The sequence below is a fragment of the Myripristis murdjan genome, chromosome 14, assembly GCF_902150065.1.
Source record: "Myripristis murdjan chromosome 14, fMyrMur1.1, whole genome shotgun sequence".
NCBI classification, from domain to species: Eukaryota; Metazoa; Chordata; class Actinopteri; order Holocentriformes; family Holocentridae; genus Myripristis; species Myripristis murdjan.
In genome coordinates, this window is record NC_043993.1 from 37,898,393 (window position 1) to 38,026,630 (window position 128,238).

General features: G+C 44.6%; 6 protein-coding genes across 10 annotated transcripts in view; all 6 read left to right on the plus strand.

Moving 5' to 3' along the window:
• The first annotated feature begins 10,348 nt into the window (after positions 1-10,348).
• LOC115371057 (odorant receptor 131-2-like) lies at positions 10,349-11,230 on the plus strand. Its single transcript, XM_030068172.1, has one exon. The coding sequence runs from the start codon at positions 10,349-10,351 to the stop codon at positions 11,228-11,230; it is 882 nt and encodes a 293-aa protein (XP_029924032.1).
• Positions 11,231-27,980: 16,750 nt separating this feature from the next.
• LOC115371058 (odorant receptor 131-2-like) lies at positions 27,981-28,943 on the plus strand. The gene has a single exon (XM_030068173.1). It carries the CDS (start codon positions 27,981-27,983, stop codon positions 28,941-28,943), a length of 963 nt encoding a protein of 320 aa, XP_029924033.1.
• A 13,636-nt stretch (positions 28,944-42,579) lies between these two features.
• On the plus strand, positions 42,580-43,542 carry LOC115371059 (odorant receptor 131-2-like). The gene has a single exon (XM_030068174.1). The coding sequence runs from the start codon at positions 42,580-42,582 to the stop codon at positions 43,540-43,542; it is 963 nt and encodes a 320-aa protein (XP_029924034.1).
• Positions 43,543-56,438: 12,896 nt separating this feature from the next.
• Positions 56,439-57,395, plus strand: LOC115371060 (odorant receptor 131-2-like). The gene has a single exon (XM_030068175.1). The coding sequence runs from the start codon at positions 56,439-56,441 to the stop codon at positions 57,393-57,395; it is 957 nt and encodes a 318-aa protein (XP_029924035.1).
• A 17,086-nt stretch (positions 57,396-74,481) lies between these two features.
• Positions 74,482-121,615, plus strand: nup98 (nucleoporin 98 and 96 precursor). Of its 5 annotated transcripts, none has more exons than XM_030068437.1 (35): positions 74,482-74,648; positions 77,235-77,344; positions 79,135-79,230; positions 79,883-80,068; positions 80,409-80,551; positions 83,170-83,277; positions 84,343-84,523; positions 85,428-85,591; positions 86,918-87,058; positions 88,760-88,895; positions 90,990-91,082; positions 91,225-91,368; positions 93,085-93,218; positions 93,435-93,622; positions 94,223-94,339; positions 95,075-95,264; positions 95,475-95,574; positions 96,402-96,515; positions 97,062-97,200; positions 98,146-98,323; positions 98,596-98,763; positions 102,583-102,837; positions 102,934-103,051; positions 103,795-104,042; positions 105,370-105,554; positions 109,675-109,955; positions 111,047-111,322; positions 111,508-111,665; positions 112,065-112,205; positions 112,315-112,460; positions 113,560-113,781; positions 114,893-115,134; positions 115,816-115,970; positions 119,648-119,759; positions 119,996-121,615. In XM_030068437.1, the coding sequence occupies exons 2-35, from the start codon at positions 77,266-77,268 to the stop codon at positions 120,196-120,198; spliced, it is 5,541 nt and encodes a 1,846-aa protein (XP_029924297.1). In that variant the 5' UTR covers positions 74,482-74,648; positions 77,235-77,265; the 3' UTR covers positions 120,199-121,615. The 5 variants fall into 5 exon arrangements, with proteins under 5 accessions (XP_029924297.1, XP_029924301.1, XP_029924300.1 ...); XM_030068441.1 differs by having other exon boundaries at positions 91,228-91,368; XM_030068440.1 differs by having other exon boundaries at positions 88,763-88,895.
• A 5,068-nt stretch (positions 121,616-126,683) lies between these two features.
• The window catches only part of LOC115371483 (neuronal acetylcholine receptor subunit alpha-9-like), a 23,497-nt gene continuing 21,942 nt past the window's right edge, over positions 126,684-128,238 (plus strand). Inside the window, exon 1 of the mRNA XM_030068889.1 lies at positions 126,684-126,817. Within this exon, the coding sequence (XP_029924749.1) occupies positions 126,775-126,817 (43 nt within the window). The 5' untranslated portion in view covers positions 126,684-126,774. The remainder of the gene's footprint in view (positions 126,818-128,238) is intronic.

The window sequence follows — 128,238 nt, forward strand, 5'->3', positions numbered from 1 at the left end:
GTGGATTTCCTACTGAAAAATGGCCTACGCTTAAATCCAGAAAATGTCGTATGCACAAAAAAATCCAGATGTTTCAATCTGGGCGTACACATGAATCCAAGCACATTTCCTTTGAACATCCGAATCAACGTGGAATTGAGTGCACATGTTGGAGCACCTGACTCCTCCCTGTCCACGCCCCATTTAAATATGCAAAATATGCACCTGAGATTGCCCTCTCTGCATGATCAGAAAACTACAACCCCTAACATGAATACGACGGAAAAAAGAAATTTCACAATTAGAGATGCTCCTCACTGAAGTGTATCTGCGCAAAAATGTACTGTTTGGCATGCTGTCCAACACGAAACGCAAGAGGAGTGAGCGGGAGAGTGTGTGTGGGGCTGTCAATGCTGTGGGGTCAGAAAGGCGCACACACACTGAATTGAATGCATTGGTGAATAAGTGAATTCTGTGTCCTTGACTCTTTTATATGGTTGAAATCAAATGTTGCCGGGCCTGAATGGCCTCCCAGGTAAGATGTGCATTGATTAATTGCTTGTTAATTTCATACACCACTTACACGGATCTTGTTGTAAATAAATGCAGAAGTGCGCCGGGGAAAAGGTGAGGATGATTAAGTATTTTTTTTAGGATTTCTGCTTTATTTGATAGTCACAGTAGAGATAGAAAGGGGAGAGAGGGGGGATGACATGCAGCAAAGGAGCTGAAGTCGGATTAGATCCCCGGTCGCTGTGATCGGGACTGAGCCCTGGTGCATGGTGCGCGCTCTTGAACCACAGACTGGTACTGATGCTGTGAAGACAGGATCATATTTGGTGGTGCACATGCTCAATGCATATGAGGGGGCTTAATATTAGGACAATTAAATGAATAAATTATTTACTCACCAAGAAGCCATCCATCGCGCACAGTGCCAGTCTGTTCCCTCAGAATATATGAATCGTGCGTTGAACCAGGCCACCTCATTACAATGTTGGTTAATTGCATTTGCGCATCACATATGATCTGTACATTGATCGTTTAAAAAATGCTTCTTGTTGACATAAACAAATTTACCTGTGATGGTGCTTAGCAATATGTGTGTGTGCAGTTAATAGCTCCGATAACATTAGGAAAACCGCCAATGTCTTCTAATACTGCTAAAGCAGCCATTGTTGTTAACGGTATTTTCAACACTTTGCGCATGCTTTTATATCCACTAATCTAATTCCAGACACGTGGGTGTATTTATTGTTCATCAGTTTTAATTGTTCATGTGTCTGGTACTAACTGTTTTCACATTATCAACAGTTTCCCAGCATCTCTAAGTGTCGCCAAAGGATCAGTAGCTGTGGAAACGTGCATACGCCAGCTATGAAGTTGGCGTGAGGCACTGCCCATTTCCACGGTCATTTCACTCTTGATACACCTGAACTTTACCGTGGAAAAGGGCATACGCCACGTTTTTGTGTGTACGCACGCTTTGTACATGAGGCCCCTGGAGACCCGTCATTCTGCAATCTGTCAATCCCTCATCCCGGATTCATCATCCTGTACCCAAGTAGTATTAAACATTCTTTGAACTGATCAGCTACCTCACTTCTCATTTCTCTGCCTTTTGAGTCCACCATTCCTAACCCATTACAGGCTCATCCTTTTGTCTTTTCCATTTGTGAATTATGTGTCTGAAAAAAAGAATCATCTGACATAAATGCAAGAAATTTGGAAGGAATTACAACCAGTATTTTTGTAGAAATTCTATGCTTCGTGCAATTGGAAGTCTTCACCCATGTGAAGCTGTTGTCCTTGCTTGCATGAAAGTTGCTGCGCTTACACTTGCCATGACCTCAAAGTCAAGACCTGGTGTTGGTAAGTTTGAGAAAAACATTTCCACTCCCTAGAAACCAATTAGAAGTTAGGTGTCAGTTAGAAGCCCCTGCTGTCCCCTTATTATAACATAAATAATTCATTGCAGTGGAGAATGAGGCTCCAGCTCATCACTAATGCTCTGAGCAAATATTTACATCATTGTCAGCTGTTATGTCACCAAGGGACTCACTCACTTCTTTTGTATGGAAGAAGTCTTGAGTTGTACCTGAAAAGGCCTGAAAGTTGGCCTTGCTCAAGTACATTTCTACAAATGTGGAACAAACGTTCACTTGGATTCAAAGATGAACCAGTGAGATTTTGATGGTCAGAGGGCAAAGGTGACCTGACAAACCACATTTCTGGACAAAAGTCAATAACTCATATGATAATGACAAAGTTCCACATGAATGTACTGTGGGGTACAATGATTAAGTATTGATATTTTATATCCAAAAATTAACGATCAAATTCACAGTGACTTCATAATGATCTGCAAAAAAACACTGTTCTGGCCACACTTATCATTTTCATTTGATTTCCTCTCCTTGGATGACAACCAGGACAGCGGGGTCCAGTTTCCCTGGTAATCTGCCACAAGCTTATTGGTTTTGTAGAAATAGAGCCTCAGGTCATTATCGTTGTACCATGTAGCCAAGCTCTCCATCAGGCCTCTGTACACCTCTGTAACAGTTCACTATGTGAAGACAGCATGTTTCTCACTGGAAATTGTTCACTGAAATCATACATGTCAATAGTGAAAACTTCCATTTTGCCAAAAAATACACCTAATACCTTTTATTAAATTGGTTTAGCATTTTGGTTGTCAGGATGTTCTTGCAAATCTTGTGTTCATGCTTTGGTGATCCATCCATCGATCCATCTTCTATCGATTATTCAGGGCTGAAATGCAGCGATAGTAGGCTGAGGAAGTGAGTCCAGATGTTCTTTTGAATGGCCACAGCCTCCAGTTCCTTGTAGGGATCTCAAGGCATTCCCAGGCAAGTCAGGATATATGACTCTCCCAGAGTGTCCTGGGTCTGCCGTGGGTCTCCTCCCAGTTGATTGTGTCTGGAACACCTCCAAGAGAGGCGCCGGAACTAGATGCCGGAAGAATATCAGCCACCTTCTATCAATTTACAAGAGCAGTGGCTGCGCTCTGAGCTCCTCACCCTCTCCATGTGGGTGTGCCCAGCCACCCGGCAGAGGAAACTCATTTCCATCGCTTGTATCTGCACATTCTTTTGGTCACTACCCAAAGTTCATAACCATCGATGTAGCTTGAAAGAAAAATCAGTGTGTAACTTGAAAGCTTTGCCTTCTGGCTCAACTCCCTCTTCACCACAGTGGTCTGGTACAACAAACGCATGACTCCTGCCACCACTGCCCTGATCCGCCTTTTGATCTCCTGCTTCATTTTACCCTCAAATGTAAACATTTGAGGGTAGGACTACTCCATTTGAGGCAGTAACTCAATCCCAGCTCTGGGGGGACAAACCACCAAGTCTGAGGCCATCAGAGAACCATGGCCTCAAGACCAAATGGCTCACAGTGGCCAAACTAGCACCCCGCACTCCTGAAGCTCCTTTTCAGCAGCTTGGTTAAAGGTTTCCCAGAGAGGCTGAGCAGAGTGATAACACTATGGGCTCTATTTTCCCGGCGCAGCGCAGGGTGGCGCAGTGAGGCGCAACCCGCGCAGAGCTATTTTCGACCAGCGCAACCCGTGGGGCGCACAGTTTCGTATTTTCGCAGACCGAGGTGCGCCAAGATGGGAGTCGCGGCGCAGCAGGGGCGAGGTGTCGACAGATGCAGCCTGGCGCAGTGACATTTTCATGCCAAAAGGCTTCCCCGAGGTGTGCCAAAAGCTCGCCAACTGAAACCACGTCTACTTTCGGCGCAAGGCCCAGCGGGGCCGGCGCAGTGGAATTTTGGCTGACCGGCGGGCAGTGTGCACACGTCACCACAACCTCACAAACTGTCAGACACATTAACAATGCAATAAATACCCACAAAAACCACTATTCAATGCTATAATCTCAATCAGCACATAGATGTATCTCCATATCATCTGTCCCGTCACATCTGATGTCAGATAAAAGGAGTCTGGCACCGTTTGGCATGCGTAATGAAAACCCAACCTAATCACCTGTCAGTCAAACAATGTGTCCAGTATGGTGATGTCTTTTTTCCAGTCATGGTGTCTGGCGCTGCTCGTGTTAACTACACAGTTCTTCTTCCAAATACATAAATACTCCACAATGGGTTTCCGTTATCCAGTAATCACCGAACTATGACTGGTAGCCTAAAATCAGCCAAAGGTAATCCAGTAATTTTTAAATGCCCGGTGAAAATATTGCCTCTAAGCACAATTTGAATTTTATTAAAACAGTCAATTTTCACGTAATTTTATTTATTTATTTATTTATTTTTTAAAAAATAGCCTGCGTGATCCCTGTCTCCAGTGTACCAGAGAGAGAGCGAGAGAGAGAGGTTTTTCTCTGCAGAACCGGAGCAAAACAGCGCAGCGAAGTTGCTTGGGGGAGAACAAGGTCACAAGATGGATGAGCATTGCAAGTTGCGGAGAGACTTTCGATTTTAATTCAGCTGCTGAATTAAGTTTTTATTGCATCAATTTGATTTCAAGTTGGCAGCACGCAGCGTTATTAAAAAATGGTATGAGCCAGTTTTTTGTTTGCAAATTGTAGTTGCAATTGTTTGCAATTGTATGCAATGTTCATGTTAAAAGAGCACAGGCTTGTGCAATATTTATTTATTTATTTATTTTAGACGTTACGCACGTGAGTCAATTGATGGCACTCATTTTATTTGATATAGCCTACTTTTCAATAAAAAGATTACTCTAGAAATTGACATGCCTTGATATCATTTTTGTGTAGCCTGCATATAATTTTAAGCTGAATAAATTCAGATAATATTTGACCGGAATTTCAAACATTTGTCCGGTAAACTGAAAACCTGCCGGTCACATTGTCCGGTGCCAATTTTTTTTTCTAGGGGAAACCCTGATTCCACACATATCGAAAATGTAAAATGCATCAGTTCCTTGCCAGACTCTGGACGTTTAGAACAGCAAATGTAATAGCTTTCATGAACTGGATTTTGTTTTAATCTCTAGTATGTCGTTGCATCAGTAAGTGATGGGAGTCAAAAGTTGCAAACAAACATGTAGGCTATTTATATGAATATGGCGAGGATTATCCTTTGAGGTAAAAACATTCATGAAAAATGGGGGCTTCACAGTTAAATTTATATTTGCTCGTAAAAATCAATAACTTTAACAGATGGTGACAGAGCTGGAAAAAAGAGATGCGAGGCAGGTAGGTAATGGAAAGACAGGGGAATGAAGAAGACGAATGTAAGGATAAATGCATGGATGGATGGATGGATGGACAGATGGATGGCAGGTAGCTCCAGCATCATTCCAGCAGCCAAGACTGGCCTCTTTGTCCTGGGTGTGTGTTGCTGCTGCTCTCTTTCTCCATGTCAACTGTGTGAACGTTCATTATGCCTTCGTGCAGCGCATTTTAAAGGCGAGGACAGGGGCCTCAGTAAATCAGCTGTGTCAAACCCACTCCACGCCTTCTCTCCTCCCTTGTGCCGGTAGGAAGAACGGCGCAGTAGTTGCGCCAAGGCGCACGGCATGCCAAAATTGCAAAATCCACTTGGCCACACCCAGTTGGCGCAGCGCAGCTGTGCTGCGCCTCCGCCTCGCCTGGTCTGCGAAAATAGAGTCCTATAGCTGATGCAAACTCTCCTGAACTCATAGGCAGAAATCCCGGGGTGGTCAGGGGGGACAATGATATAATAATATTCAATGAAAATACAATGCAAGCGGTGCTAATTACAAATGTAAAACAGTGTGTTTTTTAGTGTTAAAAATTTATGATTCCCCCATGCTTCAAAGTGGTTTGGTCCGCATCCTTTTCCAGCTGGCAGAGCAGCAGCTTGGTAACTTTCAGTCAGTCCGTCAGCCTGAGAGGCAGCCTAATGATAACTAACAACAAAACCTAAAGTGAAAGCCAGTGAGTCATTTATCACACCACTTGTTCACCAAGCACAAGGTTGTAATATGAAAAGCGATATTTTTCCCTGCTTTGTCCAAAACCTGCCTCTTTCAGCTCTCTGTTTAAGCTAACAGCTAATGAGACAGTGAGGGAGAGAGAGGACAGACCACAGGAGGAGCAAATACTGAGCTTTTTATTCTTTCAAAAAGTCTGTGAGGATATTAATGTCAGAAATAGTTACACCCTCTAGTGCTACTTGGACACATCCTCAGTGAAGAACCCGGGGTCATAGGGTGTTTCGGGTCTTTGATCATCATACACCCTCGCCCGGGCGACCCAGCCGGGGATGATCAGTCCCCGGCTTGTGTCCAAGTGGCATGATGTTCCACGGTTCCCCCCTACGGATCCACAGCCACCGCAAGGCTCTGCAGCCTCTATGATGTTCTTGATGGCTTTCCTTAAATGCAGTCCTTTCACTCCAAGGAGGGTTCGCAGCAGTGACTGGCCAGCGAAGCCTCAGCACCTGACTTCAACTGGCTCACAGCGGGCTTTCCAGCTGTTGTTTCGGCATTCTGCGCTGATCTCTGTGTACTTGGCCCTCTTGCGCTCATGGGCCTCTTCAATCTGGTCTTCCCAGTTCCAGGATAACCACTTGTTTGGTGGACTCTGATGTTAGTACCACATCTGGGCGGAGAGAAGTGGTTATGATGCTGGCTGGGAACTTGAGCTGTCTTCCCAGGTCGACTTGAAGCTGCCAGTCACGAGCGGTGGTGAGGAGCCCCCCTGTAGAGCTAGGCTGGTGGTGTTGTGCCTTCTGCCCCGCTCTAATGAGGGTGATAGACTTACTGGGGCCTGCCTGGGTCTTGCTGTGCTGGATCGCCGTGTAGATGGAGTCTGCCGAAGCTTTCAACACGTGGTCGTGGCGCCAACGGTATTGCCCTTCCCCTAGTGCTCTTGAGCAACTGCTCAAGATGTGCTCCAGGGTATCCCTCTTCTGGCACAGCTTGCACTCAGGAGTGTCTACCAGTCCCCAGGTGTGAAGGTTGGCCGGGCTTGGGAGAACATCATACACCGACTGGACAAGAAATTTGATGTGAGATGGATCTGCTTTCCACAGCTCTGCCCAGGTGATTTTGCGTGAATCTGTATGCTCCCACCTGGTCCACACTCCTTGTTTGGACATGCCGGCCATCTTGCTGCAGCGTTCTTCCTCCACCTCTGATCGTATCTCGTCCTGTATCAATCTGCGCTTCTCCTTTCCATGGGCCAGATCGTAACAATCATATTTTACTGATATTTTGAATTTGTCTCTAGATAGATATCTATTTTTTGCATTTTAAGTTGCATTATTTTGTGGCATAGTTTCGTTTCATTTTCTTATTTGATCTAAAAGGGACAGCGTACAGCTCAAACATATACTGTATGTCACTATTTGATGCCATATCTTGCTTTGTTTTTTGTTGACACAGCAACAAATATTTTTTTGAAGAATACTTTGATGGAGTTGGATTATTCAAGTTTTAGAGCTTATTTTGAGTTTCTAGTTCTTGTAAAGCTTCTTTGATGGACTGTGGTGGAAATGGAACAGTGAGCAAAGAAATTTGGTTAGAGGATTATTGCTTTTAATAGCATTATTTAAAACATATGAACATGCTGAGGGCTCAAAACTATACGGCAAGTTTCAAAGAAACGTAAGAGAGAAAGAGGGTGGTACAGTAGTGCCAGACAGCAATTTTTTCATGTCCCCCCCAGGAATTACTCTCTGAAATGGGATTTTCGCCCCTGCCTGCACTACTTAAAAATGAGGACCACAACTCTCGTCTGTCACTCTACAGTGACCTACAAGATTTTGGTGATGATCAGTTTGTTGTATTTCCACCATTAGAGGTTTTTGTATTGTAGTCATAACTGTATTGTGCTACTATCACAAGTTCATGGGCTGATAGGAAATTCAGACATCTATAACTTCTCAAACAGGCTGCTATGATGTTGCATTCACTATTTAATTTGTCAGACAGTCAAAGCCAGAGAACAATGAATGAATGAATGAATGAGTTTATTTGTCATTGCACAACAAGTTACAACGAAAATGAGGATTGCTACTTCAGAACAATGTATAAAATTAATAAATAAGAGAAATAAATAAATAGTTAAAAAAAAAAAAAAAAAAAAAAAAAAACAGTATAAAACAACATAGTGACAACAGCAGCAACAACAGGGACAGTTAAAGGTGCATCAGTATAAAGTGCAAACTGGCAGTGTAAAGTGCATGTGATGATGAGAGAGGCAGTTCATGTGTGACTGTTAAGTGTTCTGATGGCTGTGGGAAAGAAACTGTCTCTGAGTCTGGATGTGCGGGTTTTGATCTGTCTGTATCTCCTTCCTGAGGGGAGAAGGTGAAAAAGTTCATGACCTGGGTGTGAGAAGTCCTTGATTATTTTATTTGCTCTGCTGAGGTACCGGGTGGAGGCAATACTGTTCAGTGAGGGCAGGGGGCATCCGATGATCTTTTCCGCAGAGCGGATCAATCTCTGCAGTGCCTTTTTCTCTGCCTCAGTGCAGTTTGCGTACCATGCCGTGATGCAATATGTTAAGATACTTTCTATAGCAGAGTTATAGAAAGTCACCAGCAGCTTCTGCTCCAGGTTGTTCCTTTTCAGCAGCCTCAGGAAGTGGAGACGCTGCTGGGTTTTCTTGATGATGGCAGTGGTGTTGTAAGTCCATGTGAGTTCGTCGGAGATGTGGACGCCCAGGAATCTGAAGGTGTTGACTCTTTCCACACAGGTCCCATTGATCAGGAGTGGCAGAGGTTCTGTCTTCTGCTTCTTCCTGAAGTCAATGATCATCTCCTTGGTGTTTGTGGTGTTCAGTCCCAGTTTGTTGTTTTGACACCACGCTGTCAGTCCCTCAATCTCCTCCCTGTAGTGCCCTTCGTCACCCTCAGTAATGAGACCGATGACTGTCGTATCATCGGCAAACTTAATGATGGTGTTGGACGGGTGAGCTGGAGTACAATCGTAGGTGTAGAGGGAGTAGAGTAGAGGGCTGAGAACGCACCCTTGTGGTGCGCCGGTGCTGAGCCTGATGGTGGAGGAGAGGTGGGGTCCCAGTCGGACTACCTGTGAGCGGTTGGTGAGGAAGTCTTTGATCCATGAGCAGATGGAGGTGGAGAGGCCCAGGTGAAGCAGCTTGTCTGTGAGGATGTCTGGGATGATGGTGTTGAATGCGGAGCTGAAGTCCACAAAGAGCATCCTCACGTAGGTGCTGCGGTGCTCCAGATGACTCAGAGCGGTGTGTGTTGCTGTGACGATGGCGTCCTCAGTGGACCTGTTTGACCTGTATGCATATTGATGAGAGTCGAAAGTGGCAGGGAGGCTGGATTTGATGTGCTGTGAGATCAGTTTCTCGAAGCATTTCATAACGACCGGTGTCAGCGCTACTGGCCTGTAGCTGTTGAGGTCGTTTGAAGCCGTCTTCTTTGGCACCGGGATGATGGTGCTGGATTTCAGGCAGGATGGTACAGTGGCCTGTTGCAGGGAGGTGTTAAAAATCCTGGTGAAAACCCCAGTGAGCTGGTCAGCACAGGAGTTAAGGACCCTGCCTGGCACTCCATCAGGTCCAGTTGCCTTCCGAGGGTTGACTGCCTTCAGCACACGTCTCACCTGATGAATATCTGGGACACATTTTGAGCAACCACAAAATAATAGTAAATATTGTTCAAAACCAATCGTTTGTAGTTTTTAATACATATTATGATGTACTGTTTCATGTGATAAAGATATTCAATGAAATTATTACTTTTTGTTGTTTTAATCAAGTTGAAATGATTATCTCCTATCCGAGGACAACTGGTTTTGTAGGCCATGGGCCAACATATAATCATTAAATTAATACAAATTAAAAATAAACCTATAAAAGAACCTTTCAAATGTGCAAAGGACCCCCTGATTATGCCCTTGATTCTTTTTATTCATTAAAATGTTGTAAATTTCCAGCAGAAATCACATTTTTCTTAGTGGGACATGATTTATCCAAATTCTCAAGAATCAGTCAAAGATTACACCGCCCATTTCTAATTGGGTGACCATGCTGACATGTGATGGTGACACCTGAAGTGGGTGGGAGGATAAAGCTCATATACAGGAAGGGAGGGAAGGCAACTCCTCCAGACCAGATCTGCTCTTGTGGATACCAGCATGATATTTAAATTGCTGTCAGTAGAGTCATAGCTAACAACACTGTGGATGATTTTGTCCTTTACGGATCTCTTTAGGAAGTATCTCTACACAGGGGGTAATAGACTTTTCTTTGTGTTTGTGTCTTGTGCTCCAGTAACTGCAGCAGGTGGCAATAGAGACATTTTGTTCTTCAGAAAAATTTCTAATATGTTGAAAATGCCAAGGACTAATTACAATAACACTGCTGGCCTGAAGTATCATACAACACAGGAAACATTATTATATGCCAGTCTGACCATGGGGTCCAGCTGCATGTTCCTCTACATCAACAGTGTCCTGCTGTTCACCTTGAGGAGTAAGTCGGTATTTTGTGAAACCTCCCGCTACATCCTGCTGTATAATCTTCTTTTTGCAGACACTGTTTACCTGGTATCAAGCTCGCTGCTTTTCCTGTTGGCAATTTGTCAGATAAAACTGACATTTTACATGTGCAGTGTTGTAATATTACCCCCGCTGCTCGTGTACTCAATCTCTCCTCTAACCCTAACGGTGATGTCACTGGAGAGATTCGTGGCCATATGCTATCCACTGAGACACGCTGTCATCATCACTGTCAGAAACACAGGTGTGGCAATCACCATGGTGTGGCTCAGCAGTTCCCTCCGCATCATCATTCGTGTTTTAATGCTATTATGTTCATATACTGAGTTCTCATTTGACCTGCACATGAAGGACTTCTGCTCGGATGAGACCTTGTTTCTTGTACCAATGTATTATTATTTTGTCACAGCATATTCTGGCATTGTCTTCCTGTCTGCGGGTGTCACAATCATCTGTTCCTATATTGGTGTGACACTTGTTGCCAGGTCTGCTTCAACAAACAAAGCCTCAGCCAGAAAGGCCAGCCAAACCCTTTTGCTCCACCTGTTTCAGCTGGGCCTGATCCTCATCTCCACTTTTCACTCCAACATCATCACAGCGGCTGCTACAATGATGGAGAGATCACATGTTTTACGCCTTCACAGCCTTTCCTTTATTTTCCTCACCGTCCTCCCCAGGTGTTTGAGTACTTTCATCTATGGCTTCAGAGACCAAACCATCAGGCCACTCCTCATACAGCATCTATGCTGTCAGTGGAGATGCTCAGCTTTCCTGAACAAAGCAAATGCTGGTGAATGATGTTGGAAGTGAGCACTGAGTATGTGCTTGTAAGCAAGATACTTTGATGATAAATTTGATGTATGAGGACTGCAATTCAGTCCACTTTGTTATCAGTGTCACAGTGAAACAGCTTTCATTTTGCTTTCAGTCAGTGAATTAAAACATGTTAAGGCAGGACATAGAAAGGACGATTAATACTGGTATACAACGACACACCCAGTCAAAAGCTAAAGGAAAGATCCTGTAGCCTTTATAGATTAATCACACATTTAGAGGTAACAGAATGATCTCCTTATGTGAAATATCTCTGCCACTGATGTATAAGGTCTATCTTATACACCTGAGGTCTTCAGTGATGACAGCTTTTATTCATAAATCCAGTAAGCGCAAGAGAAGGCCACTGGTCAGATGACAAGTGTAGAGAGCAAGCGTCTTTGATAGGTTCTGATAAGATTTCTAACTCAAAGAGAACTTGGCTTTGCTCAACTCCTTTTGTGATCTTGGTACTTTCTGACATCCACATGACGTTTAAAGTGGTGCAACTCTGTAATCAGCACAATGCACAATGTCTTTTGTACCAAAGTAAATTTGTATATATGAATACATTTACCAGAAAATATCTGTTGTGGGGTGTGCCTGTGGCCTTAATTCACAGTTCTTTCACTGGTTTCCCTGATGGGTTTGAGTCACTATAGGTATATTACAGAAAAAAATGATGTCAACAAGAAAATTGGAATCAAATTATGAAAGCATGATGAATGGCTTTCAGAGAGGTTTGAAAGGAAAGACATAAGCCCAGATACTGCTGCTTCCTGTTGTTGCTTATTACCATTAGCTAATAATTGTCGAGTCAATATCAGTATAGAGTGCCATTGAGACTTCCCAATGTCACACAAAAAAAGATGAGATTTTCCACTGAACTCCATATCCATTGTATAAAGTAGACCTTAAGCTGTTAGAAATGCATGTTGGTCAAGCTCCTGCACTTTTTATAAATTGACTGCAAGCATAGCGAATTGCAAAATGTGTCCACCCTGTCATGGGACAATTTCTAAATAGAGTAAATATGTTCTAATCATATATTGATTACAAAATGTACATTTTCAGAAAGGTATTTGGTCCCTCGTTCAGGAATATATTTTAGTTTCTGGAAAACATCTCTCAAAAATACAGAAATTATGGAAAAATATGTTTGCATATGTAAAATCTGTGAAAGTTGTACTTTCTTTTCTGAATAAACTCTATAAATAAAGGTATCTGGTCATACTTTGAAATAATACTGTTTGGCCCTAATCTCTTAAGAGCAAAATCACACAAAAGGTTTTGATAACTTGTGAAAATAATAATTTATTCACGTAAAACATGAACATGACGGGGTGGACCTTAGCATGACAGGGTGGACAATAGTGAAGTGCCTCATATATATTTAAAGGAAACAATGTTACGGTTTTGTCAACAAATGTTTTTTGTCAAAACATGACTTTTTTCACCTACTGTATTTTGAATTGTGCACAGGTAGGCTACATTTGGAAATGACACTCAACAACAGCAAAAATAAATAAATAAAACCTTCAACTAGACGAAAAAAACAAGATTAATATAAACAAAACAAAAACATGTTGGTCCCTAAATGTAGGCCTATCACAAAAAAACACTGAAAAACTTATAAACCCCGTCATCAAGTCTAGTTTTATACTAGACTTGATGACGGGGTGGACAATGACAGGGTGGACGTTTTTGGCTGAAGTTTGCATTTAATGAGCACATGTTGGGCCATTAGCTAGCAACATGTATCAGTTAGGAAGGTGACTGTGTATACTTTAACAAACATATTTTGAATTTCTGAAAAGCATTTATATAGATTCATTTTTTGCAATGACAGGGTGGACACATTAAGATTGAACACATTCAAGTTCAATCATAAAATGATGAAAATGTCAAAATATAAATGTTGATATGTACTCTCTCTGCAGGAGCTATTCTTCACTCCATTTGTAAAAGACAAAGCAGTGGTAGTGATGTCACTGACAGCAGGTGGTTTCTTTTAGTGGCAGTAACCACCTAATGACGGGGTGGACAGCATATCTAGGGACACATGCAAAACGTTTATTATTATTATGAAATTAGACCATAAATGATCCAATTGACTCATTTTATTCAAGTACTTGATGAGAGCAACAAGAGCATGTAAAAGGTTTGTACATTGTATATCATTTATCTACTTATTTCACTCAGTGAAGATAGTAGAGAGGAGTTTGGGACATGGCAAAATCACATGCATCTAATCATAGAACATTTTTTTAAAATATGAAAAACACCCTTTTAAAGATGTATCTCTGTACCAATGTGTGTTTAAATGTTTGGCCATTTATAATAAACCGTCAGAGTTTTGTTATTTTGCAAATTTTTCATGAAAAGTGAGTGATTTCTGCCCGGGACACCAAATGGTACCCTATATTGATACTGACTCTGTCATTGTTCCCAAAACTGGGTAAAAAAGCAATATCACACCAGAGATTGCATTGTCATACATAACATCAACACGGCTGTGATTCGGTCATTGATAATGTCAGTAAAGGACGACCGTGATTATCTTAGGTCTGAGGCCTCATGCCTACATCCAAATCAAAGCCATGCTGACATTCAGTATATCAATGCTCCCTCTGGTGTGATATTGCTTAAATGAGTCTTACTACAACATGAAGTCAGTCCTTGCAGTGATAAGATAGTTTCCCCTATGTGTAAACATCTGGCTTCCACAGGACAGGCCTCTGATGGGGACTGACTAACATAATTTAGTCCCCAAAACAGTATAACAGTAAAGAAAAAAAAAATCAATTTTTTTCTGAATTTCTACTTTTTTTGAGGCCCACAGTAGAGAGAGATAAGAGAGGCAGGGGAGAGAGAGGGGATGAAATGCAACAAATGACCTGGGATCGGACTCAAACCGAGGCCGTTGTGGTAAGGACTCAGCCTTGACAAGTGGTACAGGCTGCAACAGGTGAGCTACTGAGGCGCCCCCTCCTCTGGGATTCTATTATTTCTCATGTGTGCATAGGTTCTCACTCATCCAGGTCATGGTTACCCACACAGAGCTTAGTCAAGATCAACTGGACTCTGTTTATATTCTTGAAGACCTTTCATTTCTATTCCAAGAAGCTTCTTCAGTTCTGACAGACTGGTGGGGAGTCCCAGGTTTTTAAACGTGTTGGGATGTTATCCAGGTTGCTGAAACCACGGGATCGTTGTTGCTCCTCTCTGTTAAAGCTTCTTGGATGAGAAGTGAAATATCTTCGAGAATCTAAACACAGACCAGTTGACCTCAATTCAGCTCTACATGGATACTATTTCTGTCACTTCTAGGAATGGGTATTTCAGGCAAAAGTATGATTTGATATTCATGTGGAATATTTGACATTTTTTTGGAAAACATGGCCATGGTCATACACTTGGCCATACACTTGCCATGACCTCAAAGTCTAGACCGTGTGTTGGTCAGTTTGAGAAAAACATTTCCAGTCCCTAGAAACCAATTAGAAGTTAGGTGTCAGTAAGAAGCCTCCCCTGTCCCCTTATTATAACATAAATAATTCATTGCAGTGGAGAATGAGCCTCCAACTCATCACTAATGCCCTGAGCGAATATTTACATCAGCGTCGGCTGTTATGTCACCAAGGGACTCACTCACTTCTTTTGTGTGGAAGAAGTCTTGAGTTGTACGTTAAAAGGCCTGAAAGTTGGCCTTGCTCAAGTAAAGGGTGACATAGATATCTATCTGTAATACTTTTATGCCTCTGCACCAGCCAATGCCTTGGGTGGCGATTTTGGAGATCAAAGGTCAGGGTCACTGTGACCTCTTGTCCTTCCCAGTCACATAAATGCGATATCTCAGGAACACCCTTTGAAAATTTCTACAAATGTGGAACAAACAACCACTTGGATTCAAAGTTGAACCAGTGAGATTTTGATGGTCAGAGGGCAAAGGTCAAGGTTACCGTTACCTGACAAACTACATTTCTGGACATAATTCAATAATTCATATGCTAATTATGACAAAGTTCCAAATGAATGAACTGTGATAGATAGATAGATAGATAGATAGATCTTTATTGTCACTGCACAATCATATACAGTATAATAATGCAATGAAATTAGGGCTCAGTACTTTCGGTGCAGGGCAGAATAGAAAGCATCGTGGAACCTGCTAGTTGAATAGCCGAGTCTCTGATATCAGAAAAATGCAACAGTCACGGAAACACTTGTTGGATACGATGTGCAGGCGCAGTTCGTCGATTTTGTTAGTTATGGATCCGGTGTTGGAAAAAGCTGGGAGGCGCCGGCTTGAAGGGTTGTCTTTTCAGCCGTGCTAACGCACCGGCCCTGCAACCTCACTTTTGTTTTGTTTTGGTGTCCTCCGGAATGTCCTGGTAGCGATGAAAGTCCGGTGAAATTGGTATTTTGCAGCATAATCCCAAGCTCAAAAGGTCCTGACGACTGTTGTTTCCTTGTTGTTTACGTTTCCTCTTGAACTTGTCGCTGGAAAGAACTATCCATGGAGACCCCAGTTTTCTAACGGCGTCCTCCGGAATGTCCTGGTAGCGATGAATGTCCAGTGAAATTGCTATTTCGCAAGCTCAAAAGGTCCTGACGACTGTACGCCTACATTGACCAACATATGGTGGTGTTTTCAGCTAAAAACACAACCATTCACACATACAAAAACATAAAATATAGCACCGACAGTGGAGAGCTGTAAGCCGCTGCGTCTATGCACGCTGCCATGGCAACCACAGTGGGGTACAATGATTACGTATTGATATTTTATATTCAAAAAATTAAAGATCAAATTCATAGTGACTTCATAATGTTCTGCAAAACCACTGTTCAGGGGCCTCATTTATGAAACATTGCGTAGGATCCATACTATGGGCCCTATCTTGCGCCAGACTCCCTAAACACGCTATTTGCGGCTTTAGGATTTAGGAAGAGACGTTCCCCCGTAAAAGTTGCTATCTTGTGCACCTTCCGCTATCCGCAAAACACCTCCGCTACCTGCTATATTATGCATAGGCGTGTTTTGGGCGTTACGCCAGTTAAACCAATCAGTGTGCCAGGTGCCATTGCCTTTAAGGGCAGGATGCGCTATCCTAAATCCTAAATCCTAAACCTGTGATGGAGAGAGGGAGGTAGATTTTCTCAGGGCTTCTACTGAGGCTAAAGCAAGTTGGCTTTATATACATATTATATATTATATTATAGGCGAGTTAATTCGGGAGGTGGAGCCACATGTGTCCAAGTGGACGTGTCACAAGGTTGTACTGATTGAGTAAAATCCCCGGGCCACACCACAGACACACAAGAGGCAGAGGTGGAACTATGTGTAAACTAATTTATTGACAAGGAAGACAGGGCAAATAAAATATTAAAAATAAAAATATAGCACAGCTGCTGGCTTATGAGAAAACAACAAAACGTGCTGGCATAAGTGTCCAATTAAAACAGTCTTTCCTCTAAACAGTCTATATGAGTAATATACTCAGTCCATTCCGGCGGCGTCCCGGTATCAGTCCGACCGTGTGCGTGGCGAGGCTCCGTCGGGGCGCGCATTGAAGCCGCCTGGGCGCGCTCTCGTAACAGCCCAAACTTTAGGGAAAGCGGATAGCGGGTGGTCAGGACCACCCGCAAGATAGCAACTTTAGGGATAGCGCATGAAACGCCCACGGACACACCTCCAGGCGCAAATGATGCAGTCGGCATAACGGATAGCGGGTAGCGGGTGGCGCAAGATACCGTTTAGGGATAGCGGAAGCTCCTGAATCCGCATTTTGCGGGTAGCGGGTAGTGGCAGCGGATAGCGGGTGGCACAAGATAGGGCCCTAAAAGTGTACATACGCCCAAAAGCCGACAATGGTGTACGCCATAAAAAATCCAGACTTAGAAAACAATGCGTTCGCACACCTGCAAGCAATTTCCCTTTATAAATCACAATCCACCTGAACGATTGCGGACAAGATTATGTCTTATCCTCCGCCCAATACATGCCAACATTTAACCGTGAATGGTTAATGCAAGGAACCTCATGAATGTTGATGCATATTTAAATGAGCCAGCTGATCAATGCCATGTTAAGATTAATCATGGAAGCCACAGAGAGGAAGACAAAAAAAACACAATTTTTCGGATACAGAAATCGAGGTGCTTGTGGGTGATGTGGAGAGGCGAAAGTCCGTCTTATTTGGCAGCCACAGTAGTGGCATTACAAATAAGAGGAAGTGTTGCGAGTGGCAACACGTTGTTGCCGCTCTTATTTCAGTGAGTGAGACGGAGAGGACTATGCCTGAAATAAAAAAGAAATGGTTGGATGTAAAGGAGGGGGCAAAAAAAGACTTGGGTGCCTGAGCTCACACCGATGGAGAGAAGAATGACGTCTGTACTTGGAGAAGCCAGCGTGTGGGGCATTGTGCCAGAGGAGGAGGGGGACACAGATTTGGCTGAGACCACAGCTGAGCCAGGCAAAGTACTGTTTCATTTCTATTACATGAATAAGGCATTTTTTCACAGTGGGCTAATGTGTTGTGTCTTGCTGTCCTCAGGTCCTAATCCTGAGTTGGCAGATGGCGAGGAGGGTCCCAGTGAGGAGAGTCTGGGCGAGGGGGCTGAAGGCGCCGAGGATCCGGCTGTCCCCAGCACCAGTGCGCCCCGAGCACGTGGTGCATCTGCCAGTGGCCGGGTGCTGACCGATGCCAGAGGGAAACCATCAGTGCCATGAGTGTCAGAGCTGATGAATTGAGACAAATTCGAACAGTCATTCAAGTAACATGTGTAAAGTTATGTCTGACATAGCAAACATATTAAAAGAATGTGTTAAAAAATGAACCTTATTGCTGTGTTCTTAAACGCCACATGACATCTTCATGGAGGCTTGCTCCTTGCTGGAATTCCTCTTGTCGGGGAGGGGGCTGTGGGTTAGGGTCATCATTCTGTGGTGGGGGGAGGCCAGGAGGGACAGGAATGCCATGCTTCGGTGAGAGGTTGTGCAGCATAACACAAGCCCTGATGATCTTGCACACCTTAGTCGGGTAATACAGTAGCCTCCCCCCCAAAGCGTCCAAACACCGCCACTGGCCTTTCAGGAGGCTGATGGCACGCTCCACAGTTGAGCGTGCATGGTTGTGGGCTGTATTATACCGCACCTCCTCTGCGCTCTGGGGGTTTTGAAAGCGGGTTAAGAGCCAGTGCCTGAGGGGTAGCCACTGTCACCTGCAGGTTATAGCGGAAGAGTGCGTCAGTATACCAGGCTTGAATGGTTAGAATTTCTACAAGTTTTGTTTCACTTATTTTATTGACTTACTAAGAAGCCAGCCATTACGTAGTTTAGGTGCATGTTGGAGTCACATATGACTTGTACATTAACAGAGTGTACATGTTTTTTATTAACATACACAAACTGATTGTCACATGGAGCCCTTAAAGCAACATGAGTGCAGTCAGTTGCGCCGATTACATTTGGAAAACCGGACATTGCTGCAAATTTGCCTATTAATGTCTGGATCTACATGGCGCCCCCTGAGGCGCACATTTTCATTTTCTCTTTTTGTTTGTGTTTTTGGGTGTGTTTTCTGTTTTTTTCTGTGGTGGATGAGTGTCATGCACTGCTGACATATAACAGACAGACATTGCTGGATATCGCCAAATCACAGAGACACGCAGAATTTACTGGTTTTATACCACCAGAGCTACAACCCATTGTTTGCTCCTGCAGCCACCACCATCACCCCCAGGAGGGCCACGAAGCACCGAGCTCGAGTGAGTATGCTGACACCAGGAGAGTGCTTCGCAGACGGCGACGCAAGAAAAGCAAGAGGGGAGGGCCCCATGCTAGGCTAAAAGCTTGCGCTAGCCGACCACCGCTACCCAGCCTTCTACTAGCTAACGTGCAGTCTCTGGAAAATAAACTGGATGAGCTAAGAGCCAGGATTACATCTCAGCGGGAAATAAGAGAGTGCTGCGCTCAAATTTTCACCGAGACCTGGCTTTCAGACAAAGTCCCAGAGAGCGCCGTTCAGCTGCAGACTCACTCCATTCATCGAGGAGACCGGACTGCAGCCTCCGGTAAGACCAAAGGGGGAGGTGTGTGTGTGTTTATCAACAACTTGTGGTGTGGAGATGTAAGGATCATGTTTACAGTAACATACGTGGTGCATACAGGGCTGCACCCCCCTCCCCACTTCGGACACTCGGACCACATCTCTCTGTTCCTGTATCTGGCCTACAGACAAAGACTGAAACAAACAAACCCTGTCACCAAATAAATTAAACTCTGGACTTCAGAGACTGAGAGCATCCTGCAGGACTGTTTTGCTGAGAGACTAGGATGTGTTTGAGATGCAGCCATCCGGGAAGACTCTTCTGTTAGCATACAAGATTATGCTGAGCATGTGACGGGGTACATTAGCACTTGTGTTGACAACATTGTGCCCACCGTACAAGTCAGAAAGTTCCCGAACCAGAAGCCCTGGATAAACAGTCAGGTATGCCACATGCTGCATGCCAGCTCTCTTGCATTCAGATCAGGCAATGAGGTGGAGTACAAAGCTGCAAAGTACGAACTGAGGAAGGCCATTACAACGGCCAAGAGGCAGTACAGAGAGAAGCTGGATGGCTTCTATTAAACTGCTGACTCTGGGCAGATGTGGCATGGACTGCAGCACATCACAGACTACAGGACCACCACCAGCATCATCAGCTCCACAGACAGCCTACCGGATGACCTCAACAACTTCTACACCCGCTTTGAGACCTCCGGTTACAGCACAGAGGGGCAACACACATACCTGGACCCCACCACCACCACCACCACCAACTGTATCACCAGGCCAGGTACACAAAGTCCTGAGGAAGATCAACCCCTGCAAAGCAGCTGGACCCGACAACATCCCTTGGCGGGCCCTCAGAGCATGTGCTAACGAGCTGGCAGATGTCCTCACCTCCATTTTCAACCTTTCTCTCAGACAGAGCATTGTTCCTCTCTGCTTCAAGACCACAACCATCGTCCCTCGTCCCAAGAGAAGCCCACCCACCTGCATGAATGACTACAGGCCAGTTGCACTCCAATCATTATGAAGTGTTTTGAGAGAGTGGTGCTGACCCACATTCAGAGCAGCATACCGGACCCCTTGGACCCCCTGCAGTATGCCTACCGGCCCAACAGGTCCGCCTCAGATGCCATCGCTGCTGCCCTCCATTATTCCCTCCTCCACCTGGAAATTCACGAGCAAGGACCACACCAACAACAAGGTACGTTTGAACGATTTATTGCGAAGTGAATTGAACTTGATCAATAGTCTTGTAGTGCGGCTGCGTGTGGGGAAGCTTCTTAGGGAATCCGCCGTAGCTCCCGGGCACGACAAACCCCCCTTAGGACTCTACGAAGCCAGGAGTGGAGAAGGGAGAGAACACAGGGTGGGAGGGAGGGTGCAGAGTACGAGAGTGACAGGGGAGGAAGGGGTTAGGAGAATTTATATGCCGGAAGAGGTGTGGTTGTGGTGTGGTCCTGCTCCCGAAACTACGCTAGAAAGCTTCAATTCAGGAGCAAGGACCACACCAACAACAAGGTACGTTTGAACGATTTATTGCGAAGTGAACTGAACTTGATTGATAGTCTTGTAGTGCGGCTGCGTGTAGGGAAGCTTCTTAGGGAATCCGCCGTAGCTCCCGGGCACGACGAATCCCCAAAAGCTTCATTACTTGAGACAGAATTGAGTGGAGTTGGATTAGATGATCAGCGGTATTAAGGCGCAGTCTACGATTGAACATTGTAGCCGAATATGGAGGGACCATTCTTCGGTAGTTTACCGCATAAGAGCTCAAGCTTCTGAACTTATTGAACGAGAAGCGGGAGCGAATGTGTAATGGCATTGATGTGACCAGAGACGTGAGCAGCTCGGAGGATGTACTGGTGAGTGACGGAGTGTCAGCTTAGACGACGCATGAACGGCATGATGGATAAGGAATTGGAACGACCTTTGTTGATGATATAATGAATGCCAGGTTATTGGAGTAGAGGAGGATAGACTTCCAAAACCATTCATGTCCCCGAAGGATGGCAGCGACTACAATGGGGTATATTTCGAAGAGCGTTGGGGATTCAATTTTCAATTCAATTCAATTCAATTCATTTTATTTATTTGTATAGCCCAGAATCACAAATTACGAATTTGTCTCAAAGGGCTTTATGGAAAATACAACATCCTCTGTCCTTACACCCTCACATCGGATGAGGAACAACTCCCTAAAAAAACCCTTTAACAGGGAGAAAAATGGGAAGAAACCTCAGGGGAGCAACAGAGGAGGGATACCTCCCCAGGACGGACAGACGTGCAATAGATGTTGTAGACACAGAACACAAACAATAAAAGGTATATATGTATAATGTGGGATGTTATCTAGCACTTGCTAGCAAGCTCTTGGGCCATTCTGTTGCCAACCATCTTCCATCGTAGAAACCCCCAAAAAACCGGCAGATGGAGCAGCATTGGTATACGAGTTAATGTCGTGATAGTGAGTCAGATGGTCAGCATAAAAGAAGGTAATCCCATTCCAGATTGAGGGGAGGTTGAGCCATGGACGGAGTTCGGCCTGACTGGGACTGTGAGATGCCCAGGAGGGACGAACAGAAGCAGCGATGGATAGCAAGTGGGAGATGAAGCTTGCTCCTGGGGAATGATACGGGTGGCGAAGTGGAGGTTGCTTAAGAGAAAAAGAAGTTGGAATTTGGTGCACTAAGGGGCGAGGACATTCGAATTCAGAAGCTGATTCAATTGAGCTTCATGACTGAAGGAGAAGCTTGCAGCTGTTTTGTGTCCAGTGTGACGCCGAGGAATTCCAGAGATGTGAAGGGGCCCTCTGTTTTCGCGGCGGACGGAGGCACTCCTAGGTCAGGGAAGACTGCAGTGAGTATCGGCAAACCCGAAGCTGGTGATGATGAGGGTGGCGAATTATGAGAAATCATCCGAGAAGTGGACGATCCACGTAATTTTGTGGTTAGAAAGCAGGGTTCTGCTTTGGCTCTGGAATGGATGAAATGACTTGGCGTGGGCGACCATAGAGCAGGGGGAGGCTGGCTGGGAGGGGCGCTACGCACGGGGAGCGTGGAAGGCTGCACAGGGCGAAGATGCGGTAATAGATTTCCTTATCGAGTGTGCCTCAGTATCTGATGAAGTCGGTCTGCTGTGTCAGAAGCAAAGTGGACGTGATGTTTCAGAATATCATGAGAATTCTGGTAGCCAGCAGGGGGCGCTGGCATCACGGTGCCATGAACTTCGGCTAATTGCAAGTTGCTGCGACTGCTGGATGTGAGTGGCAGGTGGCGCTGGCATCCCGGCGCCAAGAGCCCCGAATGATGTAAACTGCGTTTGTTGCTGAATTAGAGCTGCGAAGGTTGCTGGCATCCAAGTGCCAGGAGTCCTGAATAGAGGAAACTGCTGCTGTTGCTGGGATAGAGCTGAGGAGGGTGCTGGCATCCCGGTGCCAGGAGCCCCGAATGGAGGAAACTACTGTTGTTGCTGAATTAGAGCTGCAGTTGGTGTTGGCATCTCAGTGCCAGAAATCGGTGCTGGAGGAAGCTGGTGCTTGTTGCTGGAATAGAGCTTTGGAGAGCTCTGGCATCCCGGTGCCAGAAGCCTGTGCTGGAGAAAGCTGGTGCTGTTGCTGGAATAGAGTTGTGGAATTTGTGGAGAGCCCTGGCATCCCGGTGCCAGGAGACCCTGCTGGAGGAAGCAGTTGCTTTTACTGAATTAGAGCTGCGGAGGATGTTGGCATCCCGGTGCCGGAAGCCTGTGCTGGAGGAAGCTGCTATTGCTGTAATAGAGCTGTGGAAGGCCCCTGGCATCTTGGTGCCAGAAGCCACTGCTGGAGGGAGCTGGTGCTGTTGCTGATTTAGATTTGTGGAAGGCCTTTGGCATCCCGGTGCCAGAAGCCACTGCTGGAGGAAGCTGCTGCTGTTGCTGATTTTTGGAACTGTGGAAGGCCCCTGGCATCCCGGTGCCAGATGCCACTGCTGAAGGAAGCTGCTGCTGTTGCTGATTTGAAGCTGTGGAAGGCCCCTGGCATCCCGGTGCCGGAAGCCACTGCTGGAGGAAGCTGTTGCTATTGCTGGAATAGAGCTGTGGAAGGCCCCCGGCATCTTGGTGCCAGAAGCTCCTGCTGGAGGGAGCTGCTGCTGTTGCTGATTTGGAACTGTGGAAGGCCCCTGGCATCCCGGTGCCAGAAGCCACAGCTGGTGGAAGCTGCTGCTGTTGCTGGAATAGCTGTGGAAGGCCCCTGGCATCCCGGTGCCAGAAGCCTTTGCTGTAGGAAGCTGCTACTGTTGCTGGAATAGAGCTGTGGGAGGCCCCTGGCATCTTGGTGCCAGAAGCTCCTGCTGGAGGGAGCTGCTGCTGTTGCTGATTTGGAACTGTGGAAGGCCCCTGGCATCCCGGTGCCAGAAGCCACAGCTGGTGGAAGCTGCTGCTGTTGCTGGAATAGCTGTGGAAGGCCCCTGGCATCCCGGTGCCAGAAGCCTTTGCTGTAGGAAGCTGCTACTGTTGCTGGAATAGAGCTGTGGGAGGCCCCTGGCATCTTGGTGCCAGAAGCTCCTGCTGGAGGGAGCTGCTGCTGTTGCTGATTTGGAACTGTGGAAGGCCCCTGGCATCCCGGTGCCAAAAGCCACTGCTGGAGGAAGCTGCTGCTGTTGCTGGGATAGCTGTGGAAGGCCCCTGGCATCCCGGTCCCAGAAGCCACTGCTGGAGGAAGATGCTGCTGTTGCTGGAATAGAGCTGTGGAAGGCCCCTGGCATCCCGGTGCCAGAAGCCACTGCTGGAGGGAGCTGCTGCTATTGCTTGGATAGAGCTGTGGAAGGCCCCTGGCATCCCGGTGCCAGAAGCCTAGGCTGGAGGAAGCTGTTGTTTTTGCTGGAATAAGGCTGCAGGGGCGCTGGCATCCCAGTGCCAGGAGCCTGCCCTGTAGGAAGCTGATGCTGGAATAGGGCTGCAGGGGGCGCTGGTATCCCAGTGCCATAATCCTGTGCTGGAGGAATCTGTTGCTGTTGCTGGACTTGGGCTGCAGAGGGCACTGGCATCCCGGTGCTGTGAGCCTGTGCTTGAGGAAGCGGTTGCTGGAATAGAGCGGTCCTGTGGTTGTCTGCTCTGGATAAAGGAGGAGGGTGTTCTAGCTGCAATGTATTCTTTCTTCTGAGGTGCGTCTTTCTGCTGACTTTGAGCTAGGGAGTGTCTGTGAACTGTTCCTTTAACTGCGGCGGGGGTGGTGGCGTTAGGACGCGATGACGTGGTGGGCGTGGTGACATCATCCGGAAAGCAGCTGCTATGGCAGCGAGCTGACATCAGAATGTTAAAAGTTTTGCTTTATTGTTGGTTCTATGAAATGGGATTCCTTTATGTTTCAGTGTATTGTGAAGAGCTGCTACGGTCCAAATGGAGATTTCTGAGGGAAGCTGACTGTCGGGGGACCTTGCTGGAGCGTGGTAGCGATTTGACTTGCTACGTGTTGTGATGCCGGAACTGTTGTCATGATGGCGGGGAATTTGAGATGTTTTTGGAGGCGAAAGAGTGGAAGAATGGCGGTGGCTGCGGCGGTGATGATGGCCATATCTTGTTTGCTTCGGCCTCTCTTTAGTGAAGGAGGGAAGCTTGGGAGTGTGGAGGAATCGTCCAAAGATGATGAACTGGAATAGTTTTGTATATTTAGCAGAGATGAACCGGGCGGAATGCAGACTACGGAGGAGACTGTGTTGGCTGGACTCACTGTGTGTTTCTGACCGGGTTTTGGATGGCGGAAAGCGGGGTCTCGGGCACCGGAGCAACGGAGGGATGTCTTTCGTATGGTGGAGCCGTGGAGGAAGGCATATGGGGACTTTGCTGGAGCGTGGTTACGATGCGACTTGCTAAGTGTTGCCTCCATGGTGGGGAATTTGAGACGTGTTCGGGGCGATAGAGTAGGAGAACAGCGGCGGAGAAATGAGGAGGAAGGCTTGGGGATGTGGAGGAAGCGTCTGACGATCATAATGGACTGAGATGATTTTGGAGACATGAACCGGGCGGAATACACACTTATGGAGGAGACTGTGTTGGCTGGACTGACCGGATTTTGGATGGCGGAAATCGGGATCTCAGGCACCGAAGCGGCGGAGAGATGCTTTTCGTCTGGTGCTGGAACCGCGGAGAAGGGTTGATTTAAACTCTGGGCCTGATTGTCCTGATCCTGGTCGAACGAGTCGTCTTCCGAAGGAGAGAGGGAAACGACGTCCATGCTGAAGTGAGGTGAGTGGCTGCCGAGTAAAGTTTAAGTCGCAGATTGCTTCGAGTTTAGTGTATGAAGTTGCCGTTTCTCGGCTCTCGTGCAGAGTACGAGAGTGACAGGGGAGGAAGGGGTTAGGAGAATTTATGCAAGGCCGGAAGAGGTGTGGTTGTGGTGTGGTCCCGAAACTATGCTAGAAAGCTTCAAATAAAGACTCCTACATCAGGATACTCTTTATCGACTACAGCTCCGCTTTTAACACAGTCATCCCCCACAAACTCACCCACAAACTGTCCACACTTGGTCTGCACCCCACCCTCTTTGACTGGCTCCTGGACTTTCTGACTGGCGGGCCCCAGTCTGTCAGGATTGGAAATAGGACTTCAGCCAGCATCACCACGAACATTGGCACCCCACAGGGATGCGTCCTCAGCCCCATCCTCTACACACTGTTCACCCACAACTGTGTCACCTCCCACAAGGACAACACCATCCTAAAGTTCGCGGATGGATACCACACAGGTGGTGAAGAGGGCTCAACAGCGGCTGTACTTCATGAGGAGGCTGAGGAAGTTTGGCATGTCACCTAAGATCCTCAGCAACTTCTACAGCTGCATTGTTGAGAGCATCCTGACCAGATGCATCAATGTGTGGTACGGCAGCACAACTGCTATGGACCGCAAACGTCTGCAGAGAGTGGTGAGGACTGCTGAGAAGATCACCAGGACTCCACTGCCCTCTCTGCAGAGCATCTACCACCACAGAGTCCAGAGCAGAGCTGCCTCCATCCTCAAGGACCCCACCCACTCTCAGCACAGACTGTTCACACTTCTGCCCTCAGGCACAGGTACAGAAGTGTGAAATGCAGGACTTCCAGATTAAAAAACTCCTTCTTTCCAACTGCTATCAGACTCCTGAACAGCCGACAGGAGTTACAATCATGGATTACGCATGCACACATACAATCTGCACACTCATTCATTCTAACTTTGCCCTCTTTGCTTACAGCTACACATAGCTGATCTGTTGTTGCACATATGTGTATACATTTGCACATACATTTGTACATATATCATTGCACATACATTTGTACAAATTTGTGCATACAATTGTCATGCTCTTCTGTATAATTTATATTTCTTGTATACTGTATTTTTTTCTACTATTATTGTATTTTTTTTTTTTTTTTTTACTATTATTCTTATTGTACAAGTGGCATTCATTGTGGGCAGCAAAGTAAGAATTTCATTGGGCAGGGAACTTGGTTCTTTCTGTGCACATGACAATAAATACTTTGACTATGACTCTGACTAATGTTGGCCTGTTCACCCACAGTGTAGGGAAATCTGATGTATCGACTGGTCGCATTAACAATGCCATCTAAGACTGCAGGCAGTAACTCATTCCCAGCTCTGGGGGGACAAACCACCAAGTCTGAGGCCATCAGAAAACCATAGCCTCAAGACTAAATCGCTCACAGCGGCCGAACTAGCACCCTGCACTCCTGAAGCTCCTTTTCAACAGCTTGGTTAAAGGTTTCCCAGAGAGGCTGAGCAGAGTGATAACACGATAGCTGATGCAAACTCTCCTGCTCCCATTTTAAAAATGAGGACCACAACCCTCATCTGTCAACCTACAGTGACTTATAAGATTTTGGTGATGATCAGTTTGTTGTATTTCCACCATTAGAAGTTTTTGTATTTTAGTCATAACTGTATTGGTCAACTATCACAAGTTCATGAGTCGATAGGAAATTCAGACATCTACAACTTCTCAAACAGGCTGCTGTAATGTTAATATAAGGCAGTCAAAGCCAGAAAACAATCAAAAAATCAAATATCAAATGTTATGGAGTCTGCCAGTTTAAAGTGGGAAAATTCAGTTCAGCATTGGTGCAGGTTTGTCCACAACTGGGTGGTCATCCATTTTTTATGATGTGTTTTCAGTCAATTCTGTCTCTAATCCAAATGACCATGATGAGACATTAGAGCTGAACTGAACCGCATAAATTGTTTAAAAGACATATTTAACATTGATTATGATGCAAAAAGGTTAAGGTAAAATTTGATTTTACTGAGAAGGTGGTACCGGAAAAATTATATCAGAAAGAGACTAGACTGCACACAGATTACAACATCTATTTCTAATTGGGTGAATGTGCTGACATGTGATGGTGACACCTGAAGTGGGTGGGAGGATAAAGCTCATATACAGGATGGGAGGAAAGGCAACTCCTCCAGACCAGATCTGCTCTTGTGGATACCAGCATGATTTTTAACTTGCTGTCTGTAGAGTGATAGTTAGCAACAGTGTGGATGATTTTGTCCTGTACTGATCTCTGCAGGAAGGCATAAGTACAGTATCTCTAGAAAGGGGATAATACACTTTTCTTTGTGTTTGTGTCTTGTGCTCCAGTAACTGCAGCAGGCGGCAATAGAGACATTTTGTTCTTCAGAAAAATTCTAATATATAGAAAATGCCAAGGACTAATTACAATAACACTGCCGGCCTGAAGTATCATACAACACAGGAAATATTACTATATGCCAGTCTGAGCATAGGGCCGATCTGCATTTTCCTCTACATCAACAGTGTCCTGCTGTTCACCTTGAGGAGTAAGTCGGTATTTCGTGAAACCTTTCGCTACATCCTGCTGTATAATCTTCTTTTTGCAGACACTGTTTATCTGGTATCGAGCTCGCTGCTTTACCTGTTTGCTGTTTGTCGGATAAAACTGACATTTTACATGTGCCGTGCTTTAACATTGCTCTCAATGCTCATGTCCGTAATCTCGCCTCTAACACTAACGGTGATGTCACTGGAGAGATTCGTGGCCATATGCTATCCACTGAGACACGCTGTCATCATCACCGTTAGAAGCACAGGTGTGGCAATCACTCTAGTGTGGCTCACCAGTTCCCTCAGCATCATCATTCGTGTTTTAATACTATTATGTTCAAATACTGAGTTCTCATTCGACCTGCAGATGAAGGACATCTGCTCCAAAGAGGCCTTCTTTCTTGTACCAATGTCTCATCATTTTAACACAGCATATTCTGGCATTGTCTTCCTGTCTGCAGGTGTCACAGTCATCTGTTCCTATATTGGTGTGACGCTTGTTGCCAGGTCTGCTTCAACAAACAAAGCCTCAGCCAGAAAGGCCAGCCAAACCCTTTTGCTCCACCTGTTTCAGCTGGGCCTGATTCTAATCTCCACTTTTCACTCCAACATCATCACAGCCGCTGCTACAATCATGGAGAGATCACATGTTTTACGCCTTTCCAGCCTTTCCTTTATTTTCCTCAGCATCCTCCCCAGGTGTTTGAGTACTTTCATCTATGGCCTCAGAGACCAAACCATCAGGCCATTCCTCATACAGCATCTATGCTGTCAGTGGAGATGCTCAGCTTTCCTGAACAAAGCAAATGCTGGTGAATGATGTTGGAAGTGAGCACTGAGTATGTGTTTGTAAGCAAGATACTTTGATGATAAATTTCATGTATGAGGACTGCAATTCAGTCCACTTTTTTGTCAGTGTCACAGTGAAACAGCTTTCATTTTGCTTTCAGTCAGTGAATTAAAACATGTTAAGGCAGGACATAGAAAGGACAGTAAATACTGGTATATAATGACACACCCAGTCTAAAGCTAAAGGAAAGGTCCGTTAGCCTTTATAGATTAATCACATATTTAGAGGTAACAGAAGGATCTCCATATATGAAATATCTCTGCCACTGTTATATAAGGTCAATCTTATACACCTGAGGTCTTCAGTGATGACAGCTTTTATTCATAAATCCAGTAAGCGCAAGAGAAGGCCACTGCTCAGATGACAAGTGTAGAGAGCAAGTGTCTTTGATAGGTTTTGATAAGATTTCTAACTCAAAGAGAGCTTGGCTTTGATCAACTCCTTTGTGATCTTGGTACTTTCTGACATCCACATGATGTTTGAAGTGGTGCAACTCTGTAATCAGCACAATGCACAATGTCTTTTGTACCAAAGCAACTTCATATATAAGAATACATTTAGTGGGTGATTTCTGCTGTGGGATGTGTGTGTGTGTGTGTGTGTTTGTGAGGTGAGTGTGCGTGCGTGTGTGTGTGTGTGTGTGTATCTGAACTTTATAAGACTAAATAATCCTTTATTCACAGTTCTTTCGCTGGTTTCAGTAGATGGGTTTGAGTTACTATAGGAATATTACTGAAATAAACAATGTCCCAAAGAAAATTGTCAGGGCTGTGATTAAGATAAGGGTTAAGAAGTGCTGCCTCACAGAAAACTTTGTGGACAACAAAGTACCATGTGTGGATACTGCAGTGGAAACCTCCAGGCAAGCTGGCTTGTGGTCAGAAAACTGTTTATGTTAAACTAACTTGATGCTTGAATTCTGCCTAAACTATTTGTGTTGGTAGAGCTGAAACGTGATTAAATAAAATATTACTAATCTGTTGCTGCTGATCATCATTAACTAATAAATGTCATTGTTCACAAAACGACATATGAAAACAATATCACACTTGAGATTGTATTGTTATACTTAATATCAACATGGCTGTGATAATGTCATCGATAATGTCAGTAAAGGATGACCGTGATGATCTTAGGCCTGAGGCCTCATGCCCACATCCAAATCAAAGCCATGCTGACATTCAGAATAGCACCTCTCCCTTTGGTATGATATTGCTTAAATGAGTCTTGATGTAATTCATATCACCACGGGTGTGATTCAGTCAATGATAATGTCAGTAAAGGTCGTGTTGTATCTTTAATTCATGGATACAGTAATTCATCAGTTATACTTCATAAAAACATGCATACAGTTAAAATGGTTTACATTAAAATGTGAATTCATTTTGTTATGACATTAAGAATTAAAAACTGTGTGCAGTACTGATAAAGACCACAAGGTGGCAGTCATGTGTTATCAAGAGTTACAACTGACAAAGGAGAGTTGAAAAACAAGGGAAAAAATAAAAGAAAATAGAAGTTGCTAGCAGAAGATATAAATGTTGCAATGCTGTGCCTTGTAAGTTAAATGATGCACATGTTGAAAGGCAGAAAGTGATATTCTGGTCATTTTTGTAGACAATACAGCTAAGTCCTATCAGGTCGGCAATGATTGTCTGATGTCTAAACATCAGGTTTCCACTGGACGGGCCTCTGATGGGGACTGACTAACATAACAGTATAATATATAGTATAATAACAAACAGTTTAACAGTAAAAAAAAAAAAAAAAAAAAAAAAAAAAAGTCTACATTTTTTAGGGGGGCATGTCTTCTTTATTTGAGGCTCACAGTAGAGAGAGATAGGAGAGGCAGGGGAGAGAGAGGGGATGACATGCAGCAAATGACCAGGCATCGGACTCAAACCCAGGCCGCTGTGGTAAGGACTCAGTCTTGACAAGTGGTACAGGCTCTAACAGGTGAGCTACTGGGGCGCCCCCTCCTCTGGGATTCTATTATTTCTCATGTCTGTGTAGGTTCTCACTCATTTCTATTCCAAGAAGCTTCTTCAGTTCTGACAGACTGGTGGGGAGTCCCAGGTTTTTAAACATGTGTTGGGATAGTCCCGGACTGTACATTGGGAGAACCGGGAGAATTCCCGAAGTGCCGGCTTGTCACTGGCCTGGTGACCTGCCTGTCTTCTTTTTTTTTTTAAACAGGTCGCCGGCCAGGCCAATCAGCTGTCAGGCCGGTCCGGTCCGGCTGGCCTCGCCAGTCTGACCTTTTATTTTTTTTAAGTCGGAGAGATAGGCCAGGCCAATCAGAGGCCAGCTGTGAAGAGATCAAGATGTGATTGGTTTGTTTTGATTAACATCTGCCCCAACAGTCCAAGTCCGTTGTAGCCTAAACACAGGAAGCATGTTGAGGAGGGGGTGTCGCAACTCGCGTGTGTGTGTCTGACTGTGGAGGAGAGGAGAGGAGGCGGAAGAAAAGGTTGCATGATTGAATTGAAGTTAATAAATTAATTACCCAAAAAATAGGAAATGTGGTGTGGAAAGGGAGAAAGGAAAGAAGGCACTTGAGAAAGATGCGGCCCCCCCGGCCTGATTACATGATTGATTCGTGGCCTGAAACAGTCTCCCAGTACGGCCCTGTGGTGGGATGTTATCCAGGTCGCTGAAACCACGGGATTGTTGTTGCTCCTCTCTGTTAAAGCTTCTTGGATGAGAAGTGAAATGTCTTTGAGAATCTAAACACAATCCAGTTGACCTCAATTCAACTCTACATGGATACTATTTCTGTCACTTCTAGGAATGAGTATTTCAGGCAAAAATATGGTTTGATATTCATGTGGAACTATTCAATGATTTTTTGAAAATCATGGCCTTGTCATGCCCTCTGCCCCATAACTTGTCTTTCTGTGTGTTTGTGGGTGTGCTTGATTGCAGGATTGGGGCCTGGTGTGTAGGGGTTGGGTCTCCAGCCTGCTCAGCTGTCCGCCATCAACTAATCATCTCAGCACTACAAGAGGCTGCCTCTAACAATCAGACCTCACCAGATTGTTGACTCAGTAACCACTGTCAGTCGCATTCAAGCCAGTTCTTTTGCCTGTTTGTTTTTTTTTTTATATATATATTTTGCATTGAGAGTAACTTCTCTATTTTTCTGCCATGGATCCAGCTCTTACCCGGCCTCCAGCACCAGTCCTGTGTTCTGTCTGCCACCTAGCCGGTTCAGCCAGCCAAGCCCTCCATCCATCCCTCACCTGGAGACCTGTCATTCTGCAATCTGTCAATCCCTCATCCCGGACTCATCATCCTGCACGCAAGTAGTATTAAACATTCTTTGAACTGATCAGCTGCCTCACTTCTCATTTCTCTGCCTTTTCTGCCCTCTGAGTCCACCATTCCTAACCCGTTACAGGCCCATCCTTTTTGTCTTTTCTATTAGTGAATTATGTGGCTGAAAAAACAATCATCTGACATAAATGCAAGGAATATGGAAGTGAATTACAGGCAGTATTTTTGTAGAAATTCTGTGCTTCATGCAATTGGAAGTCTTCACCAATGTGAAGCTGTTGTCCTTGCTTGCATGAAAGTTGCAGCGCTTACACTTGCCATGACCTCAAAGTCAAGACCTGGTGTTGGTAAGTTTGAGAAAAACATTTCAACTCCCTAGAAACCAATTAGAAGTTAGGTGTCAGTAAGAAGGCCCTGCTGTCCCCTTATTATAACATAAATAATTCATTGCAGTGGAGAATGAGGCTCCAGCTCATCACTAATACTCTGAGCGAATGTTTACATTAGTGCCGGCTGTTATGTCACTAAGGGACTCACTCACTTCTTTTGTGTGGAAGAAGTCTTGACTTGTACCTGAAAAGGCCTGAAAATTGGCCTTGCTCAAGTAAAGGGTGACATAGATATCTATCTGTAATACTTTTATGCCTCTGCACCAGCCAATGCCTTTGGTGAGGATTTTGGAGATCAAAGGTCAGGGTCACTGTGACCTCTCATCCATCCCAGTCACATAAGCGCGATATCTCAGGAACACCCTTTGAAAATTTCTACAAATGTGGAACAAACATCCCCTTGGATTCAAAGATGAACCAGTGAGATTTTGATGGTCAGAGGGCAAAGGTCAAGGTCACTGTGACCTGACAAACCACATTTCTGGACATAAGTCAATAATTCATGTGCTAATTATGACAAAATTCCACATGAATATACTGTGGGGTACAATGATTAAGTATTGATATTTGATATCCAAAAAATTAAAGATCAAATTCACAGTGACTTCATAATGATCTGCAAAAAAACAGTGTTCTAGCCATTATTCAACACCATGACTCATCATTTTCATTTGATTTCCTCTCCTTGGATGACAAGCAGGACAGCGGGGTCCAGTTTCCCTGGTAATCCGCCACAAGCTTATTGGTTTTGTAGAAATTGAGCCTCAGGTCATTATCGTTGTACCATGTAGCCAAGCTCTCCATCAGACCTCTGTACTCCTCTGTAACAATTCACTATGTGAAGACAGCATGTTTCTCACTGGAAATTGTTCACTGAAACCATACATGTCAATACTGATAACTTCCATTTTGCCAAAAAATACACCTAATACCTTTTATTAAATTGGTTTAGCATACTGGTTGTCAGGATGTTCTTGCAAATCTTGTGTTCATGCTTTGGTGATCCATCCATCAATCCATCTTCTATCGATTATTCAGGGCTGAAATGCGGTGATAGTAGGCTGAGGAAGTCAGTCCAGATGTTCTTTTGACCGGCCACAGCCTCCAGTTCCTTGTAGGGATCCCAAGGCATTCCCAGGCAAGTCGGGATATATGTCTCTCCCAGAGTGTCCTGGGTCTGCCCTGGGTCTCCTCCCAGTTGATTGTGTCTGGAAAACGTCCAAGAGAGGCGCCCAGGAGGCATCCGGAACTAGATGCCGGAAGAACATCAGCCACCTTCTATCAGTTTGCAAGAGCAGTGGCTGCGCTCTGAGCTCCTCACCCTCTCCATGTGGGTGTGCCCAGCCACCCGGCAGAGGAAACTCATTTCCATCGCTTGTATCTGCACATTCTTTCGGCCACTACCCAAAGTTTATGACCATTGATGAAGCTTGGAAGAAAGATCAGTGTGTAGCTTGAAAGCTTTGCCTTCTGGCTCAACTCCCTCTTCACCACAGTGGCCTGGTACAACAAACGCATGACTCCTGCCACCACTGCCCTGATCCGCCTTTTGATCTCCTGCTTCATTTTACCCTCAAATGTAAACGGGACCCAAAGATTCTAGGACTACTCCATTTGAGGCAGTAACTCAATCCCAGCTCTGGGGGGACAAACCACCAAGTCTGAGGCCATCAGAGAACCATGGCCTCAAGACCAAATGGCTCACAGCGGCCAAACTAGCACCCCGCACTCCTGAAGCTCCTTTTCAGCAGCTTGGTTAAAGGTTTCCCAGAGAGGCTGAGCAGAGTGATAACACAATAGCTGATGCAAACTTTCCTGCACTCATACGCGGAAATCCCGGGGGAGTCAGGGGGGACAAGACCTCCATCCATAAAGTAAAATGCAAGCAGAGCTAATAATAAATGAAATGAAAATAAACAGTGTGTTTTTTAGTGTTAAAAAGTTATGACCCCCCCCCCCCCCATGCCTCAAAGTGGTTTGGTCCACATCCTGCTGCCGGCAAAGCGGCAGCTCTGTAACTTTCAGTCAGTCCGTCAGCCTGAGAGGCAGCAGCCTGATGAAAACTAGCAAGAAAACATCCTCAAGTGAAAGCCAGTGAGTCATTTATCACACCACTTGTTCACCAAGCACAAGGTTGTAATATGAAAAGTGCCTCTTTCAGCTCACTGTTTAAGCTAACAGCTAATGATTGTTTCCAAGCTCAAGCGAATGCAGGACAGTGAGGGAGAGAGAGGACAGACCACAGGAGGAGCAAATACTGAGCTTTTTATTCTTTCAAAAAGTCTGTCAGGATATTAATGTTAGAAATAGTTAATAATTTACTGATATTTTGAATTTGTCTCTAGATAGATATCCAGTATTGGATGCTTGCAAAAATATAAGTTTATTGCCGAGTTAATTGTGCTTCGGTTGTTGTTTTGATTGTTACATCATTTGTTGGTGACAGCAGTGTTTGCGCTTTCCGCTCCCATTGTAAATGCATTTCGTTCCATAATCTAGTTTTATTATAACCAAAGAGGGATTTCGCCGAAGTGTTTTGCTTCGGGTGTCTTTTGTTTAGCATTGAACAGTTTTTGTTGGTGAAGGCAGCGTTTGCGCAGCCCGCTCCCGTTTGTTGATAATTGTTTATTGCGCACTGTTACGCTGTGATTAGTTTTTGACTACAACGGTGAACATCTTGCAGCAGTGAAGGTAGCGTCTGCGCTCACCTCCGCTGTTGCAGATTAGCTTCCCGCTGGACACCTTGTAGCGGTGAAGGTTGTGTTCACGTCCCCGCTCCTGCTACAGGCTCACCACCAACCTAGACGCTTGCGGCAGTGAAGGCAGTGCTTACGCTCCCCTCTCCTGCTACGAGCCAGCTTCCTGCCTGTTGCATTATAGCGGTAAGTGCGGTGTTTTCACCCTCGCTCCCGCTACAAACCCGCACCTCCTAGAACCCCTCTGCTGTGTAGGTTGTGTGTTCGCATCCTTCCCTCAGCTTAGGTGGTTGGACCAGAGCTCCGATGATGGAGAATACACATTATTGTGTTGATTGTGGGACTGCTTTGCCGGAAGATGACGGCCACGACCTCTGTCCGGTGTGCCTCGGCCCAGACCACCTTCGAGAAGGACTCTCTGACAATGCCTGCATGAACTGCAGCTGTATGTCATTTGCATCAAGGGCTGCTAGGTTGGCTCAGGTTCATTCAACGGGTGGAGACGACCTCCCACTATCTGGTAAGTTGCCCCCAGCCCAATCTACTCGTTCGAAGCGCCGGAGAGCGGTATCGGCCGCAGCTGCTCCAACTGAAAAGAAAAGGAAGTCAGATAGCAAGCTTGCTGAGCAGGTACAGAAGCTTTCTGCTGAACTTGCGGAGATGAGGTCCTTTTCCAGACTCGTCAGTCTGATGCTCCCTCAGTAGACACAGAGATGTCATTACAGACCCCACCTATGCCCTCGCTGCTTCTGGAGGAGGATGTACTCTCTCTTGCAGCCTCAGCCACTGACTTTGGTATGCAAGAGGATGAACACTCCCATGCTTCAGAACTGGGTTCCCGTTCTTCAGTTCAAAGCCCGCAGAGTATGCTTGGGGAGTCGGACACCTCCATGTCAGACATACTACGCATGGCCGTGGATCGCCTACAGGTACAGATCCCACAGCCACCCCAATCAACTCCAGGGACTGCCTTCTTTAGGCGGGCCGGCGCTTCCACTTCCTTCACTGTCCCTCCTTTGAGGGATTATCTCCTTGAACTGCATGCATGTTGGTGAAACACTGGAGCCTGTTTTCGTCTCACTTCTGATGGCCGGGCACTGGCAGCTATGCATGATGTGGCAGTGGTTGGCCTCGACCGGATGCCTTCTATTGAACCGACTATTGCGTCCCTCATTGTGTCTCCTGATGAGGCGATGCGGGCAGCTGCCAGATGTCCTCGACCTCAGTGCCGGGTCACAGATGACCTGATATCAAGGGCATATAAAGCCGGAGCACGGGCTTGTCGCATTGGTAATTCGCTTTCCCATCTTTTGCCCATCTTTTGCTGGTCCAGGGTCTCCATGTCCCGAACCTCGACCTCTTCCCGGGTTCGTTTACCACCACCGACTGACTTGAGTCTGCGCCGTAGTCCTCGTCGTCCCACTCAGAGGCCAGCCAGGGACTCTCGCACCACGGCCCGTTGGAGGGCCGTGGTGCGGACGTGGTGCGGACGACTGGAGGGCCGTGGTGCGGACGACTGGCTGGTTTGTGCTCCATCCAGAACTCAAGTGGTTCAGGACACGGATCAGCTTCTCTTTCACATTTCCCAACTGGGCCTGAAAGCGAACACAGAAAAGAGTTGCCTGGAGCCCTCTCAGTCTACGGTCTTCATCGGTGTGGCGTTAAACACACTGACCATGAAGGCTTGCCCGTCCCCTCAACGTGTGGACGACATTCTTCACCTGCTCTCTCTGTTTTGCAGAGACCGATCATTGCCCCTTGTCATGTTCCAGCGCCTCTTGGGCAAACTAACGTCAGTATCAGCCGTTGTTCCGTTGGGCTTACTGTCGCTACGCCCTCTGCAGAAATGGCTGAACAGCTTCCACCTGGACATAAGGCGACACAGACACTGAAAAATCAGGGTGTCTCGGCGGTGCATCCTTGCCTTAGCTCCGTGGAGGGACAGGGCCTATCTGTCCAAGGGTGTTCCCATGGGCTCTATTCCCTCTCGGCGAGAGGTTGTTGCCACAGATGCCTGCCCCTTAGGATGGGGTGCAGTGTGGAAAGGCCGAATAGCTCGAGGTCAGTGGCCCGTACGAGATCGTGCCAGACATATCAATGTGCTAGAGCTGCGAGCAGTACATCTGAGCTTGAAGCACTTTCTGCCGTATCTGAGAGGACGACATATACTCATACGGTCGGACAACACCTCGGCAGTTTATCATATAAATCACCAGGGCGGCACCAAGTCTGCACAGCTACATGGGCAGCCCCCCGACTGACCAGTCTACGGGCAGTATATGTCCCAGGGGAGCAAAACCAGTTGGCGGATTTCCTGTCACGTCACAAGCCTCCACCTGGAGAGTGGCGCCTTCATCCAGAGGTTGTATACGCTATCTGGGGCCTCTTCGGCAGAGCAGAAGTGGATGTCTTTGCCTCAGAAGCGACGACCCACTGTCCCCTCTGGTTTTCTCTGATGGAGACAACCATCCCTCTTGGCCAGGATGCGCTGGCTCACCCCTGGCCAAAGACCCTGTTATATGCATTCCCCCCGCTTCCTCTGATTTGGCCGACACTTCAGAGGGTCCTTCAGGATGGTCACAGACTCTTACTGGTGGCCTCTTTCTGGCCAGCAAGGACATGGTTTCCTCTCATTCACAGACTGTGCTGCAGTACACCCTGGCGCCTCCCTTACAGGAAAGACCTGCTGTCTCAATTGGGGGGGCAGATTTGGCATCCCAATCCTCAGAACCTCCAGCTGTGGGTATGGCCACTGGAGGGCCCGAATCATTGCTGAGCAGCTGTCCCGATGCTGTTCGGGAAACCGTCTTGAATGCCAGAGCATCATCCACCCGTCTGCAGTATGGCAATAGGTTGAAGCTATTCAGTAACTGGTGTGCAGGTCGGAAGGTGGACCCAGTTCATTGCTCAATACCGACGGTCCTGGAGTTCCTGCAGTCTCTCTTGGACAAGGGCAGGTCTCCTTCAACTCTTAAGGTGTATGTAGCTGCTATTTTGTGCCATCATGGCAGGGTGGACAATAACACTGTGGGGAGTCACAGTCTGGTGTCCCTTTTTCTGAAGGGGGCCTGGAGGCTGCATCCCCCAATATCCCTGAGAGTTCCAGCATAGGACCTGTCCCTGGTGCTGCATGCCTTATGCCAGCCTCCGTTTGAGCCCCTGGCTCAAGCGGAGTTGAAATGTGTGGCTTACAAGACTGCATTCTTGCTGGCCATCACGTCAGCGAAGCGTGTTGGTGAGCTGCACGCTCTATCGGTAGCCTAAGTGCTTTGTGTTTACGATGGAACCATGATGATTCGAGTGTCACTCTTTGGCCGAATATGGCATTTCTCCCAAAGGTGCTGTCTCGGTCGTATTTGAATCAGCCTATACGGCTCACACGGTTCAACCCCCCAGTAGGGGATGGAGGGGACGAACCGGAACTGTTGTGCCCGGTACGGGCACTCGAAACTTACATTGCTGCTACTGCAAGTGTTCGTCAGTCCGAACAACTCTTTATTTGTCATGGTGGGCCTCAGAAGGGTTCTGCTCTCTCTAAACAGCGTCTCTCCCATCGGGTCGTAGATGTCATCACTTACGTGTTGGCTAATCGCTCTCTGCCACCTGCTGTGAAGTGTCATTCAACAAGGAGCATATCCACATCATGGGCGGCCCTGAGAGGGGTACCTCTAGGGACCATCTGTGCAGCTGCCTCATGGTCATCACCAAGAACATTCTGCAGGTTCTACCCGGTGAACGTGGCACTCCTCCTCCATTAGGAGTTGTTCTCCAGCCAGAATCCTCAGGTTCTGCGCAGTGAGGTATTCTTTTTCGATTATGGTCCCGGTCCTCGACCTTGTTTCTGTAGCTACCAGGGCCCACAGGGTATTGCAGCTATTTCCCCATCCACTGGGTGTAGCCTTCCTACTGAAGTCTTTGACTCTGCTCAATGAGTTTGTAGTCAGGTTTCCTCGTGACACTTTTGGTATAAGTCATTCAGTGCTTAAAGCACCGCCTCTGGCGGTCAGAAGGGACGAAATAGAATGATGAGTTACGAATGTAACTGCGGTTCTATGAGTCCCGAATGACCGCCAGAGCGCTCAGTCACTCAGAATCCTCGTGATCACGCGAGAAGTTTCTGTAGGGAATGATGTGCCGGTTGACCCCGGAACTTATACCCTTTCCGGGTCATCCAGGTGTCACAGGTGACTTTTTTGGTATACATACTCGAACTGCGCATGCGCGAAGGGACTATTCAGTGCTTGAAGCACCGCCTCTGGTGGTCATTCGGGACTCATAGAACCGCAGTTACATTCGTAACTCAGCATTTTAGAGCTTATTTTGAGTTTCTAGTTCTTGTAAAGCTACTTTGATGGACTGTAATGGAAATAGAACAGTGAGTAAAGAAATTTGGTTAGAGGATTATTACTTTTATTAGCACTATTTAAAACATATGAACATGCTGAGGGCTCAACGCTGTACGGCAAGTTTCAAAGGAGCGTAAGAGAGAAAGAGGGAGGTACAGTTGTGCCAGACAGCAATTTTTTTCATGTCCCCCCCAGGAATTACTCTCTGAAATTTTGCTGTTTATTGCCCCCCTCCCAACAATGAAATGGGATTTTCGCCCCTGCCTGCACTACTTAAAAATGAGGACCACAACTCTCGTCTGTCACTCTACAGTGACCTACAAGATTTTGGTGATGATCAGCCTGTTGTTTGTTTGTTGTTGTCTGTTGCTGTTTGTTGTTTCCACCATTAGAGGTTTTTGTATGTTAGTCATAATTGTAATGGTCAACTATCACAAGTTCATGAGTCGATAGGAAATTCAGATATCTACAACTTCTCAAACAGGCTGCTATAATGTTTCATTCACTATTTAATTTGTCAGGCAGTCAAAGCCAGAAAACAATCAAAAAATCAAACATTGAATATTATGGAGTCTGCCGGTTTGAAGTGGGAAAATTGTTCAGCGTTGGTGGAGGTTTGTGCACGACTGCGTGGTCATCCAGTTTTGATGATGTGTTTCATTGTGAGTTTTAACAGAAATTTCGAGAGGGGTCTAGCTGCAGACCTCCAGCGTGAGGCGTCTTCCGGTGCAGGCTCCCGTCTCAGGCCAACCTCCAGCGTGAGGCCACAAATAACCGGAAATAACAAACTTTTTTCACACCTGCTGAGGGACTCCAGCATTTTGGCCAAACACCAAGAAGATGGATTATCCTATAAGTGTTGCAATGTTTGTATTTGTGTAGTGTTATCTGTCCAAACGAGGTAATGGCCTACGTTTTACGAGGCGTGTTTGTGCCGCGGTGTTACTGAGACGACACTTTTCGCCCTCCAAAGTTAACATCACATGCAGTATCTAACATCACAGTTAGTCCACAGCTGTTTAGCCCTCTGTCGTGTTCACCTCTTGCCCCTTACTTTCGTGCTCCCGGTCAAATTCAACCGGTCTGTTAAACTGCTCTTAAAACGAACACAAATCACCCCCCAAGTTTTTATTTAACACTTTTTTTCTCTGTCTTTTTCATAGAACGAAGTGGGGGCCAGGGTACTTCATCACTGCAAAAAGGCCGCAGAGTGGGACGAAACAAACCAACACTTGTTTTCGGCCAAGGTGGAGTTTCCCTGTGTCCTCACTGTGGGAGAGGAAGAACTGGAAGAGGTTGTGAGGCAGTACAGAACGCTTTGGGATGAAAAAGAACGTTGCCATCTCGATGGCCAGGAGACAGAAGCAATCCTTGACCATTTCAAATTTAAATTCCATAAAAATTAACATATGTGGGTCTTTTGTGAGGAGATTGCTGACAAAAGAGGATACATGACCTACACTGAATGTGAAATGAAGGAGTAGGCTAATAAGGATGGGTTGTCATATTGGATTTAAGGCTAACAATGTTTAATAAAAGGCTGAATAAAAGCGAGTGATTTGGTGTCCTTTTATCTGTTTTCCTTATTGCTTTAATTGTATTATATTTTCATTTTGTACATAAAATATATAGTTATTAGATATTTATTTATTTACTTTAATTATGCCATGAAAGATCACAGGTGAGTTAGTGTATTTCAAGAAAATGACTGCAGTTTTATCTTTTCCTCTCCCTAAATGCTGACAATTTTATATTTAAGCATAGTTGAAAATCTGATTGGTGCCAATATTCTTAAGATCTTCAGGTGTACAGTATATCATTGAAGACATACAATAGAAATTTGAAAAATAAGGCAACTACCTTAAATAAATGTTATACAAGAGCTGTTAAGTCTGAACAAATATGCATAGACTGATGTTTTCATGTAACTACTCTTCAGAAGGACTTAAAGGTTTATTTGAAATTTCTTGTACGTGTACCTGGAGTTTACCCCATTGTAGGACTAAAATTTGATGTTACTGGTGTAATTGTGGTAAAAATGCCACAAATAAAAGGTAGACAACATCAAAAGTGCTATATATTTAAGAAACTGATGTCTTTCACGTATCAAAGTTTACTAATTAAATATATAAAAAAGCGACAAAGTTTTCTCTTACAAAATCAATAACTTGGTTTTATTTTGAAGTTTGTTGTGCGCATTTTCTGTCCCAAACGACTTCACACTGGAGGTGGCTTTATTTTGGAATTTATTGTGCGTGCTTCGGGTCCCAATCGGCCTCACGCTGGAGGTTGGCCTGAGACGGGAGCCTGCACCGGAAGACGCCTGGCGCTGGAGGTCTGCAGCTAGATCGTCTTGTGGAAATTTCTGTATCTAATCCAAATGTCCATGATGGGACATTAGAGCTGAACTGAACCGTTTAAAAAACATATTTAACGTGGTTTATAATGCAATGAAGTTGAGGTAAAACTTGATTTTACTGAGAAGGTGGTGCCAGAAAAATTACATCAGAAAGAGACTAGACTGCACACATCCCCATTCTCCTTTTTCAAAAAGATTACACAACCCATTTCTAATTGGGTGACCATGCTGACATGTGATGGTGACACCTGAAGTGGGTGGGAGGATAAAGCTCATATACAGGATGGGAGGAAAGGCAACTCCTCCAGACCAGATCTGCTCTTGTGGATACCAACATAATTTTTAACTTGCTGTCTGTAGAGTGATAGTTAGCAACAGTGTGGATGATTTTGTCCTTTATTGATCTCTGCAGGAAGGCATAAGTATCTCTAGACAGGGGATGATGCACTTTTCTTTGTGTTTGTGTCTTGTGCTCCAGTAACTGCAGCAGGTGACAACAGAGACATTTTGTTCTTCAGAAAAATTTCTAATTTATTGAAAATGCCAAGGACTAATTACAATAACACTGCCGGCCTGAAGTATCATACAACACAGGAAACATTATTATATGCCAGTCTGAGCATAGGGCCGATCTGCATTTTCCTCTACATCAACAGTGTCCTGCTGTTCACCTTGAGGAGTAAGTTGGTATTTTGTGAAACCCCCCGCTACATCCTGCTGTATAATCTTCTTTTTGCAGACACTGTTTATCTGGTATCGAGCTCGCTGCTTTACCTGTTGGCAATATGTCGGATAAAACTGACATTTTACATGTGCAGTGTTGTAATATTGCCCACGCTGCTCGTGTGCTCAATCTCACCTCTAACCCTAACGGTGATGTCACTGGAGAGATTTGTGGCCATATGCTATCCACTGAGACACGCTGTCATCATCACCATCAGAAGCACAGGTGTGGCAATCACCATGGTGTGGCTCACCAGTTCCCTCCACATCATCATTTGTGTTTTAATATTATTATGTTCAAACACTGAGTTACCATTCGACCTGCAGATGAAGAACTTCTGCTCCGAAGAGGCCGTGTTTCTTGTACCAATGTCTCATCATTTTAACACAGCATATTCTGGCATTATCTTCCTGTCTGCGGGTGTCACAATCATCTGTTCCTATATTGGTGTGATGCTTGTTGCCAGGTCTGCTTCAACAAACAAAGCCTCAGCCAGAAAGGCCACCGAAACCCTTTTGCTCCACCTATTTCAGCTGGGCCTGATCCTCATCTCCACTTTTCACTCCAACATCATCACAGCCGCTGCTACAATCATGGAGAGATCACATGTTTTACGCCTTCGAAGTCTTTCCTTTGTTTGCCTCAACATCCTCCCCAGGTGTTTGAGTACTTTCATCTATGGCCTCAGAGACCAAACCATCAGGCCATTCCTCATACAGCATCTATGCTGTCAGTGGAGATGCTCAGCTTTCCTGAACAAAGCAAATGCTGGTGAATGATGTTGGAAGTGAGCACTGAGTATGTGTTTGTAAGCAAGATACTTTGATGATAAATTTGATGTATGAGGACTGCAATTCAGTCCACTTTGTTGTCAGTGTCACAGTAAAACAGCTTTCATTTTGTTTTCAGTCAGTGAATATAAACATGTTAAGGCAGGACATAGAAAGGACGGTAAATACTGGTATACAACGACACGCCCAGTCAAAATCTAAAGGAAAGATCCTGTAGCCTTTAAAGATTAATCACACATTTAGAGGTAACAGAATGATCTCCTTATGTGAAATATCTCTGCCACTGATGTATAAGGTCTATCTTATACACCTGAGGTCTTCAGTGATGACAGCTTTTATTCATAAATCCAGTAAGCGCAAGAGAAGACCACTGGTCAGATGACAAGTGTAGAGAGCAAGCGTCTTTGATAGGTTTTGCTAAGATTTCTATCTCAAAGAGAGCTTGGCTTTGCTCAACTCCTTTGTGATCTTGGTACTTTCTGACATCAACATGACGTTTAAAGTGGTGCAACTCTGTAATCAGCTGTAGGATTCAGGACTGCAAACATGAAGCACACCAACACCTGGCCTATCTGCCTGGTGACCGGAGGGTGACCCTGTCCAGGATTGCAACCCTTGCCACTCCAAGGGCTGTAATCCTGTCACCCCTGACCAACTGGAGCAACATATGAATAAACAGTGTGGTCTCACCTCCTCAAGGACTAATCACAGGACCACATGCTTCTGCCCTATAAGGACTTCTGGTGTAGATCAATGACGCGGTCAGTCATTGGTTTACATGTGACTGGGTCAAAGAATACCCCCACAGGGGATTCAGCATCCTCCTGATAACGAACTGTCTGTCTCAGGAATGTGGTTTTCAAAGCCCCTTTGTTGTCACACCACAAACATTCATTTACCCTAATGACTGGAGTTGGGGGGGGGGCCTTGAAACCACACAACACATCTGAACAACACATCCTGAGTCTCATAGGGCGTTGGTGGCACCTGAGAAAAGTGAACTTTAATGCACCAAAATGGACTGTAGGCAATAAGGGTTGCCAAACATGCATTTAATATCAATGACAAAGGTCAAGCTTGTTACAGGAGTTAAGTTTTATCAACTTGAGTGTACAAGCAAAGGTAGATGTGACCCTGTTGTGATTTGTCATGTCATGTTTGGTGTCATTTTGCTGCGCAGGGTGTAAGAAAACCAATTCTCAGGTGATTTTCAGAATTCCTCGGACAGATTGCATGATATGAAATCTAGTAGAGGAATATTTCATCTAATTCTGGTCTTTCGACTTCTCCAGGCGGTCTCCCCTTTTGGCCAGGAAGTTGAGACAAGGGGGTTTGCCCGTTGAAATTTATGAGCGTCGGTAACCGTGATTGGCCAAAGACCACCGCCTGGGGAGGGGCTGAAAGAGTTAAAATCAGTGTGTGTCCAAGAGAGAAACAGAGCTTATCCCACCGTAACTACAGAACCAGATCGAGACCCCCGCAGAGCTTTTCCTGCGTGACTCCGTTCCAGCAAGCGACCAATCCACCGCAAGCCTTAGCTCCAGCTTCATTGCTTCCCTTCTCCTCCGTCCGTCTGCTGCAATCAGCTGGTCCTCTCCGTCAACGCCACGAGATTTCAAACTCCGTTCCGATCCTCACTCCAGGCTGTACGCAACCATACTCTCTATTGCTTCAGTCTCTGGTGCGGTAATTGATTTTTAATCAGTTAATATTGACTACCTTCTAAATTTCCCTATACCAGAATCAATCTCTCTCTTTCTCTTCGGCACACTTGATTGGGTTATATTTCTTTCATTGAAATATTTTTGTTTCATGTCCGTACTCATCACTTCTTTCTTATTCATTCACTCCAATTTTGCCATTCATTGTATGTTTCATTCCATGTTTGTTGATTTGTCTGTTCATATCCCTATGTATATATATCATTTATCATAGTTAGGTTTGTGTGATTAATAGTGTAGTTAATAAAGTGTGTTAAATTCACGTCCGTTGTTTGTGGTTTTTATGAGTGGAATTTTTGATCCCTATTCAGAAAAGATCCGACTGCCCTTTTTATTTTGATTTGATTATTTCCCGGCATAGACTATCATTTCAAGGAGTAATATTCCCGATATAAGCTGCTTTTCTGCCTGATCACCAGAAATGTAGTTTCATCGGTCATAATTACGTCTTTCCTCCGGCCCAGTTGCCGTAATAAACTAGTCATCACTCTTAAAGTGTTGATAAGTTTATTCTTATCATTTCCCCATTTATTTGTGATAGTCTGGTCAAGCGAGTAATCCTACACAGCACAATGCACAATGTCTTTTGTACCAAAGTAAATTTGTATATATTAATACATTTACTAGAAAATATCTGTTGTGGGGTGTGTCTGTGGCCTTAATTCACAGTTCTTTCACTGGTTTCCCTGATGGGTTTGAGTCACTATAGGTATATTACAGAAAAAAATGATGTCAACAAGAAAATTGGAATCAAATTATGAAAGCATGACGAATGGCTTTCAGAGAGGTTTGAAAGGAAAGACATAAGCCCAGATACTGCTGCTTCCTGTTGTTGCTTATTACCATTAGCTAATAATTGTCATTGTTCCCAAAACTGGATATAAAAGCAATATCACACCAGAGATTGTATTGTCATACATAACATCAACACGGCTGTGATTCGGTCATTGATAATGTCAGTAAAGGACGACCGTGATGATCTTTGGTCTGAGGCCTCATGCCCACATCCAAATCAAAACCATGCTGACATTCAGTATATCAACGCTCCCTCTGGTGTGATATTGCTTAAATGAGTCTTACTACAACATGAAGTCAGTCCTTGCAGTGATAAGATAGTTTCCCCCTATGTGTAAACATCAGGCTTCCACAGGACAGGCCTCTGATGAGGACTGACTAACATAACTTAGTCCCCAAAAGAGTATAACAGTAAAGAAAAAAAAATATATATTTTTTTTCTGAAGTTCTACTTTTTTTGAGGCCCACAGTAGAGAGAGATAGGAGAGGCAGGGGAGAGAGAGGGGATAAAATGCAGCAAATGACCAGGGATCAGACTCAAACCCAGGCTGCTGTGGTAAGGACTCAGCCTTGACAAGTGGTACATGCTCCAACAGGTGAGCTACTGAGGCGCCCCCTCCTCTGGGATTCTATTATTTCTCATATGTGCGTAGGTTCTCACTCATCCAGGTCATGGTTACCCACACAGAGTTTAGTCAAGATCAACTGGACTATGTTTATAATCTTGAAGATCTTTCATTTCTATTCCAAGAAGCTTCTTCAGTTCTGACAGACTGGTGGGGAGTCCCAGGTTTTTAAACGTGTTGGGATGTTATCCAGGTCACTGAAACCACGGAATTGTTGGTAATCCTCTCTGTTAAAGCTTCTTGGATGAGAAGTGAAATGTCTTCCAGAATCTAAACACAGTCCAGTTGACCTCAATTCAACTCTACATGGATACCATTTCTAGTCTCTTCTAGGAATGGGTATTTCAGGCAAAAATATGGTTTGATATCCATGAGGATATGCACCAGCCAATGCCTTGGGTGAGGATTTTGGAGATCAAAGGTCAGGGTCACTGTGACCTCTTGTCCTTCCCAGTCAAATAAACGCGATATCTCAGGAACACCCTTTGAAAATTTCTACAAATGTGGAACAAACATCCACTTGAATTCAAAGTTGAACCAGTGAGATTTTGATTTTGATTGTCAGAGGGCAAAGGTCAAGGTTACCGTTACCTGACAAACTACATTTCTGGACATAATTCAATAATTCATATGCTAATTATGACAAAGTTCCTAATGAATGGACTGTGATAGATAGATAGATAGATAGATAGATAGATCTTTATTGTCATTGCACAATCATAGACAGTATAATAATGCAATGAAATTAGGGCTCAGTACTTTCGGTGCAGGGCAGAATAGAAAGCATCGTGCAACCTGCTAGTTGAATAACCGAGTCTCTGCTATCAGAAAAATGCAACAGTCACAGAAACACTTGTTGGATGCGATGTGCAAGCACAGTTCGTCGATTTTGTTAGTTATGGCGTTGGAAAATGCTGGGAGGCACCGGCTTGAAGGGTTGTCTTTTCAGCCGTGCTAACGCACCGGCCCTGCAGCCTCGCTTTTGTTTTGTTTTGGTGTGCTCCGGAATGTCCTGGTAGCGATGAAAGTCCAGTGAAATTGGTATTTTGCAGCGTAATCCCAAGCTCAAAAGGTCCTGACGACTGTTGTTTCCTTGTTGTTTACGTTTCCTCTTGAACTTGTCGCTGGGAAGAACTATCCACGGAGACCCCGGTGTTCTAACGGCGTCCTCCGGAATGTCCTGGTAGCGATGAAAGTCTGGTGAAATTGGTATTTCACAGCGTAATCCCAAGCTCAAAAGGTCCTGACGATTGTACGCCTACATTGACCAAGATATGGTGGTGTTTTCAGCTAAAAACACAACCGTTCACACATACAAAAACATAAAATATAGCACAGAGAGTGGAGAGCTGTAAGCCGCTGCGTCTATGCGTGCCACCATGGCAACCCCAGTGGGGTAACATGATTACGTATTGATATTTTATATTCAAAAAATTAAAGATCAAATTCACAGTGACTTCATAATGTTCTGCAAAACCACTGTTCAGGGGCCTCATTTATGAAACAATGCGTAGGATCCATACTAAAAGTGTACATACGCCCAAAACGCCAGGGACCAAACTTCCATATACATTGGGGGGGACAAGTCCCCCCCAGTGTTCAGGCACTCCAACAATGTCCCCCCCAATATTGCTGGAATATATTAGCAATTCAATAGCAAATTCAATATCTGTCCCCCCCAATATTGAAATGGTGGTTTTGGCCCTGGTGTACGCCATAAAAAATCCAGACTTATAAAACCATGCGTCCGCACACCTGCAAGCAATTTCCCTTTATAAATCACAATCCACCTAAACGTTTGCGTCTCATCCTCCGTCCAATACATGCCAACATTCAACAATAAATGGTTAATGCAAGGAACCTCATGAATGTTGATGCATATTTAAATGAGCTAGCTGATCAATGCTGTGTTAAGATTAATCATGGAAGCCACAGAGAGGAAGACGAAAAAACACAATTTTTCGGATACAGAAATCAAGGTGCTTGTGGGTGACGTAGAGAGGCGAAAGTCTGTCTTATTTGGCAGTCATAGTAGTGGCATTACAAATAAGAGAAAGTGTTGCGAGTGGCAATACGTTGTTGCCGCTCTTATTTCAGTGAGTGAGACGGAGAGGACTATGCCTGAAATAAAAAAGAAATGGTTGGATGTAAAGGAGGGGGCAAAAAAAGACTTGGGTGCCTGAGCTCACACCGATGGAGAGAAGAATGACGTCTGTACTTGGAGAAGCCAGCGTGTGGGGCATTGTGCCAGAGGAGGAGGGGGACACAGATTTGGCTGAGACCACAGCTGAGCCAGGCAAAGTACTGTTTCATTTCTATTACATGAATAAGGCATTTTTTCACAGTGGGCTAATGTGTTGTGTCTTGCTGTCCTCAGGTCCTAATCCTGAGTTGGCAGATGGCGAGGAGGGTCCCAGTGAGGAGAGTCTGGGCGAGGGGGCTGAAGGCGCCGAGGATCCGGCTGTCCCCAGCACCAGTGCGCCCCGAGCACGTGGTGCGTCTGCCAGTGGCCGGGTGCTGACCGATGCCAGAGGGAAACCATAGGGTGCCATGAGTGTCAGAGCTGATGAATTGAGACAAATTCGAACAGTCATTCAAGTAACATGTGTAAAGTTATGTCTGACATAGCAAACATATTAAAAGAATGTGTTAAAAAATGAACCTTATTGCTGTGTTCTTAAACGCCACATGACATCTTCATGGAGGCTTGCTCCTTGCTGGAATTCCTCTTGTCGGGGAGGGGGCTGTGGGTTAGGGTCATCATTCTGTGGTGGGGGGAGGCCAGGAGGGACAGGAATGCCATGCTTCGGTGAGAGGTTGTGCAGCATAACACAAGCCCTGATGATCTTGCACACCTTAGTCGGGTAATACAGTAGCCTCCCCCCCGAAGCGTCCAAACACCGCCACTGGCCTTTCAGGAGGCTGATGGCACGCTCCACAGTTGAGCGTGCATGGTTGTGGGCTGTATTATACCGCACCTCCTCTGCGCTCTGGGGGTTTTGAAAGCGGGTTAAGAGCCAGTGCCTGAGGGGTAGCCACTGTCACCTGCAGGTTATAGCGGAAGAGTGCATCAGTATACCAGGCTTGAATGGTTAGAATTTCTACAAGTTTTGTTTCACTTATTTTATTGACTTACTAAGAAGCCAGCCATTACGTAGTTTAGGTGCATGTTGGAGTCACATATGACTTGTACATTAACAGAGTGTACATGTTTTTTATTAACATACACAAACTGATTGTCACATGGAGCCCTTAAAGCAACATGAGTGCAGTCAGTTGCGCCGATTACATTTGGAAAACCAGACATTGCTGCAAATTTGCCTATTAATGTCTGGATCTACATGGCGCCCCCTGAGGCGCACATTTTCATTTTCTCTTTTTGTTTGTGTTTTTGGGTGTGTTTTCTGTTTTTTTCTGTGGTGGATGAGTGTCATGCACTGCTGACATATAACAGACAGACATTGCTGGATATCGCCAAATCACAGAGACACGCAGAATTTACTGGTTTTATACCACCGGAGCTACAACCCATTGTTTGCTCCTGCAGCCACCACCATCACCCCCAGGAGGGCCCCGAAGCACCGAGCTCGAGTGAGTATGCTGACACCAGGAGAGTGCTTCACAGACGGCGACGCAAGCGAAGCAAGAGGGGAGGGCTCCATGGTAGGCTAAAAGCTTGCGCTAGCCGACCACCGCTACCCAGCCTTCTACTAGCTAACGTGCAGTCTCTGGAAAATAAACTGGTAAGACCAAAGGGGGAGGTGTGTGTGTGTTTATCAACAACTTGTGGTGTGGAGATGTAAGGATCATGTTTACAGTAACATACGTGGTGCATACAGGGCTGCACCCCCCTCCCCACTTCGGACACTCGGACCACATCTCTCTGTTCCTGTATCTGGCCTACAGACAAAGACTGAAACAAACAAACCCTGTCACCAAACAAATTAAACTCTGGACTTCAGAGACTGAGAGCATCCTGCAGGACTGTTTTGCTGAGAGACTAGGATGTGTTTGAGATGCAGCCATCCGGGAAGACTCTTCTGTTAGCATACAAGATTATGCTGAGCATGTGACGGGGTACATTAGCACTTGTGTTGACAACATTGTGCCCACCGTACAAGTCAGAAAGTTCCCGAACCAGAAGCCCTGGATAAACAGTCAGGTACACCACACGCTGCGTGCCAGCTCTCTTGCATTCAGATCAGGCAATGAGGTGGAGTACAAAGCTGCAAAGTACGAACTGAGGAAGGCCATCACAACGGCCAAGAAGCTGGATGGCTTCTATTAAACTGCTGACTCCGGGCAGATGTGGCATGAACTGCAGCACATCACAGACTACAGGACCATCACCAGCACCATCAGCTCCACAGACAGCCTACCGGATGACCTCAACAACTTCTACACCTGCTTTGAGACCTCTGGTTACAGCACAGAGGGGCAACACACACATACCTGGACCCCACCACCACCACCACCACCAACTGTATCACCAGGCCAGGTACACAAAGTCCTGAGGAAGATCAACCCCTGCAAAGCAGCTGGACCCGACAACATCCCTTGGCGGGCCCTCAGAGCATGTGCTAACGAGCTGGCGGATGTCCTCACCTCCATTTTCAACCTTTCCCTCAGACAGAGCATTGTTCCTCTGTGCTTCAAGACCACAACCATCGTCCCTCGTCCCAAGAGAAGCCCACCCACCTGCATGAATGTCTACAGGCCAGTTGCACTCACTTCAATCATTATGAAGTGTTTTGAGAGAGTGATGCTGACCCACATTCAGAGCAGCATACCGGACCCCTTGGACCCCCTGCAGTATGCCTACCGGCCCAACAGGTCCACCTCAGATGCCATCGCTGCTGCCCTCCATTATTCCCTCCTCCACCTGGAAAATAAAGACTCCTACATCAGGATACTCTTTATCGACTACAGCTCCGCTTTCAACACAGTCATCCCCCACAAACTCACCCACAAACTGTCCACACTTGGTCTGCACCCCACCCTCTTTGACTGCCTCCTGGACTTTCTGACTGGCAGGCCCCAGTCTGTCAGGATTGGAAATAGGACTTCAGCCAGCATCACCACAAACATTGGCACCCCACAGGGATGCGTCCTCAGCCCCATCCTCTACACACTGTTCACCCACAACTGTGTCACCTCCCACAAGGACAACACCATCCTAAAGTTCGCGGATGACACCGCAGTGATAGGACGCATCACTAGCGGGGAGGAGGCGGCCTACAGGACGGAGGTGGTGTCATGGTGCGAGGACAACAACCTCACCCTCAACACAGACAAGACGAAGGAGATGATAGTGGTCATGAGGAAGGAGAGGAGACCTCATCGGCCACTGTTCATTCGGGAGCTTGAAGTGGAGAGGGTGAGCAGCTTTAAATACCTGGGTGTCCACATCAGTGAGGACCTTACTTGGATATTTAATACCACACAGCTGGTGAAGAGGGCTCAACAGTGGCTGTTCTTCATGAGGAGGCTGAGGAAGTTTGGCATGTCACCTAAGATCCTCAGCAACTTCTACAGCTGCATTGTTGAGAGCATCCTGACCAGATGCATCAATGTGTGGTACGGCAGCACAACTGCTATGGACCGCAAACGTCTGCAGAGAGTGGTGAGGACTGCTGAGGTACAGAAGTGTGAAATGCAGGACTTCCAGATTAAAAAACTCCTTCTTTCCAACTGCCATCAGACTCCTGAACAGCTGACAGGAGTTACAATCATGGATTACGCATGCACACATACAATCTGCACACTCATTCATTCTAACTTTGCCCACTTTGCTTACAGCTGCACATAGCTGATCTGTTGTTGCACATATGTACAGTACAGGCCAAAAGTTTGGACACACCTTTTCATTCAATGCGTTTTCTTAATTTTCATGACTATTTACATTGTAGATGCTCACTGAAGGAATCAAAACTATGAATGAACACATGTGGAGTTATGTACTTAACAAAAAAAGGTGAAATAACTGAAAACATGTTTTATATTCTAGTTTCTTCAAAATAGCCACCCTTTGCTCTGATTACTGCTTTGCACACCCTTGGCATTTTCTCAATGAGCTTCAAGAGGTAGTCACCTGAAATGGTTTTCACTTCACAGGTGTGCCTTATCAGGGTTAATTAGTGGAATTTCTTGCTTTATCAATGGGGTTGGGACCATCAGTTGTGTTGTGCAGAAGTCAGGTTACTACACAGCCGACAGCCCTATTGGACAACTGTTAAAATTCATATTATGGCAAGAACCAATCAGCTAACTAAAGAAAAACGAGTGGCCATCATTACTTTAAGAAATGAAGGTCAGTCAGTCCGGAAAATTGCAAAAACTTTAAGGGCTCTAGTTTCGCAGACCAGGCGAGGCGGGGGCGTAGCGCAGATGCGCTTCGCCAACTGGGTGTGGCCAGGCGGATTTTCCAAGTTTGGCACGCCGTTCTCGGTGGCGCAAGTACTCCGCCATCCCTCCTACCGGCGGAGGGGAGGAGAGAAGGCATGGAGTGGGTTTGACACAGCCGATTCACATGTAACCAATCAAATGAGCCCCTGTCCTTGCCTTTAAAATGCGCTGCGCGAAGGCGTAATGAAAGTTTACACAGCTGACATGGAGGTCTATTGCCGCGGGCGGAGCGGAGCTCAGGAGACAGGCGCGGAGCGGAGACCGGCGAGCAGTGCGGACACGTCACCAAAACCTCACAGGCAGGCTTCCGGGATGTTAGACACATGAACGATGCAATAAATACCGAAAAAAACACTATTCAATACTACGATCACAATCAGCACATACATATATCTCCATATCAACTGTCCCGTCACAGCTGATATCAGATCAAAGAAGATTGGCACCGTTTGTGCTGATCGTGAGGTTTTGGTGATGTGCGCCAGCCAGCCAAACTTCCACTGCGCCAGCTCCGCTCCGCCTTGCGCTGAAAGTAGACGTGGTTTCAGATGGCGAGCTTTTGGCGCACCTCGGCGAAGCCTTTTAGCACGAAACTGTCACTACGCCAAGCCGAATCTGTCGGCACCTCCCCCCTCTGCGCCGCCACTCCCATCTCGGCGAACCTCCACCTGCGAAACTTGGACACTGTCCGCCTCTCCCGCTTCGCCGGTCGAAACTAGCTCTGCGCGGGGTTCGCCTCACTGCGCCACCCCGCGCTGCGCCGGGAAACTAGAGCCCTAAATGTGTCCCCAAGTGGAGTCGCCAAAACCATCAAGCGCTACAAAGAAACTGGCACACATGAGGACCGACCCAGGAAAGGAAGACCAAGATTCACCTCTGCTTCTGAGGACAAGTTCATCCGAGTCACCAGCCTCAGAAATCGCAAGTTAACAGCAGCTCAGATCAGAGACCAGATAAATGCCACACAGAGTTCTAGCAGCAGACCCATCTCTAGAACAACTGTTAAGAGGAGACTGCGCGAATCAGGCCTTCATGGTCAAATAGCTGCTAGGAAACCACTGCTAAGGAGAGGCAACAAGCAGAAGAGATTTGTTTAGGCCAAGAAACATAAGGAATGGACATTAGACCAGTGGAAATCTGTGCTTTGGTCTGATGAGTCCAAATTTGAGATCTTTGGTTCCAACCGCCGTGTCTTTGTGAGACACAGAAAAAGTGAACGGATGGATTCCACGTGCCTGGTTCCCACTGTGAAGCATGGAGGAGGAGGTGTGATGGTGTGGGGGTGTTTTGCTGGTGACACTGTTGGGGATTTATTCAAAATTGAAGGCACACTGAACCAGCATGGCTACCACAGCATCCTGCAGAGACATGGCATCCCATCCGGTTTGCGTTTAGTTGGACAATCATTTATTTTTCAACAGGACAATGCAGCAGATGACCTGGCCTCCACAGTCACCTGACCTGAACCCAATCCAGATGGTTTGGGGTGAGCTGGACCGCAGAGTGAAGGCAAAGGGGCCAACAAGTGCTAAACACCTCTGGGAACTCCTTCACGAATGTTGGAAAACCATTTCAGGTGACTACCTCTTGAAGCTCATGGAGAGAATGCCAAGAGTGTGCAAAGCAGTAATCAGAGCAAAGGGTGGCTATTTTGAAGAAACTAGAATATAAAACATGTTTTCAGTTATTTCACCTTTTTTTGTTAAGTACATAACTCCACATGTGTTCATTCATAGTTTTGATTCCTTCAGTTAGAATCTACAATGTAAATAGTCATGAAAATAAAGAAAACGCATTGAATGAGAAGGTGTGTCCAAACTTTTGGCCTGTACTGTATGTACATTTGCACATACATTTGTACATATATCATTGCACATACATTTGTAAAAATTTGTGCATACAATTGTAATGCTCTTCTGTATAATTTATATTTCTTGTATACTGTATTTTTTCTACTATTATTGTATTTTTTTTATTATTTTTTTTACTATTATTCTTATTGTACAAGTGGCATTCATTGTGGGCAGCAAAGTAAGAATTTCATTGGGCAGGGAACTTGTTTCTTTCTGTGCACATGACAATAAATACTTTGACTATGACTCTGACTGACTAATGTTGGCCTGTTCACCCACAGTGTAGGGAAATCTGATGTATCGACTGGTCGCATTAACAATGCCATCTAAGACTGCAGGCAGTAACTCTATCCCAGCTCTGGGGGGACAAACCACCAAGTCTGAGGCCATCAGAAAACCATGGCCTCAAGAGTATATGGCTCACAGCAGCCAAACTAGCACCCCCACACTCCTGAAGCTCCCTCCACTGTGTCTCCTTTTCAGCAGCTTGGTTAAAGGTTTCCCAGAGAGGCTGAGCAGAGTGATAACACGATAGCTGATGCACACTCTCCTGCTCCCATTTTAAAAATGAAGACCACAACCCTCATCTGTCACTCTACAGTGACCTATAAGATTTTGGTGATGATCAGTTTGTTGTATTTCCACCATTAGAGGTTTTTGTATTTTAGTCATAACTGTATTGGTCAACTATCACAAGTTCATGAGCCGATAGGAAATTCAGAAGCCACAAATTCAAATTCTACAACTTCTCAAACAGGCTGCTATAATGTTAATGTAAGGCAGTCAGAGCCAGAAAACAATCAAAAAATCAAACATCGAATATTATGGAGGCTGCCGGTTTGAATTGGGAAAATACTTCAGCATTGGTGGAGGTTTGTGCACGACTGGGTGGTCATCCAGTTTTTGATGATGTGTTTCATTGTGAGTTTTAACAGTAATTTCTGTCTCTAATCCAAATGTCCATAATGGGACATTAGGGCTGAGCTGAACCACATAAATTATTTAAAAGACATATTTAACGTGGTTTATAATGCAATAAAGTTAAGGTAAAACTTGATTTTACTGAGAAGGTGGTGCCAGAAAAATTACATCAGAAAGAGACTAGACTGCACACATCCCCATTCTCCTTTTTCAAAAAGACTACACAACCCATTTCTAATTGGGTGACCATGCTGACATGTGATGGTGACACCTGAAGTGGGTGGGAGGATAAAGCTCATATACAGGATGGGAGGAAAGGCAACTCCTCCAGACCAGATCTACTCTTGTGGATACCAACATGATTTTTAACTTGCTGTCTGTAGAGTGATAGTTAGCAACAGTGTGGATGATTTTGTCCTTTATTGATCTCTGCAGGAAGGCATAAGTATCTCTAGACAGGGGATGATGCACTTTTCTTTGTGTTTCTGTCTTGTGCTCCAGTAACTGCAGCAGGTGGCAATAGAGACATTTTGTTCTTCAGAAAAATTTCTAATATGTTGAAAATGCCAAGGACTAATTACAATAACACTGCCGGCCTGAAGTATCATACAACACAGGAAACATTATTATATGCCAGTCTGACCATAGGGCCGAACTGCATTTTCCTCTACATCAACAGTGTCCTGCTGTTCACCTTGAGGAGTAAGCCGGTATTTCGTGAAACCTCCCGCTACATCCTGCTGTATAATCTTCTTTTGGTAGACATTGTTTATCTGATATCAAGCGCACTGCTTTACCTGTTTGCTGTTTGTCGGATAAAACTGACATTTTACATGTGCCGTGCTTTAACATTGCTCCCAATGCTCATGTCCGTAATCTCTCCTCTCTCTCTCACGGTGATGTCACTGGAGAGATTCGTGGCCATATGCTATCCACTGAGACACACTGTCATCATCACTGTCAGAAGCACAGGTGTGGCAATCACTCTGGTGTGGGTCACCAGTTCCCTCAGCACCCTCACTCAAATTTTAATATTAATCTATTCAAAAATTGAGTTTAACCTGCAGTTGAAGGACTTCTGCTCCAAGGAGACCGTGTTTCTTGTACCAATGTCTCATCATTTTGACAGAGTATATTCTGGCATTGTCTTCCTGTCTGCAGGTGTCACAATCATCTGTTCCTATATTGGTGTGACACTTGTTGCCAGGTCTGCTTCAACAAACAAAGCCTCAGCCAGAAAGGCCAGCCAAACCCTTTTGCTCCACCTGTTTCAGCTGGGCCTGATTCTCATCTCCACTCTTTTCTCACCCATCATTACAGCCGCTGCTACAATCATGGAGAGATCACATGTTTTACGCCTTTCCAGTCTTACCTTTATTTTCCTCAAAATCCTCCCCAGGTGTTTGAGTACTTTGATCTATGGCCTCAGAGACCAAACCATCAGGCCACTCCTCATACAGCATCTATGCTGTCAGTGGAGATGCTCAGCTTTCCTGAACAAAGCAAATGCTGGTGAATGATGTTGGAAGTGAGCATTGAGTATGTGTTTGTAAGCAAGATACTTTGATGATAAATTTCATGTATGAGGATTGCAATTCAGTCCACTTTGTTGTCAGTGTCACAGTGAAACAGCTTTCATTTTGCTTTCAGTCACTGAATTAAAATATGTTGAGGCAGGACATGGAAAGGACAATTAATACTGGTATACAACGACACGCCCAGTCAAAAGCTAATGGAAAGGTCCGTTAGCCTTTATAGATTAATCACATATTTAGAGGTAACAAAATGATCTCCCTATATGAAATATCTGTGCCACAGATGTATAAGGTCTATCTTATACACCTGAGGTCTTCATTGATGACAGCTTTTATTCATAAATCCAGTAAGCGCAAGAGAAGGCCACTGGTCAGATGACAAGTGTAGAAACATCCACATGATGTTTGAAATGGTGCAACTCTGTAATCAGGACAATGCACAATGTCTTTTGTACCAAAGTCAATTTGTATATATGAATACATTTACCGGAAAATATCTATTGTGGTGTGTGTGTGTGTGTGTGTGTGTGTGTGTGTGTGTGTGTGTGTGTGTGTGTGTGTGTGTCTGTGGCCTTAATTCACAGTTCTTTAAGTGGTTTCCCTACCCAGAGGAAAAGAAAATCAGAAAGGAGCTCTCAGAAATGTTTCATTTATTTCTCCTAGACAACTATGAGATCTGTGTGAAACCCAAGTGAGACTATAGCTTATTTCTCCTGCTTCTCATTTTTTTCTCCAGAGCAAAAAGATGGTCAAATGCTCAAATTAGACTCCTTTTAAGTTTCAAAAGAGATCTCAACAAGTTCTATAATAATTCTCAGATTTTCTCCACTTTTGCATCTGTGCTTAGTGGTCACATTTCCATTTCCATTTGTAAGAAAAATGTAAACTAGGCTACACAACAGAAAAACCCAACAAAAAAACTCAGCAAGCAAATCAATTTCTTCCATAATCTCTCCAGAAACTAATGTTTGTAAATAATAGCCTACTGGCTGAAGGTTTAATGGTTGACACTTGTCACTTGTCAGTTTGTAGCAGCCTGGTTAACTGACATTCTAACAGACCAATCACGAAGGAGATCATATTTAGACCTGCCTCCGCGGCCCCGTTCTAATTGGGCCAGCACCAGATGTCAGACTGGGCTGAAATCTTTCACGGTTGGTTCCCGGAACCAAGCGGGCTGGTGTAGTGGGAATGAATGCGGAACCGTGAATTTCACGGCACGGTGCGACACGGTACTATAGTGGAAAAACGCTATAAGGGACAAGGGGAGCAAATCCATGTCGATAAAATGCCCACCACAGCATAGCAGAGCCAGGAGACCCCCTCACTTTAGGGGTGCAGCATTCAGACCTGTAGTGTTATCTTGGTACATGCTACACATGACCTCGCCCACTTGTGGAGAATATGGAGAGGGGTGACTCCTCTGACCACATCACTTCTTTCAACATATTTGTAGACCAGTGCCGATGGTTTTCGCACCACTGAACTCTCAAATGTGCATTTGTCTTTGTAATGAGTGTTAATGCACTGCTGCCCCACCATAATATCCCTCTCCATGTACAGATCTTTTGTGAGAACGGTGTTCATCCATCCTGTTCAAAAACTCAAAAAGCACACTTAAACAGTTCTCGTGGTTTGTGGTGCCCAAAACCTTGCTAAGACACTTAATGTTGTTTTTCCTTTAATTTGTTTCCCATCTGTATGTGTTTTTCATCTAATGCCCCTGTGATCTTGAGAAATACTACAGCATCAGAACACATCAAACTAAAATAAGGTTGTGTAATTAAGACTTGCCCCCACTATAACACCAAACTCATACAGCTTGACTGGTGTTGGAGCTGGAGCTGCTGGGACAGTGAAACTAGGGATGACAGAAAAGGCACATTAAAAAAGTTAAATTTCATTTACATAGCTATTCGAATCCAGTTGATTTTACTACACTTTGCATATTCAGGTACACATTATATGATATAAAGTTTTCTCCTGAAAGAACATCAAATCAAAGTTTTCCCCATTAAAAAGTTGATTAAGATTCCGATGAAGCATCATTATAATCATAATAAATCACAGATCACAGGTGTAATATTTATGATAATTGCTGGTTTTCACACTTTAAAATTGGAAAGTAGATAGATAGATAGATAGATAGATAGATAGATAGATAGATAGATAGATATAGAAATGTCAGTACCTGATAACACATTTGATAATGTGATTAGTGAATAAAACATTTTGATGAACCCAATTGTAAAAAGCACTGAAAAGAAGTTACTTAAATAACACCTTTAACATCATTTGTTAGCTGTTAATAGTTTTATTTCAACAAAATTTTTATTATTGGGGTATTTAGATAACATATTTTCAGTGATTCAAAGACCTCTTAGTAGAAGAATTTTTCCCATTTCCCAGTACAACCGAATGCAGCATCAGTACTCTACGCTACTATCACAAAAAGTGAATTAATTCATCTTTGGTCAAAGAAATTTTAGGCTAAATAGCTTTATTCGCGTACCCAATACGGAAGCAGCTTAAATTTGCACACAAAGATCTGAATTGTGAACCCGCTGGATGATGTGGGCACAACAGCAGCGTTAGAAAATCTCATTGGACAACACCGCCATCCATCACACGCTGCGCTGTGGATTGGTTAATGTGTCAGGTGGGTTGACGGTTGTTGCTCGCTTTGGAACCGCGTCCGTGAAGGCAGCAAGGAGAAATGGAAGAAAGGGTTGCTGTGGGTCCTCGCAAAAGAAGGTAAGCAAAATCTTTGTTATGTGTGTTTGTTTGCAATTTGAGTCGATATTGTATCATTTCAAAAGTCGGTATTTATGTTGGTTCTGTTACTTTTTGAAAAATCCGGTCTGCGTATGCGGCAGATGCTAACGTTAGCTAACCTAGGCCGCGCCCACTCTTGGCTATAAACTTCATCAATGTTAATGCTAGCTACTGCAGCAAGGCCAAATTATGGGAGAATCACCTTAATTTTCGTGAGTTGCTTGACGTTAATTTCTTTATTTGCACCGTCATCATCAACTGAAATTAATCATCATCAAACAATCATCAGGGCTACAGACTAACCAAAAGGCATGTCGTCCTCCCGGGGACAGAAAAAAATGTTCTCTTAGTTATAAAATGACAGTTGCGCATCGATTGCAGCTAAAATCTGTGTTTTTCACAGCATGGACTGATTACAAGTGAGTGTTGCTGTTAACTGTTACTAAACACTGGCTGCCCCATCTGTGACTGAGGGGAGGGACCCGCAGGGGTGAGAGCATTCCGGCGCCGTGTCGGAGCTCCGGTGTACCGGCGTGACTGCGGGGGGGGGGGAACAAATCTGGGTTCGCCCAGATTTATCTAACAGACATTTATCTGGATCCAATAGAAGTTCGTTCTCAACCACACTAACTAGGCCTACTAGCCAATCAGAAGTAGGACAGGGGCGGGACTTGGTTGTTTACAATCAGGCGCTCCGTGTGCCGTCGGAAGTGAGTCTCGTTGGCCTTCAGTGACGCACTGCAACCCACAGGATGGACCGCAGGTTCATGAAGCCCGGGGAAGACAGCAAAGACGTCTCTTAAACCAATTATGTCGGCGCCGACAGGATTCGGTATGCCTGCTTTACATATCGATATCCCCTAGACCGTTTATGATATACAGAAACTTTAACAAACGTCGGGAATCGGAGAAACGGCGCTTTGCGCCTATATACAGTGCCATTACGGTAACTCTGTAGGACTACTGACTTAGGTCGCTTTCACACCAGAGCTGTTTGGTCCGCTTTAAACGGAGCAGAGTTCGTTTCCTCGGATAGTCCGGTTCGTTTGGGCAGGTGCGAACACGCATCCGGACTCTGGTGCGGACCAAACAAGCGAACTCTGGTCCGCCAGAAAACGTAGGTCTCGGTTCGGTTCCAAGTGAACCCTGGTGCGGTTCGTATGCAGTGTGAAAGCTCAGCGGACCAAACACTGGACCAAACACAGGAAGTAACGGCATGCTAACTTTAGCTGCTAACGTTAAACGTTGCTGTGACACGCAAGGCGCAACGTTAGTCGACTCGTGTCCGTTATTATGCTGAATGAAAAGTGTCGCACGGTAAAATGTATAGCACTATAAAGACAAGTTAATACATCACTACTGACAGCTCATCTTTTTAAAAAATATTCCCACACTCACCTTCTCTCCGGAATACACATTGCCATAACTCGCAGGACTGTATGCTGTTTTCTCCTCCTCTCGATAAAGTTTTCTCATGATGAGGAGGCTCATCTTGTGAATAGCAGTTACTCTGATGTATTGCTCATTAACTTGGTGCTGCTGGTAGCAATATACCAACAAAAATATTAGAACGGGAAAAAGATGGCTCGCTCCAGTGCCGGCTTTACCTATGTCGCCGACGACTCTACCTATGACGCCGATAAAATCCTGCGGGTATCCCTCCGGTAAACAACCGCTGCCGGCGCCCCTCCGGCCGCTAGCGGCGCCCCTCCAACAGATGGCGCCCTAGGCCTGCCTATACCGCCTATGCCCAAAGCCGGCTCTGGCTCGCTCCATTCATTTTGTGTAAACAGGAAGTAATACTGATGTCAGATGCCGGCCAGCCCAACAACTCAGCGTAACCAAAGCAAAATGAGCCGCGGAAGTGCATGGGGAGTTGATGCGTCCTCTAATGAGAAGAATAAATTTCTCCTGTATGTTTGTCTTGTAAAGTCCATTACTCCGTTTGCAGTGTGAAACCAAACCAACCGGACCAAATGTGTTACAATGTAACAGAATTACGGAGTTTGGTTCGGACCTTGGTTCGGACTTTCAGGTGTGAAAACGCCCATAGACATAATATACGTAGACGCCTCATAGGCTGCCGCTGCCTATTGGGGCTGACGTAGCAGCCGGCCGCCATCTTGGATGGGTCTCTAATGCGCTCCCACTGCATTTATTTCTACTGTATCCCCAACTTTAATAATCCATAACTCCCCGAATTTTTACCCGATTTTCACAGGGTTTGGTTTGTTACAAACAGCAGAGTTTCAGTTATGATACAGGATGCTGTCACACATTAAAAATACGTACTTTCATGCTGAAAGACGTTGTATTATAACAAAAACATATGGTATGGCATATAGATACATGTATAAATGAATTAATTTTATAATTTAAAAAAGAAACAAGTTTGATTGTTCATTTGAATTTATTTCTCTCTCTTTCTCTCTCTCTCACTCACACACACACACACACAGAGGACATCACTGACAGTCTGACCCGTCCTGCTCACTACAGAGCTTTGACAACTCGGTCGCAACAAAACCCTCCCGTCTTATAGCAACTTCCCACTGCCTCCTCAAGCCTGTATCACTGGGAAACCTTTAAAAAGAAAAAGAAAAAGAAACAGCAAGAGTCAAAGAGAGAGAGAGAGAGTACCAGTTCCTGCTGTAATAACGTTACACGTAAGTAATGATGATATAATATTATAAATGGTAAAATAACCAAAATTATTGTTCAGTCTTACTTCTGAAAGGTAATCCCACGCGATCTGGTTTAAATCCTGTGCCGGTTATTGCAATCATAAGCTGCACAAAATACCGGCATTTTTGCTCGCTCTCCATTGACTCTGGTTGACTCTGGTGCTAGCCTAGAGTGAAGAGACCCATCCAATATGGCGGCGACGCTGCTCACGTTCCAGCACGTCATGAGGCATCTACGTATATTATGTCTATGACTACTGACACTTCGACCGTCCAGCCACAGAAGAGTCCCCGGTGTGTCACATGTTTGTAATATGAGCTTCTCATACCGTAACTCCTGAACCAATGGTGCGATCGAAAAAAATCAGACGGTTTCTGAAAGCAGAGAACCGGAGCTTTTCCGATGGTGTGCAAAAGCTAGTGTAATTGCAGGGTTAAGAATAGGGTTTGGATAGAGGAGAATGGGAGCAATGTGGCAGTAGATAGTTACAAGTTAGGTATTAGGGTTATTTTCAAATAATGTATATATGTTATATGATGAAATGTGCTGCACACTCGTGTAATGTGATAATGTGTTCTCCCCTCTTTGTTCCATACCCTACTGTTTGTCTTTCTATGAAATTACCTAAGAACCACTTAAAAATACAAATAAAATTTGTTGTGCTTTTACATATTTCACAGAATGGAATGCCCAGCAGGAGAATTTTAAAAAGAGATGCCCAAAAGACTGCGCTACCCCCCCAAGAAGATAAAGTTTTATGAACCAGACCCTGGCTCACCTAAAGATAATGAAGATGGTAACAGAAACAATGTTCTTTTACTGCACAGCATTTTTATTGTGTGTTTTGTTTATTTTATTTCGTTTTTCCAATTAATTCACTTTTATTTTTTATTTTGGTTAATATGATAACCAAAATCTTACACAGTGCCTAGTCTCTTATTTCATATTGTGCAGCTCCAGCCACAAATGTTGATTTATAGATATTGGTAACAAATTTAGGTCAAGAGAAGTAACAATAATTATCATCTCTGTGTGTGTGTGTGTGTGTGTGTGTGTGTGTGTGTGTGTGTGTGTGTGTGTGTGTGTGTGTGTGTGTGTTTGTGTAAGAGAGAAAATTGTGACCAAGCAGCCCTGTTGACCAAATTATCTTAACTGCTATTACAATTAGGGATGTGCTTGATTAATTGATCTATAATTGATTTCAAATTGATCTCTCCATGTGTGCGTCATGTACTGTGATCAGTTCGCTCTACCTATTCTTGGAGAAATTGGGTTAGTTGCAGTTGCTCAAATTCAACACCAGTTGCTGAAGTCCAGCACCAGGATAAAACATTAAAACAAGCTAAGTGCAAAGACTAGACATTGACACTGTATGTAAGGGGAATTCATATCTAATTTGTGCTTTCTTTTATTCGTGCAGCTTACATCATGCGCTGTGGTATGCTCGATGGATGGACAGCAGTGGAGAAAACCAAACTCAAAAAAGCCTTGATAAACAAATGCCGCATGAGGGCATTTTAAAGACTTTTTCTAGTATAGATGTTTTTTTCTTCTGTGATTTTATTGTTTTAGGAGTGTTTAAAAAGCATTTTTAGGAAAACTTCATGGTCGAAACGTTGGGCTTAAAAGTTAAAAGTTTTGCAAGAATTGTTGACTTTTGCAAGAGATGTAGAATGTTCTGCTGGTTTTGTGAGCTTTTGTGGTTATTGTGTAAAGTCTTGTGAACGCAGCCTTTAATATAGTGCCCAAGCATTCAGAAAAAAAGCCCAACAACAATAAACAACAATAATTTGTTTCAGCATTTGTAAAAGTGTCCTTGTTTTTTGTTTTTTCGTTTTTGGTTATTACTGTGTGTGTGATCATACATACTATGTATGTATGTATGTATGTATTATAAAATCTCCATACTAGCTTTTGTATTGCTCAGTATTGCCTACTAGCTTTAGTGTTGCCTGTCACCCTTAAGTCTCAAATATGACTCCTGTTGCTCACTGTCCTGTCTCACCTATTTCTCCTAGTGAATTTTAGGAGAAACATATAAGACAAAAATAGAGTCTAAAATGAAACTAAATTGAGTTTAGCAAGGTGTCTCCTTTAAGTCTCAAATATGACTCCTGTTGCTCACTGTCCTGTCTCACCTATTTCTCCTAGTGAATTTTAGGAGAAACATATAAGACAAAAATAGAGCCTAAAATGAAACTAAATTGAGTTTAGCAAGGTGTCTCCTTTAAGTCTCAAATATGACTCCTGTTGCTCACTGTCCTGTCTCACCTATTTCTCCTAGTGAATTTTAGGAGAAACATATAAGACAAAAATAGAGCCTAAAATGAAACTAAATTGAGTTTAGCAAGGTGTCTCCTTTAAGTCTCAAATATGACTTCTGTTGCTCACTGTCCTGTCTCACCTATTTCTCCTAGTGAATTTTAGGAGAAACATATAAGACAAAATAGAATCTAAAATGAAACCAAAATGAGGCTGAAATAAGAATCTCAGTTTTGTCTCCGGAGCTGTAGAAAAGCAAGCTTTGAGCAGTAAAATTTTCCTCTGGGTATATGGTTTTGAGTTACTATAGGAATATTGCAGGAAAAAAATGACGTAAAAAAAAAAAAATTGGAATTAAATTATGAAAGCATGATGAATGGCTTTCAGAGAAGTTTGAAAGGGAAGACATCAGCCCAGATACTGCTGCTTTTTGTGTTTTTTTGCCACCACTGTGGAATGTAATGGCAGTGCTGCCTCTCAGGCTATGGCTGATGTTAAGGCTGTGGTTAAGATAAGGGTTAAGAAGTGCTGCCTCACAGAAAACTTTGTGGACAACAAAGTACCATGTGTGGATACTGCAGTGGAAACCTCCAGGCAAGCTGGTTTGTGGTCAGGAAATTGTTTATGTTCAATTCATTTGAAGCTTGAATTCTGCCAGAGCTATTTGTGTTGGTAGTGCTGAAAACTGATTCAAAAAATAAATCTTAATCTGTTTTCGCTCATTACCATTAACTAATAACTGTCATTGTTCACAAAACTGGGTATAAAAGCCATATCACACTTGAGATTGTGTTGTCTTAACATCAACACGGCTGTGATTTGGTCATAGATAATGTCAGTAAACGTGATTGCCTACCTCATCCAGGTCATGGTTATCAACAGAGTTTAGTCAAGATCAACCCCAATTCAACTGCAGTCTTTTCTAGGACTGGGTATCTCAGGCAAAATATGATATGATATTCATGCGGAACTATTCAGCCATTTTTTTAAAATCATGACCCATCCGTAGTCTCCTCCATTGAAGTGAATTAAAACCATTAATTATCTAGAAATTCTATGTTTTGTGCAATTGGAAGTCTTCACCCATGTGAAGCTGCTGTTCTTGCTTGCATGAAACTTACATGAAACTTGCAGTGCTTATATTTGCCATGACCTCAAAGTCAATTCAAAGTCAACTCAAAGCAGGGCCCGAGTGGGACTCATTTTCAGCCCTGGAGTTTCATGCCTCAGACCGGCCCACTTTAGATCACGACCTATTATTATTAAAATCAAAAAATATAATGGGTCACTACTATCGTTTGAGCATAGAAAGTGGTTGTATTGGAACTAATGCTTGCTTGTTCGCACACTTACAACAGCTCACCTGTTCCTTCCATACTGACAGGAGCAATCCCCTCATCACTACTGGCTCCTGGCTCTGCTTCTGACACCAAATCACATTTTAAAAATTGTCATAATTCTCAGCACAAATCTCCCCTTTTTACAAAGCCTTCTGATCAATTCAGGTCAGTTTCATTAATGTAGTACTGAATCATCTAGCATCTCAGGACACGTTTCATATAGAGCAGGTCTACACCATACTCTTCATTATATTAATTCTAATAATATTCACTCAATGAGCAATCCTACCTGCCCACTCTAGACTTGTGGGCTCATGCCTGGTGCTTGGTGCTGGATCTTGCTTCTGACTCTGAGGGGCTACAAGACAAAGTTTCCCAGTTATGTGGCGTTGCATCATACTATTATTTATATGAGGTTATGTTATATGCAGGGACGGTTTTCTGCTATGGGCAATGTGGGAAACCGCCCAGGGCGCAATCTACTTGGGGGCGCACGAGAGGTCTTGAGGTTTTTCAGGATGATGAAATTGAATACTGAATATAAAATTCCGATTATGAACTTCCATTTATATTTTAATGAATATTTATTAGGCTACGTAAGGATTTTTAAGGAACCTTGCATGGATGCTATTTTTAAACTGTGGGCATTTCGCTCTCAAAATATAAAAGTTTTTTGCCAGTATTCTCTCTGTTTCAGTGGATATATACTAGGCAAAAAAAGTTCTGCACCGCTTTTTCAGTCTATAATTTCTCCCTTTTATTTATACCCAATAGTGTTGTGTCTTATACCGTTGTAAAGCCTGATTCGTTCTCTTTCCAATGAGATACAACTTGTAAGGATCCTGCATTTCTGGAATGAGTGACACCGGTAATTGTGTGGGAAGCGACCAATTTTTTTTGACAAAATCCCCTGCAATATTTTTTCAGTCGATCATTTCTCCCATTTATCAATACCAATTGGTGTTGTCTTTTATACCGTCAGGGGATTTTGTCAAAAAAAAAAAAAAAAAAAAAAGGGCCATAATAGTCCTCATTCAACCTTTGGTGTGAGAAGAAAAAATAAATAAAAGGGTTCCTGATGTTTATATGAAGTCCTGATCGTTAAATCCTTTACTTGTTGTAGAAGCCATTCTTCCCGATTGTAGCATGAGGGAGGCTAGGAGGTACAGTACAGGCCAAAAGTTTGGACACACCTTCTCATTCAATGCGTTTTCTTTATTTTCATGACTATTTACATTGTAGATTCTAACTGAAGGAATCAAAACTATGAATGAACACATGTGGAGTTATGTGCTTAACAAAAAAGGTGAAATAACTGAAAACATGTTTTATATTCTAGTTTCTTCAAAATAGCCACCCTTTGCTCTGATTACTGCTTTGCACACTCTTGGCATTCTCTCGATTCTCTCAACAACAACAACAACAATAATAATAATAATAATAATTTAGCACCTGGGTTACAATACAAATTTACGAAAAGAGTACAGAAATGAAAATTACAGAAACCCTAAATGCCACTGTGTGTGTCATCTAGCCAGTGACAGGCAGAATAATAAGAATCACTTCATTGTCATGGTTAATAACAAAGTGAGGTAATGATGCCCTTTTGTACGTGCGGGGAATTGAACCGCTGGTCTCTTGCATGGCAGGCGGAAACACTATCTGCTCTGCCATCAGGGTTTGTGCACTTTCCCTGTAGTTGGGCGGATACTCTGTATTCATGTTTGTAACTTACGAAAAACAGCAAAGTCCGATAGGTTTGAAAAGCTAGTGCGGCTGCAGGACCAAACCATTTCATGCAGATGATCTCTTTGTAAAAACAAAGAGATCATAATGGTAGTATTATTTTTGAAATATATATATATTTACTCGATGATGGTTTAATAATTTTATATTCGTTTTTACCTATTTTTTGGGGCCGCTGTCAGGCAAGGGCCCTTGGAATTGTCCAAACTTTTTACCCATATTCGGCGCCCCTGCTGAAACTGCTGGGGCAGGTGCTGTCCATGGTTCTGAATCTGCTGAGGTAGGTGCTGTCCTTGGTGCTGACGCCGCCTCAGCAGAACTGTCCGTGGTGCTGACTCCACCTCAGCAGGTGCTGTCCGTGGTGCTGAATCTGCTGAGGCAGGTACTGTCCGTGGTGCTGACTCCACCTCAGCAGGTGCTGTCCGTGCTGCTGACTCTGCTGAGGCAGGTGCTGTCCGTGGTGCTGAATCTTCTGAGGTATACTCTTTATTATACGCAATTTTATGAGCCGTTTCCGCTCTACATCCTAAACTCCTCCCATCGATGCAATCCATTTCCGTTTTGGCCTGCTGGTTTGTTTTTAGCTAGCTAGCTGTCGTGCTGACGAAAGGAAAATCGAAGCGAACGCAGGCTTTTCCAATCTAGATCTATGTGCGCTCACATAAAAAGGGCGGTGTTTGCTGCATGCGACCAGTCGCAGACAAGGAAAAATCCACCCGAGCCGCATACTTTACAACGGAGGAGCAGCAGAACTTAGCCTACAGTTGGAAAAAAATCAGCTGATTGCCCGGTGTTTGTCTTGTCGTCCCTTGTTCAGCGATTTATCCAAACTTAGGTCCCCAAATAAATCAAAATTGACAACAAAAAGGTCCATTATGCAGGCTAACAAAGTTGACAGCAGCTGTTGATGCGGGTTTCAGTGAAATGTTTCGTGTTGCCATGGAAACCACACAGACTGGCAATAAGATGTAGGCGGACTAATATTTTCAGTGATGAGGTATTTTTCATTTGAGCAGGGCTAGCCTTGCTGTCATACTCATTTGAGCACATTCTAAACGCCTGATTGACCAATCAGATTGCTAGGTCGGATCTACATGTTGTATAATTTTTAAAAATCTCATGTATCTCCTGGAGTTCCTCCACGTACCCCCAGGGGTACGTGGACCCCCATTTGAGAAACTGTGTTCTAGACTACCATATTGACCTGCATAAAAGACGACCCTGATTTTAAGACAACCCCTCTTTTGCAAGACCCTTTTTCGGAAAAATAGGCTACTTTTTATGCATCAGGCGGGTCGGCCGCGGCACCGGTCGGCATCAGGCGGGCCGGCCGCGGCACCGGTCGGCATCAGGCGGGCCGGCCGCGGCACCGGTCGGCATCAGGCGGGCCGGCCGCGGCACCGGTCGGCATCAGGCGGGCCGGCCGCGGCACCGGTCGGCATCAGGCGGGCCGGCCGCGGCACCGGTCGGCATCAGGCGGGCCGGCCGCGGCACCGGCCTGTACCGCGCCCACCCAGTCAGGTCTGCCGGATCTAACAGTTGAGCCGCGGCCCACTGGCGCCACAGTAGGAGTAGTAACATGGAAGGGTGCAAGCCAGTAATTTCGCCTAGGGCGGCAACATAGGCAGAACCGCCACTGGTTATATGTCACAACGCCACACAATTCATTGACTTGATAATTAATTAACTTGAATGGTGGTTTGCAGGCAAAGTTCAACATGTTGCCTTACCCGTTTCATTGTCCTCATTTGTCGTTTCAAACGGAGAGCTCGTTTTAGTGAAAAAGTCACCAATTTTAGCACATTTGGCTGCGTCTGTTTCCAGAGCTTTCCTCTTTTTAATTCTTGCCTTCTCCGCGCTACCCTTGCTCTTTCTACTTTCCATCTTTGAAACACCACTGACCGAGTGCACGGACGTGTTACGTCAGTGTGCGTCTGCAAAAAAAAAAAAAAAAAGAGCTGCCAGTGGAGGCGGAGGCGGCCCAGGCCCCAGGGACAGCGGTAAGCAGCATAGGTGATCAACCCACTGCCATGACTGGACTGAACACCGGCCCCAAAAAAAATAAAAAATAAAAAAAGTGAACACCAGCCCTCGCGGCCCAAACATCAGACCGGCCCACCGGGAATTGTCCCGGTCCTCCCGATTTGCCACTCCGGGCTTGTCTCCGCCAGTGCTTATTATTTAGCGAGTCGTAGACCTCCTCCTCACAAACTACTCTGATGTTTTTTGACCTTTTTTTGAATGCAAGAGTAGCCATAATAAGTAGATAAACTTCACTGAAGACTTGAAGGAAATCGGTGAGTCGGCGGATCGAGCGGATCACTCGCTGACATTTGAAGAAGGCAGCCAGCGGCTGTGAGTAAAATCAGCTGATCGACTTTATGAATGAATGCGCCATTGCGCTGCAAGGAGACAATCAAACACTATGGAAGGCAAAGTTGTTGATTGTGGATGAGGACTGCAATAAAACTGGAAAGTTAAAAGGATGTTTAAGGGTGAATTAAACGGAAATTAAAGGAATTGGAGTGGAAATAGCCTATGTAATGATGTCTGACACACCTGAGACTGCAACTGAGGCCGAGGACTTATTAAAGTCGCGCATTGCTTCGCTCAGAGGCAGATTGGGAGCATGCACGTGGAGCACAAATGAAATAAAGGCTTTGATGACTGATGTTAAAAATGCTGATAAAGTCAATGACACATTTGAAGCGTTTAAAGGTGCTGTGGATGAATTTAAAAATGCTCATAAGTCTGTGCAAGAGCTCTTATCGAAAGAGGAAAGGGGAAATGATTACTATGACTGGTATAAACCCAGAATAACTAACCTGAATTATTTCATTAAAGATGTTGAAACATGGAAAAGAGAAATTGCACAATCAAAAGTTGGACCCCCTGAACAGCATATCAAATGTATCACGCAAATCAAAGTCTTCCACTTCCACTGAATGAGTATTATGACTCTCACCATGAACCAGAAACAATGGAGAGCAATGTGGGATTTGTGCAGTTAGGTGCAATACATAAAACTCCACTTCACCAAACCATCTTAAGTCAAACACAAAACAAAAAATGTAAATCATAATCACACCATAACCCATACTTCACAAGATCAAGATGACGCAGAGGGGGTTGTTAATGCTGCTCATGATAACTTGGATGTGGTTATTCGAAGACAAAATGACATAGCAGAACTCATTGTCTCACAGCAAAACCTGTCTCAGTTACCTGCAAGAGAGATTTCTGTGTTTGATGGTAACCCATTGTCATATCAATCTTTTAGCCATGCATTTGAACACATGATTGAAGGTAAGACTAAAAATAATCAGGACAGACTCTACTATCTTGAGCAGTTCACCTCTGGTTTGCCTAGTGACTTGGTTCACAGCTGTTTGCACATGGATGGGGCAGGGTCTATAGTGAAGCAAGGCGCCTTTTAAAGGAGCACTTTGGGAATGAAATGAAGGTTTCTGGAGCTTACCTGGAAAAAGCCTTGAACTGGACAGCGATTAAAGCTGAGGATGGGAAAATGCTGCATGCATATTCAATGTATTTGAGAGGATGCTGTAATGTAATGCAAGATTTACAGTATTTAGAGGAACTTGAGATTCCATCAAACCTAAGGCTAATAGCATCCAAACTACCCTACAAACTCCGAGAAAGGTGGCGAACCACAGCTTATGAGACACAACAGAGAACTGGCAGGAAAGTTAGATTTCAGCACCTCGTGGATTTTGTGGAAAAACAGGCTAAGATGCTTCTGGATCCAATGCTTGGTGACATTCAGGACCAAATGACAACAAAGAAGTCTATCCCAAGAAGCAGAAGTGAACCAAAATCAGTGAGAGGCAAAAACAGCAGCTTCGCTACTTCAGTAGCAGTAAATACAGAGCCAGCAGGAGGCACTGTAAAACAATCATCTGTTCCACAACAACCTCGTCAAACCACACTCAGGCCCATCATCCCTTCCTGTGGATTCTGCCATGGGAAACTCTGATCGACTGCTCACAATTCAAAACACAGTCACATGACAACAAGGTTGAATTCCTAACAAGCCATGGATATTGCTTTGGTTGCCAAATAAAAGGTCATCCAAGCAAAAATTGTAAAAGAAGATTAATGTGTCAAGTTTGTCCAATGAAACATCTGTACTTCATATTCACAGTGCAAAAGGCCCAAGACAGGAAAATCAAATGAAAGCCACTGCTGAGACAGAAGAAACCCCCATAAGCAGTGCTCTTGTTTCAGCAGGTGATGCCACTGGGGCCAGGAGAGGCTGTGCACTTGCTATTGTTCCAGTCAGGGTTAAGGTGGCAAAAGGAAGCAAGTATATTCAGACGTATGCCTTCCTCGATCCAGGCAGCACTGCGACATTTTGCACAAAAAATCTAATGAACCTGCTGAATGTGAATGGACGCAAAACAGAGATACTTTTGCAGGGACCTATGAGGTCAGAGGTCATCATTACATAGATAGATAGATAGATAGATAGATAGATAGATAGATAGATAGATAGATCTACTTTATTGATCCCAAACTGGGGAATTCTTATGTTACAGCAGCATCAATAGAAACATAAAATAAAGTTAAATAGAATAGAATAGATGCAGAAGTATATACAATAAAGACAATAAAGACTAAAAATATACAATCAAGACAATAAAGACTAAAAATATACAATAAAGACAATAAAGACTAAAAATATACAATAAAGACTAACCTAAGAAGTGCGTTTCATCCCTCAGTTAAATGACACAGAAACTTAGTTTACTTAACTGATGATTATGATGAAGATGATGATGAAGATGATGATGAAAATGATGATGATGATTATAATAATAATAATAATAACAACAACAACAACAACAACAACAACAACAATAAGAAGAAGAAGAAGAAGAATTATTATTATTATAATATTAATAATGATAACCATGTTTTCTATGAAGAAGACGTGGAAACTGATGATCCCTTATTCTTTCTAATAGACACACTACTGCTTATACTTGGAAAATCTGGTGTGGGTAATGTCATACAAGTACAACCACTGCCACCTCGAATACTACTACTACTATTACTACTACTACTCCTACTACTAATAATAATAATTATAATTTTTCAAAATCAGTGTTACAAAGGGTTTCACAGAGGCAGCAGAAAATAAAATGAAATCAATAAAACATATCAGAAATAAAACAAGTCATAAACTCACCAGGTTAAAAAAAACAAAACAAAACAAAACAAAAAACTTGCTTATAAAAACCAATAAAAGACACTTCAAATCAATTAAAAGAGCTCACTTTATTGAGCTTTGAGCTTCTTTCTTTCTTTTCTTTTTCTTTCTTTCTCACCAAAATGACGTCTTGTCCCTCCGCCGTATCATCATCACACACACACACACGGGGTGTGTGTGTGTGTGAGGCGGGGTGTAAAGACATTTGATTAACACAGGACTCCAGGATTCAAAGGAAATGCAGTCACTTTCTGTAAAACAAGGTTTAGAGCTCACAGCGTGCTGTCTTGGTCAAATCAAGAAAATAATAAATGTATAAACAAATCGAGAATTTGTCTGGGATCAATAAAGTATACCTATCTATCTATCTATCTATAAATAAATAAATACACTAACCCTAAAAAAATAGGACAAAAATCCGAAAACCATCAAGGAAACGATAAATAAATAAATAAATAAATAAATAAATAATATTGCATAATTTAAAAAAAGAAATACTACAAATTACATATATAGAAATATGCAAAATATTTTTAAAGTATTTAATTTTTTTAATGCTTTCTGAGAAAATAATTGCATTGCAAATACCATTTTTTATTCAAATGTTTGTAAAGACTGTAAAGACTGTATACTGTAAATTTGCACATTATACTGTAAATTTGCACATTGCCCACATCTATGCACATTGTATACATCGATGCACACTGTTTTTTTGTTTTTTTGTTTTTTTTGTTTTTTTTGCACATTGTTTTTTGCACATTGGGTACTTAGATCTTTCGATCTCGAGTGTCATCTTTTATTCTTTATTTTTTTATATTCTTTATTTTTTATTTACCTAATCTTGTACTCTGTGGATACTGCTGAAAACTGTAAATTTCCTTCGGGATGAATAAAGTATATATCTATCTATCTATCTATCTATCTAAGACATGACGTAAGTTTCAGTGTGACCGCTAGATGGCGGTAACGCAGCAAGAGAGGGAGCACGTCGGTACATGACGTGTGACGTATGACATCGCGTCGCATCGCCTCTTGTTGGTTTCGTCGCTGCGGTTTTCCCTCCTCGTTGTCAGAGCTAGCTGGCTATGCTGGTGTTGAGCTGAGGAAACTTTAATCGCGGAACAGTTTCAACTTCATTCTGTCACTTTTAGCGGCGACGCTGATCCAGGGACTGCATCGCCAAACCAAACGCAGGTGAAGGTAAATGTCGCTGTCACTAACAACTGATTTTCACGCGTCTTGCTTTTGTTTTGCTAACGTTTACGTAGCAACGGTAACGAGTTAGCGCAGGAACGCGCCACTTAGCATGAGCTTGGAATTGAGTTTCTAGAATGTGTGTTTAATCGGTTAAATATTCACCAACAGTGAGAGTTTAGACGCTTAAATAAAATCTGACATGGCTCCCCGGGTGGGAAGAGTGGACTTGTTGAAGTCTTGGCGGCTAAGGGAGCTAGCTGACGCGTTAGCATAGCTGTTAGCAGTTCTCATGCTAGCTGGCGTTAGCCGCTGTGCTGGCTTGTGGCGCACAGACTGGCCTGATCTGGATCCAGCGTGCCGAGTGACGCGGCTCGGCGTCTGAACCAGCGGAAACCGGCGCGGCTGGCTGGAGGAGCGAAGTGTTTTGGCTGCTTGAATCCTTGCGACTGGTTGGTTGCTGCTCGGCCGACAACACGTGGAGCCGGGAGGCAGAAACCTCACGCTCCGCACGGCTTGGCTTGCGCCTGCCGCCGGGCTCGCAGCAGAGCGGAGCCGCCAGACCTCCAAGCTCAGGCCGCAGGATCTCCACTTCATAGTCCAGTAATTTTAGGCCAAAATTGGGGTCAACCTAGGACGAATTGCAAGAGAAGCAAACTCAACTGATTTTGCATCCTCAGTTTGTCCTGAGTGAGGGGAAAAAAAGTCCCAAGGAATCCCATTGGTGGAAAGTTTTGAAAATCACCTCTATATGACCACATATTACCAAAAAACACTGTTTTTAACACAAAAGGGGGAAAGGGGTTCAACATTTTACTTTCAGATATCACTATAAAAATTCACAAGTTGATTACACACACAAAGACAAGGAAAAAAAAGTCAACTACAAGTTCTTTGAATTATTCTGTTTACACATGCATATCACACATTATCTGATTTGATATGCGCTAATAAGGAATATAAGGAATAAATGCCAGAAGAGATATTTAAACAGTGAATTAAAAGGTTACAATATATATAGTAACTTTTTAATTGACTCTTATATAGTAACCTTTTAATTCAAGGTTACTGTATATATATAATAACCTTTTAATTCACTGTTTAAATGTCACTTCTGGCATTTATTCCTTATATTACTTATTAGCGCATATCAAATCAGATAATGTGTGATATGCATGTGTAAACAGAATAATTCAAAGAACTTGTAATTGACTTTTTTTCTTGTCTTTGTGTGTGTAATCAACTTGTGAATTTTTATAGTGATATCTGAAAGTAAATTTTGAACCCCTTTCCCCTGTGTGTTAAAAACAGTGTTTTTGGTAATATGTGGTCATAAATAGGTGATTTTCAAAACTTTCCACCAATGGGATTTCTTGGGACTTTTTCCCCTCACTCAGGACAAACTGAGGATACAGAATCAGTTGAGTTTGCTTCTCTTGCAATTTGTCCTAGGTTGACCCCAATTTTGGCCTAAAATTACTGGACTATCCGGGCTCGCAGCAGAGCGGAGCCGCCAGACCTCCAAGTTCAGGCCACAGGATCTCCACTTTATGTCTGGCCGGTAACCCCGCAGTGAGGACGGCCAATTCCTGTGACCCAGAATTATAAAGCAGTCATAAACAAGTGCGCCTTTCTTTCAGCAGGCCAGGAAAGTTGGAGATGTGACAGCATGTCGCTCCCCCTGCGAGCTGCTGAGTGACAGCCGGCCATGCGTTTGAGTGCAGCACACAGAGCGATTTATTCAGCTTCTAACAGAACTTTAGATGAACAGTCCAAGACGAAGGATTATCTGAGTGTCGTGAATCATCAGGGGCTCTGGGCCTGACGGGGAACCTCGGTTTGTTAAACTGAGCATCACAACCTGGAAGCGACAGTCAGGTGTGCAGCTTGTAGTGTTTACTGACTGCTGTCCGCTGAGGGCTTTTGCTCGCTGCTAGTGGGGATCATTGTTATTTTGCTTCCATTTAAAACTGTTCCATTAAGTTGAATCTGTTTGGAAGCTTCGTAATATTAAAAAAATAAATAATGTGTTAATTGCCTCAGATGTTCAGAGGCTCTGAATGATGAGTGCTGGCCTTCCAAGAATAAGGACGTTGTGTTTTGTTCAAGTAAAATGTACAAAACCTCTGCAAACTACAACCTCAGTAATAAACACAGAATTAAAGGGACACATTCTCAACAATATCAACACAAACTGAACATTTTAAACTTTGTTTAAAGGTAGGATTTATGGCAGAGCTGCTGAGCTGAACCGCATCAGACTGGACAGCTGGAGCTGAGGAAGAGACACTGTGTGTGTGTGTGTGTGTGTGTGTGTGTGTGTGTGTGTGTGTGTACATATATATTTAGATAGATATAGATATATATAAATATTTGGAGAGAGAGAGCGAGTGATGCAAATAAATGCACTTGTGTGACAGTTTGGCTAAATTCACACTGTAAATGTTACATGTTTCTCCATTTAGTTGAAACACGACAACAGGCTGAAGGCAGAGGAAACATTGCCATGGCACGGCAGGCAGGGCATTAACAGAAGAAGAATGCAGATTTGCTGTGAATGTATTTGTGAAAACTCTTTGTTTCTCCACACAGCAGACTTATGCGGACCTGCTAGCGGGGCAAGATGTTCAACAAGTCGTTTGGAACTCCCTTCGGGGGAGGGACCGGGGGCTTTGGGACTTCATCGACCTTCGGACAGCAAAGTAGGTGGAATGCCTGTGGACTGAAATGTGCAGACCTGTGTGTCCTGAAGGCACCAGATTCTAGAAACAGCAACATGACCACCTGCTTATTCATCTTTGCAGTTGGTTCACACGGCAGCGCGTAGTCTAAATCCTGGACATGTGTGAACTTTATTGGAGAGCAAGAAGATGAAATGAACAAAATGTTTGCACTGATATGGAATGCTGTGGTCATTTCAATGTGAAACTCATTAAAAATTAGCTCTTTTTTTTTTTAGTCAATTTTATTGACTAGAATTATGACAAAAAGCATTTGCCAATAACACTTTTCTCCGGGATGAAAACAAACCAAAACGAGCCTTTGTTGAGAAAAAACATAATGAAATATGACATTTTTGTCATCAAATAGGAGTGAGATGAAAATACCAGAATTAGAAGTTTGAAGGGCTCCCAGCTTTCGTTTACAAGATGCAAATCACAGGACAGGAGAATTCAAGCCCACGACACGTCGCCCAATTATAAGAGGAAAAAAACAAAAGAACAGACAAAAAGCCAAACTTTACTTGTTATAGTTTGTAGTGCAGTATGCTAACAAAAGTAAAGATAGATGAAAAAGTCAACAAGTTATAATGAGGAATGTAGATCAGTCTATGTAAGCTGGAAATTCATAATTTCAGAGGAGGGATGAACTGTTAATCATAATATTATCAAAATCACAATATGGCCATGTGCAATATCCAGATCGCAGGAGCTGCAATTTCTTAATAAATCTAAAATTTATTATTATATTGTATTTATTATTATATATATTATAAATATTATATATACTTCTTTGATGCAGACCCTGACAAATATCACTCCATCATCATTTTAAAGGCCTTTTAATTGAAAATAAAAAGTATAAGGCAAAGTTAACAGTCCTACTGACATTGTTAGTCATATGTGTAAAATGAATTGCAATATGACTTTTTATTACTGTATCGTTCAGCCTATTTCAGAGCGCCGTTTTCTGAAGATCAAACAGCAAAAATTCAACTGTTGTTTTTTTGTTTTGTTTTGTTTTGTTTGCTTGGGGACAATTACAGGGACAATTAGTGTCTTTCAGTGTTTATTTATTTCCAAAAGAAATACTGCTGCATGCACACGTTTGGTATTTTCCATGGAAGACAGTGCACTGTGTCTTGTTCTGGCATCCATTTGTCTCAAGTCGACACCGTAAACTCTGCAGTGCAAATGTTGTCACCCGTCATGAATTTGCAAGGCAAACTCTGAGTCCTGAGTTGAAATGAAAGCGTGAAGCCACGGCGTCATTTCAGTTTAAATACTGCGATGGAGGTTGTTAGGGATGGAATACCGAGTACTGATCCGGTCTGAAACTTTAACTGAACAGGTCAGGCCCAGACCTTATCTGTGTTGTCACTGGGTATTCTATTTAACTTTATTTTATGTTTCTATTGATGCTGCTGTAACATAAGAATTTCCCAGTTTGGGATCAATAAAGTAAATCTATCTATCTATCTAAAATAATTGATATAAAACTCAGCTTTGTGTGAGTGTGTGTGCCAAAAATACAAAAATGAAGAAAGTTTTCTTTCATTTCTGACATGCTACCCAGGGCTTTTGATATCAGATATTATTCTTGGGTAAAATCTCTGATACAAAACTCTAAATTTGAGCCTGGTGTCAGTCATTACTAACAATCATTAGGCCTGATGATTTGATTGACAGATTTTTTTGCCAGCAGTGTGTGTTCCTGGAGAGTGAAGTTGTAGTTGTGTAGCCACGTGCTGACAGGCGCTCTGTGTTTTCAGACACTGGCTTTGGAACGACGGGTGGCTTCGGCACGTCGGCGTTTGGGGCGACCAGCAACACTGGAGGACTGTTTGGTGCCACACAGAATAAACCTGGTACGTCAGCTTTCTCTCTCCTGTACTCCTGATCCAGCAAACCAGGGCTTGGAATTAATAATCGACAAATTTGTGGTGAAAGTTTTGTATTCTACATCAAAAGGTTATGACACAAGAGCTTACTGTTGTTAGTTTATCAAGATGATAACTCAGCTGTGTTTGAATTCAGAACGCTGATTAAATTGAGTTGAACTGCATGTGCAATACACGGTGTTAATGCACACCTTCCAGCCAATCAGGAAAGAGTACTCTCCCAGATGGTATATGCATGGATAAGCCATTTTGTGAATTGTGTGACTTCTCGTCCAGATTTGTTTGCCTCGTAAAGAAACTGCAGAAAACTCAACTCAACTTAACTGGGTGCTCGGGAGAGCGAGCTGTTTGACTCCTGAGCTGTAGTTCAGTGGCAGCCCCGGCCTCGCCGGCTCAGTTGCTCTGTTTTGAATCGGTCTCCTTCACTGAATCTTCCAATCCTGTTCAGTGAAGGAGAGGTAAGAAGCTGTGTCTGCATCATCAGGGAGATTACTGGAGTTTACAACATCACTGCTGAAGTGTTAAGGACTGAGTGAAAAAATCACTGCAGGTGGCTTGGAATAATAATTCTTTCACATCATAGCTCACGCTGACTGCCTTTGCTGTGTAACCCCTACAGGCGGCCTGTTTGGGTCCAGCACCTTCACCCAGCCCGTGACATCCTCCACCAGTACGGGCTTCGGCTTCGGAGCGGCCAGCGGGACGTCCACCAGCCTGTTCGGCAGCACCAACACAGGCACCGGCGGAGGGCTCTTCTCCCAGCAGAACAGCGCCTTTGGAGCAAACAAACCCGCCTCTTTTGGCAGTTAGTAACTTCAGTCCGTTTCAGTTTTAGACATAAAATAGACTTGAAAACAATTATGATTAAAATGCCACAGTATTGAGGTTAGAACAGGCACATGCCAGGGGTCTGATTCAGAATTCTCTCCAACCGGAATATGAGCTTAATCGGGTTCGGTGTGTTTACATGACTCATGTGCAACTGGAATATTGAGGATATTCCGGTTAAAACAGGAATATGGTGTGCATGTAAACATACTCAATAATCCTGTAGCGCTGAAAACTAGATGATAAGGTACAGGAAATCACTAGCACCTATATAATAAATGAACAGTAATCAGTTGTCATAAACATGATTCAAACAGGCTTTGGGACGAGCACCAGCAGTGGCGGGCTGTTTGGATCCACCAACACCACCTCCAACCCTTTCGGCGGCACCTCAGGCTCGCTGTTCGGAGGCTCCGGCTTCTCGGCCACCCAGCAGCCAGGAACCACCCTCAAATTCAACGTGAGTACTGCGGACGCACGGAGCCGGAAACTGCCAGGGTGATGCTGCAGCTGGGAGACTGTTTTTTTAAATTCTTTTTTTATTTTATTTTATTTCATTTTTTCGAGCCACTTTGGCAGGAAAAAGGCAACTGAGGCTGAGTGTGGCCTTGAAATGCTCTTTTCCCTCTCACCTGCTAAATTCTAAACATACATACATTGCAGAGCATGTGTTGGCACTTTCTTAAATTGTTTGGGTCCTCTGCATAGGTTAAAGGTCAAGGTAAAGTTAGGTCAAGTTAAATTCCAACATTTATCAGTCTCTCTCTCAATCTGCTGTAAAAGAAATACACCACGGAGGGCAGCAGCAAACACAACAGTCAGTCAGTGTCAAAGCTGATGTTTTGTTGAAGTAAAAGTGCTGCTCTGTGGCTCCTGATGTGTGGACAGAATGTCTCTGATGTTAGGATCAGGGATCTTTGCATGTTCACTGATAAGGAAAGCAGCTAGAAGATGCCAGATTTTGCAGTAAGTTTGGCGTGGGATCCAGGGCTGGGCAGTATGGACTAGTGGTGGGTTAGATTCATCAAAATCACAACTCATCGTGATGTTTTACATCAGTGTTTCCCAAACTTTTTTTCTGGGGACCCATTTTTTAAAAATGACAAACCACTGCGACCCAAATCACAATGTAGGCTTTATCTATAAATCACAAGAGCAAACTTGTACATAAATTGCCATTTCTGGCCATTTTTAGTGCCATTTCCACATCACTTCATCTTGAATAGGTGAAACAGCCATCTCAAAAAGATATAGATTGTTCTCTTGTTGGGTAGTAGTGTCTTTATCTGGGGCTCTCTTTTTGATCAGCCAAGCATATTGGGGGTCTAAGCAAATACACCTGTATTGTACTTGCATATGTAAACCAGTAGGTAGGCTCGCATGATGCCGCGATTACCGGCGAATGGCCGCATTGCGGTCTTGAAAAAGAGGGGTCGTCTTAAAATCAGGGTCGTCTTTTATGCGGGTCAATACGGTATTTTATCTTATCCAAACTAAGTTGAATTATTTGATTTTGAAGAATGCACTTTTTATTGTTCGCTTGCCATTATATGTCGGTTTATGATGGCGAATTCCAGACTGAATAAGCTGACTTTATTTTGAAGATTGCACTGTTTTGCCTTGGATTAAGGCGGTTTTGTCTTTGTGATTGTAGTTAAGGCTGTTGTTGCCTTGTAAAAATGTCACTCTGCATTTACAAATGGAACATGTTTCCATTTAATAAAATTTGATGGAGATACATAATTATGTTGTTGTTTACGTGAATTAATGACCTTACTAAAGTGTCTTATAGGTCCAGGGGAGTCATACTTATCTGTGCAGAAATTATAGTCAGTGGTGTACTGCAGTGCCTGTGGACCTAATTTTGAGTTGCGCTTTGTTATGATGGAACTGGCTTATGCAATTTTTTCACTGGCCCCTAGATGGGGCTGTGCTCCATGGCAATGTTGGGTGAAATGTTGGATTACATAGTCAAAATATTTTGTGTCTTTGAAAATTTGAAAATATTTTGTCTTTGAAAAATAATTCCTACTCAAATGTTCAAAAAATCTTTATTTTGAGAGTGACATGAGTTAATTTATGGGCTATTTATTTACAAAGCTAGCCACGGATCAACACAAAATCAGTCTTGCATGGAAAATAGCTGTAAAAATCACAATAATCGAAGAACCGTGGCACCAATAATCGCATCGCATCGACAATTGGTATAATCGCTATAATCGAAAAATCGATGATCCCATAATCGAAATCAAATCGAATTGTGCGGTACCCGCGATGGGGTCCGGGATGACAATATGTTGGGGACAACTGTCCAACACGTAAGAGATTTCTGATAAACAGTTAATAGGAATATGGATATGATGAGCAAGCTGGTAGTGAAAAATAATCCAGATGTCCAAAATTCCAGATGATATTTAGTCTCATGTCATGATATTGATATAATATCAATATATTGCCCAGCGCTAGTTTGATCCATTTGCTTGCTTCCAGTGTAGATCAGGAGAAAGTTGTGTCACTGACAATAATTGGATTGGATGGTAGAAATGCAGAAGGTTGGTGAAGTAAGTTGATGTTTAGGAAACATACAAGAAAGCCATTTTCACGCTACACGTAACCCAGTTAGCTCTGGACTGTTTGTTCGCACTTGCAACCCAGAATGTGGGATATCCCATCACTTAGCCCAGGGCTAAGTAAACCCAGCTCCAGAGCACGCTTTTTCCAAAAAGTGAGGCTTCAGGTGTGTAGTGTGAATCAAGGTTAGAATAACAACAGTAGAAAACTATTTGGTATCCAGTGAAAGCTGTGCCACCGTGTTCAGAGAACATTAACCTTTGATTTCAAGTGTGAATCCCTAACCCAGGGCTAACTGTTAGCTCACTGTTAGCCCGGGGTTAATAAGCACCAATGTGAATCGGGGCTGACTGAGCCCTGGGCTACAGTTAGCTCCGACTTTAGTCAACCTAGGCCTAAGGAACCCAAGTTTGAAAAGGGATTAAGTTTTTACCTTTTTTTGAAACACAGGATGTCTCACTCTGGAAGGAAAACCTTAACAGGTAACCCTGTTGTGTTTCCCCTCAGCCTCCGACAGGAAGTGACACAATGGTGAAGGGGGGTGTGACCACGAGCATCAACACCAAGCACCAGTGCATCACAGCCATGAAGGAATACGAGAACAAGTCGCTGGAGGTGAGTGACGTTTCGGCGAAGTCTCAATCCCAATCAGCCGATCGACATTCTGAACAGATTACCAGAGAACGAGCGATCATCGTCTCAGCCGCACGCTGGTGTTAGTTGTTGATGTTGCAGAGCCATTTTACAGTGATCGAATATGATTTACCAGGGTGCACTGATTGATCGGTCAATGACTGGGACATTTTATGAAAAAATGAAAGTGATCAGTGATTGGCTGTTTGTCTAGCTGGTTGCCACTTCATTTTTTCCTCCTGTTTCATCAAAGTGATTGCTCTTGCATAGTTATTATCGATGCAAAGATTATTTTGTGATGTTGCTGTGTGTTTCAAAGTTTGTTCTGTAATTTCTTTACAGCCGTGGTGCTTTGGGTTATAATCCTAAAGGGCCTGAGTTATGTCGCAAGTAGAGCTAGATAGTACTGCTGAGTTACAGTTTTTTAATCATAATAAAATCCTTAGAAGCTGTTATGACAAAGGATGGGGCAATAAGAAAATTCAAATCAAGATTATTAGGACCAAATTCATCACAGGTTTATTGAAATTATTGAAAAACCACTAAAATTATGATCACTGGACTGTTTGCAGTAAAATTATCATCACCATATGCTAGCATGTGAAATCCACAACTCAAAGGCATGAAGGATGATTAGCACTGTGGCCAGCAGACGTCTGCAGCTTCTCTCCATGGGCGGGAAAGAGAAAACAGCAACCAGCAAAGTTTATTGAAGTTCCCCAGTGCAGGTTTTCACCCCAATGTGGAAACAAATTTAATGTGCACTGTGCAAATAACAAGTGTTGTATCTCAATGGGACCGTCCCTGATAAATAAGAATAAATAAAAAGAGAAAAATGCAGTCTAAATGGTAAAGAGACTTCACTGGTCGTAGCTCGACAGTATACACCACATCATGTCTTTTTCAAAACACACTAATCTAAAATGGTTATTGTGACATTTAACATTTAAAGAACGTAACTAACCATCAGGGTTTCATGGTTGATGGTAAAATCAGTAGTCAGTCGGCCGGTACACTCTGCTCATGCTGCTGTGGTTCCTCCTGCAGGAGCTCAGGCTGGAGGACTACCAGGCCGGCAGGAAGGGCCCGTCCAACCCCATGGCTGCGGGAACAGGCGGCCTGTTCGGGGCGGCCGCGGCCACGCCCAGCACCGCCACCGGCCTGTTCGGAGCCTCGGCCACCAACACCAACTTCTCCTTTGGACAGACCAAGACCAACTTCGGCACGAGTGAGTCGGGCTGGAAATGAGAGAGGGAGAGAGGGAGAGGGAGAGAGAGGGAGAGAATACATGTGTGGAACAGGTGGTTCCCTCCCACCTGTTAGGTAACTGCATTCACACTGACTGTGAAAGCCCTCCGCAGGGTTATGCCGAGGTTCAGGGTTTTTGTGCTCTTGGACGTAACCGAACGATCAGAAAATAGTTATTTCTCTGATTCACCGCTTTATTCTCTCTCTCACACACACACACACTCTCTCTCTTCCTCTCTCTTCCTCTCTCTCTCTCTCTCTCTCTCTCAATTCAATTCATTAAGCTTTATTGGCATGACTGTACTATATACAATATTGCCAAAGCATTTTTGGACAAACAGGTAAAAACAGGTCTCTCTATCTCTCCCTCTTTCTCTCTCTCTCTCTCTCTCTCTCTCTCTCTCTCTCTCTCTCTCTCTCTCTCCCTCTCTCTCTCTCTCTCTCTCTCCCTCTCTCTCTCTCTCCCCCTCCTGTCTGAGGACAGAGCTGACCTGACTGTGTTCAGTTTTCTGGAACATCGGCTAAGCTGAACGACACGACGGCACCCAAAATGGTCGCTAACCCTAATTACAGTCATACAGTCATGATGAGCTGAATGAATGGATGACTTTTTCAAGGCCCGCTTGAGATTTAAAAAAAAAAAAAAAAAAAAAAAAAAAACCTTTTGCAATGTTCCAGAGTTGGAGAAGGCATGGTTGTACTTGGTTGGTGATGTGTGTGTCAAAGCAAAGCTCAGAGTCAGATCTCACCAACTCGGACGGCAGGTTCCTAAGATTCGCTGGCAGGTCACAGGTCGCGTTTGGGTGACCTCACATTTGGACTCATTATAAAATGTAAGGAACGGGGTTTTAAAATGAAATGGCGGCGTCTCTCTCTCTCCTCAGGCACGGGCGGGTTCGGGGCGGCCACAGGAAGTCTGTTCGGGACGCAGCCGCAGCAGCAGGGCAGCAGCCTGTTCAAGCCATTCGGCCAGACGACCACCACGCAGAGCACCGGCTTCTCCTTCGGCAACACCAACACCATGGGCCAGCCCAACACCAGCAGCATGGTGAGGACGCTCCGCTCACCCGACAGCCATGTGCTGTTGTGTTTTTCTTACACAGGGCTTTTGAAAATTTAAGACGAGCTCTGTTGCCAACAAGTTCTACTCATACTCGCACATTTATTTAGCACAGTGATCTGCACAAATCAACTGAAATAAACAAACAGGCAGGAAACTGATGTCACGTTGAAGCAGCTAGCTAGCGTACAGGGGCGGTTTAAACCTTTGACAGAAGCTGAACAAATACAGATACAGAGCAGAATGTGAGTTCACCTGCTTGATGTGTAGTTAATCCCAGTACTTTCCGTTTTGCAACCCCAATCAACTTACTTTTTAAAGCACACGATAGCTTCATGTCGAGTTTGCAGTTAAGATCTTAACATTTGTAAATTATGTTATGCAGCAAAACGTCAAATTCCCCCTCACCGGACCTCATTTTCTGTTGACATCCAGAACCTTGTGGGGAATAATCATTGGGTTCAAATCTGGTCCGGAAACTCACGGCTCAGAAATGCTAAGTCCCTTCCAGGTGTTAGGACTGCACATTGTAACATGACGTTAATAAGAAATTAAAACCAGATCGGGTGAAAGCTCAGTAGCAAGCCCCATGAACTGATTTTTGTGCTTCATCCTCCCTAGATAGTAATGCACGCTTACTTTTGAAATGTCAGAGGCTTGCATTACCCAGAGCGTGACTGTACTGAAATTTTGTTAATCTGCAGCCTCCCAGTTTATCAGAACAAGACGCTCGTCTCGCTGTATGATTTATGCTGATAAAGCCAACATAAAACATGAGAAAAGTTACAAATGTGGAGTGTTTCTCTCTGCATGCTCCACTCAGTCTAATAGGCCTGGGCTGATAGCTGATTTAGTCAAATATTGCTATATTTAAGTCCGTATGCAGTATTTTCAAGGGGTCGTAATCACCACGATACGATTGTACTGCGATTTTAAACATTTTGCTATATGTCGAGTATTGCGATATATTGCAATTTATTATCTTTTTTCAACTGCATATTAAGTCTCTGGAGGGAGGGAAGGTCAAGTTTTCATTCTGTTTATCTCTTTTCAGTCATTTTTAATTGAAGCTAAATGGGACAGACTGACCAGAAATGTTGCATTGATTCTTGGTGATACAGTGTCGGTACTTGGAGTCTGTGTATTGATACAGTATTACCACACAAAATATTGTGATTACTATATTATTGTGTTCATGTACATATAACCTTTGGTTCAGGAGACTGTAGAAGAATTTAATCCAATTTAATCCCCATGTTGTTGGGTTGTGAGGTTTGGGACGCTGTGTGAAGTCTGTCCTCTCCTGTGCTTCAGGGTTTGTTTGGGAACACGGCGGCGTCTCAGGCGGGCGGGTTGTTCGGCGCCACGGCTCAGACTAGCACAGCCACGGGCTTCGGGACAGGAAGTGGGCTGTTTGGTCAGACCAACACCGGGTTCGGCAACGTTGGCACACAGGTACAAACCAGGGGAGGGGAGTGTGTGAATCTGTGGAAACACACTGTGCTTACACACCTTACACATCTCCCACATCTCCCCAGCACACTGTGGGTAAAGGACAGCTCCAGCCTCGAACACATCAACACTGTTTAAAGGACCATACCAGGGCTTAAGAGCTATAGAATGTATAAACTTCATATTCATGCTGCTCTCCTCCCAGAGCGAGCAGTGGGCTTTCAGAGCTGCCACATCACTCCTCCTCCCTTTCCTCCATTCATTCCACTACGATATGAACATGAACTTTCAGAGCCTTCACACTTTCTTCACTCCAGTTTTCCATCAGCCCAATAAAGTCCTCCACAGGAGTTTTCCTAAAAGCAGCAGCAGCACTAGGTTGGTTTCCATCCAAATATATCGACATTTTTGAGCGAATTTTGTCAAATTGCGCAAAAGAAAATGCAAATTTATGCCTGTTTCCATTAGTTTTGTTTTGCGATTATTGAGAGGAGAGTGCGCCGCGAGATGACATCATAAGATAGCGTCTGTGTGTCGACTGAACAACAACAAACACTCAGCTGACACTCAACAGCTGATCATAGACAGATTCCTGCTGAACTTCCTAAATAAGGAATAAGAGACTAATAATAATAACAATAATAATAGCTAATAATAAGACTGTAACGTAGAAGTGTGATGTGGTATCCGGTCCAGTCATCGTTTATTCGCAAAACCTGTTTCCACAGCAAAAAGTCGCATTTTCTTTTATGGATACGCTGAGAGATCCACCCCCTCCAAGCGAATTTTTGGCCGTTTTTCGAATTCCTGGCGTTTCCATCCAAGTTTGTTTTTTTTTTTTTCCCCCGCAATTTCTGAAAATGCGAATAGAAATAGGTGGATGGAAACCCGGGTACTGTTGGGTTTTCAGGACTTTTTCACACTGAAACGCTCCCTCCTCCTCCGCCTCCACCTCCGCCAGGGAAAGTAGTCTCTAACGTTTTGCTTTCCACAGCCAATCATCAGCTGTGTGGTTTCTGAGTGTTGAGAAGCAGAACATTATAAGGCGGCTGCTTCAACCACAAACTCACACATTTATGTGAGGCTTAAATTTATCTACTTTTGTAGAGTTTGCCAACAGCGTTTCCTCTGTATTCACTTTGCAGCGACGCATCACAGCTTCTGAATTCTTAGCAGCACCGCTAAAAATTGCATGATCATTAAAATCATTGGGCTACTAATGATTTTCAGTGTGTTAGCATGATAATACCCGTTGTTATTGTGGCCGTTGGGGCTGACCCACACGGTCGTCCATGGTGCACGGGAGGTGTTTGCAGCTCCGTAATATCAGTCTGTGTGATGCAGGCTACCGTTATCGTATTGTCTGTTCTCACCAGAGAAACACCGCTAAGAGCTCCAGGTGATTTATCTTGGACTGCTGCTCACTGTCCGTCCATCGTTTATTCCGCCGTAGCCCAACAAACCTGCATCACTGGTTCCCCTTTTTTAAAATGGAAATAGAATTAGAAGTGTAGCATGTTTTAGTTTTTCCTCTTGGCCACCTGGGAAAACCCAAAGTCATTTTTCAAGCTTTATTTTGATGCAGTGGATCTCTGTGATATGCAGATTAAACTTACAGTGTGTGTGTGTGTGTGTGTGTGTGTGTGTGTGTGTGTGTGTGTGTGTGTGTGTGTGTGTGTGTGTGTGTGTGTGTGCGTTTTAAAGCAGAGCTTGTTCGGCAACAAGACGGCAGGTTTCGGCACCACCACCACCAGCGCCCCGTCGTTCGGCACCGGCACCGGGCTGTTTGGGAACAAGCCGGCGCTCACTCTGGGAACCGGAACCAACACGTCCACTTTTGGTGAGTTCTGCTGTAACCCCCCGTCCTGCCCCGCCGCAGAGTCACTGTCAGACCTGGCATCTGTGCTTTTAGGTTTGTGTACGTTCACACTGACCAATCACAAGTAGTGTTGCAAAATTCCCGGAATTTTCACAGTTGGAAAATTTCCATGGGAATTTTTGGAAATTAATGGGAATAAACATGAATAAACGGGAATTTTCCAGGAATTTTCAGGAATGTATATTCACTGCATTCACTCGATCATATACATCTATACATAATAAACATTTTGGTTTGTTTTAAGCAGATATGCATGCAAACATGTTACATTATAATGAATTTCCAGGGAATTTTCAGGAATTTTATAACTGGCAGTGAGTCTTTTACATCGCTGTGGAGGAATTTTGGCCTACTCTTCTTTACAGAAATGTTTTAATTCAGCCAAGTGTTCAGCATGAAAGGCCTGTTTAAGGTCACGCCACAGCATCTCAATTGGATTTAAGTCTGGACTTTGACTAGGCCACTCCAAAACCTTCATTTTGTTTTTTTTTCAAACCGTTCAGAGGTGGACTTGCTGGTGTGTTTAAAAACTGTATTTTATATTTACTTGGGTTATCTTTGTCTAATATCAAAATTTGTTTGATGATCTGAAACATTTAAGTGTGACAGATATGCAAAAAAATAAGAAATCAGGAAGGGGGCAAATACTTTTTCACAGCACTGTATGTCCCCCTCAGCAACTAAAAAAAGTGGTGATATTGATGCTGACATTCATTTTATTGATTATTGTTTATTTTTGCCCCATTCACCTTAACAACAAAAACGAAAATTTCCAAAATTCCTAAACTTAAATTTCCATGGAAACTTTTTAAAAACCTCATTCAAATTGATGACAAAAAAAACGAAAATTCCCGAAATTCCCGAAGCCGAATTTTCCCGGGAATTTTCGGGAAAATTGGAAAAAAACGTGACAGCAAAAATCTCCTGAAAATTTCCAATATTCCTGAGCGAAAATTCCCACGGTCATTTTCGGAAACTTTCCAGGTAATTTACCGGAAACTTTCCACCCCTTTGCAACACTAATCACAAGCCAGCCGGAGCTTGCAAACAGGAGTCACATGACTAAACTGCAGCTTGTTGATTGGACACACCAGACTTCCTGTAAGTTTCCCCAGTATGTCTGCCTCTTCTTCTGTGGTGCTCAGACAAGTAGAGAACACATGAAACAGGCTACACGTCATTTGGTCTCCCTCTACCCATAATGCCTTGTGTTCTGGGCTGTTAACATTAACTCTTAGAAATACAACCAAAGCATTTCAAACTAAAACGTGGTTTCAGCTGTTAAATGCAATAAAATACGTGATTTATCTGCATGTAGGCCAACTGTCAGCGCTCGTACCAAGTTAATTAATAAGTCAGCGATATGGACAAAATCAAACATCACAATAATGTATGACGAAACATCTTCATCAATATTGTGACGATGTTGTAGGAATGACTGTTGGTGCTTTCATAAAATATTTATACACAAGATTTTCGCTAAGTAATCATCAGTAATGTGGATATGATGACCAAGCAGGTACAAACAGATAAAACAAGTAGTGTTTTTAAAGAATTGCTTACTTTACTTTTACAACCAGGAAAAGACAGCAGACAGCCATATCACGATATTACAGTATCTGAAATCCCAGACGATGGCTAGTTTCATATCACAATATCGATATTTATTTGTTTGTTTGTTTCTTTGTTTGTTTCACGCATGTACAAATACAAAAAGAAAGGTGGGCACTCACATTTATAAAAAAAAAAAAAAAAAAACAACGACAAAAAACAAGAAAAATGTGTGAGGTGTGGTTAGAAACCTATAGAGGCTTATATGAAAACCACACCCAAGAAATATACGAATGTTAAAATACACACAATACAAAACTCACTAATACATATTAAATGTTCAAATTGAAAATATGATATAAGATATCAATATATCAATATATCGCCCCTCCCTAGTGGATACTTGGTAATGAACCTGTGAGGTCTGTGTTGCTGTGGCTGGCATGATCACCAGTAGGCTGTGTGTGCGTGTGTGTGTGCGTGTGTGTGTGTGTGTGTGTGCAGGATTTGGTGCGAACCCGGCCACTGGGAGCCTGTTTGGGAACAAGCCGGCCGGGGGAGGCCTGGGCACCGGGCTGGGCACGGGCTTCGGAGCAGGTACAGCAGGAAACATGCTGACTCATCTGCCCTCCTTATGCTGACTCAGCGCTCTGGACACATGAAGCAGGCGTGTTAATACAAGCCTCTGTGTGTGTGTGTGTGTGTGTGTGTGTGTGTGTGTGTGTGTGTGTGTCTTCAGCAGTGGGCACGGGTCAGACCACACTGTTTGGGAACACGCAGAACAAACTGGGCACCACACTGGGAACCATCGGAACGTTTGGAGCCACTGGATTCAACAGCGGAACCAACACACTGGGCTTTGGAGCTCCGCAGCAGCCCGTCGGTCTGTCTGCTACCTGTCTGTCTGACCACCTGTCTGTCTGTCTGACCACCTGCCCGTCGGTCTGTCTGCTACCTGTCTGTCTGACCACCTGTCTGTCTGCTCACCTGTCTGTCTGCTCACCTGTCTGTCTGTCTGCTACCTGTCTGTCTGACCACCTGTCTGTCTGCTCACCTGTCTGTCTGTCTGACCACCTGTCTGTGTGTCTGACCACCTGTCTGTCTGTGTGTCTGACCACCTGTCTGTCTGACCACCTGTCTGTCTGCTACCTGTCTGTCTGACCACCTGTCTGTCTGCTCACCTGTCTGTCTGTCTGACCACCTGTCTGTGTGTCTGACCACCTGTCTGTCTGTGTGTCTGACCACCTGTCTGTCTGACCACCTGTCTGTCTGCTACCTGTCTGTCTGACCACCTGTCTGTCTGCTCACCTGTCTGTCTGTCTGACCACCTGTCTGTCTGTGTGTCTGACCACCTGTCTGTCTGTGTGTCTGACCACCTGTCTGTCTGCTACCTGTCTGTCTGACCACCTGTCTGTCTGTCTGACCACCTGTCTGTCTGTGTGTCTGACCACCTGTCTGTCTGCTACCTGTCTGTCTGCTACCTGTCTGTCTGCTCACCTGTCTGTCTGACCACCTGTCTGTCTGTCCGACCACCTGTCTGTCTGTCCGACCACCTGTCTGTCTGTCTGTCTGACCACCTGTCTGTCTGTCTGACCACCTGTCTGTCTGATTACCTGTCTCTCTGATTACCTGTCTGTCTGTCTGTCCGTCCGACCACCTGTCTGTCCGTCCGACCACCTGTCTGTCCGTCCGACCACCTGTCTGTCTGTCCGACCACCTGTCTGTCTGTCTGTCTGATCACCTGTCTGTCTGTCTGTCTGTCTGACCACCTGTCTGTCTGTCTGCCTGCTCACCTGTCTGTCTGACCACCTGTCTGTCTTTCTGTCTGTCTGATTATCTGTCTGACCACCTGTCTGTCTGTCTGACCACCTGTCTGTCTTTCTGTCTGTCTGATTATCTGTCTGACCACCTGTCTGTCTGTCTGACCACCTGTCTGTCTTTCTGTCTGTCTGATTATCTGTCTGACCACCTGTCTGTCTGTCTGCCTGTCTGTCTGTCTGATCATCTGTTGGTCTGTCTGACCACCTGTCTGTCTGTCTGACCACCTGTCTGTCTGTCTGTCTGTCTGATCATCTGTTGGTCTGTCTGACCACCTGTCTGTCTGACTGACCACCTGTCTGTCTGTCTGTCTGTCTGATCATCTGTTGGTCTGTCTGACCACCTGTCGGTCTGTCTGTCTGATCACCTGTCTGTCTGTCTGTCTGTCTGTCTGACCACCTGTGTGTCTGTCTGCCTGCTCACCTGTCTGTCTGACCACCTGTCTGTCTTTCTGTCTGTCTGATTATCTGTCTGACCACCTGTCTGTCTGTCTGTCTGTCTGCTCACCTGTCGTTCTGTCTGACCACCTGTCTGTCTGTCTGTCTGACCACCTGTCTGTCTGTCTGTCTGGCCACCTGTCTGTCTGTCTCTGTCTGAGTGTGTGTGTGTGTGTGTGTGTGTGTGTAAGACAGTGAAAACACTAGCTGTCTGCAGCTGCAGTGTGTGTGTGTGTGTGTGTGTGTGTGCGCTGTGCAGTGATAAAGGGCAGTAGTAGTGAAGCGGTGCAGTGATGCTGTTTGAGCTCCACAGGAAGTGACGGTGCGTTTGTTTTCTCCTGCAGCGCTGACGGACCCGAACGCGGCGGCGGCCCAGCAGGCCATGCTGCAGCAGCAGCTCAACGCGCTCGCCTACTCGCCGTTCGGAGACTCGCCTCTCTTCAGGAACCCGCTGTCCGACCCCAAGAAGAAGGAGGAGGTGAGAGGAGGAGCTTAATGCTGTGTTAGCGCTGATGACATCATCAGCATTTTGCATGAGAAGCAGCTGGTACCTAAACGCACCGCAGTCAGCTGGTACCTAAACGCACCGCAGAGGCAGAAGAGAAGCTGTTTCAGAGGAAACTGCAGCAAGAGCACACTTGCAATTCAGCCATTTTCTGAATAACCAATCACAGCTCACCTTGTGTTCTCACAGCGTTTGAAACCGACCAATCCGGCAGCCCAGAAGGCTCTGACCACACCCACTCACTACAAGCTGACGCCGCGGCCGGCGACCCGCGTGCGGCCCAAAGCGCTGACGTCGTCCAGCTCGTCCAAGTCGCAGCTGTTCGACGGCCTGGACGACGACGAGCCCTCGCTCACCAACGGAGCCTTCGTCCCCAGGTACGCGCCCGCCCGCCCGCCTGCCCATCGCCATGGCAACTGAGACCGAGGAGGTGGCATTGATTGTCGTCACAGTGTGAGGCAGGCCTGAGGGCGGCGTGTGGGAGCGATACTTAAATACACAACGGCACTTTGAGCGTTGTGTCGCTCCTCTGACCTCTGACCTCGCAGTCAAACTCGAAGCTCGCACCTTTCCTGCTGCGTGTCTGATGGTGGATCTGATGATGAAATTCCTCATTAAATAGCTACATGATTTTTTTTTTTTTTTTTGCTTTCAATTCAAAGCCTTTCACATGGCTTCAGGCTGAAATCAGAATTTTTTTCTCTTGATTTCGGTGCAGCTGAATTGCCAGAATTTATGATTGACACGTCAGTTCTCTGAAAGGATTGTTACACCTTTACCAAATTCATCTTTATTATTTGACAGGAAGTGATGGAACATGCTGTGATTATTGATTGTTGAAAATTTTAGGACACATTTAGCTGTCAGTCTGCCTCAGCCTGGAGTCACTGATATTTAAGTCACACTACGCCTGCACGACTGTTGCTTTGTAATGTTTAGTGTGTGTGTGTGTGTGTGTGTGTGTGTGTGTGTGACAGGAAGAGCATCAAGAAGCTGGTGCTGAAGAACCTGAACAGCAGTCAGTACAGCAGTCCAATCAGCAAAGAGACCGACGACCTGGCATCCCCGTCAGAGTACCCACACAACGGGCACAGGTCAGAGCGCACACACACACACACACACACACACACACACACACACACACACACACTGAAGCCAGTGAGACGTCACTCTGCTGCAAGGCTTTGTTGATTCTGTTCAGACTCACTGGCTCCACCTTGTGGCAGAAACACAACAGTGCAGACTCGACTAGGCTGATATTAAAATCCTCTTGTAATTGTGAGTCCAGTGTGATTTATGATGGTAGTGTGTGTGTGTGTGTGTGTGTGTGTGTGTGTGTGTGTGTGTGTGTGTGTGTGTGTGTGTGTGCGTTTTTTTTTCTTTTCTTTTTGCTTTTTGCTCACACAATTTGCAGTTCAGGGCGTCTCTGTAGCACCAGAAAACTTTATTGACAGCAATGTTTGGTCAGTTATTTTACCTTTATCAAAATATTGCAGTTCCTGTGATTTGGATATTACACTTGGCTATATTGCAGTTTCGATAATCATATCACAATATTTTTAATAATTGCAATATGTTTTTGTTTTGGTTTTTTTAATGCCATAACATTCAGTGGTGGTAACGGCTCTGGCAGCAGGAAAAGTTTGATTACCTGATGAAGACGACTGTCACATTGCTGTAACTTCTGTATTCTGATCTGTGTTGTGTAGCCTACATTTGTTGGGGGGAGCAGTAGAAGCAGTGTGCGGCTTTTTTCCTCCCTTTGACTCTCTGTTGTTTGGACGCTGGTATTAACCACGTAGAATCTAAAAATTCTGTGCGCCCTGCAGCCACGTGGAGGAGGAGGAGGAGGTGCAGGAGACCCCGGGGCCCGGGGGGCGGCCGGACGACGACCTGGAAGTCACCCAGTTCTACGTCAACCCCATCGCCAAGCCCATCCCGCAGAGTCGCGGGCCCGCCGGCCTGCAGGACACCCTCATCGACTTCAACATACACAAACCGGCCCGGAACGGCCTGGAGGTGAACCTGCAGCCAGGGGCCACACCTGGCTTAGTGATGTTTGATTGATTTCTCCACTGTGTGTCACTGGAGGTTTTTTTTTTAAACAAAAATGTGCAGAATCACATTGTTTCAACTCCCACTTAAATATCTGATACGTATTTGATGTAGCATTTTAAGTGAGTGTGTGTGTGTGTGTGTGTGTGTGTGTGTGTGTGTGTGTGTGTCCAGATGAGCAGTGAGGAGGTGTCAGCGTCTCTGGGCGAGGAGTCTCTGCAGGAGGACAGAGAGGAGGAGCAGCAGGAGGTGCAGCAGTCTCCTCACCCTGCAGGTCAGACTCAGCAGCAACTTTATTTAACTATTTGGTACAAAAAATAAGAATCCTGAGCTCTGTTATAAGCATTTTTCAGACTTCAGTCATCACCGTCACACAGAAAACCTGACGGTGCAGTAGAGCTGAAGGTTTGAAAAGGGCTCCTCAGGAATGTAACTGACCTTGTAGTTTTTTTATTATTATTTTTTAAATAAATATCTGACGGTGGTGACGAATATGTGGGACACATTTTGAGCAACCACAAAATAATAGTAAATATTGTTCAAAACCCATCGTTTGTAGTTTTTAATACATATTATGATGTACTCTTTCATGTGGTAAAGATATTATTCAATGAAATTATTACTTTTTGTTGTTTTAATCAAGTTGAAATGATTATCTCCTTTCTGAGGACAACTGGTTTTGTAGGCCATGGGCCAACATATAATCATTAAATTAATACAAATTAAAAATAAACCTATAAAAGAACCTTACAAATGTGCAAAGGACCCCCTGATTATGCCCTTGATTCTTTTTATTCATTAAAATGTTGTAAACTTCCAGCAGAAATAGCATTTTTCTTAGTGGGATATGATTTATCCAAATTCTCAAGAATCAGTGATCATCATTAAAAACATACAGATGTTGATAAATAAAAGGAAAAACCTGTATTAATGAGTGGAGGACCATAATGAGTGCAGACGCCTCCGTACAGGTGAACCGCATGATACAGGTGACCAGCTAAGCTCCTGTCACGGCACTGGCCTCAGTAAACCATGTGGCCTTCACTGGACTGAATGAATGTGTGCAAAATGAGTGAGGTGTCTTGTGTTTTCCTGTGTCAGGCATCGTCCTGAGCCGGGTGGGGTACTACACCATCCCCTCCATGGAGGAGCTGGCAGAGATGGTGGACGAGAGCGGAGAGTGTGTGGTGGAAAACTTCACCGTGGGCAGGAAAGGTAAAACTCTTCATCGTGTGTGTCACCTGACAGGAGCCTGGAGCGGCACCCTGAGCTCCCGGCCGGACAGTGAATGCCTCATAATCTAAATTATCGGTTTTAAAAAGGGCTTTGAAGTCTTAGTTTTCTCAGCGTGCAGTGAGGAGGTTCTTTCTACTTGGTGTTTTACGTGAATACAGAACACGGTTAAGTGTGCAGTTTGCACCTCAACTCCTTTACTGAACAGTTCACTTGCCCTTCATAGTTTCACTGTTTTTATCAGCTTTTTTTTTTTTAGAGGTCCACAACTCTTTGACTGCACGTCTTGCCTGCAGCAGAAAGTGCACTGATGTCGAGAAGCGCTCAACACTGACGTGCCAAAACAAGAAAACTGGACTGATGAGCCAGTTTTTGTTTGTTTGTTTGTTTGTTTTTTGGCCGTCTGAGTTGAACCAGCTGTAGTTAAAAAGCAGAATTTACCTTTAGGCCGCTGGCTCCGTCCTCAATATGTGCGTGAGCTCTGATTGGGCGGCCACCTCACCGCTGTGCTCTGATTGGCCCCGGCAGGCTACGGCTCCGTGTTCTTCCCTGGTGAGGTGAAGGTGACGGGACTGAACCTCGACGAGATCGTCCACTTCAGACGCAAGGAGGTCATCATCTACCCCGACGACAAGAACAAGCCCGCCGAGGGGGAGGGGCTTAACAGGTGAGCGACAGGAAGTGGGCCCACTGGGCGGATCAGGCACAGCGTCTACGGCCCCCACATCCAATGAGAGTTTTCTTTTTCTCTTGCTGTTGCTTAAAAAAACAAGTTTCAAGTTGATTTCATTTATATAGCACTTATAAAACAGCAGTGAGTTTTGCACAATAAAATACAGACAAAATAAATGAGGTCGATAAGGTCCCAGTGGTGCTTATCCTTATCCGGACAAAGGAACTAGTTAAAAGATGAAAACAGGTTAAGAAAAGTTAAAAGTCAAGAAATAAAACTGGATCTTCAGACAGCCTTTGTTTTAAAAAGTTTGGTAGACTCTAGCTGCGGGACCTGGTGGTGTTGGGGGTGAGAATGAGACCACGGAGAGATTTAAACACAAGTAGGAGGATTATGAATTTGATTCTGAAATGATCAGGGAGGTAGTAAAGGGATGCAAGGAGGTGATCTTAATATTGCTAGAACCCCCCCCCAAAAAAACTTAAAACTAAACAGAACTCAAGTGAATTTGTTAAAGGAATCCTACAACATTTTGGGCAAAATATCCTTTTCCAGCATGTTGAGACTGAGATGAGGATCCAGGATCGTTCTCACCTCCTTCTTTAGGTGGCATTTCCTGTTAGCTTAGCATAAAGACTTGAAGTTTATGGGAGTTGTTAGCCTGGCTCTGTCAAAGTGGGAAAAAAAAAATTCTTTACACAGTGGATCATGTGTATTTGAAAACATTTTAGTATTCCTTTTAGAAAGTGAGATAAAGGTTTCAGGTTGGACCCACATTGATCTGTTCATGGTAAAACCAAAGGGGCCCCAGATGTCCGGTGTTGGCCCTGCAGGTGACTCACAGGTAGGCCCCAGGTAGCTCACCTGTCACGGCGGCGTGGCGGAGCAGGCTCTGGCTGGAACTGTAAACTGACCTCCTTCCTGTGTGTGTCCCGGCAGGCGGGCGGAGGTGACTCTGGACGGCGTTTGGCCCAACGACAAGACGACCTGCACGCAGATCAAGAGCCCCGAGCGTCTGACCGAGATGAACTACGAGGGCCGGCTGGAGAGCGCCTCGCGGAGACAGGGCGCTCGCTTCCTGGAGTACCGGCCCGAGACCGGGTCCTGGGTGTTCGAGGTGAGGCGGCAGCACTCCGTCACTGCTCATGAATTATTCAGCGTATGAAGTGAGAAAAGTAAAGCCCGAGGCTGATGGGACGTGAAGGTGACGTCTTCCTCAGAAAAGCCACTGTGTTCATTTCATGACGATATAGAAACAGACAGATAGGAGACAAATAGCAACAGATGAAAAGTGCAGCTCTGACTGTCACTTTGTCTTCTTGCACATCTGGAGAAAACAAACAAACAAACAAACAAACAGCTGTCTGATCACCTGCCTCTCCCTCCCAGGTTGCCCATTTCTCCAAGTACGGCCTGCAGGACTCGGACGAGGACGAGGAGGTCCCGCCCAAAGCCGACCCCAAGAAGCTGAAGATGATGACATCACTTCCTGCCTCCAGACTGCAGCAGCAGCAGCAGCTCTCCCCCTCCCAGCAGCAGGTGGCGCCACAGGCTCAGGTAGAGCAGCCTGCGGGTTAAAGGGGCATTTCACTCAGAAAAGTGTCTTGTGTGTATGTGCATGTATGTTTCGATGCGTTACCTTTAATTGGAGCTCATTAAAAAAAATTTTAACCGATATTATTGGATAAGGTTGGCCAGTATTTTGTGCCAATGTTGAATATCTTCAAGCCAATAAACTGCCAGCACAAGCAGCGTTCCCTTCACAGTTTCCTTCTTGTCAGAGAGGAAATGCCTCTTGAACATTTAGACCTTCATTGGACACTAAAGCTGTGCACTGAGGCTCCTGTAGAGGCGACAGCTCCTCACAGCTGACAGATGCAGGTTTTACAGACGACACACCGATCCCTTAAGTTCCTTCAGGTCTTGTGTGTTTCTGTTTGCACCACTAGAACAGATAAGTTGAGTCATTCTGCTGTAAACGCCGCGTTTGGTTTTGGATAAGAGACGCACAGAGAACCTGAGCTTCAGGACTGTGGCGGGCTGTGCAGAGTAACAGAGATCACAGCCTGCAGTCGACGTGTGTGTGTTTGCTGCCGCTCGCTCGTGTTCTTAAAATGGCAGGATAAAAACCTTCAGTGTTAAAACATGGACCCCCAGCCAGGTACGCTCTCATACATGCACACTGCTCACTCTGCTTCCTCAGCGTTGGAGAAAGTGTAAATATTTCTTTCAGAGAACAGTTGAGTTGCTCAGGGTCTCCTCCACCTCCTCAGGGAGGCAGAAGGAGGAGGCGTGGCCGGCTGTGGTGCAGCCCGGGTCGCAGCAACATTTAGGGCTCAGGAGCGAAACCTCCAGGCAGAAAGAGGCTCTGGTTCTTGTGATGCATCATGGGAAAGACGGCGATCACACTTGCACGTCGCAGAGGCAGCGGTATAAATCCTGAAAGAAAACTCTCCACAGTGTCACACTTTGCCGCTGCCACCTTCACACACTGCAAAAACTCAAAATCTTACCAAGATTATTTGTCTTATTTCAAGTCAAAAATGTCTTATTTCTAGTCAAAATATCTCATTACACTTAAAATAAGACATGATCACCTCAGAAGTAACTTGTTTTTAGACAATTTAGACAAAATTAGACAAAGCAAATTTTCACTTGTTTCAAGCAAATTTTCACTTGTTTCAAGCAAATTTTCGCTTGAAACAAGTGAAAATTTGCTTGTTTCATTGGCAAAATTTGCCAGTGGAAAAAGTGAAAATTCACTTGAAATAAATGAAAATTAGCTTTAAAAAAGAGACAAATTTTGCCAATGAAACAAGCAAATTTTCACTTGAAACAAGAGACAATTGTCTAAAAACAAGTGACTTCTGAGGTGATCATGTCTTATTTTAAGTGTAATGAGATATTTTGACTAGGAATAAGACATTTTTGACTTGAAATAAGACAAATAATCTTGGTAAGATTTTGAGTTTTTGCAGTGTACCTGCAGCGTTTTCCACCACACACTCTCCGTTCTCGTCCTCCTGCTGCCTCACAGCGCCTCCTGTGTTTTGGGAGACTTCCTGAGGTGGAATAGGGGCAAAGATATATTGAAATTTCTCAGACTCAGAAGCTTCATCATCAGGTAAATGTTACTAGGGCTGAACAATTTGGGGCAAAAAATCAAAATGCAATTATTTGAATGGGTTTTGCAGTTGTAATATGTAATGGTGACGACGTGCCAAACATGTAGGAACATTTAGTCACATTGATCAAAATGAAAACGTAGCTGCTGAGATTTGGCTGTATACATGGCCATACTCTGACAGTGTTTTTATTCATTGTTAAACGCAAGTTATCATGAAAGCTTTCCATGTTCAGCAGGTGTGTGATCTGTGTGTGAGGGCGTTCACGTCAGTGCGTGTGGTGCGCGTGGTTTGAGTAGAAGTGAGTGAATTGAAAAACACATTCCTGTCCCTTTACCTGAGGCTGAGCACGGTGTTTCCTCTCTGGGTTTGGGCTCTTTGACTTTTGCTTCGACAAGTTTAAAGTAGTATTTTACATTCTCACGTTTGATTACAGCGGTGTCGGGTTTCTAGATGATTGATTGAACGAATGAATGAATGAATGAAATACTGAAACTGTTTGGCCTGTGACATCTGAATGTATTTACTCTCCTGAGGTGTTTATGATTTTTATTAAAGTGTGAATCGCTCTCTGCTGTCGGTGATTCTGCCGCCGCTTTAGCTGACTCAGCTCTCGTTTAGTTGACAGACGTGTCCGAGCGTCAGGGCGCCGTCGCTTCATGACCTGGACCCCCGAGTTGACCTCAGTTAGCCGCAGAGCCTGTGGTTTAGCCCTGTAGGGCCCCTTATATCAAGAGACTCTTTCACAAGCAAACACAGGAAATCTGATCCAGCAACATGGATCAGACCTTCCCCCCTTATGTTTTATTAATGTATTAATTTGCTTATTTGAAAGAAATCGGGTGAATTTGATGAAACCACACTGCAAAAAGTCAAATCTTACCAAGAGTATTTGTCTTATTTCAAGTTAAAAATGTCTTATTTCTAGTCAAAATATCTCATTACACTTAAAATAAGACATGATCACTTCAGAAGAAACTTTTCTTTAGACAAGTATTTCAAAGCAAATTTTTACTTGTTCACTTGTGTCACAAGTAAAAATTTGCTTGTTCCATTGGCAGAATATGTTTCTTGTTTCTAGCAAATTTTCACTTATTTCAAGTGAATTTTCACTTGAAACAAGTGAAAATTGTCTAAAAACAAGTTACTTCTGAGCTGATCATGTCTTATTTTAAGTGTAATGAGATATTTTGACTAGAAATAAGACATTTTTGACTTGAAATAAGACAAATAATCTTGGTAAGATTTTGAGTTTTTGCAGTGCAGGACGAAGTGAAATGATCCCTCATACATTTTCTGCATTTGATCAGTGTCGAGTTAATTCAAACTAAAGCAGAGTTAAACTCCACTTTGAAAAGCGGTGACTTACCGAGGCCACGTCTCTGACAGAATCCCAGCAGCAAACAGCTGGTTCACTTTAGTTTTGAGTGTGAGAAATGGACTTTTCTAGGAAATTTTACCTGAATGCACAGAAATATTAAATGTCCTCTGAAATGTGTGTTTTTTTCTGACTTCATGATGAGTAGGAAATATTTACTATATTCCATATAGTGAGCTCTGACCTCCAGACCTCAGTCACAGTGCAGGTCAGGGTTTAAGTTTTGCATGGCTTGATTTTATATGTGTGATTTATAAAATGTACTTATTGGCAATGAATGAACGAAACATAAATAAAGTTACTGAAAATGACGTTTTCTCTTTGGTCTGTCAGGTTTGTGTGAAACATGTAAACATGAAGAGAAAAGGAGTTAAAGTTACATCACCGTCACCCCACGTTCCTGCAGCGTGTCGCTCTGCACGGCGTGGGGGGGTGGGGATCATCCCCAAAATACTCAAGTTCACACTACAGTAGTGTTATATATTTCACAACGTGCTGAGTATTGCAGTAAAGCATTGACGTAATTATTGTTACGTCCCCAAAGGAAAACTGTCAGGATCTGTTTTACCTTCTGAAATCAACTTTTCATTCTGTTCATGTCACTTCAGTCATTTTTACTGCAGCAAAACATCAGAAAAACCTCAGAAATGCTGCATCCGATACTGGCGATACGATATCGAAACTTGGAGTCTGTGTATCGATACAGTAGTGCCACACAAAATACTGCGATGTGATGCTGGAGCGTTTTTTTTTTTGTTGTTTTTTCTCCTCCTCTTGCCTCACGTACATCCTGGTGTGTGTGTCTGTGTCTGTGTGTGTGTGTGTGTGTGTGTGTGTGTGTGTGTGTGTGTGTGTGTGTGTGTGTGTGTTCAGTCCGCTGCGGAGGCAGAGTTGCCGGGCAGCGTGGCGGAGCTGGACAGCGACATGGCAGACATCACTCAGAGCTTCCCGGCAGAGAGCATGCTGGGAGCAGAAGAGGATGGTGAGCTTGGCGGCGAGTTTGACTCGGCGGCGGCGGCGCTGGCGGCGGCGGCTCAGCTCTCAGGTTTGATCCCCGCCGAGCAGGAGCTGGTGTCGGCGTCCAGCCAGTTGGCCTCGTCGCTGGGGATCAACCCGCACGCCCTGCAGGTAGGGACGCACCGCCACCCTGTCCTCACGTCAGACAAAGATGGCCGCCGCTCGAGCAGAGCCACACTCACTGGTTTGCTTGTTTGGTCTCGGCAGATCATGAAGGCGTCGCTGTTCGCCGACGATGAGGAGGACGGTGATGCGTTCCAGGCGCCAGGGGGGATGAAGGTTACAGACGCGTCGTCGCCTCGCATCGTCCAGAGCCGACCGTCCAGTAAGAAACGTTTCCCCCTTAAAGAGGTTCCTCTCCTTCACGTTCCTCTGCTCTCCTCCCAGAGCGAGCAGTGGGCTTTCAGAGCTGCCACATCACTCCTCCTCCCTTTCCTCCATTCATTCCACTACGATATGAACATGAACTTTCAGAGCCTTCACACTTTCTTCACTCCAGTTTTCCATCAGCCCAATAAAGTCCTCCACAGGAGTTTTCCTAAAAGCAGCAGCACTGTTGGCTTTTCAGGACTTTTTCACACTGAGACGCTCCCTCCTCCTCCTCCTCCTTCTCCTCCTCCTCCTCCTCCTCCTCCTCCTCCCCCTCCTCCTCCTCCTCCAGGGAAAATAGTCCCTAAGCGGGGAAACGTTTTGCTTTCCACAGCCAATCATCAGCTGTGTGGTTTCTGAGTGTTGAGCAGAAAATTATAAGGCGGCTGCTTCAGCCACAAACTCACATTGTGACTCTGATGTGAAACCTGGAGCTCCTGCAGGATCTGATAAACGGATCTGATAAATTTTCGACGTTGTTGACGTGGAAAATGTGGAGGAGCTGTAGGAAACAAAACATTGAAAATCATTCAGATGGTCCTTTTTAAGTCGCTTCAAAGTGATAAAACCTCGTGTTTAAAATAAGTGGGACAGTGTCACATCTAGAGCAGGAACTGATGATTATTTTCTGTGTGTGTGTGTGTGTGTGTGTGTGTGTGTGTGTGTGTGTGTGTGTGTGTGTGTGTGTGTGTGTGTCAGTGGGCAGTCTCCTTCAGGCTCGTTTCACCTCCAGCCTCGTCTCTCAGCTCCCCGATGCCTCCAAACCTCTCTCGCTGTCCAGGGCGTCTCCGGCGGCGGTCGAACCCCTCCGCTCGTCCCCCTGGACCGTCCCGGGCCCCTCCCCCTTCCTCCTGACCCCCCGGGCCCCGGAGCCCACCATCAGGACGGTGGGCGCCCGGCCCCTCGGCGGCCCCGTCCCCCTGAAGGACTCCGTCACCCTGGGGAAGGTCCGTGCCGTCTCTGCTGCCTGTTGACGAGGGCTGGGCGTTTCATGGGGAAATAATCAAAACCGACATTTAGGGCCCTTAACCGACGTAACCCTGCCACAACACGTCACGTCCCAAAGTGCTCCTGTTGTCATGGTAACCACGGCCCGTCCCCTCTCAGGCTGCACGCTGCAAACTGGGTAGTAAATAAGAATAAGAATAATATAGATATGATAATAATATATAGCCTAGATACTGATGATTAATTATTGTACTACTACTACTAATAATAATAATAATAACGATAATAATAATCATTAGGGAGCAAAATTCTGAGAAATTAATATAGCCTGCTTACTATGCAGGCACAATATATTATTATTAGTGCATATATATATATATATATATATATATTACAGTGGTCCCTCGTTAATCGGAGTTACGTTCTAAAAATAACCCGCAATAGTCGAAATCTGCAAAGTAGTCAGCTTTATTTTTTCCAATGATTCTAGATGTTTTAAGGCTGTAAACCCCCTCACTACACACTTTATACACTTTTCTCAGACAGGCATTAACATTTTCTCACTTTTCTCTCTTGTTTAAACTCTCAAAGTTCAAACCTTCGTAGAAAAATAAGTCCAGTATTATAGAATGAACACATTCTGTACTGTACAGGAGACACGGCACGGAGGAGACTGACTGACAATGGTCTACAGTCTCTTAGCCAATCAGGACGCAGAACACAATGCGCTGTAAAAAACAAACAAACAAAAAAAAAAAAAAAACATGCAAAATTGCACTAAAAAAAATCTGCGAAACTGCGAGGCCGCGAAAGGTGAACGGTGTTATAGTGAGGGACAACTGTACTCCTAATAATAATATAGCAATAATATTACTTGAAATAATATTTGTTTAGAAGAGATGCAGCAGATTTGCCGTTTTGTTTGCAAAAGATTCAAGCTATAATAATCGGTAATAATTGTTGATTAATCGTAGTCAAGGTAAAATGTTCAATTAATCGTGATTTTGATTTCTGCCATAATCGCCCAGCCCACCTGTTGACTTTATTTTTCATTCACATGACCAGATGACATATGAATAACTAACTGTTTTATCCCAGTGTTAAGTGGAATGTTTTGATGCAAGTTTACTGCAAACCTGCTTCTGATTTGGTGTCTGTTGTCTGGTTTGTTAATTGTGAATTGTATTTATAATTAATAATATGATTAATAATAACTGTATGGAAAGAAGACCAGCCTGTGAAACTTTTTATGGTAGATGAAGGTTTACGTCGTACAGCGTGTGTGTGTGACGTGTTTCCCTGAGCGTCTGTGTGATGTGACCGCAGGGCGGGCTGCTGATGGACGCTGGGCTGTTTGGCGGCCAGGCGTTCCGGGTGGGCTGGGGCCCCGGCTGGACGCTCGCTCACTGCGGCCAGCGGCTCAGCGCCGCCACGCTCAAACACGGCGAGCAGGACGAGGCGGGCGCCGGGAAACACCTCGGCTTCCTGCCCCGACCAGCCAGGAGCAAACCGTGAGCAGCACACACACACACACACACACACACACACTCAGTCTTTCTCTCTGAAATGAAATGAACAGAGGCGTCTCGGATCCGTCTAGTTGCTGGTGAAGGTGGTTCAGATGATGTGAGTGCGGCTGGGTGATCAGTCAGTCTCATGGTGTGATAGGAGGTCAGTATTGTCAGGGAAAGACATGGACACGTGTCACCAGCATTTTTATTTATTATCCATCACTCAGCACCTTACTTACTTGTTTATTTTATTTTATTTTATTATCCATCACTCAGCACCTTAACTGTTATTTATTAGAAGTGGTGATTCCATGGGACCAAATCAAGTCGGACAGTTGCCAAATCCCAGTACGGGGCGTCGGGTTCTGCCACTTGGTTTTCCTGGTTCCATGGTGTCAAGCTTACCCTGTGCCATACTATCTACTATCTGTATATTTAGGGCCCGAGCGCTGAACAGCGCGAAGCCCTATTGTTTTTGTAGTGTTTTTTTTTTTTTCTTCTTTTTCTTTTTCCTATTATTCCGTGTCATTAGGCCTTAATTTGACCCCCTAAACATGCTCCAAAACTCACCAAATTCGGCACACAGGCCAGGTCTGGCGAAAAATTTGATAAAATGGACAAAAAGACCCCCAAGGTGCAAAAATGGGCTCGGTAGCGCCACCTAGGCACACAAAGGCAGCCCCTGGGGCCCACAGGAATGTGATAGAAAGACCAAACCACTGCCGAAACGTAGCTCTCATCAAGGCCTACAATTCACGCGCTGACACCCCCAACCTAAAACCAACAGGAAGTCCGCAATTTGCGTTGAAAAGTCACGTTCTCGCCCAAAATGCCGCCTTTGAACAAAATCTAACTCCTCCCAGGGCGTAAATGCCAGCGGCTTGAAATTTTAACAGATGACAGAGGACACAGTGCTTAACAAAAGTTCTGAAGGATTTCGTCATTACTCGTTTAGTTTGGATGTGATAACACCTCCAAGTCGGAGGGGCCAGAACCAAAATCTCATTTTTTCCCATGGAGTTTGGTGTGAAGAGGCTGACATCCGGCACTAATTAGGCCCCTGCAGTGTAAAGTAAAAGTCTGACAGCTTTGAAAACTATGCAGATGGAAAGAGGACAAAAATTCCTACAAAAATATGTAGTTTTGATGTGGATTGGACCAAGTTTGTGGGAGCTGTGAAGAGTTTTCAAACGTTTTTGACTCTGGTGTGCTCTGCTCTGCACTCTGCCTGGACATGTGACTCACTCTAGCTGCCTCAGGAATGCGCAATACACACCCATTGTAAGAGCTCAGAGGGAGCAGAAAACACTCTCAAACTAAAACTGCCATAACTCAAAAACGGTAAAAGATAGCAAAATCATGTAAATGGGAGATTTATAGATCCGAGTCTCGTGACTCGTTTAAGCTTTGAATCAAGTCGGTAACTCAAACGGTGACCGAGCTGTGACACCTCAAACAGGGGTGGGTTTTCTGGATTTCTCCACTGGATTGAATGAGGATTTCTCTGTCTGCCTGCATTTTGGTGTGATCATGCCACAGCTGCCAGTACTCAAGTCAGTCACACACTAGGACATGCTAAGGGCGCCATCTGCTGGAGGGGCGCTGCTAGTGGCCAGAGGGGCACCAGCAGCGAATGTACTACCAGTGCGTTTTTGTTGGCGTCGTGTGTGTGTGTGTGTGTGTGTGTGTGTGTGTGTGTGTGTGTGTGTGTGTGCACGTGTATGTGTGTGCACGTGCGTATGTGTGTGTGTGTGTGTTTGTGTGAGTGAGTGAGTGAGTGAGTTTGTGTGCCCGCATTTTGGTGTGATCATGCAGCAGCTTCCAGTAGTCCTGTCGGTCACACACTAGGACTTCCGCGGCCTTTCAAAATAAAAGCCCAAAACTCTTTCACAATAAAAGCACCGAAAAATACCCTTAAAACTGGAACACACGGACGAATTGTCTGCGCTTCGACACGCGCGCCGTCCCCGACGTGCACGGGGGGGGGGCGAGGGCCCGTCCAACGCTGCTTGCAGCTTTAATTCATTTTTAGGGCCCGAGCGCTGAAACAGCGCGAAGCCCTATTGTTTTTGCTCCGTTTCTTTCTTCTTATTATTATTACGTCAAAATAAACCTTAATTTGACCCCCTAAACATGCTCAAAAACTCACCAAATTCGGCACGCAGGCCAGGTCTGGCGAAAAATTTGATAAAATGGACAAACAGACCCCCAAGGTGCAAAAATGGCCTCGGTAGCGCCACCTAGGCACACAAAGGCAGCTGCTGCGGCCCACAGGAATGTGATAGAAACACCAAACCAACGCCGAAATGTAGGTCTCATCAAGCCCTACAAATCACGCGCTGACACCCCCCACCTAAAACCAACAGGAAGTCCGCAATTTGCGTTTGAAAGTCACGTTCTCGCCCAAAATTTCGCTTTGAACAAAATCTATCTCCTCCCAGGGCGTAAATGTCAGTGGCTTGAAAATTTAACAGATGACAGAGGACACAGTGCTGAACAAAAGTTGCTAAAGATTCCGTCATTACTCGATTCGTTTGGATTTTATAAGCCCTCAAAGTCGGAGGGGCCAAAACCAAAACCTCATTTTTTCCCATGGAGTTTGGTGTGAAGAGGCTGACTTTTGGCACTAATTAAGCCCCTGGAGTCTAAAGTAAAAGTCTGACTGCTTTGAAAACTATGCAGATGGAAAGAGGACAAAAATTCCTACAAAAATATGTAGTTTTGATGTGGATTGGACCAAGTTTGTGGGAGCTGTGAAGAGTTTTCAAACATTTTTGACTCTGGTGTGCTCTGCTCTGCACTCTGCCTGGACATGTGACTCACTCTAGCTGCCTCAGGAATGCGCAATACACACCCATTGTAAGAGCTCAGAGGGAGCAGAAAACACTCTCAAACTAAAACTGCCATAACTCAAAAACGGTAAAAGATAGCAAAATCATGTAAATGGGAGATTTATAGATCCAAGTCTCGTGACTCGTTTAAGCTTTGAATCAAGTCTGTAACTCAAACGGTGACCGAGCTGTGACGCCTCAAACAGGGGTGGGTTTTCTGGATTTCTCCATTGGAATGAATGAGGATTTCTCTGTCTGCCTGCATTTTGGTGTGATCATGACACAGCTGCCAGTACTGATGTCAAGCACACACTAGGACATCCTCGGCCTATCAAAATAAAAGCCCAAAACTCTTTCAAAATAAAAGCACCGAAAAATACCCTTAAAATTGGCACAAACGGACTAATTGTCTGCACTTCGACACACGCGCCGTCCCCGACGTGCATGGGGGGGCGAGGGCCCGTCCAACGCTGCTTGCAGCTTTAATTCATATTTATTATTTTCATCAGTATATCTTACATTTCTTACATTTCAACACTTAAACACCTCATATTCTTAGGCTACTTTATTGTATATACTTAGCCCTTATTGTATTTAGTGTATATATTTCGCATATTTAGTCTCTATTGTATATACTTTTAATTTTAATTTTTTATTTTTTGTTTTTATTGATGATGCTGCTGTAACATGTGAATTTCCCAGTCTGGTATCAACAAAGTATACCTATCTATCTATCTATCTATCTATCTATCTATCTATCTATCTATCTATCTATCTATCTTTCAAAGTCACACTTGAGCACTGACAAACACACTGAGAGCAGGGATATTAAAACATGGTGTGAAAATACTCACTCATGCTTTTTTTGTGTCGAGTGCAGAGACGTTTCAGAGGCGGCGGGAAAAAACACATTTTTTAGTCGAAACATTATTTTTAAGTGAAAGCGTTTGCATGCAGTTATTTTTCTGGGAGGTAAATATGTAACCTGTCTGCTGTATGTCTTTTTGCATTTCTTTCTTCTGCTGATGTGAATCTGCTGCAGTTCAGCTGCAAATCGATTGATTTTAAAAGAATTCATCATAAAAAATATCCGTGTGCCGACTCGGGTCGTGTTGACGCTAAAACAAAAAAATCGTCTCCCCATGAAGGTCTCCTTTGAACGAATGCAGTCCCACTACCTGACACACACACACACACACACACACACACACACACACACACACACACACACACACACACACACACACACACACACACACACACTCTGAAAGCCCCTGCTGTGTCCTCAGGCTGACTGAAAGCCCCTACAAGGTGGTGCTGGAGCAGCTGGTGGGCCTGCAGCCTCCAGGGGGGAAGAGCCTCGCCGAGGAGGAAGAGGAGGAGGAGGAGGAGGAGGAGGAGCGCCAGGCGGTGCTGCGGCGCCCCCTGGAGATCTGCCTGAAGCACAGCAGCGTGGAGGCGCCCGCCGGCTCGGCCTGCCCGCTGGTCCGCCCTCAGGCCGGCGTGGCCGCGCTGCACGAGTACGCCGAGTGGATCACCGAGCTGAACGAGAGGAACGGGGACGCAGACGGTGAGACGGCGAGCACACGGGCTCAGGCCGCAGGTCACATGACCTCGGCACTCATTTATAACACTGCAAGGACATTAAAGGGTTAATTGAGCACAAAACAGGAAGAGTATGTCAGCCCAAAAGTATTCAGATGTACAGAACCCTGTGTAAGCACAGCCCCGAGCGTGCACAAGCCTCAGGCTCCGCCCCCCAACGCCGCCACAGCTCACCACAGGTGGTCATGAATGCTGATGTGCTGATTGAGAAGTCTGTCCATCCTTCTCATATTGGAAAGAGCACAAGGCAAGACAAGGACACTTTATTCATACAGCACATTTTACACACAAGCTTTTCAGCTGATTTACACCATAAAGAAATAACAAAAAAACTGACAAATTTGAAAGAAAGGTGAAAGTTTTCCCCAGCAGGTGAACAGCTGGCAGACATCAGTAATAATGAGGCAGGACTCACATTAGACTGTTTTTTGCAATTTGTAATATTTACAGGACATTGTCCTTTTGTTTGGAGGAAAAAAAGTGATTTAAGTAAAATGTCTTCAAGCAGAATATTTCTGCTTCAGTCACGTGCAGCAGCGACTGTAAGCTCCCAGAACACATCAGATCAGACCTCACAGCAGGGGAGGTCAGGAGGTTATCCTTCAGCTGAGTCAGAGTGGCGGCTGCAGAGGCAGTAAGGAGCAGCGTGTCCGTCTGTCTTCCTGCGTACGTCCTGTTGTCCTGCCTGCTGTGAGCGGTGAGGGCCGGGGAGCAGCTCTTTGTCCTACGGCCTGTGAAGCCCACACACTGACTGGGGCTCAGCGCTCTCAATCAACTTGTAGATTTACTCATAAAATGTTTTTAGTCTTTTATCCAGAGAAAGTAGCAGCTTCATCACGAGGCTCAGACGCTCTTCCTCTTCTGTTCTTGATCAGGTTCATTTGGAGACGTCGCTTTGGCCTCTGATGGCTTCCCATCAGACTCTGGCTTTATGTTTCACATGTTAAACACTGAATCTGTATTCAGTGTTTAACATGTGATAGATTAATTTTCAGTGATGATGATGATGATGATGATGGTTAGTGTGGAGCTCTGACTGTGCTCTGCTGCCCCCAGCGGTCCTGGGTCACTGGGCCGAGGTCTGGACTCTGTGTGAGGCCCTGTGGGGTCGGCTCAGCCCCTCCGACCAGGAGCCGGAGGCGGAGCCTGCCGGCGAGTACCAGCGGCAGCTGGAGAGGAGGCGGAGCTTCTCGGCCTGGCTGTCGCGTGGCGCCGCCCGCAGGGTGGAGGAGGAGGTGGCGCTGGCGGGGAAAGGCGGCCATGTTGAAGCCATCTTCAGCTGCCTGACAGGAAACCGCATCAGTGAGGCGTGTCGGCTCGCCCAGAAGGAAGGTGAGCCGCTGTCCCACCTGTCGCACCTTTTTTTTTTCTTTTTTCTTTTTTTTTTTTTTTATACAGCAAATATAAAACAAACCAAAAAGTTTTTTCAATTTCTTCCATTGAACAAAAGGAAAAGCTGGAAGGATGTTAAAATGGTGTTAAATGACTCTGCTGTGGTGTGGGTGTCCGTCCCGCAGGAGACCACCGCCTGGCCCTGCTGCTGTCCCAGGCCGCCGGATCCCAGTTCAGCCGCGACCTGCTGGCCCTGCAGCTCGCCGACTGGAACCGCATGCAGACAGACAGCTACCTGTCTGAGGAGCGCCTGCGCATCTTCACCCTGCTGGCTGGAAAACCTGTACGACACCGCGTGTGTGTGTGTGTGTGTGAGAGAGAGAGAGAGATTGAGCTGAGAAGTAAAGGAGAGGAAAACTGTGGATCTCGACCCAAAAGCAGGCGACCAACATGAATCTGTTTCAACTTTTTCAGCTTTTTTTTCTTAATCTGCTGCGTGACGCTTCCTGAAATCTCTTCAAAAAGCTAAAGTGTCTCTGTTGTGATCAAATGTCCGATTATAATTTTCTTAGAATTACATTTTCTGATTCCTGCTTCACTACAGTCACTAAGGCAGAGTTCACCCTGAGTGTGAATCTGAGGATGAGGACAGTGGTGAACACTGAGTGTGTTTCCTGTGTGTGTGTGTGTGTGTGTGTGTGTGTGTGTGTGTGTGTGTGTGTGTGTGTGTGCGTGTGTGCAGGTGTGGCAGTCGTCGGACTGCATGGTGAACGTGTGCTCTCAGCTGGACTGGAAGCGCTGTGCGGCCGTCCACCTGTGGTACATGCTGCCGCCCACCGCCTCCGTCGCCGACGCCCTCGCCAAGTACGAGGCCGCCTTCCAGGTGAGTGCACCTCACCGAGCCACGCCCCCCCCCCGTGTGTACGAATTGATTGATCTTTATCAGTGTGCTGTCATCCCAGCTCTAATCCGAGGCGTCTGTCTTCCTGCAGGGCTCAGGTGAGGGGGGGAGGTACGCCTGCGCCCCCCTGCCTCACTACCTGGAGCAGGTGGAGCCGCTGGACGAGGAGGAGGAGCAGGAGCCCAGACGGCCGCTCTACGACATCTGCTTCCACCTGCTCAAACTCTACAGTGACAGGTGAGCCAGCAGGCCTCTGCAGGTGGAAACACACCTGAGGCCTGCATCAGGAAGGCGGGATTCAGGCGTTAGCGAGATGCCTTCAGGCTCCACTCCGGATTTTCTGTATCACAAAGCTGGTTCACCTCTGATCAGGACAGGTCTGAATCCTACGTAAAGCTCCGCCCCCTGGCCAATCAGCTGTTTGCCAAAACGCGGCCTGCCCAATCACTGAGGACCCCCTTGAACAACGAGTCCAGATGAGGAGAGGAGAGCGTTATGGCGTGAGAGGATTTTCCTGGACCGATCAGACCCGTAACATTTTGCTGCCGACTCTGTGTGAGAGTGAGGCTGTGATGCTGATGTGAAGCAGCTTCAGTGTGCTCTGACTTCTGTGTATCTCAGGAGTTACCATGGCGACAAAAATCCCAAAAAACTACGCCAAATGTCCCATCCGCAATGAATGGCCAAAACGTCCCAAGGCTCCAGGGCGCAGAGCTTTTGACCTGCGTCCACGCACCGCCTTATGGTGAAGAAGGAACACCACAGAAACACCCTAGCAACCATCCAGAACACCATAGCAACCGCCTAGAAACGCCCTAGCAACCATCCAGAGCACCATAGCAACCGCCTAGAAACGCCCTAGCAACCATCCAGAACACCATAGCAACCGCCTAGAAACGCCCTAGCAACCATCAGTAACACCATTGAAACAACCTATCAAGGCCCTAGCAACCACCCAGAACACCATAGCAACCACCTAGGAACATCATGGCAACCATCAGGAACACCATAGCAACCGCCTAGCAACGCCCTAGCAACCGTCAGGAACACCATAGGAACCGCCTAGCAACAGCATAGCAACCCTCAGGAAAAGCATAGCATCTGCAGCACCTTAGCAGCCACAGCATACCATACCATTCAGACAGAGGTCGGACACACGGCCGAGGCACTCTCAAAATTTCCGCGGGGGAGTTTTCTAGTTTGAGTATTGTGATTTCAGTGATGTTTTGTTTGAGCCTGAGCTCCAGGTGAGTCCTTTGTCCTGTTGCCATGGTGACAGCACAGGAAGCACACGTGTGACTTGAGTGTGTGTCGCCGTCTCCCCGTGTCCCCGCAGACACTACGGCCTGCAGCAGCTGCTGGACCCTCTGACCGTCACCTGGGAGCGCTTGGATTACCGTCTGAGCTGGCACCTGTGGGCGGTGCTGCAGGCGCTGCACTACAGCCACCTGAGTGCGGGGGGGCAGGGCCTGCTGCACGCCAGCTACGCCGCCCAGCTGGAGAGCGCCGGCCTGTGGCACCTGGCCGTCTTCGTGCTGCTGCACATCCCCGACCACACGTAGGCCCAGCCTCACACACACACACACACACACACACACACACACACGAACGTGGATATGACAACAAAACAAAATGACTTGTCAGATATGACAAAAATAGGAAATGTGTTTTTTGTTAATTTGTAAGATTAAATTCTCCATGAAATGACCTCACATGACCTCTGCTTCCTGTAAAACAGCACCATACATGGTGACATCTTCCTTTAAATAATTTTGTAATTTTTTTTCTCCCTACAGTGGCCCTAATATGCCGCTACAGATATTGTATATGATTTTAAAAAACAAAACAAAAAAATGAACATGAACTAAAAAATGACCAAAATAAACATGAAGCACAGAGAAACTGCAGTAAGTTCAGTGTTATGGCTTCCCACCCAGCCTGGAAAACCTATAACAGTTTATATCTTGATACAGTGTCACATGTTGTATTTTTAAAATTAATTCTGAAACTTAAAGCACAGGCAGCATAAACTCTGTGTTGCAGTGCAGAGGAAAATGGATTTTCAATACTTGGCTTGAGCTGCTGGAGGTCAGTGATGACTCAGTGAGGACAGCACACTTTCACCTGCAGAATGTGTGTGTGGGGGGGGGGTTTCCGTGGCCGATGCCAATTCTTTTACAGAACTTGGAAGCCAGTGGACGGTGTATAATGCCAATATAATGTGTTTTTTGTTTTGCTGTGGGGTTTTTTTTTGTTTGTTTTTTTTTTTTTGCATCTCATAAAATACAACAATTTAATGACAAATGAGACACACTATTGCTGAACTTAATGAACATTTATTAATAACACAAATGTTATTGTCTGTTTGCTCAAGTAGACCTGCTCTGTCTGCAGTGCGCTTCTTTCAAATTAAAAAAAAGTATCAACTAAATAAATGTGCACCTGTGATCAGAAAACTAAGCAAAAAAAAAACAAACTAAAAAATAGATAACGTTATTACCTTTAACAGCATTTATCAGCTGATAAGAGGAGACTTTTTTTTGTTCTTTTTTTGTTTATCGGCCTTGTGATCGAACAAACGACTGAGATAAACGTTTGAAAGAAGCTAAATGTTGAGTGAAGCTGAAGCGGCGTGGTGTGTGTGTGTGTGTGTGTGTTCGCGTCCTCAGGCTGCGGGAGCGAGCGGTGCGGGAGCTGCTGCGGCTGCACCTCCCCCTGCAGGAGACGGAGGAGTCGGCGCGGAGGGAGCGCTTCCTCACCGGCCGCCTGCTGATCCCGGAGCAGTGGATCCACGAGGCCAAGGCCATCCGAGCCCGCCGCGACACAGACAAACACCAGGAGGCGCTGCACCTGTACCGGGCCGGCTTCTGGAACCAGTGCCACCGGCTGCTGATCCGGCACCTGGCCTCAGGTACGCACCGCTGCACCTTTACAGGGGGGTCAGAATGAAAGGTGCCGCTCTCTCAGAGTTAAACCAGGAGACTGGTGCTGCGTGTTGAGCTGAGCAGCGCCCTCTAGTGGCCCGCCTGCCAACTCCAGAGAAACTTTTAGACAAACCATCGTCGATCTGCAATGAAGACAGACTGAGGGTTTGTTTCTGCCTCACACATTTTGGTGGACTGTGTATATATCTTTGTGTGCATATATATATGTATATATATGTGTGTGTGTGTAAATATATATTAGGGTTGTCACGATTCTCCAAATCCTTGATTCGATTCGATTCTCGATTTTTTTTTTTCAGCACTTCTGCCAAATTCTGCCAAAGTCGTCGATCCTCTCTTTGATTTCGATGCTCGAGACCATGACATAATTTCGATCGATTTCAATTAAAAATCGAAATCGTGAAACCCCTAATGTGTGTGTGTGTGTGTGTGTGTGTGTGTGTGTGTGTGTGTGTACACCATGTTGAACAAAGCCACTTCACATTTTAGTTTCGCACATCAAAGTCCCCTTTTCCAAGTTTGGTCTGTAGTTGAAGCTGTCGGCTCCCTGTGGCTCGGCCTGTCCAGCTGACGCTCCTGTCAGGACAGCACTCAGCAGGACACGCAGGAAACGCCCTGAGGTTTTTGTCCCTCCTGTCCTCCCGTAGATTGCATCATCAACGACAACCACGACTACCTGCTGGAGTTCCTGGAGGGGCTGGCGGTCCCTGAACGCAGCACCACCATCCAGGACTGGGACACGGCCGGCCGAGTCTACCTGGACTACATCCGAGTCATCCAGAGCCTGCAGGACATCCAGCAGGTGTGTGTGTGTGTGTGTGTGTGTGTGTGTGTGTGTGTGTGTGTGTGTGTGTGGCTGGCAGCCTGAGGTGGCGTTTGGCCGCCGGCCCTCCTCAGAGTCTCTTATTGTCAGAAGGAATTAAAGCGAAGCTCTGGCAGCGTCTCAGCACAATTAACCTTCAGACGTCTTCAAGTTCACACAGCAGCCGAGCGCCCAGAGAGCATGCTGGGAAATGTGAGGCTGGGGCTGTCAGTTTGGTGAACATATGCAGGGTTTTTCCTGCATATAAAATTACGTGTTTTGTGTTTCGGTTTCTTCGCTAGTGTGTGTGTTAATCGGCATCCTGGTAGTGGAAGTGAAAATGCAGCTTAGTTTGACTGCTATATGATGATATACGATGAGCTCACACACGACCGACCTCTCTCAAATTTCCACTTTCCCAGCCATCCTCTTAGCTAGCTGTTTGTGTTTAACCCCCTGAACCCCAAACCCGCGGGCGGGATAGAAAGACATGTATTTTTTAAAAAATCGCCAAAATTCAACCGTTTATCATAGCTGGAAGCTTTAAAAACCTATTTTTTCGTCGGAATTTGAATTTTCCGATGGTCCCTGAATGCAACATGTCCGACTACCGTTTAGCGGTAGAAAAAAGGACGAAACTAAGCCTAAAAAAGTGATTTTCATTCGAATCATTTTATTATACATGCTTCATTCAACAATTCGCCAAAAAATAGTCGTTTACTCAATCCAGATCATTCAAAAAACAGAAAATTCTGCGGTCTTCAGCGGATCTGAGACATCTTGATTGATTCAGGTGAGCCCAACAGTCGCGTGACAAAAATTCACTGAATTTCAGTGCGTAGGCAGCAGTAGTAACATGGGAGGGCACAAGGCAGTAAAAACACCTAAGTTTATACAGGTTGGAAAAATGTTAATATTTCAGGAAATAAATCATGTGAAGCCCTACTTTTTTTTTTCCTGGATCAGTGACACTTGTGGGCACCTGAAAAAATGTTCTGTACATTTATTCCAATGTTCCTCGATTTTTGTAAAATAAATTATCAAAAAAAATCAGTTTGCCTTTTTTATTTTTTTATTATTTATGGCACTATAACTCTTTCATACTGTGTGAAAGACATTTTTGAATGACTCCTTGTGATAGCCACAGCTGAGCTGTTTCCATAGAGGTGCAGCAGAAAAACAAGCCCACAGTGAGCCAAAATGTGAGGGGAGCAGAAAACACCTCAAAACTGCTTGGGGTTCAGAGGGTTAAAACACAGTTCACTAAGTTCAGTAAGTTAAAAAAAAAAACTGCCAGTGGAACAAGGAAAACGATCCTGAAACAAGTGAAAGTCTAAAAACAAGTTACTTTTTAGGCGACTGTCTTATTTTACTGGGATTTCCAGGCTACAGCAGCGCACAGACATAGATTGTGTAACAATATGAAGAGTGGCCACTCCTCTGTATTTTCTCTGGCTAACAGCAGCACACTGGCTTAGCTTGTCTATTCAGAGAAGAGGTATCACTTTGGCTTATTTTTCAATCTATGTTATCACATGCATACTACTGCTCATTCACTGGCAGTTGAATTGTTAGGTCTGTTTGATAAGTAATTTACATTTTTAAAATAATAATAATAATTTAACATATCGTTAACATAAACATACACTAACACTAAATACCGAGTGTTTGAGCAACATATCTCCTCTGTGCTACAAAAGGCCCGTGGTAAAAAGTAACCCCCCCCCCCCCCCCAGGCAGAGGTGGTACCACCTGCCTCAATTTGAGCCAGGAAAAACCCTGATATGTGAAGTTTAAGAACATGTGACACCTGGTCCTACAGAGCCATGCATCTGACTCCAAGGACAATGTTAACCCACTTCCTGTTTGTCACACTCGCTTCTTTTCCAGGAACAGGAATCTGCAACTTTTTTTTACAGATTATATTCTAGGGATAAACATGAGGCAGTTTTTTCCCTCCAAAATGGATATAATCCTGTAATCCTTCATATCTGTGTGCTTATAAGGAAAAACCAACACAGGGAAATTAAATTCAATTTAAATGTGAAAAGAAAAGAAGAAAAGAAACAGAAGAGATGTGTTTGGGTTTTGACTCTTTGACTCCATTACAGTCGCTGCTGTCGGCCAATTTCCTGCTAATCCATTAATCCCCAGACTATCTGCTGATCTGTGTGTGTGTGTGTGTGTGTGTGTGTGTGTGTGTGTGTGTGTGTGTGTGTGTGGCCATGTCCTGACATCACATTGCATACTTTATGAATTTCGGGATCTGTTATGTGGAGCGAGCGCAGCAGCTGGGTTTCGTACAGACAGGCCGTGGGGAGGAGGTCAAAGGTCGCGGCCGCAGCACCCCGAAGATAAACGGGACAGATCTTCCTGTGACTCCGGCAGAGACCGGATGACATGAGAATTCAAAATCACGATCAGTTTTCAGTGTCACTGCAGTGCCGTTAACGTCAGTAAGATAAACGGTAAAACTCTGAGGAGCATCACGGCACGACGAACCGCCGCCTTACAGACAGTCTGTAAAGTTTACAGACTGTCTGTCAACTTAACAGACTGTCTGTCAATTTAACAGACTGTCTGTAAGGCGGCGGTTCGTCGTTTCTGTAAACTTTACAGACTGTCTGTCAACTTTACAGACTGTCTGTCAACTTTACAGAAAGTCTGTAAACTTTACAGACTGTCTGTAAACTTAACAGACTGTCAAATGGCATATCCATGGCACAGAACGGACACGGTCGCGTTCTTGACTGTCTGTAAACTTTACAGACTGTGGATTACGTCACAGACAGTCTGTAAAGTTGACAGACAGTCTGTAAAGTTTACAGACTGTGGATTACGTCACAGACAGTCTGTCAAGTTTACAGACAGTCTGTAAACTTGACAGACTGTCTGTAAACTTGACAGACTGTCTGTCAACTTTACAGACTGTGGATTACGTCACAGACAGTCTGTCAAGTTTACAGACTGTCTGTAAAGTTTACAGATGGTCAAGAAGGCGGCCGTGTCTGTTCTGTAGCACGAATCTCCCCTCATAATATCCGACAAACATTATGTAATTTACACATGCTGCTTACCGTGGTGTAGAAGAAATCTCTCCTCGTGTCTCCAGACTCCTCGATGAGTCTGCTTGGTGGTTTTGACTCTCGCAGACGTGCAGGACAAACTTTGTTCAAACTCTCTGTGATCACCATGAGCTCGGCTCGCTTCTCCGCTCTGTCTCTACGAGCTGAGCTCTGAGCGTGATGACGTAATCCAAGCCCGGCAGAGCGTCCCGTCGCCATGGTTACCGTATTAAACTGCATGTGGGTTCATGAGCAACTTCTCCGCGTTCAGGAACAGCTGGAATTTTTTCGATAGAGCAAACTTTACGGAAGTTACGGTGTTTACAATCTGACGTGCACATCTGTGTCGGCGACAACACGTTCGGCCTTAAAATGAACCGACAAGATGATTCAGTTAAAGTTCAAACGGTCAACAAGCGGTCAAACACCCACCGGTTAGCATCCCGGCCCCGCCCTACCGCCGCCCCGCCCCGCACTAACTCACACACTCTGGGCCGAGGAAACCCTCTCCTCTGTCTGATGATGAACATGTAGTCCATGATTTGTGCAAACAGGTTTTTTCTTGTCAAAGTAAAAGATGCCGTCTGTCCCCGTGTCTCCTGCCCCTGTCAGATGGAGAACTCGGGTTACGAGCTGGAGCGCCTCCACGCCAGCGTCACGTCGCTCTGCGGCCGCATCGAGCTGCTGCCCTGCGCCGCCGCCAAGGACCGGCTCGCCCAATCAGGTGAGAGCGTGACGGACGCACTCCGCCTGCATTTCCCCTTCAAACAGCCGGATTTAGTCTCTCAGATACTGCATTTTACAAGATTACATTTGAACACATCGTGATAACACAGTTTACCATCGCCCAGTGTGGAGCCTGAAGGCATCATAATGTGAGTCCATGAAGCTCAGTGAGACCAGTCAGGAGGGAACATGGCAGTCTAACTAACCCCTCCCCCTCCCCCCTCCTCCCTGCAGAGATGGCGAAGCGCGTGGCGAACATCCTGCGCGCCGTGCTGAGCCTCCAGCAGGGGGCGGACGGCGGCTCGGACGCCCTCCACATCCCACTGGCCCAGCTGGCCCTGCACATCACCCGCCTGCCCATGCCCGAGGACTACACCCTGGAGGAGCTGCGCGGCCTCACCCAGTCCTACCTCCAGCAGCTCATCGTCAGCCAATGAGAGGGCAGGAAGGGAGGGGGAGGGGGCGGGGGGGGGGGGGCGTCGCTCGAGGCGCCGCTGTGCTTGTGGGCGGAGCTGACTGACAGTAAGCGCTGCCGTGGTTTAATATGGAGAATCCAAAAGCTGACAAGAACATTTAAAACATGAGTATGTTTCCTCCAAAACAGCCTGAGGGCCACGCCCTGCCCCGCCCACACAGCCGCTCTGAGGGCCACGCCCCGCCCACACAGCCGCTCTGAGGGCCACGCCCCGCCCACACAGCCGCTCTGAGGGCCACGCCCTGCCCCGCCCACACAGCTGCTCTGAGGGCCACGCCCCGCCCACACAGCCGCTCTGAGGGCCACGCCCCGCCCACACAGCCGCTCTGAGGGCCACGCCCTGCCCCGCCCACACAGCCGCTCTGAGGGCGGGGCAGCCTCCACTCTCCTGCCTCTCTGCTCTTCAGATTGTCAACTTCTCCAGAGATAAAATAGCACAAGGCTTTGGATTTACCATTCCTGTGTGTGTGTGTGTGTGTGTATGTGTGTGTATGTGTGTGTGTGTGTGTGTGTGTGTGTGTGTGTTCTGAGGAGCGTTTCAAGAGGCTGCGCTTGCTAAATATGAGAAATGTCGTGGTGTGACGTCAGAGGATCAGCCTGCTGGTTTGAATCTGTCACCAAATGATTTCACTCAGAAGACGCTTTCAGTTTTGTGGCTGTTTGAGGGTTTTTATGTGAAACTGTTTTTTTGCTGATTTGGGTTTTTCTCTTTTTTTTTTTTTTTTTTGTATAGCTGTTTTTGTATTGATGCCTCTGTGTATATGTGTGTGTGTGTGTGTGTGTGTGTGTGTGTGTGTGTGTGTGTGTGTGTGTGTGTGTAAATGCAAGCCTGAGTGACTGGTTTGACCTTTGACCCTGACGACGGGGCCGTGCTCATTCAGTTTGGAGTGTTTTGAAGTTGTAATCACAAAGAGAAAAAAAATAAAGTCCAGCAGCTTTTTTTTCCCGCTCCGGGCTGCAGAAACTCCAAAATATCAGTTGTTTTTTTTTTGTGTCAATATGTGAATAAAGATAATCTAACTTGATTTTAAGAAAGAGAGTCCTGTTCAAACAGGCTCGACGTGTACAACTTGATTTTTTTTTTTTTTTTTCTTCTTGGAAGGGCGAGGGGTTCGGATCCACGAGACGACTCCGAGGAAAACAACATGCAAAGTGTAAAATGCAGAAAGGTCTATTTTTGTAGGGTTTTCCTGTTGGGTTTGAATGTGAAGCCGGTGTGCGAGGCCCAAACGTCAGAAACACAGCAGACAGTTTTTTGTTAACAATTAAAAATATTTGGACTTTCTTGAGCATAAAAACAGTTTGCCTGCATCGCCTGTCCTGATTTAACAAAAAAAAAAAAAAAAAACATTGAAATATTATCTTATAAATCTGTTGTTTAAGTTATTTAACATCTCAAGGCCTTTGCTTGGGTTTGTAGGATGTAACGAGATATATTTTTGGAAAATCAAACGGCGAACATCAGGTGATTCTTCTGACTTTGGTTTTCCAGAACGTTCCCTCGCTGTTCTGTGCTGAAACTCTTCACTCGTCTTTTTGTTGCAGATCAAACTGCCGCCTCGCTAAACGCTGTGTTTACGTTTTGTTTCCATGTCAGATCGGTTTCTCTGCACTCCTCCGCCGGCGCTCCTTGTCCTCTGTAATTTTCTTCCAAAAAAAACATCCCTTTTTCTGGATTTTACGTTTCCCGTTTGGGAGAGTGTGTATGTAGTTTTCACTGATGCGTGTGTGTGTGTGTGTGTGTGTGTGTGTATGCATGTTTCTTGGTGGTGATGTTGATGATAGACATTTTTAATAAAGTCAGAACTGAAATAAATGAAGTGCTGTCTTATTTATTTTTTTGCTTTGTTTTGTTTTACCTCAGGCTTATTTTTCCAGGTACATGCAGACCCTCCAGGTGTGTCTCGATCCACTTTTTCACCTCACTGATTCTTGGGAATTTGGATAAAACAGGTTTTAATTTTGAAAAAAAAAGTGAGTTAAATTACAAAATCTGAAGGTATATCATTATATGCCAAGGTCTTGGCTGTTCAGCAATGTACCGGTGCAACCTCCTCATTTTGCATTATTTTCATAAAATAGGTTTTTCCAGTTATTAGCCTTCTTTGTTTTTGTCAACACCGTCACCATAATGTTTTTTTTTTAAATTTGAAAAACATATTTTTGTATTAAAGAGACTATTACTTTAATAACTCAGCAGCACCAAAGAAACATATTGTAAACATTCATTTAAAACCAATATAAAACAAAAACCTGCTCTTTCACATGATCAGCATGAGTTGTTCACATTAGCCAGCTTGTTTTCGCCCTGTTGCTACCTGCATCAGACCTCTTCTTAAAAAGTATACATTTATTCCATAATCTAATATTTTTTATACAGAAGTGATGGTGTTGACATGTTATGGTTGTGACAGTAGCAGTGTCCAAACATATGAAGAGATTTAAGAGAAAATAGCAAACTTCCAGGAGCCTGAGCGGTCTTGAAGCATGCAGTAGAGCTGAAGGTTTGAAAAGGGCTCCTCAGGAATGTAACTGACCTTGTAGTTTTTATTATTATTTTTTAAATAAATATCTGACGGTGGTGACGAATATCTGGGACACATTTTGAGCAACCACAAAATAATAGTAAATATTGTTCAAAACCCATCGTTTGTAGTTTTTAATACATATTATGATGTACTCTTTCATGTGGTAATATGTTATTCAATGAAATTATTACTTTTTGTTGTTTTAATCAAGTTGAAATGATTATCTCCTATCCAAGGACAACTGGTTTTGTAGGGCATGGGCCAACATATAATCATTAAATTAATACAAATTAAAAATAAACCTATAAAAGAACCTTATAAATGTGCAAAGGACCCCCTGATTATGCCCTTGATTCTTTTTATTCATTAAAATGTTGTTAATTTCCAACAGAAATAGCATTTTTCTTAGTGGGACGTGATTTATCCAAATTCTCAAGAATCAGTGACATCCAACATACAGACAAAGCACCGGGCCACGGCTCTTAATCTGTGAGTTCAGGTGTTTCCTTCAGTCCCCACAGGTGTGTCACCTCCAGCAGCAGCCATGCAGTCTGCCTTTCCCAACATCAGTGACAGAGCGTCTGGTTCTGCAGGTGCAGGTGCAGGTGGAGGTGCAGGTGGAGGTGCAGGAGGAGGTGCAGGAGGAGCAGGACTTCTGTCCACGTGGTGGTTTTTAAACACATTTTTGAAAAATTCAGCAGGACAGTGTCAGCTACATTAAGCTATTGTGAAAAGTGTGACTGGAGTTACATGATCAAACATTTCAGCAGATTCAGAGCCTCACTCAGCCTCACATGATGCAGAGTTTGTTTGTTTTTCTTCCTCTCTAACAGATTGATAGATAGATAGATAGATAGATAGATAGATAGATAGATCATTTTCATTGTTCACCTGTGGAGGTTTTGGCTTCTCAGTGGAAGCTCTCCGCGGGGCCTCTGGGTGAAGGAACGCGGCTCCCCTGTAACTGTTCTTAGTTACTGCAGTGGCTCTATGGCGCCTCCTGAGGGCGTGAGGGGATTAACAGGATCAGACACCATTTGTCCAGCTTTTTGTTTCACTCAGAAAAATAAAGGTGCTAACTGGAACCAAAAATGGTTCTTTGGAGTGATGCCATAAAAGAACCATGTTTGGATCCATAAAGAACCTTTTAGCAAGAGGTTCTTTAAAGAACCATTTGTGCAGATGGGTCTTAAAAGAACCCCCAGAGGTGCCTCAAAGAACCCACAAAAAAGGGTTAGGATCTATAAAGGGTTCTTTAACGAGCTTTAGCAAACGTCAGGAGCGGTTTAAGACGAGAGGAGGGCGTTTCTGTCAGTTTGAGCCGTCCGGGTCCCGGCTCCAGACTGGAGCTCGGTTTCATTTCCTCTCCTCTGCTTGTTGCTCAGGTACGGAGGCCTGTAGAGGGACAAAAGATTAAAAAAAAAAAAAAAAAAGACTTCTCTGGGATTGCAGTGGTAAATTTATGAGAAAACAACTAAAAAAAAATTCTCAGATTATGAACTCACAAATTTAAAAGAAAAAAAATAATTCTGGAATTAAAATTGTTCATTTATTATATTAAAAAAAAATTCAAATTTTGATATTTTTTCTCACAAATTTGGGACTTTATAACCTCAGAGGTTTCCTGTTTTTTCCTCGTAAATTTACTACTTTAATCTCAGAGATTATTTTGTTCTGAATACCCCCTACCCCTCCCCACCTCCAGCTTTGTATCTCTCTCCCCAGCAGGGCCCTGACACGCCGCCGTACCCTCCTCCCTCCGGCGCTGAGGACGGGCCAAAGGCAGAGAACTAATTTCCCTGCGGGGATTAATGAAGGATAATTTAACTTCACTTGTGTGCTTCTCTAATCTGGGAGGCGGAGGGGATCAACACACGACCAAACCGTCATGTGACCGGCGGCAGATGGAACGGGACGGACGGCAGGGCACCGTCTCAAACTGGCTGTGAAGTTTAGATTTAAAATGCGGCTCCCACTCACCTGAGGCAGACAGGTGAGCACAGGTCACAGCCGGGGGCGGAGCTACAGGTACTCATGGGAGGCCAAAGGATAAACAGACAGACAGACAGACAGACAGACAGACAGACAGACGGGTATTAGAAATTAGATATTAATTAGAAATATTCCGGTAACATGGGGGAAACTGATTAGCAAATTAGTTTTAAAAAAAAGAAAGAAAAAAAAAGCAAAAGACAAAGAAAGAAAAAAGACAAAGTTCGACCCAGCAGTATGAAATAAAGTCTCAGTGCCGCACTGCGTCTCTCTGTTCACTTCAGTCAGTTTGTTTGAAACTCTGAAAAATACTTTTTCTAATATTTCACTTTCTTATACTCTTATCCAATCCAATCCAACTTTATTTATAAAGCGCTTTAAAAGAACCACAGAGGTCCAAAGTGCTGTACAGTAAGATAAAAAATAAAAGACATAAAAGACATAAAAAGACATAAAAAGAAGACATAAAACACATAAAAACATAAAATACAGTAGGGGAGAGTGGGGTAAATAGTGCCGATTTTTACTTAAAGTGCCTTTAAAGCAAGGGGATTACAGTAATGCCTCCAACTAAAATATGCACATATAGTTTAGGATGTTGTGCATCCCTGGGAACAATCACTTTGGATCTTATATAAACTGTTTGAGAAATCTAGCTTTCGAAAAAAAAGTGGTTTTGTGGCACAACTTGCCCCCAGTGCGGGGTAAATTGTGCCATTAGAGAGAATACACTGGGGTAAATTGTGCCATTAGAGAGAATACACTGGGGTAAATTGTGCCATTAGAGAGAATACACTGGGGTAAATTGTGCCATTGATAAATGAAGTAAAACAGATCATTTTAATCTCACAAATGATAATGCTATATAAAAGCAAAACAAATTAAATACAAAATTATTTATTTAACATTTATTTATTATTTTAACAAGATCACAGGCCACTTTTCTATAACGAGGCCTAGCGCCACATGAACACATACCCAGAACAAAATAAAAATTCCAAAATGAGCACCTGCAAATCATCTTCACCTGAATCTGAATAGTTTTAGTGATCAAAGGTAAGAAAATAATGTACAATAACAATAAAATACAAGAAAGTAAAATATAGTATATAATCACAAGTTGTGCCACTGGCACAAATTACCCCAAGGCCCTTTGGCACAAATTACCCCAAGCCCACCATTTTGAAAAAAATGCCTCCCCCAGCTGTTTTGAGCTAACATCATGCTAACTGTATAGACTCATGGTGTAGCTTACTGAAGTACTAAAACCTGTGTGAACTGTTTTCAAAGTTTTCTATAATAGTTCAAACACAGCAATCAAAAAACCTTGATCATAGAAATTTTACTTTGGAGGGCAAAAAAATGTTTTTTGAACTTAAATGTGCTTAACTCTCAAGCCATGTGTCTCCCTTCCTTGCATGATGAGTGAAATGGATGCCTCTTCAAAAATATGTGGTCACATGACCAACTTCTTCTATAGTTTTCTAGATAACAGGGGTGGCACTACTTGCCCCTTGGCACAAATTACCCCACTCTCCCCTACATAAAACATAAAAACGGTAAAATACAGACATCACAGTTTTTGAGTCCCCCCCCCCCCCCCCCCCCCCCCCCCCCCCCCATGTGTATTATTTATTTATATATTTATTTATTCTTTATTTTTTGGCTCTACAGTGGCCCTGATGTTCAGCTTTGCACTTTGCAAACGCGCTGTGGCATTAATGAGCCCCCATACAGCCTGAGCTGCTGGAGCTGACAGCCAAACACACTGACCTGCAGTATGAGCTGCAGCAGCCCACACACACACACACACACACACACACACACACACTCTCTCTCTCTCTCTCTCTCTCTCTCTCTCTCTCTCTCTCTCTTCATCTCTCGGCTCCTCAGATAGTCGCTGTCTGATCTGCCGTCACTCGGAGCGCGAGGCCGTCATCAACTCCGTCAGTTTGTTCGATCCTGATTCAGTCAGTCAGTCCATCGATCCATCGGTCGATCAGCCCCTCTGGTCCGGGATGCGGCTGCCGCTGCTCTTCTTCCTGCTCACCTTGCTGCCAGGTAAGAGCCGCGCTGCGCCTGTCAGACTGACAGAGGCTGATCTGTTGTCGTTGTTGTTGTTGTTGTTGTTGTTGTCGTTGTTGTCGTTGTTGTTGTTGTTGTTTACTGAACAGGCTGGAAGTGGCTGAGACCAACAGAGAGCGCAAGTTGGAAATAGAGAAATATTAACCCTTTGAAGCGCGAGCAAAACGCGATTAACAAATTCTAACAAAAGAAAGGAAGACAAGAAAATTAGACAATATAGCAAAAAAAAAACCCTGAAACACTTAGAAGAAAACTGTGATGATGAAGGGGAAGTGAGGCTGACAGCTGCTGCCCGTCTGAGGAGCGACAGGTTCATTCAGAAAGACCAGACCCCGCAGCCCCCCCGTCACAAAGTCACCTGGGAGATATACCACATGACACCTGAGCTTCCTCAAGGGCTTGAGTAAAAAAAAAAAAAAAAAAAAAAAATCATTATTAACATTAACTTCACAGATGCTGTGTCTGCGATACGATTCACGATTTTAGTGGGAACGATCGTTTCTGTTATAATTTTTATTTTCTCTGTCAAAGCTGTTAAAATGGTGATGGTGGGATTTTTCCCCCTGAGGTCTGGACCAAACAAACATTTTTCTTCCATCTGGAAAATACAGTTTGTCGTCCAGAGCGTCTCTGAAGCAACATGAAACTTTATTTCCCACAAAGGCAGAAGCAGAGAATCTTCCAAAATGTCTGTAAAGGTTTCTGTGCTGATGTTGATGCCAGAGGAGGTTTGGAGCTCTGCAGGCGGCAGAGCGTCGGACCAGACGTGCAGAGTGTGAACAGGCAAGGCAGGCAACTGCTTGGGGCCCCGAGCCGATAGGGGGCCCCCGAGACTGGGGGCCCGAGGGCTGTTTTTACTTAAATGTCTCAAAAATGTAATAGTCTCAGTGACCCCATCCCCCTCCCCCTTAGACAACAACGGGAGATTTGCAATGACATCTCAGTAGGAAAGGTAGAAAAGGAAAAAGAAGAGGAGTTATCCATCTGGTAGTGAGAACAGAGGAAGAAAAAAAATATATACATTATATTTTGTACCAAGATTATATATGGTTTTTTGAAGTAATTTGCAGTATTTTATTGTTGTATATATTTCTACTGTGCCAGCTTTCTACTGATGTGAACGCTTCTTAGAGCTCAATGTAGCCGAGGCAGAGTTTGAACCAGTGCTTAAAAGCACTTGCCTTGTAATGTGGGTTATGTACAAAATAACAACCATGTTATTTAGTTATTTATTTTGTATTTTTTTATTATTCTTTACATTTATATTTTCACATGCTTTATATTTTCAAAATTACAAGGTTTTTCATGATGTTTAATTCTAGTGTGTAAGGTATGGTATGTGAACATTTGGAATAAAAAAAAAAAAAGGTTAGATTACATAATTTTTCGTTGCTGTC

Coding starts and splice junctions, on each gene's coding strand:
- LOC115371057 (XM_030068172.1), top strand. CDS start 10,349: ATGGGGTCCAGCTGCATGTTCCTCTACATCAACAGTGTCCTGCTGTTC.
- LOC115371058 (XM_030068173.1), top strand. CDS start 27,981: ATGCCAAGGACTAATTACAATAACACTGCCGGCCTGAAGTATCATACA.
- LOC115371059 (XM_030068174.1), top strand. CDS start 42,580: ATGCCAAGGACTAATTACAATAACACTGCCGGCCTGAAGTATCATACA.
- LOC115371060 (XM_030068175.1), top strand. CDS start 56,439: ATGCCAAGGACTAATTACAATAACACTGCCGGCCTGAAGTATCATACA.
- nup98 (XM_030068437.1), top strand. CDS start 77,266: ATGTTCAACAAGTCGTTTGGAACTCCCTTCGGGGGAGGGACCGGGGGC. Junction 93,623..94,222: donor AACGGAGCCTTCGTCCCCAG/GTACGCGCCCGC, acceptor TGTGTGTGACAG/GAAGAGCATCAAGAAGCTGG. Junction 96,516..97,061: donor CTTCACCGTGGGCAGGAAAG/GTAAAACTCTTC, acceptor TGGCCCCGGCAG/GCTACGGCTCCGTGTTCTTC.